The 112,500-nt window shown below is 35.9% G+C and overlaps 1 protein-coding gene across 1 annotated transcript; it reads left to right on the top strand.

Moving 5' to 3' along the window:
* Nucleotides 1-489: 489 nt before the first annotated feature.
* LOC103250334 (gamma-aminobutyric acid receptor subunit alpha-3-like) lies at nucleotides 490-104,525 on the top strand. Its single transcript, XM_008048917.2, has 3 exons — nucleotides 490-696; nucleotides 90,299-90,464; nucleotides 104,368-104,525. Exons 2-3 carry the CDS (start codon nucleotides 90,325-90,327, stop codon nucleotides 104,492-104,494), a joined length of 267 nt encoding a protein of 88 aa, XP_008047108.1. The 5' UTR covers nucleotides 490-696; nucleotides 90,299-90,324; the 3' UTR covers nucleotides 104,495-104,525.
* The last annotated feature ends 7,975 nt before the right edge of the window (nucleotides 104,526-112,500 follow it).

Here is a 112,500-nt window from a genome sequence, read left to right as displayed (position 1 = left end):
GAATCTGAACAGACAGGATTGTCAAATCTTTATTTGGAGACTGGGTTAGAAGGCACGCCCATAGGGATGTAAAGGAGACAGAGAGAAAGGGAGGAAGTAAGAATCACACATCAGCTACAGTAATCCATACTCCCTTTATCCTTCTATTCGCTTTTACCCTTTTGCTCTCTTTCTCTCCCCCTTGCTTCCTCTGATCCTCCCCTTCTGTCAGAGCTTCCCTCTATTTCTCTGCTGGATGCCTTAAAGAATAAAATACTACTTTAGTCTTTCGTAAAACAACCACAGATCTAAAGCCTTGCAGCGCTGTATTCAGAGCCCCAGCACGGCCGCGTGCTCAGCACCAGGCAGTGGTGGATCCAAAGCTAGCAAAGGGGGAGGGGAGGAGGAGAGGGGAGGAGGGGAGAGAGAGACTGACAGAGAGAGAGAGAGAGAGAGAGAGAGAGAGAGAGAGAGAGAGAGAGAAGAGGGAGGGAGAGAGAGACGGAGGGAGGGAGAGAGGGAGAGAGGGAGAGCGTGAGCGCGCGCAAGCTAGCGAGCAAACCGAGAGACAGACCGAGAGAGGGACCAGGAGAGAGACCCAGAGAAAGAGAATAAGAAGCCAGAAGCCGAGCTCTGTGTCAGGGCTCAACCTCCAACTTGTTTCAGTTCATTCATCCTTCTCTCCTCTCTGCTTTGGGGAAGTGACTGTGGCGCTCGGTAAGAAACATATATGTTCCTTCTTCCCCCTCCCCCAAGCTCAGGTCTCCTTTAGCGATAGCATCTCTCCCCCGTACTGAGAGTCTCCTTGGGTTGGCCAGGGAGGCGAGACATGCTCTGCAGCTGTGATGCTATCCTGGGTTCCCCAGCGGGGTTGGTGGAAGCCCAGAGGCGGCATCTGAGCGGGGAGACACTGGGGTAAAACCCGATTTGGGGAAGGGGGGTTGCGATGTGGTGTGTGCGTGATTTGCTTCATTGTCAGTGAATTGTTTTGTTCCTCTTTGGAAGCAGGTCAGCATTGACCTTGCAAATTGCTTGGGGGGCCCAGCAGCTGCTGCAGAAAGCCACAGAGTGGCCCCTAGCCAGAGCAGACAGCACTGTCATGACCCCCCAGACAGCCCTAGGTACCAGGGATGGGGTAATGGCTGGAGCTTCCTCCCTCCTTTAACTCTTTCTTTGCAGCTGCTTCTCGCTGCTGGAGACGAGAAAGAAGAAAGGGACCTTGCAGCCCTTTCTCCATCTCCCCACTACCTCCCCCAAAGCAAGTAAGTAGAAAGTTGTAAATAACTGCTTCCTTTGAAGCAGGTGGAGACCTTCCCCCTCCCTTTAAGAGGCTCACTGTGGGGTTGGGCCTGACTGCCTCCACAAACTTGGGAGGCTTGTCTTGCTTCCCTGAGGGAAGCCCCATTGCCTGCCCACCCTCCTTCCAGGTAGCTGAGCTGACAGTCTAGACCAGGGATTCAGATACCCCACCCTGTCCCACGGGTAGATAGCATATTAAGTCCAGCTGTGTCCTTGGGAGGGAGGAAACACCTGATGGTTTGTGTAGAACTGGATTCCCAGTCTGCAGCTTTTCTGACTGTGGCATGGGCAGGAGGGCTGGGGGAGGGGTGTCTGTCAGATTCCCAGCATGAAAGGTTTGGCTTTTGGGGGGTCAGCAGGTTCTGGTTGTCTGGAGCTATGCAGACTGGACTGGCTGGAGCTCTTGTAGTAGAGCCCCTGGGAACTGGTAGGGGAAGGGAACTGATTGCTTGATGGGGCTTTTTGAGTGAGTGACACTGCTGTGCTCTTGATAGTAATTCTGGCATTCATAATACTAATGGCTAACGTTTTTGAGTGTGTACTATGTTTTGCATCCTGAGCTGAAGGTTCAGTGTGTATTATTACCTCACTGAATGATTATGTCAACCCTACAGAGCAGACGCTATTATTATCCTTGGCTTACTGATGTGGAAACTGAGGCACAGAGAGGTTGAGCAACTTGTCCAAGATTACAGAACAAAAAAATGTCCCAATGGGTAATTAAGACACAGGCAACTTGGTTCCAGAATCTATGGTCTACTGCCTCCTTGGGGAGACTTTTGCACCTTTGTCTGTCAAACAAGTATAGGTACAATAGGAAAGATGGGGCTTGGCGATATTTTTTTTTTTGGAAAGTGGTGGCCTGGCCTTTGTGTAGAGTAACAGGAATTAGGCTGGAGTCAAGCCTCACCTGGAAGGACTTCACTTTTCACAGCCTCATCCACCCCACGTGCACTGAACTGCACCTTTTAGAAACATACCTTGCTCTTATTTCCTGAGCGTTTGGAGTTATTCTGCGCTGAAGATTTTATAATCCAAAACCCTTGCTCTTGGAAGGGGCCCTAAAGGTCATTCATTAAGCTTCACTTCTTCACACAGTTCTTGAATTTACCCTAAGCATCCAATTTGTTGACTGATTTCTATTTGAACTCCCTGCAGTGACAGAGAGCTCATTAGGTGGCTTTTTGTGTTATTGAACAACACTGATTGTCAGAAAGTAGTCTGAATTAAAAGCCAAAATCTGTTTCACTATAACTTCTGTTCATTGGTTCTTTAAGACTATCTGGAACAAATTTGCTTTTTCTTAACAATAGTTCTTCAGTAAGTTAAAGACAATAATCATGTAGCCATGAATCTAATAAGACCACACAATGAAGGATCATAATTTACTTCATGCTGGAGACTAGACTTATCTTAATATGGTCTAATATTCCGCTTACTTGTTAGCCACAAACTGATTGTACTGAGCTTTCTAAAGCAACCCTGATTGATAGTGTGTGTTCTCTTCCTTGGAAGAGCTTGCTATCTGGTGTCAACTGGACTGATGGGAACAAAGGAGGTAATTTTTTTGTACCCTAAAGGCCAGGAATTGGTTGGTACTAGTCCTTCTAAAGTCCCAGAATGTCTCTATGGCATCTAGACAATGAGCATGTGGGGAAATTTGGGTGGCAGAGATTAAGGGCAATGATCATGAAGAAGACGTTTAAAATAGTGGTGATTCAAGGTCCATACAGTATATGGAAGGTATAAGAATAAACTGTTATATCGGAGAGTACCTCAGAAATATGACCTCGCTGAGGATATTGGGGATGGCGCCATGAGGAGTGGTACTGGGTGGAAAGAGAGTTGGCATGTGGTGTGCTATAATGGAACACTGACATGACTGGTAGCAAATTTGGGTTCCATTCCTGGCTCTGGGAATTTGTCAGTTATTTTAGAGACATGACTCCCCCTCCAGGGAACTCAGTGTTTCCATCTATAAAATCATGGGGTGGACTCTATCTCCAAGGGTCTTTCAACTCTGAAATTCTCCATCTGAAGTACATAATACAATCTCAGGGTTATGGGTTATGAGGGACTTCAGAAATCATCTAGGCCAGTGCACCTCAAACCTTAATATGCAAAAACACCCCCCTGGGGATCTTGTTAAAATGCTAATTTTGATTTAGGGAAGTCCAGGGCGGGGCCTGAGATTTTGCATTTTAACAAGCTGCTAGGCGATCCTGAAACTACTGTTCCAGTGACCACACTTCAAGTAGCAAAGCTCTAGTGGAGTGCTTGTCAAACTATTTTAGTAAAGCACAAGTTGTTCTTTTTTTTCCCCCAATCCATCACAGAAGACTGTTACTTTAATAAAATACACTAACCGTGAATTACTAGAAAGCGAAAGAAAAGAAAACACATACAAAATATAAGCCCACATTTTGATTATTAGACTCAACAGACATCCAATTTTTTTAATTGCTGTGATATTTTCTAAGTGCTCACTCTCACTTTCAGTATTTTGCTCATTACTGCCATACTGAGTGCACTAGTCTAGGCTACTTGCCCATCTAATTTTAGAAGCCCAAATTAGACCCACCTATAATTTCTAAATCACCTTTCAGATGATCTTTCGTGGTATGGTTAAATATCTCCTTTTATGAAGACCTCAACACCTACTCAGAGTAGAATTATTCAGGTGCTATGATTGCAAAAAAAAGTTTGTTTTTTTCTTAAACCTCTTAGTTTCCTTAATTATTCGACAAATTCCACTATTAGACTGTATATTCTAAGTGGCCAAAGGGTTTATCAGTTCACTTTTTCACTTTATTCTACTATCAGCCACTAGCATAGAATAGGTGCTTACTAAATATTTGTTGAATAAATGAGCGAACCATTTGTGTCAGTTATGGGACCATGCATTCAGTAAAGAAAGTCAATTTTGGCTTTCTTCTGCATTTGGGGAACAGTATTCATCTTATTTTATAGATTTTTTATGTTGAATACAACACCAGCTTGACTATTCTAGAGGGCTGCCTGGCATCTCAATGTTACTTTGAAGGGATTTTAGGAAGCCAGGCAAATATTTTGTGTACTCTAAATCTCAAATTCTTACCATTAACTCAGACAGTCATCAGTTCAGTCGTTTGACACCATAATTATTTATTATTATTAATTCTTTCAGTGATGTGGTTACACACTTATAGAGGATACAAATGTGAGCAAAACAGACATGGTCCCTGCTTGCCTGGGGTTCATATTTTGATGCAAAAGAGAGTATTAATCAAATAATTATACAACTATGCCATTTCAGTCACCAATAAATTCTATGGCGAAAAATGTAGGGGTGGAGCTATGATGGTATATAACAGGGAAAACTGATTTAACTTTGAGTTTAAGCAAAGCACCCTTGATGAACTGACATTGAGGCTGAATAGAGACTTATATGGGGTGAGGTAGAGAGGATAGGGGTCCATGTGATGAGAGAAGCATACATAGCAAATCTGAAAAGTGTAGCAAAAACTGGTGTGACTAGAATGGGCCATTTAAAAAATATTGGTTTTGATTCCAGAAACACGGGGACTGATTAAAAGGGTTTGAACAGGATGACTCACGTGGCCTAAACTGAATCCATTCAGTATAAGGTTACTAAGCACCTACTATGAGCCAAAGACAATGTGGGAGATACAGGAGGATTTAGGAATAGCCTTGCGTCCCATGATGACACAGTAGCAGGAGAGAAAAGAAATACAAAAGCAACTATAATACTAGAAGGATGAGCCCTACACCCGTGAAAGAGAGGCAGAGGCTTCAAGGAGATCACAGACAGCTTCCTGGAAGTGGCATTTGGACTGAGCTTTGAAGATTAGAGAAACTTTGGATATGGAGGAAGGGAAAGGTATTCTAGGCAGAGGCCAATTGTGTTGGAGTAGTGTATGGTGAAATACATAGGTGAAAACTAGCCAGAGAGAGGGATAATTTGACTGTAAATAACATTTAATTTTAGCTGGGGGAAATTAGAACTCTATATGCAAAGAAATGTAGCTCCCTCATTTTGACTTGATTTGCCTGAGGTCACACAGGTAGTACTATTGCTATAACCCAGTAAAAGGTACGGAATAACAGCTGAAAATATGGCACTGGAGCTCTGGAAATAAGTCAACCGGAGAGTATAATTTGGAAATTATTGTCTCTCAATATTTAAAGTAGAAAAAGCATTCCAAGGGTGATGCTTTGGAGAATACTTATCTTTAGGATGTGGGGGTAAAGATGAGCCTATGTGAAAGCTAAAAAGGAGTAAAAATCAGACATGTGGAAGGAAAATGAGAAGAGTTCAGTGTTATGAAGTAGCAAAATGAGGAGAGGCACCTTTTAGTGTATTGGGTGAATACATACCATTTTCTAGGCATGGAGAATATAAAGGTGAGAAAAATAAATACAGTTGTTGCCACATTGAGGCCCAGGGTTTAGATGGGGAGATAGACATTATTCTACAAACCACTGAGCTATATAGTCATAAACTGCGATTTGTGTGTGGAGGAAAATGTACTGCTTTAAAAAGGAAGGTATAGTCACCATTATGGAATTTTGTAGCGGGATTGAGCACTGAGAAGTGACACCTGGTTTCCAACCAGCCTTCCCACTCTGATGCAGTTAGTTGATGCGTATCTGTTCTGCAGATGCTTCGCACGTGGTAGTGCTGAAATCGTAAGGAAAGGTAAGGGTCCTCCCAGGTTCATGTTCACAGGAGCACAGGCTTACTTGAAAACCAGGTTCTATGTCATGCAGCACTCTTCCCAGACCTTCTGATTCTCTCTATTCAGCAATTTATAGAAAAAGGCACCTGACACGAAAAGTATGAAGAGTTGGATATTAAAAATCCCTCTTAAAATGGGATTTCTGAAAGCCTAGTCTGTAAATTCTAGTCCTGGCTTGGATGCTCACTTCGTTTCTTGTGACAAATCACTTATCTTGTTTAAGCCTCAGTTTCCATAACTGTAAAATGAGGGGGCTTTGGAATGGGGTTTTAAGCAGGGCTACTGACATGGCCTAAACTGAATCCATCCCGATATTTGTAAGGGTTTCCCAAACTGTAAGGTTCTGTAGTTCATTCTCACGGTCCTTTGCAGGAAGTCAGGTTCAGTCGCTTATCTAAGCAATACTAAGGACTTTATACAGAATTGGGAAGTTGCTAATTTTTCTAGAGGTATTCACTGCAGTTAGAAGAGATCACAGGAGGGCTCCTTCCTTGTTCTGTTCCTAAGATAGCTGAAACTGTCACTGTCCTGAGAGCTAAGGAAAGAGCTGACTATATTCGAAAATCTGTAGTAAAGCTGGATATTAGGTGATAGTTCTACTATTGCTGGCTTGAAATAAACTGAAGTCACTGAGAATGAAATGGTGCAAGGTACTGTGAAACACAGGCAAGGTGATTATCTCATATTCTGAAATGTAATGGTCCAGATAGTTTCTTCCTAGGGGAAGATATATGGTAAAGGGAAATACTGACTGGTAACACAAAAACGTTTTTAAACTTAAAGCATGATTTTAAAGGTATTGATGTGTATACAAAGTATGTCTCCTCGCTATACATAGAAAAAGAAATAAAAATCTCCAGGATGTATATTTTGAAGAGTGCTTTTCTCTTTAAAAAATGATTTCTTGAAAGGAGCAAGTATTATATATATATTTTTTGAAGGGAAGGGGAGGTGGATGGAGATGGAATTATGTAAGTGATCATAGCATAAAATAACTTTTTAAAATAGTACAAGAGAAGCTCAGAAATGGCAGGCCCTTAGCAATCATGTAATGGCAGTCTTATCACCCAGTACATATGGTCATCTATTTTCAGTGTGAATGGTTCCAGGAAAGGTTGCTTAACACCTCCTGATAATAGACAGCTGTGATTGCTAGCAAGTTATTCTTCATACTGACCTGAAATCTGTCTTCTGAATCCAGCCCATTGGTCTCGCTCCTTGGTGCAACAGCAATGCTGAGTAATTGATGTTTTCCTTCCCTGGGATAGCCATTCAAAGGTTTAAAGATGGTCTGTTCTTCTTTGCATCTTTTCTCCAGCCTATATATTTCCAGTTCATGAGCTCATGTGTTATATATTTTAGTACCTTCTACGGCAGACACTTCAGTTGTCAGGATCCCTCTTAATATATGATGTCCAAACCTGGACCCAGTACCCTGGGCATGGCTGGCCAGCACCTCCATTTAAAACCTTCTGTACATTTTCCAGTCTGCCTTAAGACCTTACTACCTACCATTAAATTGTGGGAATTTTATTTTTTCTGATTATAACAGTAAAACAAACTTAGAGGAAATTTCAAAAATGAAGAAACGTTAACACACATCACCTTTAAGTACCTAGTCCAGATGTAACGTGCTGTATTTCCTTCCAGATGTGTTTCCATGTTTACATAATTGAGATCATATCTGTACTATTTTATATCTGGATTTTCCATTGGCATTGGATGTGAGCATTTCCCTATGTTGCTGTGTAGCCTTCAGATAATTTCTAACGGCTGCACGCTTTTCGGTTGTACAATTTCTATCATAATTATTTGACAGATCTCGTATTGGTCATTTAGTTATCATAATTATTTGACATATCTCGTATTGGTCATTTAAGTTATCTCGTATTGGTCAGCAAAGTTATCTTTGCTTCTTTGAACCTCACATCTTTCAGGTCTTTATTCAAATGTCACCTCAGTGAGGTCTTCCATAATGACCTTACATCAAAATGCAAAACTATTTCCTTCAGCACTCTCATTTTTCTCCTTTCTTGCTTCATTTTTTCCCCCCGCGTTTGTATTACCACTTAACAGATGAGATATTTTACTTATTTATTGTCTAAATCCTTGTTTTGCAATGTAAGCCCCTCAAGCTCAGGGACTTTTCTGTATTTTGTTCACTGTTGTATCCCCTGGTAGCTAGAATAATGTCTGATACATTGTAGATCCTTACTAAATATTTGTTAGATGAATTATTAAGATGGGTTTTTGTGAGTGGCGTTACTGGGTCTAAGGATATTCACTTTTTAAAGGCTTCTGGTATATATGTGAAGGTGCCTTGCTGCTTAATTTCTGCACATACACCAGTGCTGGTGTTGGCTACTGTCATTTAAAAAAAAAAATCTTTGCCAATCTGATAGAGGGAAAATGGTACCTTACCGTTTTAAGGTATGTTTCTTTTATTATATTGAGTATGAATACTTTTTTGTACTTCTTGATCATTTTGTTTTCTTTCTATACTACGAATATTTCTTCATGATCTTTGTACATTTTTCTATTAAAAAACATGTTTCTTATTCACTTATATGGACAATATATACACATATTATGCATTAGACATTTTTTTCCTGTTGAATGTGTGGAAAATATTTTCCCAGTTTGCATTTTAAATTAACTTTTATGCACAGCAATCTTAATTTTTATGTAATTATATCTTTTCATTTGTAATTTATTTTGATGAATTCATGTCTAAGGAGTTCTTCCACATTTAAGATTGGATAAGTGCTTAAATGAATTTTGTTTTAGCTTTTATTTCTTATGTTTAATCCCTCTGGAATTTATTTTTCTGTGTGGTGTTAGGTAATTTTCTAAATTGTTTTCCTCACCAATTGTTTCACAGCACCAAATATTGAATAATTCATTTTTTCCCACTGTTCTGTAGTATATATAAATTGTTATATATAGTAGATTCTCTTTGGGATTTATTTATTTTCCATTTCTTTTAGTCTGTCTCTTCTTGTCCTAGTTACAAAGTTTAAATATTATTGTAGCTTTAAAATAATTTTTATTACCTCAGCTCTTCGACTTACTAGCTGTGTAATCTCTTAAGCCTCAATTTGTTTACATGTATAGAACATATAACAGCAGTAACATATTTATTTTGTGCTTTTAATTTTGCAAAGGGGATCTTTCTACATTTTTTGGTAATAGATTTTGGCTGGTAAACAGGGTATTACTATTTATAATTTTAATTTCTATTTCTTCACTTTGCTCACAACTTGTTATTATAAACTTAGAGTTTACGAGTTTATTTTCATGATTTTTTTATTTTGGAAATTTACAAATATATAGAAGAAAACTCAGAGGAGCATCCAAAATGAAAAATAACCACATCTGTACTACTCAGATTGAACGCGTGTTAGCACTTTATCATTTTTGCTTCAGATATGTTTTAATAAAAAGAGAAAACATTACAGATTCACTTTCTTTGAGTCTAGCCCCAGCTTTATTCGTTCCATGTCCCTCCAAGCATAATTTCCAGAACAATTCACATTTGCTTAATTTTCTCTTCAGTAGCTTTTTCTCACTGATTTGTAAGACTTCTTTATATATTCTAGATACTAATTATTTGTCAGTTATATATGTTGCATATATCTGCTTCTAGTATATTACTTTGCTTTCTGTTTTGTTTATGGGGTCCTTCCTCATTCAGAAGTTTTGCATCTCAATGTCAGGTTTATCAATCTTTTCCTTCATAAATTGTGCTTTTTGTATCATGTTTAAGAAATATTTCTGATATCATTATCATAAAGATGCTCTCCAAATTTTCTTTGAAGGTTTAAAATTTTTCTTTACACTTAGTTCCTTAATCCATCTGGATTTTATTCTTGTATGTGATGAGAAATATGGATCAATTTTTTCTAGATAAAATACCATTTGTTTTAAATATCATTTATACACAACGAGTCTGGAATGCACAATCCACCATATTGCCTAATTTCTATACATGCTTAGGTCTATTTTTAGGCTTTCTATTATGTTTCATTAATCCATTTGTCTGTGCTTGTGTTATTTTACTTATGAGTTCTTTATAACGCATCTTGATATTGGTAAGGCCAAGTTGTTGTTTGCTACTCTGTGCCCTTACACTCACACAACTTTTCTTGGTCTTTTTAGATTATCTTGATTATTTTTAGCCCTTTGTTCTCTTAACTTAATTTTAAAATGAGTTTATCAAATTTTAGGAAAAAATATTGTTTTTTCTTGGAATTATATTGAATCTGTAGAATGATTTGGAGAATTGACATCTTTTTGATAGAGAGACTTTCTATTCATGAAAGCGTTATATCTTGGCATGTCTTCAAGTCTATTTTTACAACCCTTGGTAAAGATTTGTAATTTTATTAATAATACTCCTACATATTAGATTTGTTCCTAGGCATCTTTTTTTAGTCGGGTTTATTAACATATAATTTGCATAAAATAAAATATACTCTTTGTAAGTGTACAGTTTGAATTTTGACAAGTGTATATAATTTTGTAGCCACTACCATCGCAATCCCCACCACCACCACACAAAAGATAGGGAACATTTCCCTCACCTTAATCGTTTCCGTTTCCCTTGTATCCCTTTGTAGCCAATTCTTTTCTCCCACCTACAACCTCAGGCGACCATTGATCTGTGTTTTGTCTTTCAAGTTTTGTTTAATGGAATCATATAGCATGTAGACTTTTGTGTCTGGCTTCATTCACTTAACCAAGTGAAGATTCATTTATGTTGTTGTGTATTTTATTATTATATATAAATTCTTTATTGTTGCTGAGTAATTTATCCGTTCACTAGTTGATGGATATTTGGGTTATTTCCACTTTTTGACTATTGTAAATAATGCTGTTCTGATGCTGTTATAAATGATCTTGTCCAGGTTTTGGTTTTACATATGTTTTTGTTCATACTAGACAAATACCTAAGAGGGGACATTTTGGGGTTATATGTAAAGTAAGTGTCTAACTTTATTAATAAATGCCAAACTGTTCTCCAAAGCCACTATATAATTTTGCATTTCCACTAGCAGTATATAAGCGTCTCAGCTGCTCAGTATCTCTACCTTGGTATTCAGCCTTTTTAAAAAGATCAATGAACTTTATTTTAGAACAGTTACAAACAATGTAAACAGAGTTCATCCCCCTATTATTAACATCTTATATTGATGTGGCATATTTGTTACAATTGATATACTGATATTGATCTATTAACTCAAGTGCATAGTTTTCATTTATATTCGTTCTTTGTGTTCTACAGTTCTGTGGGTTTTGACGAATGTATGTCATGCATACACCATTACAGTATAATTTCACTGCCCTAAAAATCTCATCTGCTCCACCTATTTATTCATTCCTCCCTCCCGTGTGAACTCCTGGCAACCACTGATCTTTTCATTATCTCTGTAGTTTCACCTTTTCCAAAATATCATATAGTAGAAATCTTACAGTATGTAGCCCTTTAAACTGACTTTTTTCCACTCAGTAATATGCAGTTAAGGTTTCTTTATGTCTTTTTCTGATTGGATAGCTCAACCTTTATAGTACTGAGTAATATTCCCTTGTCTGGACGCAGCACAGTTTATTTTTTCTACTTACTGAACGACCTCTTGGTTGCTTTCAAGTTTTGGCAATTATAAATAAAGCTGCTATTAACAGCTGTGAGCAATTTTTTGTGTAGATGTAAGTTTTCAGCTCATTTGGGTAAATGCCAAGGACTGCAATTGCTGGATCATGTGGTAAAACTATGTTTACCTTTGTAAGTAATTGCCTGTCTGTCTTCCAAAGTGGCTATATCATTTTGCATTTTCATCAGCAATGAATGAGCATTCCTGTTGCTCAACATGTTTACCAGCATTTGTTGCTGTCAGCATTTTGGATTTTGACCATTCTAATAGGTATGTAGTAATACTTCATTGTTGTTTTAATTTTCAATTCCGTAGTGACATGAGTTGAGCACCTTTTTATATGCTTATTTGTCATCTGTGTATCTTTTTTGCCGAGCTATCTGTTCAGCTCTTTTGCCCATTTTTAACTGGACTGTTTCTTTCCTTATCATGGAGTTTTAACAGTTCTTTGTATATTTTGCATATATGTCCTGTATCAGTAATGTGTTTTGCAAATATTATCTTCCAGTCTATGGTTTGTATTTTTATTTTCTTAACAGTGTCTTTCACAGAGCAACCTTTAAAAATGTTAATGAAGCTCAATTTGTCCATTTTTACTATTGTGAATCATGCTTTCTTTTCTCCTGTGTTGTTTCCTAAGAGTTGTATAATTTTGCATTTTACTGTCTGTGATCCATTTTGAGTTAATTTTTGTGAAGGATGTAAGGTCTGCAACTAGTTTCATTTTTTTTTTCTGCTTGTGGGGTGTCCAGTTATTGCAGCACCATTTATTGAAAACACAATCTTTTGTCTATTGTGATGTCTTTGTTCCTTTGTCCAACATCAACTGAATATATTTGAGTGGGTCTATTTCTGGGGTCTCTATTATGTTTCATTAATCAATTTGTCAATTCTTTTACTGACACTACACTATCTTGTTTACTGTAGCTGCACAGTAATTCTTGAAGTTGGATAGTGTCTGTCCTCTAACTTTATTTCTCTTCTTCTGCTCTGTGTTTAATATTTTGGGTCTTTTGCTTTCTCACATAAACTTCACAATTCATTTACTGATATTCACAGAATAATTTACAGGGATTTTGGTTGAGATAAAGTTGCATCTATATGTCAATTAACAATAATGAATCTTTCTATTCAACAATATTGAATCTTCCTATCCATGAACATTTGTTATATATCTTGAAATGGAATGAAATATCTCTCCTTTTATTCCAATCTTCTTTTATTTTTTTAAGTCAGGCTTTAGAGTTTTATATATATATATATATATATCTTCCAGTATTATATATGTGTATGTATGTATATGTATGTATATATATATATGTATATGTATATATAACTAGGTCTGTACCTAAGCATTTAAATTTTGGGTGCTAACTTAAATGGTTTGTTTTTAGTTTGAAATTCCAGTTGTTCATTGCTGATATATAAGAAAGCAATTGACTTTTGGATGTTAGCCTTGTATCCTGCCTCGTCGGTCTAGTGAATATGTAGTGGTAGCTCACCGTTGTTTAATTTGCATTTTCCTTCGACAAATGATACTGAAACTTCTTCTTGCATGTTTACTAGCTATCTTTGGAGAAATGTCCATTCAAATCATCTACCTATTTTAAAATTGAGGCATTTGTATTATTATTATTGAGTTGTGGTGTGTGTATATATCTACATACATACATGTATACATATATACAATTATACAATATGATACAAATTATTTAAAAGATATACGTTTTTAAAATATTTTCTATCTTTCTGTGACTTGTCTTCTCATTTTCTTAATGGATTTTCTATTATGACTTGAGCCTTTTGTATTCTAAGAAGACTTTGCCTTAACTAAGTTCAAACCTCTCTTTTGTTTTGGTCTAGAATTTTGTAGTTTTAGTTCTTTGATTTATGTCTTTGATGCATGTTTAGATGATTTCTGTCTTTGGGACAAGGTAAGGTTCCAGGCATATATAAATATATGTTCATATGGATGTCTCATTTTTCCAGCTCCATTTGTTGACAAGATTATCTTTTGCCCACTGAATTACCTTTACACTTGTGTTAAAAATGAATTGACCATGTATGTGTCAATCTACTTCTGGCCTCTATTCTGTTTCTTTGATCTGTTTATGTAACCTTGAAACATTGCCATGCTGTATCAATTATTATAGTCCAGTGGTTCTCAACTGGGGCAATGATCTCCCCCAGCCCAGGGAACATTTGGCAATGTCTGGAGGCATTTTTGTTGTCACAACTGAAGGGGCATGCTACTGGCATATTTTAGGTAGAGGCCAGGCAGTTCCCCTACAACAAAGTATTGTCCTGCCCCCAAATGTTTATATTCTTGAGGTTGACAAACTCGGCTATAGCATAATAGCAATCTTGAAATAAGGTATTGTGAATGTCCCAACTTTGTTCTTCATTAAAAAATTATCTTTGGCTATCTTAGATCCTTTGTATTTTATATAATTTGACAAATTGCCTTATCAATTTCTCCCCCCAAATCCTATTGGAACTTTTAATGGAATTGAATTAAATTTATAGATCAATTTGAGAAGAAATAACATCTTAACTATCTTGAATCTCCTGATGTATAATATAGTATATCTTTTTATTATTTCTTTAAATTCTCTCAACAATGCTTTGTACTTTTCAGTGTATAGGTGTTGCATATATTTTATTACTTCTATATTATTACATGCGTTTGAAATTACTGTAAATGGCATTAGACAATTTCAACTTCTAGAACATTTATCATAATACTACATGAAAGGAATTGGCAGTAGAGGGTCACTGCCCAGGGGGAGGGACAAATAATACTAATAAGGGTACCTGATCCCATACCAGGCGAAGTGAGGACCAGAGAGGCCCAAACTTCACCTGTAGAATGCCCACTTATGTACCTAACCCTGAATTGTACCCCACATCTTTAAAATAAAAAATTCAACTTCTGAATGTTTATTATTAATATGTAGAAATACAATTAATTTTTGTATATTGACTTTGTATCCTATGGCTTTATGAAAGTTATTTATTAGTTTTAGTGTCTTTTTTTTAGAGTTTTGGTATTTCTGTGTAGATGATTATGCTGTCTGGTAATAAACAAAGTTATATTTCCTCTTTTCACATTCGTGTCATTTTTTCTTGCTGTCTTAAACATTTTTTGGTGTGTTTGAACTGGATAGGACCTCTCATAAATTGTTGAATAAAAGTTATTAGAGCAGATCTCCTTGGCCTTGCCCCAATCTTATTACAGGAAGTATTCATTCTTTCACCATTAAATATGGTACCAACTTTAAATTTTTCTCACGTGTTATTTATGAGTTTGAAGGAGTTCCCTTCTATCCATAGTTTGCTGAGGTATTTTATCGTGAATGTATGCTGATTTTTTCAGATGCTTTTTCTGTATGTATTGAAATTATCTTTTTAAAGGTCTGCTGATATGGTGAATTACAGTGGTTGGTTTTTGAGTGTTGAAACACCCTTCCTATTCCCAGGATAAAACTACTTGTTCAAGATGTATTATCCTTGTTGTATATTTCTAGATTGCCTTTGGTAATATTTTAATTTAGGATTTGTTTGTGTCTGTGTTTATTAGAGATATTAGTCTCTATTGCTTTTTTCTTATAATACATTTCTTTGACTTTGGTAAAGAGTTGCTCTTTACCCAAGTCTCGTAAAATGACTTGGGACGTATTTCTTTCTTTTATTTTCTGGAATAATTTGTGTAAAATTGGTATTGTTTCTTCCTTAGGTGCTTTGGTGTAATGCACTAGTTAGTCCAAGGTTTTAAGCAATTAGTTTAATTATAAATTTATTTAATTGATAAAAAACTTTACAGGTTATTATCTATTTCTACTCAAGTGAGAATTGGTATCTATGCCTTGCAAGGAATTTGTCTAATTCATCTACATTATTAAATGTATTTCCATAAATTTCTAATAATATTTTCCCATTATCTTTTAATGTTTATAAGATTTGTAGTGAGCCATTTGTCTTCATTTCTGATAATAGTAATTTTTGCCTTCTCTTTTTCTCTTTATCAGTCTGTGTAGAAGTTTACTAATTTTATTGATCTTTTCAAAGAAATAATGTTTACTTTTATTGATTTTTTTTCTATTGCTTTCTTTTTTTTCTATTTCATTGAATTCTGCTCTTATCTTTATTATTTCCTTCTCTTGCTTGCTTTGGATTTAATTTGCTCTGTATTTTCAAGTGTCTTCAAGTGGAATCTTCGGCCGTTGATTTGAGCTTTTTCTTTATTGTAACCTTTTAATGCTATAAATATCTCCATATGCACTTCTTTAACTGTACTTGGTAGTTTTTGATAATCATATTTTATTTTGTGGCTATTTTAATTAAGATCTTTTTTCTATTGCATTTTCTGATCCATATCTGAAAGTTAGTCTTGGATCTTGTAACGTTAAAAATTCTTATTCATTCTTGTAATTTGCTTTACATTCTTTTGAATTTTGTTTTTTCATTTTTCCTGCAAATAACGATTTTTCCTTTCTTTTAAGATTCTTATATTAATAAAAAATACTGATTATAAAAAAAGATTCTTATATTGATGTATACATTTTCCTTATCATTTTGACTATGATATGCAATAGAATATTGATTAGTAATAGGACAGTCCTTGTCTTGCTTCTGAGTTGATTGAGATTGTTTTTATTTTAGTTTTTTTTGAGTTGGAGTTTCACTCTGTCACCCAGACTGGAGTGCAATGGCCGCTCCCGGCCACGGCAGCCTCGACCTGTTGGGCTCCGGCGATCCTTCGGCCTCAACCTTCCAAGAAGCTGGACCTACAGGCGCGCGCTACCACGCCCGGCTAATTGTTGATTTGTTGTAGAGATGAGGTCTCGCCAAGTTGCCCAGGCGGGTCTCGAACCAGCAGCCTCAGGCAATCCACTCACCTCAGGCTCCCAAAGCCCGGGATTACAGGCTGAGCCACTGAGCCGGCTGAGATTGTTTTTAAAGTGTTCCTATTTAAAATAAATAAATAAAGTGCCTCCATTTTGTATAGCATTTGCTAGAGTTTTTTTGCAGATATTCATCATCAAATGACAGAATTTTTTTTTTTATTTTTAATTTACTAAGTTTTTTTGTCATGAATGACAGGAGAATTACAGTGCATGTTTTTTTTTTTTTTAAATCTGTTGAGTTGCTCACATACTTATTTTGTTATACCATGTTAACCTATTTTTAAAATTACAATAGGTAATTCAACTCCTCCTTTTTAAGAATTGTGAACTGCACTGATAGTTACTGAACTGTCCTTTCATTTATGGAATAAATTTACTTGATTGTGGATTATATGTGGCTGGATTTACTTTTTTTTTTTTTTTTTGAGTTGGAGTCTCACTCCGTCGCCCAGACTGGAGTGCAGCAGCCTCGACCTGCTGGGCTCTGGCGATCCTTCCGCCTCAACCTTCCAAGTAGCCGGAATTACAGGCATGTGCTACCACGCACGCCCGGCTGATTTTTTGATTTATTGTAGAGATGAGGTCTCGCTGCCCAGGCGGGTCTCGAACCCGCGGGCTCAGGCCATCCACTCACCTCAGCCTCCCAAAGGCGCGGGATTATAGGCTGAGCCACTAGCCCGGTTTGGATTTACTTTTTAAAAAACGGTATCTATGTTTATAAGTTGATTTTACCATTTCTGTTCAATTTTGGTGTCAATATTACATTAAGCTGAAAAAGTGGTTTGCATGGCTTTTATCCTTTTCCAGTTTCTGGAACAGTTTGGAGAAAATAAGAATGAACTGTTCTTGATAGTTTAGTAAAACAAATTTTGTGTGTTCGCATTGCTCTTTTATTGCAAGGTATGAGGAGGAAGATTTGTTTTCTAACTTCCTGGTTCAATTTCTGTTCTAGTTCTCTTTGTTATTTCTTCTGTTGTTTTCACAGGAAATGATTCATTTCTTCTGGTTTTGAATGTAATGTAATGTCTTAAACTGTTCATAGTATTCTCTTTTTTTTTTTTTTGAGGGTACGTTGTCTTTTTAAAATCAATATTTTTTATTATGATATTGTGGGGTACAGTTAAGGGTTCGGTATACAAATATGCTTCGTTCAGGCACCCTTGTTGGTAACAGGTGTCTCCCCATCCCCAGACAGATATTGACTACCGTTAATCCCATCTCCCTTCCCCTCCCCCCCATAGTTTCCCACCACTGTCAGTATTCTCTTATGGTTTAAAAATTGTTTTGATTTTTGCTAAAAGTATATGAGGATTTAGTTTAAAGTCAAATATTTCTCCAAGATTTGTACGAACAACAGTAGTTGCCTACTCAGCTTCCAGAAGCAACAATTTTCAACCCTTTCAAATGATTCTTTTGGTATCTATAGTTTATCCCTAAATAACATGCTTATACCAAGCCTTCTTAATGTTAAATGTTTAGACACAGTTATTCATTTACCACTCTGGGAAAAATAAAAAAAAAATATATATATATATTTTAACCTCCCTACTTGTGCAACATATGTTTCTTCTCCCACCCCCATGCTCTTTTTTTTAGTTGCTGCATATCATTGATTTAATTTTTTGTTTATTATTGTGACTAGATCGGTGCCATTCATAGCTGAGCCAGATAATATATTGTCTCAGTTTCCTGTTTGTACTGTAACAAACTACCACAACATAGTGATTAAAAACAACGTAAATGTATCTTTTAGCCATTCTGGAGGTTTTTCAGGACTAAAGTCAAGGTGTTGACAGGGCTGTGTTCCGTTCTGGAAGCTCTGGGGAAAACTTATTTCCCTGCCTTTTCCAACTTTTAGAGACCTTCTGAATTCTTTCGCTCCTAGTCCCTTCCTCCGTCTTCAAAGTCAGCAATGACCAGGTGTCTTTTTCACATCATATCACTCTGACACTGACTCTTCTGTTTCCCACTTCCACTTTTAAAGACTCCTGTGATTATATTGGACCACTCAGATAATCTCAAATAATCTCCCTATTTTAAAGTCGGCTGATTAGTAACTTTTATTTTAACTGGTACTTTAATTCTCCTTTTTTTCTGTAACATAACATACTTACAGATTCTGGAGATCAGGGCATTGACATCTTTGGAATGCCATTGTTCTGCCTACCGTATATATTAGCATTCCTTTTCCTTTTCTGTACAAAATTTTGTTTTGCATTTCTTAGAATAATTATCTTTTCAAAAATGTGCTACCATTTATATATGTATTTACCACTAATTCAAGCTTAAGCTCTCTGCTTGTGGTGTACATCTCTTCTCTGTACATGCAGACATACAAAATATTTTATTGGTTTTATCTTCTTGAAGTTACTTCTTTACTTCTTCTGCCCTATTACAATCTGGACTAGTTTCTCTCTCTGCTCTGTTCATAGCTGTAATCTGGGAATCTCCATGAGCATCCTTAGATTTTCTTCTCTTTTCTCTTGAGTTGGACTCCCTGTTTCTTTCATCATTTAATCTCTCTGTTTTGTGAGGTCACAGTCTCAATTGGAGAGAGGTAAATGTTTTTGAGAACCTGCCGTCTAAAATGTATTTATTCTACCTTCACACTTTATTGCTGGTTTAGGTATAGATTTCTAAGTTGGAAATTATTTCCCCTCAGAAGTTTGAAAGTATTGCCCTGAAGCCTATTATTATTATGATTGTTTCCATATTGGCCCTACTAGGCTGGTTTTATAATTTTCTTACTTTGTCTCCATTCCATCTCTTTGTTAAATGCTCTTTATTTTGGAAGATATCTTCCACTTTGTCTCCTAGCCATTCTATAGCGTTTTACATTTCCTCTGTTATGATTTTACTTTCCAATTTTTAAAAATAATTTATTTTTCAAAAAACCTTTTTCCTTTTTATGGAAACTTATTTTTTAAATGAATGCAATAGTTTGATCTCTAATTTTTTTTATTTTAATGCCATAACATTGAATACTTTTTTTTTTCTTCTTTTCTTTCCAAATTTCTTTTTTGGAAGTTTTGTTGTTTATCTTTCATGTTAGAGGCTTTCCTCGTGGGTCTTGTGTACCTTGTTTTTTCGCTCCTATGTAGGAGAGAAACATTAAAAACTGATTGGAAATGCTGAGTGAGGTAGTGTATTATCTGCTGAGGTTGTTTTGTTGATAACTATAGTATCAATGTCTCTAGGTCTTTTGGACTGAGAGGTTTCAGTAAAAATTGATATTGCAAGTGTCTTATTTAGAGGATTCAGAGCCAATTTCTTGTATCTTGAATGATAAGTAGCTTTGGAGGTGTTCTGTGATAAATTGTGGGTATTTTTTTGGGGGGGGAGTATCATCTTCTTTTCTCTTTGTTCTTTTGGTTTGTAAATTAAAATAAATAGTTTTAATGTCATTTTAATGGCGTTTTAAGATGATGCAGAAGCAAATGCTTATGTTCAATAGGCCATCTTTAATTGGAAAGGACTCAAGATTTTAAAATATCTTGTAATTTATAATTTTGGTAGTTATTTCTTGTATTTTCTCTTTTCAGGGTTTGTATATGGTACATTCTTTTAATTTAGTATCAATGCAAGTGTCTTTCTTTCGCCACCACTCTTAAATAATGATTAAAATTTGAGATGTATACACATGTGTGTGTATACTTGGCCACTATAACACTTTTTTTCCTCTTTATTTTAAAGATGTGGGGTACAATACAGCGTTAGGTATACAGATGTTGATTATGCAGGTACCCTTGTTGATGAGGTGTGTCCCCCCTCCCCTGGCAGTTTCCCTCAACTGCCAATCCCACCCCTCATCCTTTATAACACTTTTATATTCCGTATTTTCTACATCTGGAACCTAATAGGCTTTGGTTGGAGCAAAACATCTCTTTCATTTGATCAATTTCTTCATTTTTAATCTTTCTAGTGTTTCATTCTGCGCATGTTCTTTAGAAATGTCTTAACATTTGCCAATTCTTCCCTTGGCCATATCAAATGTAGGTTTTATGCTGTCTTTTCAGAGTCTATATTCTTGATACAGAATTTATAATTTTTAACATACATAATTTCTGTTTCACGTCTTTTTAATTTTTAAAGTTTTTAGTCTTTAAAATTATTTTTATTCCTTCCATTTTTCAGGCCCCATCCTATCCAAAATACCAATTTCTTCCACCAGGCTGATGTAACCATTCTCAGCCTTGGCTGCACATTGGAAACACCTGAGGAGTTTTATGTATTTATTTATTTTTGGTTAATTAGTCAGTGTCATTTTTTCCTATTATTTATAAATCATGTTTAGAAAAGGAAATCGTATGCAAACATTTTTGGAAGAAACAGGATATACATGCCATTTTCAAAAGTCTCTAGATTTTGGTTACATTATCAGTGTCTCAGTACCAACATTTTACTAATATATGGGCACAATGTTATATATTTTTCATATATGCAATGATTGCACATAAAATTTTTCAACAGCTAACACATCTTTTTTTTTTTTAATTCGTGTTCTTGCTTTTCATAGACCTTATTTCTTTTGTTCTTTAGGGTGTTAAACATTCACTTTTAAGCTCTTTTCAAATTGCTGTATTTCTCTGGGACTGCAAGTTTACATTTATTGAATTTAAGTTTACTTGTCTTTCAATAAGACTTTTTATAAACTTTAAAATTCTATCTTGAGCCGGATGCGGTGGTTCATGCCTGTAATTCCAGCATGTCTGGAAGCTGAGGCTCTAGGATTGTCTGAGCCCGGGAGTTCGAGACCAGCCTTGGCAACATGGCGAGATCTTGTTTCTATAGTACATCAAAAAATTAGGTGTGGTGGCGTGCACCTGTATTCCCAGCTACTTGGAATGCTGAAGCAGAAAAATCACCTGAACCCAGCAGATTGAGGCTGTGGTAGCTGTGATCGTGCCACTGCACTCCAGCTTGGGCGACAGAGTGAGACTCTGACTTAAAAAAAATTCTAATTTGCTGTAAGCTTACCTCAAATGGGGAAAATCCATGTTTTTTCCCTCTGCTATACTTAACTTCTCGTAGGTCTGGCTGGATTCGGTGTTATTTGATCAGTCTCCAGTTCAGAACCTGTGGCTGAGGCTGGAGTGCAATGGCACACTCACGGTCACCAAAGCCTCCACCTACTGGGCCTAGGTGATCCTTCCGCCTCAGCCTTCCAAGTAGCTGGAACTTCAGATGTACACCACCATGTCCGGCTAGTGTTTGTGATTTATTGTAGAGATGAGGTCTCACCAAGTTACCCAGGCTGGTCTCGAACCCGTGGGCTCAGGCAGTCCTCTCACCTCCGCCTCCCAAATTGCTGGGATTATAGGCATGAGCCACCGCACCTGGCCAGAACCAGTTCTTAAGTTGGCAGTTTGGAGCTTTTGTTCCTCAAGAATACCAAAAGTCGAGTTTTTGAGGCACGAGGTGGCACGATGTAAGTGTTTAGTTGCATAACTATCTCTAGTGCTACCTGGACAATATTAGTTGCCAGTCTCAGTTTCTTGTGTTGGCCATAGTATTTTAAAAGTTATTCTTTATAGGAGTCCCTGCCTCATCTGCGTGTTTCCTTCAATGATCTAACTCTGCTACTTTGTCGCATCTTCACTGTTACTGGTTTATGTGGGGTGGTTGAACTTCTGACTGTTTCTTTCTGTTTTCCAGTGGGTGAATGGCTTTAGCCCCCTAGGTCCCATCCCCAGTCCATTGGTAAGGTATTTTTCCCCAGTTCCATGGACATATTTTTCTTTATTTTCTTTAACAATTGTGGTTGCGTTCTTATTTTTGAGCATACATTTTTTGATTAGCTGTCACTAAGGTATTCCACGTTTGGAGCTGAGAGGGGGATTTTTCCTGTGTGGACTCAAATGCTAGTTTGACGTTGATGTTGTCCTTGGGGATTTCTAGATGGATAATATATTATTTTTCAAAGAATGACTACTCACCATTTGGGGCCTTGATTATAAAGAGTTCTTCTCCCTGATTAGTTTTCCATGCTTAATCTGTAACCGTAGAGTATAGCATTCATATATCTGAGTATTATTTTAGGCTATGAAGCAACAGAGACCTGTATCCACTCAGATCCAGTTAGGCAGGCAGGTGTTTTTGACTCTGGGAGCAGGAACGTTAGACTTGCCTAAAACTAGGGCCCCAGACTGAGATCAAAGGCATTTTTTTTTTTAGTTCAGGTGGGTAGCAATGGTGACCTCAGCAGGAGAATATTATTGTGACAGATAAGAAGCAGAGAGGGCAAGGGTGTGGAAAAAGTCATGGTTGCCAATAACGTTGGAACTGTAAACAGAAAAAGAAAAAAGTAGATGAGGAAGCAACTATCTTCAGGATAAAGACCATGGTTTTGATGGGTTCAAGAGGAGTGAATGAAGCTGATGGAGGTTTCTGCCACGCTCTGAATTCATCTTTAAGGTGTGGAGGCATGATACCATTGTGTTGGAGACCGCGAAAGGAAGCTGGCGTGGTGCTGATAGTGAGTAGTATGAGTTGAGGCTGGGGAGTTAGGGTTTTGTTGCTTCTTAAAGGATCTTGTAAGCCAAATTCAAGAATGTAGTCTTTTCCCCAGGAGCAGTGGGGAGCCTTTAAATAGTTTTAAGCAAGGGAGGAAAGCAATCTGATTTGCATTTTTATGGCCCCCTTTGGTTGCTGTGGGAAGAACAGATCAATGCTGCAGAAGGGCAGCTAAAGTGAATGTGAGGAGGCCAGCAATGCTGTTTTCACCAAGGTGGTATCTGAAGAGAGCGAGAAGATGGGTTTAAGAAGTATATTGGAGGTAGAGTAATAGGAATAATGAATGGAATATTTAGCAAACACTAGAAGTCTGGTATGGCTGAACTTGTAGCTTTCCTTGCGTTTCTTTTGTTCAGTTTATTTCCTATCAGTTTTTCTGACCTGTCTCACTCACCCTTGTAGATCGAGCTATTGTTCTTACTTCTCCTTTAATTCAGTTCTTTCATCTTTAATCTCCAACCTTCAGCTTTCTTCTACTGACATAGGGCTGTGTTTTTGTGTTGGGATCTCTTAATCAGACTATTCATTTTCTTCTTGCACTTTGGTGACCTATTAAGAGCATTCTTCGTTTGCAGTGATCTATTGTTTTCTCCCAACTCCTTTCTTGCTTTCAATTTGTCTTTCTTAGTTTTCAGCTGGAATTAGCTTGAGAAAGAAACTCTAACTCTTGGGGAGTGGGTGTATGCTTGCCAAATGTTTGCAAAAAGTATCTCATTGTACAAGTGGTATTCCAGCTGCATTAACACCCAGGCAGAAATTTGTAAATACTCGATTTTGGAGCTCACACTCATCTTTACTCACGGAGTGATTTCTTCCTGCTTTCTGAGTGTCTGTTTAGAAGTCTGTCAATGACGCAGTCTCCAGAAGCATTTGGGGGCCCTGTGCTGTGTCCATGCTGCAACAGTGCTAGTGGTTATATACACAGTGGAGGCTGGAGGCTGAAATGGGTATACATGAATGTAACCGTCCTTTATTTTTGTGTCTGGTCTGCAGATCCCGCATTTTTAGATAAAAGCAGGTTGCCTGAACTATGTACATTGCACATTCCTGTTTATAGCTCCTGTACCCTGGGGACAAACTACAAATCTGCAGTTACTCTTTAGTATACAGCTTCATCTGTCTGCCTGCAGCCCCAGGGACTACTATTGAGAGTAGCTCTTTGGATGTGAGGCGGGACACCGCAGCAAAGCAGCCAGGACTCTGAATCACTGTCTGCAGGGTACATGTTTTAGAATCTGGGTGCTGAGTTAGAAGAGACTATGAGTCAGTGCACTGCTAGGATGGGGCCAGTTGTAAATCGGGCCAGCAATGTGAAGAGATTGTGCAAATGAGACAGGGTGTCTCTCCTTCCTTGGTGATTTAGTACCTAAATTACTGTCTCTAATTGGTGGATCTGTGAGTCTCTGTAAATGGCTTTATTGCTTTGCCCAGTACCTCACCGGGGCAAGTAAGAGAATACTTTTAGCTATTATCCATATTCTCATAAAAAAGATGTTTAAGGATGTATAAAAAATACGTATGCAGTCCACTTTTGATGGGCAGTAGGGTTGGTTCCATGATTTTGCTATTGCAATAGTGTGGCAATGAACATGCATGTGCAGGTGTCTTTTTTGTAGAACGATTTGTGTTCCTCCAGGTATATTTCCAGGAGAGGGATTGCTGGATCATATAGAAGATTAATTTCTAGTTCCCTTAGGTATCACCACACTATTTTCCATAGGGGTTGGACTAGCTTGCATTCCCACCGACAGCGTAAAGTCGTCCCCCTTTTCCTCGCATCTGCACCAGCATCTAATTTATTTTATTTTATTTGTTAAATGTTGGCCAACTTGACTGGGGTAAGGTGGTATCTCAGTATGGTTTTGATTTGCCCAAACTTCACCTGCACATAGATTACTTATGTACCTAATCCTGACTTGTACCCTACCTCTTTAAAATAAAATAAAGTATTAGAGAAAAAGAAATACATATGGATGGGTGACAGTACTCCAGATGTTTTGATGTGCTGCAGCTTTAACCAGGATTTGGCTGTAGATCTTATGGCCAGACTTGACAAATTCAGTGTTCACTTGTTGGAGATCCTGTGTTATTGCTCTCTACAGAACTACTCAAATATATTCAAGGTCTCCTTCGTGAACCCCTTTCTTGGACATTTGTGGTGGTTTTTTCATGAAAGACAAAAAGATTTTAACTTTCAGTTTAGCATCCATTTGTTTAGTTGGTGAAATGTATCAGTTCACTGGGCTAGTTGTTGAAGATATAATGGCAAATCAGAGAGACCTGGTCCTTGCGCTCTTGGAGCTCACCATCTGAAAGGGATTTAAACAAGTAGTTTTCAGGTGAACGGAATGCTATGGAGAAGTAGCAAAGTGTCATAAAGAATTACGATGCAGATTTAGTTTAGTGGGGAACATGACAGGCAAAATATATTTACTGAAATAATGTTTACTCTTAGTATGTGAAGATCTGTAGCTGTTAACCATTCCATTAGTGATGGGCATGAAGAAGGGCAAGAAAATATTCCAGGCAGAGGGAACAGGTTATGTGAAGACCTCGATTGTGGAAAATCCATGTCGCTTTCTGAGAGGTAAGAGAAGGCCAGTATGGCAGTGAGAATAATCAAGTGGCAGTATAACATACCTGCCTCATGGGTTTGTCCTCAGGGCTAAATAACTTCAGAAATGTAATGTGCTTAGAGCAGTGCCTAACACAGATCATATTTCATCAATTTAAAGAAGCACATTTTCTTCCTATATTTTAACATTTCCCAAGTCAGGATGAATCTTTTTAAAAAATTTAGATTCAGGGGATACACGTGTGTTCATCATACGGGCAAATTGTGTAGTTTCTGAAGCCTAACCTCTCTGTATTTCCCCTCTTACTGGTGTCTCTAGTGTCTATTATTTCCGTATTTGCGATTGCTTAGCTCCCATCTATGAGTGAGGACATGTGGTGTTGAGTTTTCTGTTTCAGAATCAGTTCACTTAGTATGATGATCTGCAGCTCCACCCGTGTTGCTGCAAAGGACATGATTTCATTCCTTTTTATGACTGCTTAGTATTCCATGATGTATATATACCACATTTTCTTTATCCGGTCAACTGTTGGTGGCCACTGAGGTTGGTTCCATGATTTTGCTATTTGAATAGTGCTGCAGTGAACATACATGTGTCTTTTTTATATATTGATTTCTTTTCATTTGGGCAGATCCCTAGTAGCGGGATTGCTGAGTCAAATGGTAATTCAATTTTTAGTTCTTCGAGGAATCTCCAGACTGTTTTCCATAGAGGTTGAACTTGTTTACAATCCCACCAATGGTGGATGAGCGTTCTCTTTTCTCCACAATCGTACTAATGTTCGTTATTCTTTGATTTTTTTTTTTTTTTTTGAGTTGGAATCTTACTTTGTCACCCAGGCTGGAGGGCAGTGGCATGCTCTCAGCCACCACAGCCTCAACCTGCTGGACTCCGGCAATCCTTCTGCTTCAGTCTTCCAAGTAGCTGGAACTACAGGTGCGTGCCATCATGCCTAGCTAAATTTTTTTGGATTTATTGTAGAGATGAGGTCTCGCCAAGTTGCCTGGGCTGGTCTCGAACCTGTGGGCTCAGGCAATTCACTCAGCCTCCCAGAGTGCTGGGATTACAGGCTGATCCACCGAGCCCAGACTATTCTTTGACTTTCTAATAATGGCTATTCTGACTGGTGTGAGGTGATATCTCATTGTGGTTTTAATTTGCATTTCTCTGATGATAAGTGATGTTGAGCATTTTTTCATATGTTTGTTGGTTGCTTACATAGGAAAAATCATGTAAGGAAACTCTTAGAAGTAAGATAGAATTTTGCTGTGCCAACCTTAGGACTGAGTTCAGAGTAGAACTGAGTATGAAGAGTTGAGTTTGAGGGACCTGACTTCATTTGGGAGTTATCAATTCACCTGCACTTGTGAATACATAGTAAGTTAAGCAGTATGATTTGTAAGAGCACTTCTTGTAAAGACTGAATATCTCTTAATCCAGAAAGAAGATTAACCCTGTCTGTTACTAGTGCAACTTCCTTTCTGCACTAAGCATGATTTCAGTTTGTTTAACAAAAATGTAAGTGAGGTAGGTGATGGTATCTTGTACTTGCATATGACAAAGGCAAACCTCTGAAACTCCAAGGTCATTTGCAGTTATTCTGATCTGGGATTTGAACTTGGGTCTGTGTGATTCCAAAATGTTTTATTTACTGCAGGCTGTGTCTTAAAATGCCCATTTCTGAGTTAAGAGAGAGAATCTGACATGTACTTGGATAGCCTTAAATAATATTACCTCCTCATTTCTTCCACGAATATTTATTGATTGCTAATATGCCAGCTACTATGTAAGAAGCAGGAGATACAGACGTAAACAAAACAGAAAAATGATCTTGCTCTTGTGGAATTTATAGTTTAGTGGGGGAAGAAAGACATTAAATTAAATTTCATAAATAAATGATTAGGAATTATGAGAAGTTGTAGGAAAGAGACACACAAGTTTCTGTTGTAGGGGAAAGCAGAAGACACTTAATTTAGATAAGACAACCAGAGATGGCTTTTCTAAAAATATGTTATTTAACCTGAACCTAAAGGATAAAAAAAAAATAACCTAAAGGATAAAAAGGAACCTCCCATGCAAAGTGAGATTAGGAAGAGCTTTCTGGGCCTATCCATAGGCTTTGAGATCGGAAGAAGCATGTTTTGTTCATGAAGAACATTGTGGTAGGAGAATAGAGCAAAAATGGACTAGCAGATTGGGATAGCTCTCCTTCAGTTGGGGGAATACAAATAGAAACCAAGAGAGCAATTCAAAGGGTATTAAGCTATACTGGAGAATCTGGAAGTCACCACTGTAGCTAACTAATCAAGTGCAACATCATAACACAAAAAAATCTTGTGTCTCCTGATGTGATGTGCTAAGAAAGACGCAAAATTATGTGTATAGTGCTCTTGCCAAAAATTCATAACCCCAGTCTAATCACGAGAAAACATCAGACAAATTCAGATTAAGGGACATCCTACAAAATAATGAATATTTTCCTCTTCAAAAATGTCAATGTAATGAAAGACAATAAACACTGGGGAAATGTTTCGTATTAAAGGAAACTAAAGAGACATGACAACTAAATGTGTGATCTTCGATTGGATCCTGAACTGCTAATTATCTCGATAAAGAGCATTATTGGACTGATTGGTGAAATTTGGATATGGACTCTAGATTAGATAACTGTTATATCGGTGATTAATTTATTTATTTTGATCATTATATATCAGTAGATTATATGAGTATGATAATGTTATTTAGAAAATTCACAATGAAGTATTTACAGGTATAGGGGCTTAATGTGACAAATCTAAATAACTGGTGAATATGGACAAAGAGTATGTTCTATTTTTGGAATTCATTTGAAATTATTTTCAGGTAAAAACAAAGAAAACAGTTAAATAAAACCAGTGTGGGCAAATAGAAAGCATATTATAGTAGGAGAAATGAATGACATAAATAGCTTTTACCAGGGCAGTTGGAGATGGTGATGGCAGCTGCATGGGGGTAGAGAAGGGGACAATTAGCTGATTCAAAATAACATTTAGAGATAGAATGGGCAGGGCTTGCTGATGGTGTAGATATGGTCGATGATGTGGAAAAAATCAAGGGATTGGCATTGCAAGAGACAGTGATACACAGGGTTCAAATTCTTCCTGTCATTTACGTGATTTTTGACCATAGGCAACTAACCGAACCCTTCTCAAACACTCAATTGCTAAAAGGGAATAGTTTCAATACCAGCTATCTCATGGGAGTGGAGCGAGATTAAAATATCTAGATTATTAGCTTCTATGTAGTATTCATTAAGCATCTAGGGATGCTGTGAGGAAAAGCTTTTAACATTTTTTCCATTAAGTTTTATGTTTGCTATAGATTTTTTGGTGATACATTTTATCAGATTAAAAAAGTTTCCTTCTATTTCTAGTTTGCTAATAGTTTTTATGAGAAATGGTTATTGCATAAAGATTTGATGAAAGCTATAAATTGAGATGATAATGAGTTCTTTCCTTAACCTGTTAATATTGTGAATGACTTTTATTTTTCAAATATTACAGAAAATTTGCATTCCTGGAATTAACTCAATTTGTTGTGATGTATTGTTCTTTTTATATATTGCTGGATTTGGTTAGCAGATATTTTGTTTAGAATTTTTTGCATCTATGTTCCTTAGAGGGATTGACCTGTAAAAGTTTCTCTTCTAATGCCCTGGTTAAATTTTGGTATGAAGGATCTGCTGACCTTAGAAAGTGACTATTTTATAAAATTGGTTGTGTAAGGTTGACGTTATATACATTTAAAATGTTTGTAGAAGGTAATAGTGAAGTCATTTAAACTTTACACTCTTTAGAGAGTTTTAAGTTATAGGTTCAATTTCTTTGATACTATAATTCTGTTCTGATTTTCTATTTTGATTTAAGTTAGTTTTGGTAGCTTGCATTTTTCTAGCAACTTGCACATTTTAATTATATTTTCAAGTTAGTGGCATTAATGTTTTCATGGTATCTTAAGATCTTTGTAATATTTGTAGGGCTAGTAGTTTTATTCTTTTCATTCCATACTTTGATCATATTCTTCGTTGTTCCTTCTAAAAGTTTATCCGTTTTGTTATTCTTTTTAAAAAAACTCCAGGTTTTGTCGATCCTCTTGATTGTACAGTACATTTGTTTTTTCTTTGATTATTTTCCAGTCCTTTCTTACTTAATTACTTCTGCTTTATTTTTGCTTAATTTGCTCTTCTTTTTCTAACTTCATGAAATGATGCTTAGCTCACTGATTTTCAATTTTTCTTAGCCAATACATTTTGTTAAGGCCACAAATATCCCTTTAAGCATTACTTTAGCTGTGTCCTACAAGTTTTGATACTCATTATTTTCAATAGTATGCTGTTTAAAATACTATCTAATTTCCAATGTGACTTTTCCCTCAACCCAGAGTTATTTAGAAGTGAACTTCTTAATTTCCAAATGATGAGGATTTTCTATTCTAATTGTTTGATTTTTTATTTCGTGCTCAGTTACACTGTGGCCAAAGCATACGCTGTAGAATTTCTGTCCTTTGCAATTTGTTGAAAGTAGCTTCATGGCCTAGAACAGAAGTCATCAAATTATAGTTCACATATCCACTGTTTTTCTATGGTCCACGAGTATTTCTTAAACGTTTAAAAGGTGGTTTAATAAACAACAAAAATATATATGTGACAGAGATTGTATGAGGCTCACAAAATCTAAAGAATTTATTCTCTGGCCCTTTCCAGAAGACATTTGCTGAATTCACTATCTGGCCCTTTACAAAAAAATTGCTTTGCTCTCTCCTGGCTTCAAATATGGTCAGTGTATGTAAATGTTCCATGTGTTCGTGAAAAGAATGTGCACTTTGCATTTGCTTAGTCTAGTGTTCCACGTGCCAGTTAGGTCCAGTTTGTTGTTATTCAGATACCATATATCCTTACTGATATTTTTTCCCTTGTTTTGTCAGTTACTGGGAGGGATGTATTAATATCTCCCACGATGATTCTGTATTTGCCTATTTCTCATTGTGGTTTACCTACTTCTTCTTGATCTCATATATTACCTTATATCTTTTGAGGCAATATTAGGTGCATGCAAATTTAGAATTGTTATATATTCCTGGTGAATGAAATCTTTTATCATTCTGAAATGTCCCTCTTTACTGCTAGTAATGATTTTTCCCTTAATGTCTCTGCGTTGTCTGATATTAATTTCACCATACTAGCTTTATTTTTATTAATTTTTGTTTGGTATATCCCTTTCCATCTTGTCTTTTTAACCATTCTGTTTCCTTATATTTTAGGTGTGTGTCTTTTATGCAACACATAGTATTTGCAAATTCTATCTGATAACATTTATTTTTAATCAGAACATTTAATCAGTGTATACATAATATGATTATTGGTATATTTTGTTACAAATATCCGTTACTATACAATGCTTTCTATTTGCTTCAACTACTTTTAAAATAGTTTACTAGACTATAAACTATTGAGATTATGGGGATACAATGTCTGTGCAGGATGGACAACATGGTATGTCATGGGATAGAAAAGAATGTGGCTTGAGATTATAGAGCAGATATGAGCTTGTTATAAATATAGAGCTCAAGAGTTAGTCTGGGGTCAGAGCATGCCGTTAATTTTTGCTTGTATTTGTAATTTACACTTGAAGCGATTGAGGTATTTCAAATGATGAGGGAACTGCTGACAAATCAGATTTTGAAATGCTAAACTTGGCTGCAGCTTGTATGTTGGATTAGAATGAGACACAAGAAGATTCCAGAAAACCAGTTAGCACAGTGTCACACACGAAGTGCATGCTTAGTAAATATTTCTTGTGTGAATGAGGCTTTCGCAGTAGCCAAGAGTGAGTTTGTGATGGCTTGCAGTAGGGTTTTGGAGGAACATTTGAAGAGAAATGAATGTTTTTGAGAGGGTAAAAGCGATAGACATTTAGATGGAATAGATATGGGGACTGCTGGAGAGAGAGATGGGAAAAGCCTCTAGTTGGGTAGGTGACGGTACTTGTCCACTAAGATAGGAAATGATGGAAGAATATTTGGTTTTGAAAGAGTGCTGGGACCCAGAGAAATGAATTCAGTCACACAGTTCAAAAATAAAATAAGAGAAATAAAGATATGCAACACAAAAATTGCTCTCGTCACAATCCTCATGAATCTTTATCTTTCCCCAACACTACAATAGCTAACTTTCTTTTTTTTTTTTTTTTTTTTTGAGTTGGAGTCTCACTCTGTCGCCCAGACTGGAGTGCAGTGGCCGCTCCCGGCCACCGCAGCCTCACCTGCTGGGCTCCGGCGATGCTTCCGCCTCAGCCTTCCGAGGAGCCGGAATTACAGGCGCGCGCTACCACGCCCGGCTGATTTTTGATTTATTGTAGAGACGAGGTCTCGCTGCCCAGGCGGGTCTCGAACCCGCGGGCTCAGGCAATCTCACCTCAGTCTCCCAAAGGCGTGGGATTACAGGCTGAGCCACCCAGCCCGGCTGCTAACTTTCAAATTAACATTTTAGTTTTCCTCCCACAGAGTTTTTGGTTTTGCTTTGTTAAAAATGCAACTATCTTGTTGTTTTAGTGTTTATTTCTCTGATTGTTATTAAAGTTGAGTATATTTGTATATGTTTGTCATCCTTTTGATCCCACAGTATTTCTTTGTGATTAATCTGTTCTCACATGTGTCTTGATATTATAGATGCCGGTGTTTTGGTGTATGCACAAAGGTTCATACCTTTGCTTAATTTTTTCTTTGGTTTCATGTTTTAATTACTGATTTACATTAGCTCCTTATATGTCAGGAATGTTAATATATTGTTTCTAAACCCTAGTTTATTGCTAATTTTTTTGATAGAGTATTTGTTACAGATAAGTTTAAAAATAAAAATGTACATACTGATAAGTCCTGCAATCCAGAAATAAATTTCATCTTGCTTTACCTAAAAAAATAAAATAAAATAAAAATGTACATAAATCTCTTGGTCTTTCCCAAGTTCATAAAAATCTGCCCCTACATTTTGAATATAGTCAGTATTTTTTGTTTATGCTTAGTGTCATTATATTCCTTTGTGCACAGAGGTCTGATTTTTTCCCCCTAAATGAATAGTCATTTGTTCTGTGAAATATATTGAATAGTCCAAAATTTCCCCATTGATCATACATTGCTCCTTCGTCTAACACTAATTTCCTGTATATATCTGAATCTGTTTCTGGAGCTCTTGGTTTAATAACACTGATATTATCCCATTTTTACCTCAGTACCAAACTATGATTTTTAAAGATTTTTTTCAAATAAGTAATTCATGCACAAGGGTCCTAATTTAAAGTATACAAAGTGACATGCAGTGAAAATAAATCTGTTTCCCATTTTTACCTGAGTACCACTCAGTTCCCCTCCTAGGAGACAACACCTATTACCAGCGTTTTGGTGCATACATAATGACAGAAAAATAGACCAGTACAACAGTGTTTTATTTCTATAAATTTATAGTATGTTTTGTTGTTTATTAGGTGAAATACCCTCCTACGGTTTTTTAAATAGTTGCAAAGATTTCCTTACAAAATTTAAAAATAAGCTTGTTTTTAATTTATTTTCATTTTATGTTGTTATTATTATTATTATTGTTATTATTATTTCCAAGACAAGAGCTGACTCCACTGCCCAGGTTGGAGTGTAGAGACATGATCATAGCTCACTATAACTTTTAACTCCTAGGCTCAAGCAATCTTCCTGCCTCAGCCTTCCGAATAGCTGGGACTACAGCTGGCTGATTTTTTAATATTTGTGGAGACGAGGTCTTGCTATGTTACCCAGGCTGGTCTGAAACTCCTAGCCTCAAACCATCCTCCTGACTTGGCCTCCCAAAGTACTAGGATTATATTTTATTTTTAATTGACAAATTAAAAATGTATACACATCTTTAAAATAAAATAAAGGAAAAAATAAAATTGAAAAGTATACATTTATTGTGGACAACGTTATGTTGAAATATGCATACATTGTGGAATATCTAAAAAGAACTAATTAACATATGCACGACTTCACATCTTTTTGGTGAGAACACTTGAAATCTACTCTTCTAGCAATTTTCAAGTATACAGTAGATGTCATTAACTATAGTCACCATGGTGTGCAATAGATCTCTTGAATTTATTCCACTCATCTAACTGAAATTTTATATTTTTTAGCTGACATCTCAATATTTATCTTAAAGAAATTGTGTTGGGATTTTTACTGTAAGTACGTTGAATGACAGAAAAACTTGGGACTATTGGTATCTTTTATCTTTAAGATAATTAGTCCTCCCTGACCAGAAACAAATTGTTTTCATTTATTCAGGTATTCTTTTCAGTAGTTTGTTTAAAGTAAGCTTTTAAAAACTGAAGTGTAGCATACATACACAAATGCAAAATCATAAGTGTATAGCTAAATGAGTTTTTATTAAATGTACAAGACTGTGTAACCACTATCTGGATCAGAAAATATAAAATACTCAAGAACCAACTCTTCATGTGTTTTCACAGTCATCTTCCATACTCCTCTCTCCAAAGATAACTAATATACTGATTTCTTATACTAATTTCATTTGTTCTTAAACTTCGTGTAAGTGGGATCATACTTCTTTGTACTCCATTATGTATTTCCTTGTGCCTGCTTGTTTTACTCAACATAATATTGTTTAGATTCATGCATGTTATTGCAAAAGCTATAATTCATTAATTTTTACTACTGTGCAGTATTTCAGTTTATAAATAAACCACAATTTATTTATGTACCTTTTCTACCATTGGGCATTTGGGCTGTGTCTAGTTTTATACTATGATGAGTAATGCTGCAGTAAAACATTTGTATAAGTTTATTTTACTAAACACATCTCCACATTTCTTTGTTCATATAGCTTGTATAGTTGCTGGGTCATAGAGTATGCATATGATCATCTTATTAGATACTGCCCAAAAATTTCCAAATTTTTTTGCACAGATGTGCACATCTACCAGCATTGGATAAGCGTGCCTATGGCTACCTATCCTGTCTATCAGATTGTACTGTTGCAAGTTTTAATATTAGCTATTGTAATGTTTATGTTTGATATTTCATCATAGTAGTTTACATTTTTCATTTCCCTAACGACTTATGAGGTTGATCATTATTACATATGGTATTTTCTATTTGGATAGTCTTAAAAATATTTTGAAAAGTATTTTCAAATCATTTACACATTTTTCTATTTAATTGTCTCTAATTCTTTTACTGATGTGTGGTTCTTTATATTCTGAGTATTAGTCCTCTGTCATGTAAATGTATTGAATGTATTTTTTACCACCCATGGGGCTTCCCTCTTCACTCTTTTATTGTTGTCTTTTAATGAACAGAGATTTTAATTTTTTTAGATTAGAAAATATAGTTTATTTAAAGTAAATTAGAGAGAGAGAGAGAGAGAGAGAGAGAGAGAGAGAGAGAAGATTTGCCTCCCCAAGGTGGGGGAGGAGGCCAAAGCCCCTTAATTTTAATGTAGTCTAATTGATCACTCTTTTTTGCATGGTTAGTACTTTTTTATTCCATTTATAAAATCCTTACCTACTCCAATATCATGAGGATATTTTCCTATGCTATCTTCTAGAAGCTTTATTATTTTACACATATAAAAGTATACATACAATACATATATAGACAGTAAGTCTTCATTTAAGGTCATTGGTATATTTTTTGGAAACTGTGACTTTCACTGAAACAACGTACTATATAACGAAATCAATTTTACCATAAGCTAATTGATGTAAACGAGAGCTAATTTCTTTCATGGTAGATCATTTTGCTGAAAGTTGGAGTTTCTAAGAATCTATTGATTACATTGAGTACTTACTGTACCTATATGTTGAAGGGTGTATATTAAAGATATATATGTATATGCCTTTCATATATGTATATATATATTTCATGTATATATACACCAATAGAATTAATTTTGTGTATGATGTAAAGTTGGGTGCAAGAATCATTCATTTCTTTGTGGATATCCAACAGATATCCAATTCATTACAAAATCTCTTAAAAAACCTTGGTAATCAGGTAGCGTAATTTCTCTTTGCCTTTTCCCTCTAAACTTTAGAATCAGTTTGCCTATTCCTACACAGTAAAGGACCTCTTGGAAACTGTATTGCAATTGCATGAAATCTATGGTCAATATGGGATTAATTATTGTTTCTTTAAAAAATGGAGTCTTCTAATCTGTGAACATGGTGTATCTGTCTATTTATTAGGTTTTTATTTCCCCTCAATATTTGTATGTAATTTGTTGCATAGAAATCTTGCACAGATTTATTTACATTTATACTTATTTAGTATTATTTGATACTACTATAAATGGATTTTTAAAAAATCATTCCAAAACATTTTTTGTGCTTATGTAAAAAATGCAATCAATTTTTGAATATTGATCCTGTGCTCAGAGATATTGATGATTTCATTTATTATGCTATCAACTTATCTATAGTTTCATTAATTTTTCAAACACTTTTATTTTCATTTATCTATTTCAAATATTAGCATATTTTATTTTTCTTCCTTATTGTACTGCCTAGGACTTCTAGTACAATGCTAAAATAAGATCATAAGCTTCTTCCATTTTATTCCTGACCCCAGGGAGAAATTTTTCATTATTTCACTATTATGTATGACTTTTGCTATTGGGTTTTTTGTTTGTTTGTTTGTTTTGGCATATATACCCTTTATCGGATTAATTAAGTTTCTATTTTTGGTTTGCTTTTTTTTCTTTTTCTCTTTTTCTTTGCAGCAGAAGCAAGACTTTAATGATAGTCTTGCAAGATCAGGTATCTTGTGGGCAGGTACACCAAAGCAGGAAGAATCAGCACTTTTATCCCTAAATTGCATGTCCTTCTCCTGGTTCCTCATTGGAGGAATACTGCGGAAGTTACAGGCTCTCCTGTACGATGCCTACGTGGCATATTTTGATTGACCTACAGAATCATTTCATTTGCATGTCCTATTGGCTGATTGGCTTGCTTTTAAAAAAAAATCATAAATGGGCATTGAATTTTGAATCTTATCAATTTTTTGCACATCTATTGAGATGCTCATAAGATTTTTTTTTCTTTTATTTTGTTAATGTGGAAAATTGCATTGATGGAATATCAAGTGTTAAACTAGCCTTTTATTCTAGGTATAAATCCTGCTTTTTGTGTTACTTTGTAACACAGGATGGGAAGTATGTGTGTGAATGTCTATGTATATATGAGAGTTTTAGAATTCCTGCATCCTGCATCTATGCTCATTAGTGAGACTGACCTTCAGTTTCCTTATTCTATCAAGTTTTTGTTTGGTTTTGGAATTAAGACTATTTTGGCTTCAAAAATGAGTTGAGGTGCAAAACTTTTTTTTTTTTTTTACAGTCTGGAAGAGATTATGTAAGACTAATGCTATTTATTCTTTAAATGTTTAGAGAATTTATTGGTAATGCCATTTTGACTTTAAGATTTCATTTGGGAAAAGTCTTTTGTTGTAGACTCAATTTATTTAGGAGTTATAAGACTATCTAGATTTTTTGTTATCTTCTCTCCATTTGTCTAAATTTTCACATGTATTGACTTAAAGTCCATTTTTAAAAAATTATATTCTCTTCTCTCTTTAATGTCTATTGCATCAGTAATGATGCCCCTCTTTCCATTTCTAACATTGGTTATATGCTTGTTTTCATTTGTTATTCATCAGTCTTGCAGGTAGTTTTTCATTTTCATGGTTCTTTTATACAACCAACTTTTGTCTTTGCTGGATTTCTAGATTGTAGATTTTAAAAATTTATTAATTTCTGATTTTATATTTATTATTTTCTTTGGTTTTAACTTGCTTTTATTCTACTATTTCAGATGTATAACCAGGTCATCAATTTACATACTTTCTTCTTTTCAAATATATACATCTAAGGCTATCAATTTCTCTCTAATAATGACTGTACTGTATCCCAGAACTTTCATTTGCTATATTTTCATTTTCATGTAGCACAAGATATTTTTTACGTAATTTGAATTTCTTATTTGAGCCATAGTTTATATAGATGTGACTTGCTTAAAATCCAAGTTGAAGTATTTTTCTAGTTATCTTTTAAATTAATGGTTTTGAACTTAATTCAGCTGTGAGAAAAGAATACATTCTGATTCCAATCAATCATTTGAAATTGATTGAGGTTTGCTTTATGGCCCATTCTACAGTAAATTTTGTTTGGGTTCAGTATGCATTTCAAAAAATATAATTCTTACATTTTTGGCTGTTATGTTTTACATATGCCATTCAGGTTAAGTTTGTTAATCATTTTTTGAAATTGTATGTATCTTTATTGATTTCTGGCAGTCTATACTGTCAATTACAGTTAATAAATATTAAAATCCAGTATTACAATTTCAATTCTTAAATATCTGTTCACTTTTATAGATTCCATTATTTTATGAAAATTTTCTTTATATCTATTTTCTTAAAAAAGAATCATTATTATTTTATTGGCTGTGCTGTATTACAATAAATGCATTATATCTGGAACTTTTTCTAGAACTTTTTTTTCTTTCTCAGTCTTATTTCACTTTTGGTAATTTTTGCTTAAATGCTGGACATTTTAAATGATAACAGAAAAAATCCTGGTATCAATCTGCTATTTTATAAAAAATTTTAGTTTGAAATAGTAATAAACTCATGGGAAGTTGCCAAACTAGTACCTAGTGCCCTGTGGACTCTTTACCTGGATTCTTCCAGTGGGAGTTCTGATATGACTGGAGTATAGTATTAACTAGAACATAGACCTTGTTGACATTATAGTACTGCAGTCATCATATAAGAATGGTTACATGCATTCATTTTTGGGTGTATACCTATCTGAATGTCTGAATGTGTTTGTGTGTGTAGTTCTATGCATTTTAATCCCATGTATAGATTTTTACAATCACCACCACAATCAAGACACGGAACTGTTCAATCACCATAAATAAATTCCCTCATTTTACTCCTTTATAGTAGTACTCACCCCTTCTCTTTATATGGAATCATTAACCTGTTCTCCCTCACTATAGTTGTGCCAGTTAGAACATTTTATTTACACCTAATTATATGCTATGTAACCTTCTTGACATTGACTTTTAAAAAATTAATAGGCTTTATATTTTAGAGTAGTCTTTGGCTTACAGAAAAATTGAGCAGAAAGTACAGAGTTCTTATATATAATTTCCTCTTCCTCTTCCATTTTCCCCTATTATTAACATCCTGTATTAAGGTGGAATGGTTGTTAGTATTAGTGAGCCCATACATAGTTAATACGATATTGGTAACCAAAGTACATAGTTTGCATTAGGGTTCAGGTTTTGTGTTATATAGTTTGATGGGTTTTGACAAATGTTTAAGGTTATATGTCCACCATTGCAGAATAGTTTCGCTGCCCTAAAAATCCCCTGTGTCTCACCTGTTTATCCCTCCCTCTCTTCTCCAAACCCTTGGGAACAACGGATTTTTTTTTTCAGTCTTTGTGTTGTCTTTTCCAGAATTTTATATAATTTTCAGACTGGCTTCTTTCGCTTAGCAATATGCATTTAAGTTTCTTTCATTATTTTTTTGTGATTTGTTAGCTCTTTTTTAGCATTAAATAATATTCTGTTGTCAGGGTGTACCACAATTTATTTATTCACCTACTGAAGGTCATCTTAGTTGCTTCCAAGTTTGGGCAAGTATGAATAAAATTGCTGTAAACATTTGTGTGTAAGCTTTTGTGTGTACATACATTTTCAATGCATTTGAATAAATACCAAGGGGTGTAATTCCTAGATCATATAGTAAGAGTATGTTTAGCTTTGTAAGTAACTGCCAGATTGTTTTACAAAGTAGCTGTGTCATTTCTCATTCCCACCAGCCACAAGTCAGAATTCCTGCTGCTCCACATCTTTGGCAACATTTGGTGTTGTGAATGTTTTTGAGTTTAGCCATTATAATACACAGTAGTGGTATCTTATTGTTGTTTTAATCTGTAATTCTTCAATGATGCTGAGAATATTTTAATATGCTTATTTATCATCTGTAAATTTTCTCTGGTGAAAGATTGGCACTTTTACTGAGCATAATGACCTTGAGTTCCATTCAAGTTGTTGTATGTATCTTTTCTTATTACTCAGTAGTATTCCATAGTATGAATGTACCAGAAGTTGTTTATTTACTCGGTGAAATATTTTTGTGTTGTCTTCAGTTTGAAGCTATTAAGATAAAGCTAGTGTGAACATCTATGTACCGGTTTTTATGTAAAGTGTCATTTCTTTGGGATGAATGCCCAAGAGTGTCATTGATAGGTCTTATGTGTAGTTTTTTAAGAATATGCCCAAAATATTTTCAGAGTGCTTTTACTCTTTTATATTCTAACCAGAATTGTATTTTTATTTTCATGTTTATTGATAGTGTATAGAAATATAATTGATATTTGCATGCTCATCTTGGGTCCTGTGACTTTGTTCACTCATTGTTTTGGGGAGTTTTTATTTTTATGATTCTTTGGAATTTTCTACAAAGAAAACCATGCAATATGCAAATAAAGACAGTCTAATTTCTTCCTTTCCATTCTACATGCTTTTAAATTTTTTTTTTTTTGCCTTACTGTACCGGTTAAATCCAGTTAAATAAGAGTGGTGAGAACTTTGCCCTGATTTTAGGAGGAAAGAATTCAGTTAAGTTATCTTCCATTCCTAGTTTGCTGAATGTTTTAATTAAAATCATGAATAGTTGTTGGATTTTGTGAAATGATTTTTCTGCATCAATGGATATGATCATATGGTTTTGCTTCTTTAACATACTGTTATGGTGGGCTAAATAGAATGAACTTTAAATGTTGACCCAACCTTGCACATAACTCGAATAAATTTTACTTAGTCATAGTTTAAAATTGGTTTTATACATTGTTGGATTCAATTTACTAATACTTTCTTGAGAATCTTTGTGCCAATGTTTATTATTTTTCTATACTTTTTATTATTAACTGCCTTTGGTTTTTGTAATCAAGGAAATACTGGCCTCATAAAATGAATTTATTACTATTTGCTTCTCTTCTAATTTTGTCAAACTGGTGACATTTTTTCTTTAAATATTTGGTAAATTCTTTAGTTTAGCCCTCTGGCTTGAATTTCATTTATTAAAGTTTTTGGTGATAAATCACCTAATAATATTACTGAATCCTTTGCATGTGATAAACTACTTCTCTCATGCTACCTTCAAGATCATTTTACTTTTGTCTTTCAAAAATGTAATTATAATGTTTTGGTGTGGATTTCTTTGAATTTAATAAACTTGTAATTTGTTGAACTTCTTGGATGTGTGGATTCATGTCTTTTTTTAAATTTGGGACGTTTTTGGCTATTCGTTCTTTAAATGTTCTTTCTGCTTCTTTCTTTCTCCTCCTCGTCCTCCGGACTCCCATTTTGCAAATGTCCCACAGTTCTTTTAAGTCTTGTTATTGTTATTATTATTTACCATTTTAACCATTTTAAAATGAACATTTTAGTGACATTTTGTACATTTACATTGTTATGCAACCATTGCTACTATATAGCTTCAGCTCCTCAATAGGAAACCTCATGCCTGTTAAGCTGTCACTCCTCATTTCTATCTTTCCTAAGCCTTTGACAACCACTAACCTGCTTTCTGTTTCAATGGATTTACCTATTCTGGATATTTTGTACAAATGGAATCATAAAATATGTGGCCTTTGTCTTCGCTTAACATTGTGTTTTCTAGGTTCATCCATGTTATAGATTGTATCAGAACTTCATTAATTTTTATGACTGAATAATATTGCATTGTTTAAATATGCCACATTTTGTTTGTCCATTCGTCTGTTGATGGATATTTGGGTTGTTTCCATCTTTTGTCTACTGTAAATAGGGCTGCTATGAATATTCGTGTGCAATTTTTTGTTAGAACATCTGTTTTGAATTCTTTTGGGTATATACCCAGGAGTGGAATTGCTGAGTCATATGCTAATTTCATGTTTAAATTATTGAGGACTTGCCAAATTGTTTTCAACAGTGACTGAACCATTTTACACCCCCACCAGCAATATACAAAGGTTCCAATTTATCTGTGTCCTTACCAACACTTGCTTTCATCTTTTTAAAAAAATCATCATCCTAAGGGGTATCTTACAAGGAGAACCCCCAAAAACCCGGAGTTATCTTTTGAAGGGTGGGCCCCCGGAAATACTGGTTTCCCCCACTAGGTAAGTGTTCTAGAAACCCATCAATGTCAGTGTACCAGCTAACAAAGTTGTAAGAGGCTGCATCTGGTTTCAGTGAATTTTTTTTTTAGATTCTTTCAACGTGTTTGCCCATTTCATGATGGGTGAAATATGACCACACCTGCCCACGCCGTGCTAAATGTCCAACAGTTTTTAACCCAAAATGCCATGACCCCCGTGCCCCAGCCCTCCTTATTCCCCCGATCTTTCCCTGAGTGACTTCTTGTTTTTCTGTTTTCCTGGATGAAAAAAATCCTCAAAGGGAAACGTTTTGACCACATGGAAGAGGTGAAAAAAATGACAGAAGCACTAGAGGTGTCAGAATTGACAAGTTTAAAAACTGTTTTGAGCAGTGGAAAAAACATTGAAGGTGACTGAAGTTTAAACATGAAAGAATTAATACACAATTTTTAATAAATAAAGTTTGGTATTCTGGGGTCTCCCTCGTATTGTGATTTTGATTTGCATCTTTTCACATGCTTATTGGCTATTTATATATCTTACTTAGAGAAATGTCCATTCAAGTTCTTAGTCTATTTTTTAAAAATTGTAGCAAGCAGGCAACCTTTATGCGATCCTTAAAAAAAAAGTTTTATTGAGTTGTAATTTACTTACCATGAAATTTGCCCTTTGCTCATATTTTAATTAGGTGACTATTTGTCATTGAAGTGTAAGAATTTTTATATATTGAGAATAGTATATACTTATCAGATACATGATTAGCAAGTCTTTTCTTCCACTTGTGGATTGTCTTTTCATTTTCTCGATTGTGTCATTGGCTGCACAGAAGTTTTCAGTTTTGATGGAGTTCAATTTATCTATCTTTTCTTTTGTTGCTCGTACTTTTGGTGTTGTATCTAAGTAATCATTGCCTAATCCATGTTCATGAAGACTTACCTTTATTTTTTCATCTGAGAATTGTATAGTTCTAACTCTTTGATGTAGATGTTTGATCTATTTGGAGTGAATTTTTGCATAAGGTAAGTGGGAACGATTAATCTCCTTCTTTTGCATGTGAATATCCAGTTACCCCAGCATTTGTATTCATTCCTTTTTTTTTTTTTTAACTCTTCAGGCTGAATAATTTCATTTGAACTGTCTTAAATGCAACAATTCTTTTTTCTTTCTCCTTAACTCTGCTGTTAAATCTTTATAGTAATTTTTAAATTCCAGATATTATGATTTTAACTTCAGAATTTTTATTTGGTTTCTTTTTGTAATTTTTACTTCTTTATAGATAATTTATATTTGGTGAGACAGTGTCTTCTGCCTCCCTTTAGTTCTTTGTTTCCTTTAGCTCTTTGAGTATATTTAAGAGTTTATTTGAAATTTCTGTCTAGTAAATCCAATGTCTAAGCCTTGTCAAGGAATAGTTTCTATTAATTTTCTTTTTGCTTGTGAGTGAGATATAATTTCATGTATATTTGTGTGACTTATAATTTTTTTTGTAAAGCGGACATTTTGAGTATTATATCGTGTTTACTTTGGAGATCAAATTCTCCCTGCTCCTCAGGACTTACTGTTGTTGGTTTTTGTGAGTTATATTTTTTGTTTGTTTAATGACGTTTCTAAATTATGTATTTTATTTTTAATTAATTTTTATTTTAAATTATTATAGGTACATAGTAGTTGTATATATGTACACATAATGCTTTGGCATAAGCATACAGTGTGTAATAATCAAAGCAGAGAAGTTTGGGTATTCACTACTTCAAACATTTATCATTTATTTGTGTTAGGAATTTTCCAGTTCTGCTCTTTTAGTTATTTTAAAATATACAACAAATTGTTGTCAATTGTAGTCACCCTATTGTGCTACAGAATACTAGATCTTATTCATTCTATCTAACTGTATTTTTTGTCTCCATTAATCATCCAGTGTTTACTTCTCCCCACCTCCCCACTATGCTTCCCAGTCTCTGGAAACCATCATTCTACTCTATTTCCATGAGTTCAATTCTTTTTTATCTCCCACATATGAATGAGAACATGTGATATTTGTCTTTTTATGCCTGGCTTATTTAACTTGGCATAACGTCCTCCAGTTCCATCTATGTTGTTGCAAATGACAAGATTTCACTCTTTTTATGGCTGAATAATATTCCATTGTGTATATGTACCACGTTTTCTTTATCTATTCATCTGAGGATGGACATTTAGGTTGATTTCGTATCTTGGCTATTATGAATAGTGCTGAAATAAACATGGTAGTGCAGATTTTCTGCAATATGTTGATTTCCTTTCTTTTGGATATATGCCCACTAGTGGAATTGCTGGATCATATTGTGGCCTTATTTTTAGTTTTTCTGAGGAACCTCCATTCTGTTCTCCATAGTGGCTGTACTATGTTCTCACCAACAGTGCATCAGGGTTCTCCTTTCTTCACATCCTCGCCACTATTTGTTATTGCCTACCTTTCTGATACAGATCATTTTAACAAAAGTGAGATAATATCTTGTTGTAGTTTTGATTTGCATTTCTCTGATGATTAGTAATGTTTGGCATTTTTCATGTGTCTGTTTGTCTGTCTTCTTTTGGGAAAAGTTTATTCAGATCTTTGGCTCATTTTAATTGGGTTATTTGTTGTTGCTGGTTTTGCTATTGAGTTATTTGACCTCCTTATATATTCTGGTTATTCATCTGTAGTCAGATGGTTAATTTGAAAATATTTTATCCCATTCTGTGGGTTGTCTCTTCACTTTGTTGTTTCTTTTGCTGTGTGGTAGTTTTTAGCTTGATGTAATCCCATTTGTCCATCTTTGCTTTGGTTGCCTTTCTTATTTTTATTTAAATTTTTTAATTCTTAATATGTGTGGTACAATTCAGGGTTAAGTATACAAATGTCCATTATGCAGTCACCCTTGTTGATTAGGTGCGCTCCTGCTCCCCTGGCAGTTTTTCTCACTACTGCAGATCCCTTTCTTAAAGTATTACAATAGTTATTTAAGATCCGCTTATGAGTGAAAACATGTGATACTCTTCGTTCTTTGTTTCTGTGATAGATCACTCAGTATTATAGCCTCTAAGTCCATCTAAGTTGCTGTGAAGTTCATAATTTTGTCCTTCTTTATGGCTGCATAATATTCCATTGTATAAACATACCACATTTTTTTATCCCGTCCTCTTTGGATGGGCAGCACGGTTGGTTCTATGTTTTTGCTATTGTAAATAATGCTGCCATAAACATGCATGTGCAGTTATCTTTTTCATAGTGTGATTTGAGTTCCTCCGGGTATATTCCCAGTGGGGGGATTGCAGGGTCATATGGGAGGTCAAGTTGTAGATCTTTTAGGAATCACCACACTGTTTTCCACAAAGGCTGTACTAGTTTGCACTTCCAGCAGCAGTGCAGAAGTGTTCCCTTTTCGCCACATCCTCCCCAGCATCTGTTATTTTTTGAGTTATTGATGATGGCCATCCTGACTAGAGTTAGGTGGTAGCTCAGTGTGGTTTTAATTTGCATTTCATTGATAACTAGTGAGGCTGAGCATTTTTTCATGTATCTGTTGGCTGCTTGTATGTCTTCTTTTGAGGAGTGTCTATTCATATCTTTTGCACACTTTGTAATGGGGCTTTTTTTTCCTTTTCAGCACGTTTGAGTTCCTTGTAGATCCTTGGTGGTAGGCCTTTGTCAGATATACAGTTGGCAAATATTTTTTCCCAGTCTGTGGGTTATCTCCCTGCTCTTTTGATGGCTTCTTTGGCTTTGCAGAAGCTTGTCAGTTTGATGAGGTCCCACTTTTATCTCTTATGGCATGGGCAATTGGGGTTTTGATCAGGAATTGGTTGCTAGTTCCGATTTCCATAAGGGCGTCTCTTGTATTTTCTAAACTTCTTATAGTTTGAAGTCTTACGTTTAGGTCTTTGATCCATTTAGAGTTGATTTTTGTGTATGGGGATAGGTAGGGGTCTTGTTTTAATCTTCTGCATGTGGTCAGCCAGTTTTCCCAGCACCATTTACTGAATAGGTTCTCCTCTCCCCAGTGGTTGCTGTTAGAGGCTTGGTCAAAGATGAGTTGGTTGAGGTATTGAGGTTTTGTTTCTGGAATCTCTATCCTGATCCATTGGTCGATATACCTGTTCTTGTACCAATACCAGGCTGTTTTGATTATTGTAGCTTTATAATAAAGCTTAAAGTCTGGGAGCGTGATGCCTCCCGCTTTTTTTTTTTTTGCTTAGGATTGTTTTGGGTATTCATGGTCATTTATGTTTCCATATGAATTTCTGTATTGTCATTTCCAGGTCTGAAAAGAATACTACTGGTAATTTAATGTAGTTTACTATTTCTGCACGTGGATAATCAGTTTTTTCAGCACCATTTATTGAAGAGATTGTCCTTTCTCTTTGTTTTTGGCACCTTTGTCAAACATGAGTTGACTGTAAATGCATGGATTTATTTCAAGCTTCTCTATTCTGTTCCATTGGCATACGTGTCTGTTTTTATGCCAGTACTCTGTGTTTTGGTTACTATAGCTTTGTAGTGTAATTTGAAGTCAGGTATGTGATTCCTCCAGATTTTTTTTTCAGGATGGCTTTAGCTATTCTGTTTTTTGTTTGTTTGATTTCACATAAATTTTGGTTTTTTATATCTGTGAAGAATGTCTTTGGCATTTTAATAGAGATTGCACTGAATCTGTAGATTGCTTTGTGTAATATGAACATTTTAACAATATTGATTCTTTCAATCTGCAATCATTGACTATCTTTTCATTTTTTAATGTCTTCTTCAGTGTCTTTCATCAGTGTTTTATAGGTTTCATTGTAGAGATCTTTCACTCTTTTGGTAAGTTTGTTCCTAGGTATTTTATTTTGTTTATAGTTATTGTAAATAGGATTATTTTCCTGGTTTCATTTTCAGATTTTTCATTGTTGGCATATAGAAATGCTACTGATTTTTGTATCCTGCAACTTAACTGAGTTTGTTTATCAGTTCTAACAGTTTTTTGATGGAATCTAGATTTTCTAAATATAAAATTATATCACCTGCAAACAAGAATAATTTTACTTTGTCCTTTCCAATTTGGATGTCCTTTACTTCATTTTCTTGTGTAATTGCTCTGGCTAGGACTTTCAGTACTATGTCAAAACAAAGGTGGTGAAATTGGGGCATCCTTGTCTTTTTCCAGATCTTAGAGGAATGGCTTTCAGTTTTTCCCTGCTTAATATGATACAGATGTGGGTTTTTCATATATGGCTTTTATGAGCATTGTCTTGATGTATGTTCCTTCTATATCTAGTTTTTGAGGGTTTTTTTAAAATCACAAAGGGATGTTGAGTTTTATCGAATGCTTTTTTTGGCATCGATTGAAGAGATTATATTTTTTTGTTCTTTATTCTCTTGATATAATGTGTCACATTAATTGATTTTTGTATACTGAACCCATCCTCTGATTACAAATAAAATTCTGATTACAAAGAAAATAGGAAAAACAGACAAGTAAAGGAAAACTAAACACTCTACACTTTTACTCCATCTTCCTGTTTTTTGACTTTTTGTTTTCTTTATTTATATCTTTTGATACTATTTACCTCCTGAAAGCTTGTTGTAGTCATTGTTTTTGATAGGATTTTCTGTTTTAGTCTTCATATTCAAAGTATAAGTGGTTTACACACCATGATTTCAGTGTTAGAGGGTTTCATATTTGTCTGTGTTCTTGCTATTACCAGTGAGTTATATGTTCATATAACATCTTGTTCCTGGTTAGTGTCTTTTTCTTTCAGATTGATGAACTCTTTTTAGCATTTTTTTTTTTTTTTTTTTTGGTTAGGTCAGATGTTGACAAAATCCTTTAGCTTTTGTTTGTCTGGAAAAGTCTTTATTTCTTCTTCATGTCTGAAAGATAATTTTGCTAGATGCAATATTCTAGGTTAAAAATATTTTTCCTTCTGCACTTTGAATATGTCATCCCACTCTCTCCTGGCTTGTAAGTTTTCTGCTGAGAAGTCTGCTACTAGATATATCAGAGCTCCTTTATATGTTATTTGCTTATTTTCTCTTGCTGGTTTTAAAATCCTTTCTTTATCCTTGACCTCTTAGAGTTTGATTAATATATTTATTTGAGGTAGTCTTATTTGGGTTGAATCTTGCTGGTGTTCTATGACCTTTTTGTACCTGGATATTCATATCTTTCTCTAGATTTGGAAAGTTCTTTGTCATTATTTATTTGGATAAAAATTCTACTCCCCCTCAACTGCCCCCACATCCTCTTTAAAACCAATAACTCTCAGGTGTGACCTTTTGAGGATATTTCCTAGATCTTGAAGGCATGCTTCATTCTTTTTCTCCTCTGATTGTGTATTTTCATATAGCCTGTCTTTAAGCTCACTATTTCCTCTGCTTGGTCAGTTCTGCTGTTAAGAGATTCTGATGCATTTTTAGTTTGTCAATTAAATTTTTCAGCTCCTGAATTTCTACTTGACTTTTGAAATTATTTTAATCTCATTGCTTAATATCTCTGATAGATTTTTAAATTCTTTTAATGTATCATCTTAAAGTTTGTTGGCTTCCTCAAGACAGCTATTTTGAATTCTCTGGAAAGTCACATGTCTCCATCGGTCTGGGATTAGCCACTGGTACCTTATTTAGTTTGTCTGGTGTAGTCACGTTTTCTTGATGCTTGTAGCCATTTGTCAATATCTGGGCATTAAAGAGTTAGGTATTATTTATTCCAGCCTTCACAGTCTGGGCTTGTTTTTACCTGTCTTCTTGAGACAGCTTTCAACATATTCAAAGTGGGTTGAGCCACCATTGTGAATGATACCAGTGTACTAAATATGCACATGTACCCCCTGAATCCAAAATTTAAAAAACATAAAAACAAAACAAAACAATCAAACTCAAAGCTAAGCCCATGCTCACTGTAGCCATATCAGCACTAGGAGGTGCCCTAAGCCCAGGAATGCTAAGATTCTTGCCAACTCCCAGAGCTGTCATCTCGGTGGGCTTTGCTAAGTTAAGGGAGAATTCCTTGTTACTAGGCAAAGGCTGTCACTCACTTTCCTCTCTTCCCCCAAATAAGAAGACGTTTGTCTCCGTACTAGGCTGCCTAAAGTTGGGGGAAAGGTGCTGTCTCTGTGCTGGGCTACACTTGAACCCAGCACAGTGCTGGCTGTCACCCAAGGCATCCATATTAACTACTGCCTGGCTACTGCTGATGTTTATTCAAAGGCCCAAAGGCTCTTTAGTCAGCAGGTGGTGAATCCTTCCGGTACTAGCTAGGTCTTTCCTTTCAGGGCAGCGGGTTCCCTTCTGGCCCAGCTGGGCTTAGAAATGCCATCCAGGATCTTGGGTCTGGAATTGAGGTTTCAGAGATATGTTTGGTACTTTAATTTACCGTGGTTGTGCTGACACCCAAGTTGTGAGATACAGTGCTCTGTACTCCTCTCTCCTTTCCTCAAGCGAAAGGAATCTCTTCCCAAACTTCACTGAAGTTTGGGGAGGAGGACACATCCACTCTTTGGCCTCCACAGCTGGTGCCTCCCTGGGTCACGTGCACCCCAAGTCATTTGAGAACGGCACAGCCCCAGGACTTGCCCAAGGACTGCAGTACTTATGGCCTGATTGTCGTTTAAGTTAATTCTAGGCACCAAGTCACTATAGTCAGTTGGTGGTGAAGTTGGCCTGGAGTGCACCTGCTGTTCCTCCCACTGGGACAGGGAGTTCCCCTCTGGCCCAAGGCTGGTCTAAATGCTCCCTCTGCAGGTGCTGGCAGAATTCTGTCTTGTGTTGTGTTCCCTTGTGACAAGGCAGAACTGAGTTCGAATGCAAGGTCCCACAATCACTTCCCTCTCCCTCTCCCAACATACAGATTCTCTCTTCCTGTGTACTGCAGAAAGGTTGGGGACAAGGCAAGACGATTCTGTCCTCTTCAATGCCTCTTTTCTTAATATGATATTAGAACCAAGTACTGGGGCTGCTCATGTAGTTTTTTGCTTCTTATAAAAGTTATTATCTTGCGTGGCTAGTTGTTAAGTTTGGTGTTCTTGTGAGGGACAATCCTGGATGACTCTATTCAGCCATCTTGCTTCATCTTCCTCCTCTGAACTATTTTTTTTAGAGACTGTACTCTGTGTCCTTTGTGGCCACTGAAGTCTGTTTTGGTTTTTTTAGCTTAGTGGTTTTTTTAGCTTAATTATTTGACAGAAATTTCCTTAGACACTGAGAATCAAAAAATAAATAAACAAATGATTTCCTGGCTCTCTTGCTTTCTCTGGATGAAAGGATTTAGAGTACAAACTCCCCACTCAGCCTCTGCTGGTGCCTTGTCCACAGAGGAGAGGATCGTCATCTCACTGCCTGTACTCTTGGATAGGGTGGAGGTTTGGATTTTTTACTTGGTCTTTTCTGCCACTGCCGGTAGTGGAGTGTCTGTGGTGTTCAGCTAGGCTAAGGCAGATGTTGTTATTGATACGCTGTCATTCTTTCTGAGCTGCCTCCTTTTTTTCCTTTGGCAAAAGAAAGCAGGGTTTTTTTTTTCCCAGAGATGTTTTTGTTGCTGTTGTTTATTTAGGTCTGCCTCTTTTGGCGGTTCTTAGTTGCAGGCACTTTCAGCTCCTAGTTGGAATTTTTGGAAGGTAAAAAGAAAATGCGGAAACGTCTTGCCATGTTGTTTCTCAAGTCCCAGGTACATAGCCAGTTCCTCTTTTTCTTTCCACGTCTTATCATCCTCTTATAATTTTCGGTTGTATTATGTCTAGAGTTTTAGTTGTAATGACTTGAGGGAAAGAAGAAATGAGTCTATTCCATCTTGTCTGGAACCCCAAATCCTCTGTTGTTATCTTCTTAAAGAAGTCTTTTACTTTTTGTCTGACAGGCAGTTAAAGTGAAAGTAGATCATCTTGATTCAATCAGGGACTGAGACACTTCAGGAATGAGGTTTTTGTTGTAAGGTATTATGTCTTTCTTGTACATCCTTATTTTTTGTGTAGTCCTTCAGTATTCCAGCTGAAATTTGAGGAGTTTACTGGGGACTCTTTACCTGCTTGGGCCCCAAATTCCATGATGCTGCTGATAGCTCTTCTTAGCTTGTCATCATTTTAGCATCTCTTTTCTGCTTGTGTTCTCGGCACAGCCATTTAGAAATCAGTAAAGGCCTTTATAGAAAACGTGGCTCAGACAGTATTTCTTTGACAGTATTTCTTTCTCCCAGATCTTGTTTTCCAAAACCTAGGTTACATAAAGTCCTGGACTTTAATTTTTTATCTCACCATCTCTATGACACTGTAAAAAACTTTGCTCCACTTTTGTATTTCTTGATAACAGCTTTCTGTTTGACTTTTCAGCAACAGTGTTCCTTGGTTGCTTACCAGTCAATGAATTTTGACAGGAGTTAAAAAGTGTAGTATGTCAGACTGACTTTAGTGAGTTTCCTTTCACTGTAAGTCTTTGCTCCTCAGTTTCTATTTGCTTTAGTGGATCTCTGGTGAAATTAAAAAGAAAAAAAAACATGTACACACATAGACACACCAATGCACACACAAATTGTCTAGATTTTCTTGGTGGGTAAGTTTATCTGTTGTAAAAATGTTGTTCATCATAGCCACAAGTATAATTGAAATTCTTACTAAAGTTTTATTGTTTTCTTCAAGCAGATTTTGTATATATTTTGTCATATATATTTCTCAATTTTACAGTTTTGTTGCTAATATATATGGGTCTTTTTTCTCCTGTTACCTTATCTTATTGGTAATTGCTGATGTTTGCCAAGGATATTAACTAGTGTGCTTTGATCTACTATTTGCCTGTCGTATAGTAAGTGCTTTATTATTCCAATGCAAAATGATAGTATTTTATCTTCTAATATTTATTCATGTTTTCCTTAGCTTAATTCATTGGCCAGAATTTTATAAAACTATATTGAGTAATGTTAGTGTTAGCAATCAGTTTTATCTCCTTCCTCGTCTTAGGGAGAATTACTTAAATGTTTCACCATTGAGTATGAAGTTTTCTGTAAACATCACATAAATATATGTTACCAAATTATAATATTTATTTAAAAAATATTCTTCGTTAAGGAAACATGTTTCTTTTAACAAGTGTAAGGATTGACTCTTTAAAATGTCCGTCCCATTTTTCTTATATTAAAATATTGTTCAAATTTTTACTAAAATGCAACCTTCATTATTCAATTTTGTACACTCTTTATTCTTCCCACATTCTGAATGATTTATCTCCAATTCGCTCACAGCACAGTGAGCTTATAATGTTGTTTTGCTTATTTAATTCTGGCTTAAAGTAAATGTTAGTTATTTTTTGTCTATCCCCTGGAGCACACTTTGCCCATTTTATATCTGTATTCTCATTCTTGGTGTTATGTCTGTCACATGTTATATAGTCAATAGTTTTTATGGCATTAATTATCTCATTAACATTTTATCATGATATTTGACTGTCCACAGTTCTTATATTCCTTTATTATTACCCCAGAATTGGTAAGGTTGAAAGTTTCTAATTCTAAGCAAAATTGAGATTTAGGGAAAGAAATGTAAGTAAAGACCCAGTGTTGTTTATGCTCCTGCTTTGTTCTCAGTTAATATTAACTCTGAATTAAAGAATATAAGACTTGGAAATTTAGTCGTCATCTAGCTTAATCAATTCATTTTACAAATTAGGAAACTGAGGCCCAGTACAGGATGCAAAATGCCCCAAACTCCGAGCTAATATAAAATCTATTCCATAAATTTATCTGTGGAGCAAAAAGAGATGGAATCATACAGCCATAATCTGTCCTTCCTGCATGATAATTGCCATGAATTCCCTCATGTCCCTCCCCATCTTAACACGTAAACAGTGTGCAGTGGCTCGGTAGATATCAGGACTGGCTTAAGGCATTGGCACAATCTGAAGAAGAGAGAAAAGAAATTTTCGGGCCGGGTGCGGTTTGGGAGGCAGAGACGAGAGGATTGTCTGAGCCCTGGAGTTCAAGATCAGCCTGGGCCACTTGGTGAGACCTCATCTCTACAATAAATCAAAAGATTAGTTGGGCATGGTGGCGTGTGTCTGTAGTTCCAGCTACTTGGAAGGCTGAGGCGGGAGGATTGCCTAAGCCCAGCAGGTTGAGGCTGCAGTGGCCATGAGTGTGCCACTGCACTCCAGCCTGGACGATGGGGTGAGACTTCAACTCCAAAAAAAAAAAAAAAAGGAAAGAAAAGAAAAGAAATTTTCGTCCATCAGCTTCTGAAATAGCAGATTCTGCCTGGTTCACCATGAATCCAGATATGAACAATATTCCTTAAGGAGAGCCTGTACTATTGTTTCTCAATTTGGACATAAGAAACTAGACTTTGTTTTCACTACCTGTTGTTGCTTTCTAACTTCAGATGTTATGCTGGATTCGTATCTGAGATTCTTGAACTTTGAAATAAAGCTGAACCGTGGAGCTGTTGGGAGGGATGTGTGGGTGAGCTGAAGAAGCAGGAAGCAGAGAGGATTAATGGCTTTGGCTGAGACCAGAATGCTCTGGGTTTAAGAACTACATGGTTTTTGCTCTTCAGACAGCTATATCAGATTCCTAAATCCCTTAGTGCTGGTTTCTACATGGCCTTATCCAGATCTCTCTATTCTGTAGTATCCACTGCTCTCCTAGAATGGTCTCCAAGCAAACCCATTGTGAAATCATATTTCTTGCAAATATTCAAGATTCATTTCCAGAGCCTAGGCCAGCTCTGTGCTACAATGGAGGCATCAAACAGCTTGACCAAAAAGTATTTCCTCCAATTTCCAATAGTATAACTGAATTCTCCCCATCATAGAAAACTCCTTCCGGAAGTCTTCACATTTTAAGTGAACTACGGAAATAAACACTCCATCATGAGTCAGAATTTTTCAGTTCAGTCCCTTCTTGAATACTTATTTGTTATTGTGAGCAAGTCAAAACCTCTTTGTGTTTTAGATTATTATCTATTATGTAGGCTCAAAACTTTTTACCCTGCTTAATTTGTCATCATTATGATCAGGTTAAAATCTAACAATGAATGGCAAAATATATCGTAAGTGTACAGATAGAATTTATTATTAATGTAATATAATTTGCAACCATTTATTGGATGACCATCTTATGCTGTGTATTCAAATTAATTTATATACAAACAGATATGTGTATTATATGTACTCATCAAATCATCACACATTTCAAAAGAATTAGCAATTATTATCCTTTTCTTAAAGATGAAGACAGTAAGTGTATTCACTTTCTACCGCTGATGGAACAAACTAGCATGAATATAACAGTTTGAAAACACACATTATTTTTTAAATTTTTTTATTTTAAGTATGTGGAGTACAAGTGGGGTTAAGTATACAAAGGTTCATTATGCAGGTACCCTTGTTAATAAGGTGTGCCCCCCTCCCCTGGTAGTTTCTCACTACTGCCAATCCCTTTCTTAATAGTATTACGATAGTTGTTCAAGGTCTGCTTATGAGTGAGAACATGAAAACACACATTTTAAATCTCACAACTCTATAGACCAGAAATCTGGTTGACTGAGCTGAGTTCTCTGCTTAAAGATTTTCACAAGACCAGAGTCAAAATATTGTCAGGTTTGCTTTTTTTTTTTTCCTGGAGGCTTGGGGATGAATTGGCTCCCAAGCTTACTAGGTTGTTGACAGACTTCAGTTTCATCTGGTTGTTGAACTGAGCTCCCTGTTTCTTTGCTGGCCATCAGCCAGAGGTTTTTCTCAGTTTTTACAAACCACCTCCTCTCCCTAGATTACAGACCTCTTCATTTTCCAAGGCAGCAACAGAGCATTGAGGTCCTCTCATGCTTTGAATCTCTCCTGCCTCTTCTTCTGCCCCGTCTGTTTGACTTCTTCTTCCTTCTTCATCTGCTTTTAAGGGCCCACCTAGCTCATCCCAGGTAATCCCCCTATTTTAAAGTCAGTTGATTATCAACTAATTCCATCGGCAAAGCCTTTTTGGCTATGTGATGTTAACATACTCACAGGCATAATACTGGAGGACAAAGATCATGGGGACCAAAATCTTGTTTCCATACTATCAGAGCCACTTTTAAAATTTAATTTTAATGCTTACTTTCTTAACAGAATAATTAAAATAATATTAATAAAATATAAGAGAAAAATGAGAAAATATTTTATGTATATGTATTTCAAAGTAGAGTGTGTGTGTGTGTGTGTGTGTGTGTGTGTGTGTGTGTGTGTGTGTGTCCTCTCAGTTCAAGGGGAGAGATGTCCCTTCCCCAACTTTTCTGCCCCAGATTCTCACTTGCAATGTGGAGGTTCCCACAGTATGCTATTTTGAGCTCTTCAACATGAAGATCTTGATTTCTGCTACAGAAGGAGGTGTTGGGCTGTGTAATAACGTACTTATCAAATAAGTAAGCCACCAAGTTTCCCTTAAGTTATAGACCTAGGGATGCTCAGAAGAGTTTCAAAGCTATTGCCATAGAGCTTTGCTGGCTTCCTTCTGGGTATTGCAGAATTGCTTCACTACATCTGACTCCAACTTCTTGCTTCATTCCCCTGAATTAATTTTACCTCCACCCTTGACTCTAGTTTTACTCTTTTTGAGCCAAATCTGTATCTAGCAACCAGAATGGCTTCTCTAATATGCAGATCCGCTTTGTATTTTCTAGCATCGCATGTTATCTTGCTCTTTTTGGTCTTCACATGGAATAGAAATTTTTTCTTCCTCTTCTTAAAAACTCGACCTTTACCATTTCCTACTCATTATTCTGGTCTCAGTTCAAATGTCACTTCCTTCATGATATCTTCCCTTAAATTATCAATTAATAAATGTTCCTTGAAGTTGAACATCTTCTCTATCTTCTTGGCTATTGTGTTGTCAGAACTTAGCACAATTGTAAAATATTTGCTCAGAACATGAATAAATGAATAACACCTGCATCTGTTTGAGCATTTATTTTCCTAGTCTGAGTGGCTGTGATGGCACATCTCTATTATCTTGAGATAGTTCCAAGAATGAGGACTGGGATTAATCCTGAATAATCTGTCTCTTGCCTCAGCACTGATGTGTATGGACTTCGGGAACTAGGCTATTATCTGACCAGAGATTAGTTTTCCCCAAGCCAGCAATCAAATTCTTTTTGTGACTTCTGAGACATTTAAGGTTTTTGTTTCCCTTGCAGGATGAGTACGTATTGATTTTTTATGACTATCTCCATTTTGGGGACATATTTCCACACCACGATTGCCTATTTCTGGTGTTTCTTACTGTGATCATCTGATTCCCATCCATGCTTGTTTGCTCGTGTACTACAATTTTCTAAGCACACAGCATGGTTGTATGGGTTTTTTTTTTCTTTTTAATTTGGAGCAAACGTATTTATTGGTATATACAATGACAAACTTGGTATTTTCCTATGTTGCATTATGTATGTTTTAGAATTTAGTGTTTAGCTAAGTGCAGACATATATCAACAAAGTAAACTTGGATTGTTCCAACAGTTATGTGCACTTTTTCTTAAGAATAAAGGGAAAAAACATATCTCTTTTCTAAAACTTGTTTTTTTTTCTATGCCATTCAGGCATTATTTCTTATGAGCCTCGGGTGATTAGATTAAACAGAGGTTCGGAAGGACTGGAAAAATGGTGAGGTTAGAAGGTACTGAAATCAGAGCTGTTCTCATGAGGGCCTGCTGTGCCACTTGAAGGAAATAGTTGGTGTTTCTGAAGTATATCCCCTTGTGGACCTGGCCCTTAGGAACGGAATACGGTTAGAGAGCTGATAAAGGTGGAATATATCCAGCTGGCAGATAGAAAATCAAGATGCAGCCACTTGATTCCTCTGGCCTTGCCCAGTGCCAAATCCATTGAAATAGGACTTGGACATGCTTGGAACTTCTTTATTCCAGGCTGTGGCATATTTAAAGCCAAGAGAGGCTACAGTTATGGCTAGAAATAAACATGAAAACAAATTGTCTGGTTTGATTCTGAAAGAGGAGATTACAACTAAGGTCACCCAGAGATTACAGAATGGCCCCAGGTGATTTCTAGCAGTCAGGGTCGCCTTAGAAGGTGTCAAGTGTGTCAGCCCAGCAGCACAGGACTTGACATGACAAAGTGATAGACACTTTAACAAACAGTATCTCATTTAATTCTAACAGCCCTGTGGGGTGAGTGTTATTCCCAGTTCATAAATGAGGAAAATGGTGCTCGGAGAAGTTAAAAAATGAGTGGTACATATACACAATGGAATATTACACAGCCATAAAGTAGGACGAATATATGGACTTTGCAGCAACTTGACTGGATTTAGAGTCTATGGTACTTGGTGATCTTTTGCAGACACAAAGACTGAGCACCACATGTTCTCACTCATAAGCGGACGCTGAAAATTTATCGTAAGACTATAAGAAAGGGATTGGTAGTAGCAGGATACTGCTGGGGGGGGGGCACAACATAAATAAGGGTACCTGATCTCAAATCAGGCAAAGTGGGGACCAAAGGGAGGCCCAAACTTTACCTGTACGATGACCACTTGTATACCTAATCCTGAATTGTATTATTTGAGTTAAAATTAAAAATAAATAAATAAAAGCAAAAAACAAAAAAAGAGGAGAATTTTTTTTTTTTTGTATAACAAAATGGAAAAAATAAAAAGAAAATAGAGAAAAGTAAGAACATTTTAGAAAGGCTAATGGTTGGGGCAAAATCATAGATGTGTTATTTATATTTTTTTCTCAACATTGCTGGATAGCTAGCTGAAGTACTACATTTTTCTTTGGGATACAAATAGTCTGGATGGGAGGGGATTTTAGGAGCACGATAATAAGCAGGATTTGCTTGTGTAGTCCTCCGTATCTGTCGTCTTGATATGACCAAGAACATTTCCTACCTGAAGTGTGGCTTGTCTCCTTGTGGCTTCTGTCTCTGAGGGAAATAGCATATGCAGGATATTCTCCAATGAAAAGAGAGTTATTTGCTTAGTAATGAGGTTGAAAAAAATCTTAAGTGGACATAAACAGGGTGACCATATGTCTAGTATAGTCCCGGTTTATGCCTATTATCTTGACATAATAATTATTTTTGTTGATTTAAAAACATTCGTTCTATTTTTTCTAATTATTAAAGTTTCCCTTTTCCAAAGTTTCCACGTTCAGACCATTAGTTATTTGATCACTCAAGCCACGGAAGGTGCAGAGTGTGGTTTTCATAGGCCATCACTTATGGAGGCCAAATATGACTCCACTCTTCTGTGCATCCTCCTGCACCATGTTTCTGGGGAGGATTGCATACTTTTATACTTAGGGTTCCCTACTTTTGCACCATGGCCATTGGCTTACACACCAAGGCTGTTTTTAACATCATGTGCTATGGCTGTCTTTTCAGATACTCTGATCACCTGTTCATGCCACCTTTGTTTTTAAAATATATATATATTATGGTTATCTACTTCCACTTAAGGAGTATCTGCTCCAATGCCATGGTTGTTTGCTTCTGCATTTTGGCTCTCTGTATGGGATGGCGAACTTGGGCTCATATGTCATGATTGTTTGATTGTAATTATCTGATTTTGTACCTTCACTATGGCCTTTACTTCCAGCTTTATTGTCTTCTGCTATTTTTTAAACCATGGTTGTCATTGTCAATAACTTCATTGTTTCTGCATTGTGGACATCAAAGCAAACAATTGTCATGTTTGATAGTGTTAAATACATGATAGTGTTAAATACACTTGCTAATACCTGATGGTCATTTGAGCATTCACTACTTCTGTGCCATTGGCACCTACTTCAGCACCATGGTCATCTGAGCACATGCCAGTATTTTTGTATTATGGCAGCCCAAACTTAATTATACTATAAGTCAACTGCTCACATACCATGGTCATCTTGGCACAAATAATAGGCAACTGGTCCTATATTTAAATTATATATGCAATTACCTTCCCCTGTTGTATTTCCCTTTTGCCATTCTAATATGATTCTGTGTACCTTAGACATCCAAGCAAGCATCATAGCCTTCTGTTCCTGAATTATATGTATCTGCCCCCATATAAGAAGAGCTTAAGTACAGAAACCTAAACCATGACTATGATGTCACCTATCATAATTTTCAAGCATATGCTAGTTATGTCTGACCGATTATCATGAGCACTCACCAAGGTCATTTTCTCTTAATATTATGATTCTTTGGGTAGAACCAGAGCCAATTACTTCTGTGTTGTTACATGCAAGTTACCTTGTTTGCAGTTTACCTGTACATCCACCATGGCAGTGTACACCTGTTTCGGAGCTTAAGGTTACTATACCGTGATTGCCAGCACATAAATCATTATTTTCTTGGCATGTTATGCTGTTTAAAGTTATATATCGATGCAGAATTCTCATGTACAATGTTGATTATAGTCACAAAATATTTGGATGCTTGTAAATGACTACTCTCCACTTCTAATAGATGATTGAGGCACATTGTACTATGATTATCAGTTCATATGTCATGACTTCCTGATAACATTCAGGAGTTTTCTGAGTGTGCGTTTTGTTCCTGTGGTAAAACTATAGAGGGAGATATTTTTATACCATGCAGTCATTTAAGCATATGCCATAGCATTTCCTTCTGTAACAATGTCACCTACATTTGTTTCCCAGGGCTGCCATAGCAAAGTACCATGAACTGGGTGAGTTAAAGCAACAGAAATTTGTTTTCTCACAGTTCTGGAAGCCAGAAGTTCCAAACCAAGGTGCCACCCAAGCCATGACCCTCTCTCTGAAGTTTTTAGGGGAGTATTCATTCTTGCACACATGGTGTTCTCTCCTTGTCTGTTTATGTCTGAATTTTCCCCTCATAAGAATACCAGTGATTGGATTTAGGGCCTATCTAATCTAGTATGGCCTCATATTAACTTGATTACATCTACAGAGACCCTGTTACTAAATAAGGTCATATCCACAGGTACTGAGAGTTAGAACTTCAATGTCTCTTTATTGAGGGTACACAATTTAACCCATAATAGCATTTATACTTGAAGACATTTGCTTTTATATTATGACTTTTAAATTAGGCATGTGTTCATCTGAGTAAGCACCACAGTTTGGTTGTCTGTTCCCATGCTACTGATGCTTGAGGTTGATTTGTGGTTTTCTACCTTCTATATTATGGTTAACATATTGTGCAGCATCGTTACTAACTTATATATCAGACACATCTGGATCCTAATTCAACATTACTCTTTGCTTCTATATCATGTCTAACTGCTCCTGTATTTTGGATATTCTTTTGTGGTATGTCCTCCTAAATTATCAATCACACTTTTTGTTTTGTGATTGTCAAGTAGTGCATCATGATCAGATGTTCAATCATATGATGTAGCTGTTCATGGACAATATCCATATGAGCACATGGCATGGGGTCTCATTTTGCACCATTGTCATCTTATCCTTGACCAAAAACTCGGTTCTCTATTGTGGCTATTGAAAGGATATCGCTCCTGCAGGATGTCCAACTGTTTGTATGAAGGGAGAAAACCCCAAAAAACTCCAGAATGTATTTATAAAAATTGTGTATCTGTTCTTACATGTTTAAACTTCAGTCCCCTTCAAAGTACCCTCCGTTTGATGCAATAACCTATAGAGATACTTTTTCTACTGCTCAGAGCAGGTGTTAGATTCATCAATCCTGATGCCTTTTAGTGCTTCTGCCGTTTTTTGTTTCATCTTTTCCACATCAGCAAAACATTTCCCTTTGAGGACTTTTTTCATCCGGGGAAACAAAGAAATAAACAAACAAAAATCACTTAAGGTGAAATTGGGTGAATAGGGCCACAGAGGTCATGCTACTTTTGGTCAAAAACTCCTGAACACTCAGTGCACTGTGGGCAGGCGGTCTTGTAAATCACCCATCATGAAATAGGTAAACATTTGAAAGACTCTTGAAAAAAAATTCACTGAAGCCGAACACAGCCTGTTACAAAAATACTATCTGGTACACTGATGCCAGTGGGTTCCTAGAACACATTATCTAGTGAAGGAAGCCTGTAATACAAGGGGCCTGGCCTCCAAAAGATAATTCCAGGGTTTTTTGGGCCCCTCCTCACATATTGTATGTGATTACTCACTGACTGTGGTTGTCTGTGCATACATGATAGATATTGCTCACCCATCATGAGTATTTAAAAAGGAATAATAATTTCCTTCTGTGTGGAGAACGATAACTTCTATAACATAAATATTAGTTATTGGATCATAACCATTAGCTCCTACACAGTGGGTGTTTTCTCCATATTTGCCGTCTGCTCCTGTACATGTCTACTCACTGTCTCAGAGCTGTAAGCTTATATCATAGGATAGTATGAGTGTATATCAGGTCCAAACACAAGTGTTGTATATTCAGTCACCATGTTTTCTTTTTTTAAAATAAAACATTACGTCCACATGAATCTCCTTTTGTACCATTTTCATCTTCTCTTGGACCAGTCATTCGTTGCTTGCATGGTTATTTTTTATTGCATATCATATCTACCTGAGTAAGAGTCACATTATAATTTATTTCTATAACATGTCCATTTGCAGCTGGATAATAATTGGCAACCTATGTTCTGTGCATCATGAACACATAGTAATACTTTTTTGCATCTTAATCATCTGAGCATCCTGCATCATTTTGATCTGCTCTTGGACCAATGCCATACATTTGTATATTTTTTTGTGTCACCTGAGCAGTTTTCACTCTGTGGTTCTCTTCTGGAATACCACATCTATCCTTTTTTCATATGTGGATTGAGTCATTCTCCATGATAATATAAATATGCATAACGAATTTCTGCTCATATACTGTGAAATTGTGCTATGGATTTCTGCTTAAGCACCATTGTCATCTGAAAATAAACAGCCATTGTCCACTCTTGTACTGGAAATAAATATTTTGTCCCATGTATATTAGTTTCCACACCCTGGTTTTTGCTATTAGCATGAGTTTTTTCTTTCTTTTTCTTTTGTCATCATCGTCTACTCCTATAACCTGGTATGAGCTCATGTTGCAGGATCTTCTGTGTGTACATCGTGGTCAAATGCTCAGACTCCTGTGGTGGCTGCTTATGCACCACGGATGTTTGAGCATGTGCTATGGTGTCTACTTTTGCAACATTGCCATCTGCTTCTGGAACAAAGCCACTCATTTTTCTACTCTGTTTTTAAATCTGGTATTATGTCTGTCAGAAGAATCACAGCATATTGTCATTTGTTGTCATATTTAAAAGAATGGCTAGTGGAGCCAAAATGACTGGATTTGAATCCCGAATTATCTGCTTACAGCTGTGAGATCTTAGACACATCACTTTGTGTCTTCATGCTTCACTTTTCTGTAAAATAACAAAAATAACACCTCATAAGGTTATTGTGAAGATATCAGTTATTACACATAAAGCATTTTTAATTTTAGCTTTAATTTTTAATATTTACTACCACCTGGCATGTAGTAAGATGTATGTGATAGTGACGATAACGATGATGACGATGACGATATGACAATACTGTGCCCCTTGATTCCAGATCATAATTGTCAGCTCAAATTTTGGAGTTGTCGAAGTGTGCATTGTGGGCTAATAATGATATTTGTGATCGTGTTTAAAGCACCATGACATGAGCATATGCCATGGAGATCTTCCTTTTAATCGCTGCCATCTTTAGTATTCTATTAACTACTACACTATTGTTTTCTGCTATTCTATTGTAACTATCTTTCCTAGTATCCTTGCTCACCTGCTCCTATTATGATCATCAGCTTCTTTCCCTGGGATGTCTGGGTGTATGTCATGGTAAAAAGCTCAAACATCAGTGATAGTTGTTCATGCATCATTAATGTCTTGAGTATATGCCATGGTATTTCCTCTAGCATTATTGTTATATACTGCTTGCCTAAATAAATTGTACTTATGCATTATCTTCCCCTTAATCATATGTCCCATTCATTTGGGCATATTTCTCATTATGTTATTTGCATCTGTATCACACCCGTTTTTATATTATAGATTTTTGCTCATGCACCATGGTTGTCTGAGCATGCAGCATGTTTGTCTGCTCATACCCCATGGTTTCTGAGCAGGAACCTTCATTGCCTACAGTTCTACAGAGAAATGGTGTTTTATGCATCACATTATATGTTTGTGTTTTATGATGTTTACTCATATTCCATGGTTCTCTACTCCTGGATCACTCCTGGTTTTTTTCTACAATGTATCTATCTGTTCCAAAATGATAGATGCTATCCCATGTTATTGGGCTGTCTAATTGTGCATCACAGTCAAATGCTCAAATGCCCATAGTGGCTGTTCATGCTATGGCTGTGTAAGCATATACTATAATTTCACCAGTTTCATCATTGCTATGTGTTCCTAGACTAAAGAGAATTGTGATGTTTAATCACCAACCATACCCATTTTAGAAAGCACAGCATCATGTCTACCTGCTCCTTAACATCACTTTCATTTTATGTCGTGTGATTGTGTAGGTAAACATCATAGTCAAATGATCGAATATTAGTGGTGGCTGTTCATGCTGCATGGTCATCTGCGTATATGGTGTCAGGTCTCCTTTGGCATACCTGACATCTACTCAGAGTTTTACTCCTGTACCATGGCTCTTTTGTAAGGCACAGTCTATCTGAGTGAGCACCACAGCATGGTTTTCTTCTCAGTAAACAAGTGTGTGTACTGTATCGATATCTGTTAGCTCTTTTGGCATGGCCGCTATGTCATAGTGTGCACTGTTTTTGTGTCCTTGTGTATATCAGGGTCAAATGGTCAAATATCACTGATGGCTTTCATCAACTGTTATTGTCTGAACATGTTCCGTTTCTGTGCACCTTTTCCAATTGCATTTAGAGCAGTCATTCATGTATTGAGATGTTTTGATCTCGTACCATATCCATTTGTGAAGTCTCCATTCATGTTTGTTTTCCACCATGCCATATCTCTTGTCTCTAAGTGAATGTTGGCTCATTTTCTGTGGTTGTATGTATGCCCATAAAGCATTCTGTTGTTTCACCGTGTTTTGAAGTTTTACCATGATCTTCCGCTCATTCATCTTGATTGTGTGCTTTGTACTAAAAATGAAATTTTCTGTATCGTGAATGTCATTTGGTGCACCACAGTTATTTGTGACCTCAATGTGTTTGCCTCCTCCTTCGTCCTCAGTATCTGCTCCTGTATACTGGATGTCAGCTTATGTTGCAGAACCCGAGTGTGCATCGTGGTCAAATGCTCAGACTCCTGTGGTGGCTGCTCATGCACCACGGATGTTTGAGCATGTGCTACGGTGTCTACTTTTGCTACATTGCCGTCTACTTCTGGACCAAAGTCATTTGTTCCTGTGCTCTGTGTTTCTAATCTTGTACCGCATCCATCTGAGGAAGCATGGCATCATCAGTGTATATGCACAGTGCTGACTGCTTGGGTTTCAATCCTAGCTCTGCCATTTAATAGCTTGATGTTCTTGAGCAAGTCATTTCACTCTTCTGTGTCTCTGTTTTCTCAAATGTAACATAAATGAGAATCATGTCTACCTCATAGGGTTGCTGTGAGGATTCAAAAACTCAAATGTAAAATGATTATTCTAGGTGCCTGACACATGTACATGATACAAATTTGCTGATATTGTTATGTTATTGATATTATGTCTCTTTGTTCTTTATCATGATTGTCAGCTTGCATTTTGTGATTGGCTCTGCACCTCAGTCACATGCTAAATTGCTGGTGATGGCTGCCCATTCAACATGGTTTTCTGACGTTATGTCTTGGTTTCTCCTTTTGTACCAATGCCCTTTATTCCTTCGGTACAGCTATTCATTGTTGTTTTGTGTTTTTTGTTGCTTATCATGTTTCCTTGAGCAAGAATAGTGCAATACTTGACTACTAACCCATTTCTGCCTAGTCCCTGCATCATAAAAGATAGCTCACTTTTCAGGGTGTATTGGTGTTTATCATGGTCAAATACTCAAATTCTAGTGATGGTTTTCCTTGTATGTGATCATTTGGGCATTTGTCATGATATCTCCCACCATTACCATCTACTCCTGGACCAACGTATTCCTTCCTGTGTTGTGACTTCTTGATTATGTATTGTGATTGTGATCATGTGTGCAATTTCCACTTTGTGGTTGTTTGCTCTGTGCCATGTCTTTCTTCTTGTATATGTAGATGTTGGCTCATTCTCCATAATAGACCGAACATGTATAAGGAATATCTGCTCATATACTGTGTTTGGAGTTGGACCATACACTTGCATTCATACAGTATGATTGTGTGAAAATGCAGTCATAGTCTACTCCCGAACTGAAATTAAAAAAATAGAACCATCTGTATCATGAACAACAGTTTATTACTTTTGACAGCATTGTGTCTGCTTGTGCCTTCATCATTCTGGATGTCAGCTCATATTTCAGGATCATCTGAGTGTGCCTGCGGTCAAATATTCTGACTACTGTGGTGGCTGCTTATGCACCATGAATGTTTGGCAATGGACTATGTACTTACTTATGCAACAGGAATTACCGTCTGTACCAGCAACATAGTCACTAGTTCCTCTGCCACGTATGTGTTTTTTAAATCTATTGTGTCCTTTAGAGGTAGCACAGAACCACTGATAAATAGTGATGTTAAACGGTATGAAATGCACTTCACTTTCTATTGATCTGCCTTAGCTTCTTCATTCTTAAAATAATAGTAATAATGGCATTTACCTCATATGCTGGCTCTGAGGGCAAAATAACTATTATAGGTGAAGTGCTTAGTTTTTGGTATACGATGCATATTACATAAGTATAAACTATTAGAATATTAACATTATCATTGTCTTTATCAGTATTATACTAAGACTGTTTTACTTGATTGATTGGCATGTTCTGAGATTACCTTGGTGGGCATTATAGTCAAATGCTTAAGCGTGTGTGGTGGCTTTACAATGCACAAATGTAGTCCGGTCATTTGTCATGATGTCATCTACTGGGACATTGCCATCTACTCCTGGACTATTCTATATGATCTTATTTATATAATTTTGAGCTTATTTTACCATGCTCACCTCAGTAAGTACTATTTTATGGCTTTCTCCACCTACCGTTTCTTTTTTTTTTTTTTTTTTTTTTGAGTTGGAGTCTCAATCTGTCGCCCAGACTGGAGTGCAGTGGCTGCTCCCGGCCACCGCAGACTCGACCTGCTGGGCTCCGGCGATCCTCCCACCTCAGCCTTCCGAGTAACTGGAATTACAGGCATGCGCTACCACTCCCGGCTGATTTTTTGATGTATTGTAGAGATGAGGTCTCGCCAAGTTGCCCAGGCGGGTCTCGAACCCGTGGGCTCAGGCAATCCACTCACCTCAGTCTTCCAAAGCGTGGGATTACAGGCTGAGACACCAAGCCCGGCTCTACCTACCATTTCTAATTGGGCCTGATGGTTATGTAATATGCTCACATATTATGGTTTTCTGTATATGACATAATTCTGTCTTTTGTTGTAATGAATTTCCATTTTCACGTTATGGAAATAAGTTTATGTGTCAAACGTATTTCATTTTGAACTGCCTTTTTATGGTTTCCCATCATTGCTGTCAGTTTCCATATCATATTCTTTTGCTTCTGTATCCTCTCAGCATACATTTTGAAGTTATCCGATTATATATTAGAAGCTCAAACACCAATGATGTTTGTTCATATCCCATCTCCATTTAAGTATATACCATGCTGTTTTCCTTTTCATTATTGCCATTTGCTTTTGCCCTCAAATGTTTCTATATTGTTTTTCTTCTTTTCCGTGTGCAAGTTTCTTTTTTCTTTTAATTTTTATTTCAATGGCTTTAGGAAGTACAAAAGATTTTTGGTTACACGGATACATTGTATAGTGGTGAAGAAGTCTGGACTTAAGTGTACCCTCCACCCCCGCCTGTGCACATTGTATCCGATAGATGATTTTTCATCCCTAACCCTTCCCACTCCCCCCTTCTGAGTCTTTAATGTTCATTATGCCTTTGCAGATCTACCTAGTTTAGCTCCCACTTATAAGTGAGCATGCAGTGTTTGGTTTTGAAATCTCATTATATCCACGTGAACAAGCTCTAAACCATGTCTCTCTGCTCCTATAATTTTTTGGTCATTTGCTATGCTTTCCTGTCCATGTGTCATATAAATCACAGTTTTCTGAATTTTCTATTCCAGTTGGATCCTGTGCTGAGAATGCCATCTTCTGTATCTCAAACCATGCATGATGGTTTTTAGGTCCTGCACTGAGTTGTTCTTTCCCTGCATCACTGTTGCCTCCCCCGATACCATTTTTCTTTATCAAGGCTAAGAGCTCTTTTTGCAGACTTGTCTTAGGGTGCATTGTGATCATATGGTATTAATAGCCTGCTTTTTCATCATTGTCATCTGCTGTGTTTCCTAATGCATCAATTACTGTCTGCACTTGGACGGCATAAATCTGTTCTTCAATCATTGCTATCTACTCCACTATAGTGGCTGTTAGCTCATGGTGCAGGGCTTTCTGATTATGCATCATAATCAAATGCTCAGACTCTAGTGCTGCCTTTTAGTCATGCACCATGTTTATTGGGCACGTGCCACGGAACTTCCATTTGCATGGATTCCTTCACTCATATATTTATTGCGGCATTATTCAATACAGCAAAGATATGAAATCAACCTGAGTTTCTATCAATGGGTGATTGGATAAAAACATTATATACACACACAATGAAATACTACTTATATACACACACAATGAAAAACTCCCCAGCCATATAAAAGAATGAAATCATGTATTTTGCAGCAACGTGGATGGAACTAGAGGCCGATATCTTAAGTGAGACAACTCAGAAACAGAAAGTCGAATACTGCATGTTCTTACTTATAAGTATAAGCTAAATAATGTGTACACGTGGGCATAGAGTGTGAAATAATAGTCACTGGAGAGCTGGGAGGAGGGAAGGGGGGTGAAGGATGTGAAATGACCTATTGGTATGGTACAATGTACACTAACTGGGCGATGCCCCTTAAATTTATACAATTAAAAAATGTATATCAGGTCCTAGACCAAAGCCATTTAAAACATTTTTTTTTTGTTTTCAAAATTTTGTTATAAAATGGGGCATAAGTGAGGATTCGTTTCATTAGTAGGCTGCATGCAGATGAAATTTGGGCTTCCAGCTGTCCCTCATTCCCACCGGTAGTGGACCAGGCACGCTTTGTGTTGACACATGCGCTCCACCCTCCTCCCTCCCTCTCTCCCGTAGCAGTGTCCAGTGACGGCCGACCCCACCCTTGTGCTAACGTGACCAGTGTTCAGGGCCCACTTATGAGTGAGAACATGCAGTATTCAATTCTTTGTTGTTGTGATAGATCACTTAGTATGATGGTCTCCAACTCCATCCAGTTTGCTGCAGACTCCATGATTTCATTCTTCTTTGTGGCTGCATAATATTCCATGATGTACATGTGCCGCATTTGCTTTATCTAGTCCACGATTATTGGAGAAATGTAAATCAAACCTAAAATGAAACTGAGTATCACATGTTCTCAGTCATAAGCGAACCCTGAACGATTATCGTAGTACTATAAGAAAAGGATCGGCAGTAGTGGGAAACTGCCGGGGGAGGGGAAGCACACCTCATCAACAAGAGTACCTGCATAATGGACATTTGTATACCTAACCCTGAATTGTACCCCACATCTTTAAAATAAAAAAAATAAAAGTACAATAAAATGAAATAAAATTTAAAAATTTGAAACAAAACTACAATGAGATACAACCCAACTCCAGTAAGGATGACCATCATCCATAAGTCAAATGACAACAGACGCTGGCATGGGTACAGAGAAAAGAGGGCACTTCTACACTGTTGGTGGGAGTGTAGGCTAGTTCAGCCTTTATGAAAAGCAGTATGGTGATTTCTAAAATAACTAAAAATTGACCTCTCATATGATCCAACAATCCCTTTCCTAGGAATATACCTGAAGGAACATAAATTGTTCTACACAAAAAACACCTGCACACCCATGTTCGTGGCCACACTATTCACAATAGCAAAAACATGGAACCAAACACAGCTGTTCTTTAAACTCATGCTCTGTGTCTTTAGCACATCACACATTTGTGATTGCACCTGTACTATATACACATTTATTTTTGCACCATGGTCACTTCCTTTTGTTTCATAAATTTCATTTCATAAATCTGAGATTGTTCGTTATACATCTTGGTCAAATTCTCAAATATCATTGATGGGTATTTATGTGCTGTGGCCTCTTTGATGCCAAAGTATTTGCTTTTACACCATTACCTTTTATTTCTAGACCAAAGCTATTTGTTTCCATTCTTTGTGTGTGTTAAAGTTACAAGTACTTCAGCAAGCAGATTATAGTGCCATATCCTTCTGTCTTAAGTTATAGAGTTGTACTTACTTACTATGTATGTCTATGGCTGAACTATGATTGCCTACTCCAGTACTAAGTATTAAGCATTATACATGTTAGAGGGTTAGTTCATGGACCAAATTAGCTTGCTTTTTAAAAAATCACTATTCTGCTTCTTTTCTTTAATCACTTAATGGCTACTGTTTCATGCCTTTCAGCACATGTTACAGGGTTCTTCGAGTGCCCGTCATAATCAGTTTATCAGATTTAAGTGGTAGCTGTTCATGCACCATGGATTCCTGAGAATGCACTAGTATAACGTTTTGCATTGTTACATCTACTCCTGAAGCAAATCCATTAATTTCGGCATTTAAAAAATCATATGCAGTATCTACCTGAATAATCACCATTCTATAGTTGTGAGACCCAGCACTATTATGACATGCTCCACAGTTGGATGACTTCAAACTCTTGTTGACAACATCACAGATTCTTTACTTCACCTAGGCTGTCTATTCATTTACCATTGCAACTATATGCATCCTGTCTGAGTACTCTTAAATATTGGTGGATTGTGAATATCTGTTCATTATGGTCAGGGTTATCTGCATATGCAAGTTAACAATCTATGGTTGACTCCTGATTATTATTACGGACTACTAATTTATGTGGTTCTGTGGCAAAGCTCTTAAGAATGTCTATTTATCCAGCGTGGCGATCTTATGTAGACAATACACCGTGATCAGCTGGGCACTCATATTGATTATATGCTCCTGGACCACAGTTATTCTCTTTATCTGAGAACTTTTGAGTTCAATTCAATTTTCTGTTTTCACCAGTATTGTGATCATGAGAAAGACAATCTCCTCGAGTGAAAACTTATCTTTCTGGGTTATAACTCCTGATTTTCATGGATTTTAATATATCGTGTACATTTTCCCCTTATAAAAATAGTTTTAAAATGTAATCTTAACCTGTATAATATTCAGATGTATCAATGGCCATTGTTTATTTAACCATTCTTTTCATATGCACATTTAAATTATTTTAAAAACTGCACTAATGTGGCATGTTATTGTGATACACATCTTTGAACATGAATTTATTTTTGCATCTTTGATTTTTTTCTGTCCAGTAGTTTCTGAGAAGTACAGTTAACTGAGTCAGAGCATGGATTTTTTTCTTGCAGGCTTTTTATTCATGCTGCCAGATTGTTTTCAAGGAAGGTTGCATAGATTTATGCTCTCATTAGCAGATATATATGGAAATCCTGTCTCATCCTATCTTCAGAATTGTTTAGCATTTTTAAAATTGCTTTTGTTCATTTGGTAGATGGAGTGGTGCCTTGTTGCTCCAACTGCATTTCTTCAATCTTAAGACTAAGTTTTTAAGGAAGTGTATCAACGCAATCAACTTTCTGAAATTTTTAACATTCAACTGTGCATAGGACTTCTTTTTGTGTATTTTAATTTTAAAAACATGAAATGCAGCACATATATAGAATTACCATATAAAGATGCACACTGTTTTAGAATAATTATATAGTGAACATCTGTACAACCACTATCCAAGTTAAGATCTATAAGATTGAGGGTATTCCTGAAACCTGTAATGAATTCATTTCTGATCTCAACCTTTTCCTTCACCACTGGAAATAACCACTATCCTGAGTCTTACTTTGAAAAATAACATTATTGTGTGTATAATCAAATACAGTTTAGTTTTTCTGTTTTGAACTTTATATTAATGTAATCATGATGTGTTCCTTTGTGGCTTGCTTGCTCATTTAACACTGGGTTTGTGAGATATGTCCAAGTTGTTGCATGTGATTGTAGTTCATTCAGTTTCATTATTGTATGATATTGTATTGTACAAATACAACACAATTTATTCAACCTGTTATAAGATGGACATTCCAGTTGTTTCCAGTTCTATATTCTTTTAGGAATAGTTTTTCTATGAACATTCTTTCACAATTATCCTGGTGCATTTGTACATAAGTTTTATTAAGGTATATATCTAGTTTCATGGGTATGTATATAATCAACATTAAGATCTAATGCCAAACTATTCTCCAAAAGGCTGTACCATCTTAAAAGCCTATTTGCAGTATAGGAGAATCCTGGTGCTTCATATTCTTGACAAACTTGTTGTTATGAGACTGTAAAATTTGTTGTCGATTAATGAATTTGTAGTGAGAGCTTATTTTGCCTCTAATTTTAATTTCCCTGATTATTAATGAGATCAACCCCCTTTCTTATGTTTAATGACAATTCCTCTTTTGTGAAGTAGCTTTTCAAGTCTTTTGTTCATTTTTCAATTGCATTTTGTCTCTTTTTTCTTATGGTGCTGTAAGAATTCTTTTTATTTTTGGATAATGTTTCATTATCAGATATACATATCATTTGTGGCAAGCGTCCACCATTCTGTGCTTCCTATTTACTCCTTTTCTTGCATTTTTTGATGAACAGTTTTGAATTTTAACGCAGTCTGTTTTAACAATTGCTTACTTTATGGTTAACACTTCGTGAATGTTTAAGAGATACTCTCTTATTCTAAGATTGTGAAGACATTCACTTATATTTTATAGACTTTATAGATTTGCCTTTTATATTTAGATATTCAACCCACTTGTAATACATTTTTGTATGCTCTGGGGAAGGTTCCAGTTTAATTTTCATATGAACTATGAAAATAACCAATTGTCCTATAACCATTTATTAAGAAATCTGTATTGCCAGGCAGTCTTCAGGATCATATATGCCTGCATCTGTTTCTGAACTCTCTATTCTCTGCCCTTTGTTTGTCTTTCCTGGCACTAATACTCTTCTGAGCTAATTACACTTTTTAAAAATTGGGCTTTTTCTATTTCTGTGAAAAATTTTATTAGTATTTTGATAGGAATTTCATTGAATCTATAGATCACTTTAAGTAGTATGGACACTTAAAAAATAAATATTCTAACTCTTGAACATGAGATATCTTTCCATTTGTATATTTTCTTCGATTTCTTTCATCAATGTTTTATAGTTTTCAATATACAAGTCTTTCACTTCATTGGTTAAATTTACACCTATATGTTTCATTTTTTTGGTTGCCATTGTAAGTGGGATTGTTATATTAATTTCCTTTTCAGATAGTTTGTTATTAGCATGTAGAAATGCTGCTGATTTTTGTGCGTTGATTTCGTATTCTGCAACTTTACTGAATCTGTGTGGACTCTTTAGGATTTCTATATATAAGATTATGTCATTGGCAAATAGAGACAATTTCACTTCTTCCTTTCCTGTTAGGATGTCCTTTCTTTCTTTCTGTTGCCTGTAAGAGGGACTGAAAGCACCCAGAATTTATTTATTTATTAAAAATTGTGTATTTACTTTTACATGTTTAAACTTCAGTCGCCTTCAAAATACTCTTTATTTGACACAACATACCTATCAAGATGCTTTTTTCACTGCTCAAAACAGTTTTTGAACTAGTCGATTTTGATGCCTTTCAGTGCTTCTGCCTTTTTTTCCCCTCCTCTTTCACATTGGCAAAAAGTTTCCCTTTGAAGACTTTTTTCATCTGGGGTAACAAAAAAATGTTGCATGGGGGAGAGAGCAGGTGAATAGGGAGGGTGGGACACGGGAATCTAGCACTGATGCCAGTGGATTCCTAGAATACTTCTTGGTGGGGGAAACCTGTACTACAAGGGACCACCCTCCAAAAGAGAACTCTTTTTTTGGGACCCCCTTGTAATTTCTCTGGATAGGAATTCCAGTACTAGATTTTTTAAAAATAGGGGTGAAAGTGGGCGTCCTTCTCTCTCATTTTAGATGCTTTTCAAAAAACTTTTCTCGATCGAAAATGATGTTAACTGTGGATTTGTTATATATGGTAGAAATGGGTTTGCCATATGACCTTCATTGTGTTGAGGTACATGCTCTCTGTCCCTAATCTATTAAGAGTTTTTATAATGAAAGTGTGCTAAATTTTGTTAAATGCTTTTTCTGCATCTATTGAGATTATCTTATGATTTTTACTCTTCATTTTGTTAATGTGATGTATCATACATTTCTGATTTGCATAAGTTGAAACATCCTTTCATATTTATCCCTGGGATAAATCTTACTTGATCATGGTGAATGATCTTTCTAACATGCTGTTGAATTCAGTTTGCTAGTATCTTGTTGAGGATTTTTGCATCTATTTTCTTTACGGATATTGACCTATAATTTTTTTTCAGGTGTCCTTGTCTAGCTTTGCTGTAAAGGTGATCAAGTAACAACTTTAAATTCATGTGATACCACAAAAGACCCCGAATAATCAAAATAATAAAGCAAAAGGAACAAAGCTGGAGGCACCACACTACCTTATTTCAGAGTGTATTATAAAGCAGTTGTAATAAAAACAGCATGATACTAGAATAAAAGAGATACATCAACCAATGGAACAGAATAGAAAGCCCATAAATAAACTCAACACATTTGTCATCCTTTGATTTTCAAGAAAACTGTCAAGAACACACAAGGGAGAAAAGACAGTCTTTAATAAATTGTCTTGGGAAAACTGGATATCCACATGATGAAGAATAAAATTGGGTTCTCATCTCACATCACATATAAAAATCAACTTAAAATAGATTCAAAAGTTAAACATAAGGTAAAAAAACATAAAACGACGATAATTTTTTTAAAAAAAGAAAACATGAAGGAAAAGCTTCATGACATCAGAGCAATGATACTCTGGATATGACCCCAGAAACACAGGTAACAAAAGCAAAAACAGACAAGATGGCATCAAACTAAAAAGCTTCTGTACAGCAAAGGAAATAATTAACAAAGTAAAGAGACAACTCACAGAATGAGAGAAAATATTTGCAAACCACATTCTGATAATGGGTTAATACCCCAAATATATAAGAAACATATATAAGAAACCCAAATAACTCAATAGTATGAAAACAAATAACCCAATTTTTAAAATGAGTAAAAGACCTGAACAGACATATGAGTGGCCAACAGGTACATGAAAAAGGGCTCAGCATCATTAATCATTAGGTAAATTCAAATTAAAGGCACAATAAATGTCTTAGTTCATTTTGTGTTGCTATAAAGGAGTACCTGAGGCTGGGTAATTTATGAAACTTGTTTCAGAGTTCTGTGGCTGTATAAGAAGCATGGTGCCAGTATCTGCTCTGCTTCTTGAGAGGGCTTTTGTACTGAATCAAAACATGACAGAGGAGGTCAAAGGGGAAGTGAGCATGTGCAAAGAGGAGCCAAACCTGAGGGACATCCTGGATTTATAACAACCCAATGTAATGAGAACTAACGTATCCACCCCCAAACCAATTCAGTCTCAAGAGATCAAGGACTCACTCTTTACTGCTAGAATGACACCAAACCATTCATGAAGGATTCGCCTCCTAAACCAAATACTTCCCACTAGGCCCCATCTTCCAACACCACTACCTGGGGATCAAATTTCAACATGAGCTTGATGGGAACAAACAAACCATATCCAAACCATAAGAATGAGATGTCACCTCACACCTGTTAGATTGGCTTTTATCAAAAAACTGAAAGGCAACAAGTGCTGGTGAGGATACAGAGAAAAGGGAGCTCATGCACATTGTTGGTGAAAATGTAAATTAATACAGCCATTATATTTTGAAAAAACTGTATGGAGGTTCTTTGAAAAACTAAGAATAGAACTACCATATGATCCAGTAATCTTATTCTGGGTATATGTCCAAAGGAAATAAAATCAATATGTCAAAGTGATATCTGCACTCCCGTGTTCATTGCAACATTATTCATAATAACCAATTATACGAAAACCAGTCTAAGTGCCCATCAGTGTATGGATTTAAAAAATGTGGTGTATTTACACAATTAACTATTATTCAGTCTTAACAAAGAATAAATTCCAGTCATTTGCAACAACATGAATGAAACTGAAGGACATTATACTAATAAATAAACCAGGCACAGAAAGGCAAATATCACATCTCATTTGTATATGAAATCTGAAAAAACTGAGCTTGTAGAAATAGATGGTAGTATGATACTTACCAGAGGCTGGGTGGGGTGGAGAAGGAAAGAATGGAAAGTTGTTGATCAAAGGAAACAAAGTTTTAGATAGACGAGAGGAATAGGTTTTGAGATCTGTTGCACAAGAAGGTTACTATAGCCAGTAATAATATATTGTATATGTCAAAATAATAGAGCAAATTTCAAGTGTTTTACCATAAAAAATGCTAGATAAGCAAAGTGACTAATATGTTAATTCGCTTGATTTAATCATTTCACATATATACAAATGCCAAAACATCACATTAATACCCCACACGTGCATGCAATTGTGATTTGTGAATTTAAAATAATATTAATTAACAAAGAGACTTAAAAATCCGTCCTGATATTTGGTAGAGAAAGTCCTTTTACCTTATTCTTCTTCAAGACTTCAGGAGGCTATTCTTAGCCCTTCTCATTTCCGTATACATTTTAGAATTTGCTTGTCAAGTCTTATCAATCAACTAATCAAAAAGTAATCCCAAAGAGAAGGAAGCTTGCAATAAATCTATTTCCTAAGCTATTTTCTATTTTAAAAATTATGCTCATATCTTTATTTTCATCGTCCTTCTTTTGGGGCTTATTTTAATTATCTTATTCTTTCTGATTGAGCTAGGTGCTTAGCTCATTAAGTTTTATTTTTTTCTTTTTAATATATGCAAGTAAGGCTGAATGTTTTTCTTAAGTACTGTGTTAGCTACATGCTATAATTTTGATAGTGATTTTGCTATTGTGCAGTTAAGAATGTGTTCTAATTTGTATTTTGATTTTATTTTACCATGGGTTATTTAAAAGTGAGTTTCTTAATTTCCAACCATTTATGGATTCTATCGTTATAACTGAATTACCAATTTCTACCTTAATTGCATGTGGTAGGATAAAATATACTATATTATTTCAATCATTTAAGATTTGTTGTGATTTGCTTTATAGCTTTGTAAATCTTTATAAATATACCTAGTGAGGTTTAAAAAAATGTGTATTTCTTGCTGCCAATAAGTGCAGTAGTTTATGTATTTCTACTAGGTCAGATCTGTCACTCAATCTTGTTCAAATCTTCATATCTTCCCTGACTTCTTTAATCTATCTAACATATTAGTTTCTGAAAGAGATGTGTTAAAATTTTCCATTATGATGAGAGATATGTCTATGTTTCTTCACAGTTTTGTCAATTTTTGCTTTATATATTTTGAAGCTGTGTTATTAGGAGTATATGAAGGTCATAAATCTTTTATAATCTGCATCTGATAAATTCAATATCTGAAGTACGTGGGATTTCATTTCTGCTCTATTTGCTTCTGTCGTTTCTCATAGTGCTTAGATTCCTTGTGTTTAATTAACTTTGTGTCCTGATCAATGCTTTTGAAAAATAATTTTTGAGGGCTCCCCAAAATCAAATATAAAGGTGCCGCTTTCTAGAGATAATTCATGTTTATTTCCACAGGCAATCTAAGGCACCGTCTGTAGCCACTTTAAACTAAATTAATAACTTGAGATTTTTTTGTGACCAAATATTAATGTGATTTTGAGTTGCAAACTTGAGAGAGAGAGAGGCTTACTTGTGGTTTAAAATATTTTGGGGGAGGGAAGAATTTTTCTGTCTGTTGTTCTGTCTTTATTTTTCTATGCTCTGCTCAAACTAAGGCAACTCTCCTGAAATCCCCTGGGATTTTGAGAAAAGATAGAGGCTTGCTTCTGATGCACTGATACTCTGAGACTGTAGCCCTTAAGGCATCTAAGCTGCATGCGAGTGTGTGTGTGTGTGTGTGCATGCACGTGCACGTGTTGACTCCCCACCATTAGAAAATTCTAGGGTTTGGTTTATGCTCTATGAGGCTGTCAAAACTACAACTTGGTTTGGTACTTTTCCTTGGATTGTTTGTTTTATTTTATTTTATTTTTTGTTTTCTTAGGTGGTTTTCTTTTCTGTCTTGTCTATTTATAAAGACATTAAGGAATGCTAATTTAATAATTTATCCATCTGCACAGCTGTGGGTTCATTCCTCCTCCCAGAATAACATTTTGCTTTATAGTATTGCTACCTTAATTATTATTGGGATGGTGTTATTTGGAAAATGAATTTCAATTGGTTTATTTGTAATGTTTATTAGTTATGATATTTGACTCTGTCTTCATTTTTGTCAGTGTACTTGGTTGCAGACTGAGTGGTGTGTTAATTTACCTCAACAACACAAATTATTTCATTTATATTGTATTTCTAATTTTTATTTTACTTATTCTGCAGTAGTATTGTTGAGAGCAGACAGTTTTATGAGTTCTTGCTAATAGTGGGATGAGGAAGAATAGCAACTATAGCTATATATGTTTCAAAGATGAGTACAGTACAAAATACATTTTATCAGGGAATGACCACATACATTTCTGGCTAGCCCAACCCTTAGGTTTCTAAATTATGGTATTGATGTGACACAGGTTTGTCTTTTCCTAACCATCTTTGGATTTATATATTCTTTTTTAGAGGATAGAGCATATGTTGTATAGTTCAAAAATGTTTATCTTAATCTAGCCTCAATAGCAATACATATAATAAAATTCTCTTTCAGACATGGAGTTTTGCTTTTTTATTTCATTAGACTTGACAATTAAACCTTTCTTTTCCTACTGTTTGCTATTACTACCTGTTTGTCTTAATGAGAAATTGAGAGGAGTTGTATTTTGAAATGTATTAATTCAGAGCCAGGGAACCCCAAATTTAGAGGTATTCATATAGAAATCCACAAAAGAGACGAGTAGAAATGACACAGATGTAGCAACACTGAATCCAATGATGCAATCAGGGAAGGAGGCAGAATACAGTTGATTAAAAATAAAGAGAAGCCAGGCGCGGTGGCTCAAGTCTATAATCCCAGCACTTTGGGAGGCTGAGGCGAGAGAATTGCCTGAATACATGGGTTCGAGACCAACCTGGGCAACTTGGTAAGACCTCATCTCTACAATAAATTTAAAAAATTAGCCGGGCATAGTAGCACGTGCCTTTAGTTTCGGCTACTTGGAAGGCTGAGGCGGAAGGATCATCTGAGCCCAGCAGGTCGAGGCTGTAGTGACGGTGAGCATGCCACTGCATTCCAGCCTGGGTGACAGAGTGAGACTCCATCTCAAATCAATCAGTCAATCAATAGATAGCTAGAAAGTGAATAAGGTGCAGTAAACAATGATAAATTGCTAGTTCATGAAGCTCAATTGATAAACAAAGGAAAGAAAATCATAGCTAAAAGTAACATATTGATAGAATGGTTTTTCAGATGGTAGAAGTTTGATTATGCTTATAGTCTAAAAGAAAGGTGTTATTAGAGAACAAGAGATTGAGATACAGGGAAGAAGGGGCATCAAAGCAAGGGAAAAATGTTGATGAAATCGGTATTATCACAGGTTGAGGAATTATCTTAAAAAGGGGCAAGTTAACCTCATTTTCTAAAATTAATAAAAAAGAAAGTACGAAGAAATATAACAGTAAGTTAATTTTGTAGGTTGGGACAGGGCTGATGTCTTCAATTGGGTTCCCCAGAAGCGGACACTGAGATTAGGATTCATGTGCAGGTGGTTATTAGGAAATGTTTTCTGGAAAAAACAATAGAGTAGTGGAATGTGAGGCAAGGAAGTGAAGGTGGTCAAACAAGGGTGTTAAATCAAGCAAAGTACCACAGAAACCGTGTAGGTCACATCTCGGTATTGTCCCTGTCAGTGAGCTGCAGAATTTATATCTCCATATTTGTCAGTCTTGGTTAGGGGCTGCCCTGGTTTGGTGACTCAAATCATCAGACTTTTCTGATTTTCAGTGTGCACAGGCAAAAGTTAGTTTCAGTAACCTGAGGGCAGTCCTCAGCTAAAGAGATGTAGATGCTGCCCTTTGGGAGGGAAGGCGCCGTAGAGTCAGGGTACATGAAAAGATCCCAGGGGATATGAGTGAGGCACTGTTACTGTCTGCTATCACTGGTTTGTCTTTCCTGATCATGTTGACTTTTTACTAAGAGAATACATAAGCTTCTTTAAATAAGCAACTTGAGAAGAATGACAAAAGTTCAGAATCATTGAGATGAGTATGGAAGAAGACTATAGTATGACAAAACAAAGGATTATTGAAGAGTGCTGGCATTGGAGACAATGGATTTGTTGTGCTGCTGATTTGAATAGTTGTGGATTTTTCTTCAGCCACATCCGTCAGTCTAAGAGAACAGATGATTTTGTGGATTGACTCAAAACAGGGTTTCTAGGCAAATAGAGTGGAAAGTCGTATATGTAAGTTTCTGGTGAAAGAGCAGCTCCAGCAATTGACTACTGAATCCACTGGAAGTAACACCGAGCAAGCCCAAGAGACTGTGAGACAATGGAAGGATCAATAGACTAAAACCCTAATTTCAAAGAGCAAGTGAAGTAGGAGTAAAGGTTTAGAAACTAGAAGAATAACAGAATAATGTTAGAAATTAGAGGTAATTTAGTTCAAGTTTTGTGATGTGGGGGCAATTATGTACAAGATACTGAGGCTAGTTTTGAATTGATGTTGGGAGACTACAAAGAGGCTGATGTAAGATTAAAGGGTAGTGAATGATAGAGATGGGTTGCATAAACTTCAAATAAAAAGGAGTCTGTGCACACGGATAGAGGAGGGATGGTTTTGAAGTGGCATTGAGGAGATGAGATCATTCTCTTCCTGTCTCTCAGTTGCATTATGTACAATAGTGTCCACATGCCTACTTCAGAGGAAAGTGGATGAAGCAGTGTCTTTGCTACAAACCTCAATTTGTTCAAGGCAATGACAAAGGGAGAGTTTCCTGTTAAGAAATTGAGGGCATAGGAGCATTTGTTTTCCATAAAATGAAGGATTGAAAGGACATGGGGGAAATGCTTTAGAAAGGAAGGATAGTCTTGAGAATATATCTCTGAGAAGGAAAGGATGCCCAGAGTTGTGTGGGCATGAACTCAGGAAAAGATTCACTCTTCTTTCCTCACAGATATTTTATTGAGTAGCTACCATGTGCCAGGCACTGCTCTATGACCAAGAGATGGAGATGAAGTCCTTGCACTAATGAAGCTTATATCTAGTGGGAATAAAAGACAATAAACAAATAAATATGTAATATAACTTTAGGTAATGATATATCTGATAAGAAAAATGAAATTAGATTAGGAAACAGAAAGACCCAGCAATTCCCTTTCTGGGAATATGCCTAGAAGAACTCAAATCATTCTACAAAAAAAAGATACTTGCACACGCATGTTTATTGCAGCAGTATTCACAATAGCAAAAACAACTGTGAAATCAACTCTACTGCCCATCAAAAGTGGACTGCATTAAAAAAGTGTTACATATACATGATGGAATATTATGCAGCCATAAAGAAAGACAAAATTATGTACTTCACAGCAACTTGGATGGATTTAGAGTCTATTATACTCAGTGATCTATCACAGAAGCAAAAAACTGAGTGCCACATATTCTCACTCATAAACAGACCCTGAACATTTATCATAATACTAAGAAAGGGATTGGCAGTAGTAGAACACTGCCAGGGGAGGGAAGATGGGTACATAACATCAATAAGTGTGCCTGATCTCAAACCAGGTGAAGTGAGGACCAATGGGAGGCCCAAACTTCACCTGTGTGATATGACCACTGAAGTATCTAATCTTGAATTGTACCCCACATCTTTAAAATAAAATTTAAAAAAAATATGGCAAATACTTTGGATCTCATAAAAATCCACTGGAAAAGTTTGAGAAGGTAATATAGTCTGACATATATTAAAAAACAAACACACACACACAAACAAAAAACAACTCTCTCTGAACTGCTGTGCAAAGAATGGACTATAAGGAGGCAAAAGTTGCAGCAGAAAGACAAATTAAACATTCATTGCAGTCATGGGGGTGCTTTGATCAGCTTGGAGACAATGAAGGTAGTAAGAAGTATTCAGAGTCTGGATCTGTTCTGAAATAAACAAGATAAGTTGATAGTTTGAATGTATGGTATGGAAGAGAGAAATCAAGGTATGAATGTGAACTGGATATGGTAGATTTGATATGTGAAGAGGCCTCGGTCTAATGTTCTTCTTTTATGTTGCTGGTTCTTTTTTTGGCTGTTTTGTACACTGCTGTATTCCCAACACCTAGAAGGGTGCTTGGTACATGAATCAGACTTCATAAATTTCGAAGGAATGAATACCAAGAGTGGTTTCAGTGGAGTGATAGGTAAAAATACTTGGTTGATGTGTATCGTGTAAGAGAATGGTGAGGAAGTTGAGATAGAGACAGTCGTTGAAATGAGTTACCATAAAGGAAAGCAGAGAAATTGGGAAAGAGTTGGAGGGGAATGTCAGTTCAAGGGTTTTTTTTCCCACTATGGATGGTATTACCTCATTTTTATGCAAGGGATGAGCCAGTGGAGAGGGAAAAACTGACACGTATGGGAGAGATGAGATAATCACCGAAGTAATATCTTTGGGTAGGAGACAGGAAGTAGAATCCAGGGCACATGTAAAAGGATCATGGGACACTTGAAGAGTGTTGAAGAGAATTTAAAGAGAGGCTAGTCAGGCATACTTATGCATTTTTATCCAGTTATATTCAGGTGCTCACTTGCAGGTGAAGAGTTGGACTGAACTAGGGCGTATGTTTTTCCAGGCAGGCACAACAGAACGAGAGAGAGAGAGAGAGAGAGAGAGAGAGAGAGAGAGAGAGAGAGAGAGAGAGAGAGAGAGAGAGATGTTGAAGGTATATAACAGAGAATGATTATACTGGTTGTAATTGCAAACTATGTATGTGATCCAAACAGGATAAGAAAGGAAATGAGAACGTAAAGGTGAAGATGAGCAATTTAAAGAGCAATAGATTAGAGATTCTGAGGAATGAAGGGGGAGTGGGTATGGGTAGAATTGACAATAGGTAAAAAGGGTTGGAAAACGTGATTTGAGATCATAGATTTCTAATGACAGGGCTTAATATATGGTCATGGAATGGATGATGGGATTAAGGTGAAGCTGAGGCTCATTGGAAAGCAAAAGGTCAAGAAATTAACTGGCAACTTACAGTGGCCAAGGCTTACTATATGTCAAACATAATGCTTAATGCTATGCAAGATACAGATAATTTAATTCTCATATAATTCCTGTATGAAAATATTATCATTATCAATTTGTATAGATTAGAATGTTGAGTCAATAACTTGCTCGATGTCAAATTTCTATGTGGTATATCAAAGATTGAAACTAAAATATTTCTGACTTCAAAATCTTTACAAATGACAATGTTTTGAGGCTAGGTAGAATTAGATGGCCTTATATGAAACTTTGGTGACAAGTTGAAACAGACATATGGCAGGCTTAACTTTGTAGTATCTGGGTAGCAGCACTTGGGATGCTTCTGTACAAATAAAGTTCTGGAAGTTAATGCCTCATGATTTCTAAGCACAGGTGTTGATGGGCAGGATGTTAGTATCTGGTGATTTCTAGGTACCAAGATAAAGAAGTGTTAAGAATGCCAGTAGAAAAATTGGCTGTATCAGTACCTTGTCTATAGCAGATGCTCAAACAAAGTTGCAAGTCTTTGGGTGGATGTTTTACATATTTTTTGTTATATTATATACTGCTTACAGTCATTACAGGATGGATGGTATTATCTTCATTTTTTTATTGATGAAGTGGATCTGTAAAGCCTAACATAACTAGTGTTTGGTAGTGCCTAGTAATCTCTTGATCCAGTAGGTTCCAAAGCCCATGTCACATCCTAGACTTTGTATCAACTTACTTCATTTAGCAATGAGTTAGTCACAATAACACTCATTCACTATTTATTAAATACTCAGTATTTGTCAGATACTCTATGCTCTGGACTCATATCTCTGAATTTAAAAAGCGAGCATCCTCACCCCTATGGGTTTGTTTATATTATATCTGGGAAACAAGCACAAACAAAATATACATAGAATATATGTTAGAAGTATGAAGAAAGAAAGAAAGAAAAATAGAGCAGGCAACTGCACAGAATGTATTAGGGATGTGTGGAAGGTTTGAAATTTTAGATAGGGTGGCCAGGGAAGGCCTTAATGAAAAGGTGATATTTCAATGAAGACCTGAAAGATGTGAGGGAACAAACTGTATGGAGACTGGATGAAGGAACATCCCAGGTAGAGGCAATAGCAGGTACAAATGTCCTGGGGAAGGAATATACCTGACATATGCAATGAGCAGCAAGGAGGTCACAGCGGCTGAAGTGAAATGTGTGAGAGAGGAAAGTAGTAAGAGATGAGGCTAGCCAGCTATTTGGGGATTCGATCATGTAGGTCCTTGTAGATCATAGTTGACTTTTAAAGTCCAATTTACTCATTTATTTATGTAAATTAGCAGATAAAATTGTATGTATTTACCATGTACAGCATGATGTTTCAAAGTATATACACATTGTGGAATGACTACATATAGCTAATTAGCATATGCATTACCTCATGTAGTTATCATTTTTTTGTGGTAAGACATACACATGGCTGATAGGTATATATGATAAAAATTTCATCATTACTAATCGTAAGGGAAATGCAAGACCAGTTGGAGGCCCAAACTTCACCTGCACGTAGATGACTTATGTACCTAATTCTGACTTGCACCCCACTAAGAAAAAAACAACAACAATGAGATATCACCTCACATCTATTAGAATGACTGTTATCAAAAAGACAAATAGTGTGGGTGAGGATGTAGAGGAAGGGGAGCCCTCACACACCGTTGTTGGGAATGTAATTTGATACAGCCATTATGGACAATAGTATGGAGGGTCCTTAAAAAATTAAAAATAGAACCATATGATCCAGCAATCTCACTACTGGGGACATATTCTAAGGATATGAAATCAATATGCCAAAGAGATATCTGCACCTCCATGTTTATTTTAGCAGTATTCACAGCAGCCAAGATGAGGAACCAACCTAAGTGTTTTTCAGCAGCTGAATAGATAAATAAAATGTGATATATAGCCACCATGGAATACTATTCAGCCTTTAAAGAGAAAGAAATTCCATCATTTTTTACAACATAGATGAGATTAGATAATATTATTCTTTCTTTAAATTAAATTTTTAAAATTTTAAATATGTGGGGTACAATTCAGGGTTAGGTATACAAATCTTCATTATGCAGGTACTCTTGTTGATGAGGTGTGCCCCAAGAATGTTATTCTAAGTGAAATAAGCCAGGCACAGAAAGATAAAAACCTGTATGTTCTTACTTATATGTGGAATCTAAACAAGCCAACTCATGGAAGCAGAGTAGTATGGTGGCTACGGAGGCTGGTAGAAGGAATGGGGAGATAATGGTCAAAGGACACAAAATTAGATAGGAGGAATAAGTTCGAAAGATGTATTGTACAACATAGTGACTGCAGTTAATAATCTATTGTATTCTTGAAAAATGAGGCTTTTGAAAAGGGAAGAAATTGGAAGATTTTGAGCAGAGGACAGACATTATCTGACTTAACACTTTAAAAGTTCATTCTTCCCGCTGTATGAAGAACAGACCACAGATGAGCAGAGGTACAGGCAGCAAAACCAGTTAAGAGGCTTTTCCAATGATTTTGATAAAAGATGGTTAGCCAGAGTGATAGCAGCGGAGGTGATGACCAGTGGCTTTATTCTAGATATGTTTCCTTTTGAATGGAATGCCAATAGGATTTGCTCATAAATTGGATGTGTGGTATGAGAGGAAAAAGGAGTCAAAATGCTATTAAAGTTTTTATTCAGTAGAAATGAAAGAGTGAAGGGACCATTACTGGAGATGGGAAAAACAGCAGGAGGACAAGACCTATGTACGTGTGTGGGTGGATATCTGAATCTCAGATTTGACCATGAGAGGCATCTAAGTGCAGAGATGTGTGAGTGGTATCTTAAACCTAATATGGGGTTAAGTTTAACCCGTGGATTAAGATGTGAGTTTAAGATAAGTATTCTCTTCAGAAACCCATACCTGCAACAGGATATTAGGTATTAAGTACAGATATAGGTTCTAGGGAAGATCTGGGGTGAAGGTATTAAATTATCAACTTGTATATTATATTTTTCCTCTCTTTGTTCCTTGTACCTTTCTTTAGCTCTTGAATTAGGTGAATTGGTGGGTATCCATTTGCTAATTTGGCTGTGCAGTCACATATTATGGTGGCCAAAGCTCATATCCCTATTATATGTTCATGTATCATGGATCATCTACTCTAACACCATGATTATGTGAACCTACACAAGTGCTCCTGTTTCATAACTGATATGCTCCTATCACATGCATCTGCTATCGTGCCATAGTTGACTGTAAGTTCACAGGATATTGGTGTTTATCCACGCACTGTACTTACATGAGCAAGCACCATGGTTGTCTACTTTTGCAATGTGGCCTGGCTTCTTCACTAACTTTAAAACCAGTATTAGGTTTTACTTTCTGCCTCACCTGCATAGTTGTCTGAATAATTATGTCATTATATGATGTTCCTTTGCTGTAATTTTCAGTTTATTCACCATGAATATGAGTACTATATTTGTGTGTTCATATGTTATAGGTAACTATTTATTCACTATGCTAATTATTGCCCTAGGATATAAATTCTTAGCTATGGCCACTTGCATTCATTATCTGTCTGTTCCAGTAAAACAGATTTGAGCATCTCTGCCTACTCATGGACCGTGATATTCCATAGCTCTTAAACTATGTCACTTCATTCCTGTATCATGGTTGCTGTGATAAAAACATTGTGTGTGCATACTCCATGGTTAAGGATAAGTATACCACATATTTCTTTACATGCATCAGGATTGTATAAGCATATACTGTAAATGTTTTCCATTACATGGATACCTAACCATGTTCTAAGGCTCTTTTTTTAAAAAAAAATGTATTTATTTATTATAAAGATGAGGGGTACAATTCAGGGTTAGGTATGCAAACATTGATCATGCAGGTACCCCTGTTGATGAGGTATGCTCCTCCCCCCCAGCAGTTTCCCACAACTGCCAATCCCACCCCCCCTACAGTTTCCCATTACTGCTCATCGCTTTCTTATAGCATTATAATTGTTCAAGGCCACCTTATGAGTGAGAACATATGGAACTCATCAGTTTTCAGTTTATGCATTATAGTCACTTGAAAAATCACAAAGTTTGTCAAAATAAGTATTTGGGGTGTCTGTTGTCCTAAAGTCCTTGTCTATATTTGTTTGATGGTTGTCTGAGCATGTAACATGGACGTATGTTCATTTAATGCTAATATCTTCTTATGTGCCATATATATCAGATTTGCGTGTGTACCTGATTTAGATGTTGTTCTCTGGATATTTGCTAACTTCACAAGACTACCTCTTCCTGTGGCATGCTTTTCTAAAAAAAAAAAACATAATTATGGTAAAAAGCACATATCATAAAATGTGCCACCTTAGTCATTTAAAATGTATGTAGTGTTAAGTATTTTCACATCTTCTAATGCATAATTGTTGTTTGGACATGGGATTTAGTTATGATTTCATAACATTGTTGTCTTTTATGCATCATACTATATATTATAGTTTTCTCCTTCCATATCAAGGTCATTGCCGTCCATGGTTAGTGTGACAATTTGCCATGATAATTTGAACATAACCCATAGCTGCATACTAGAATAGTATAGGTGAACACACACTATGGAGCTCTCTGTTTCTGCAGCATGGCTGTCTTTTCTTCATTCAGGATTGTTACTCATGCATCGTGGTTATGTCTTATATTCCATAGATTATTTCTATAATTTGGATTTCATATCTTGTACCAAGTCTCTCTTTTCCTGTAGAAGAGTTGTTAATTCATGTATCATGATTATTTGAGCACTAACCCTTGTCACGTGATCATATAACATTAGGGTCTGCTGAAGCACTATGGATATTTGAACATATATCAAAGTTACTGCCCATAACATGGATGTTATTCATGCCCCAGAGTTGTTTGATCATGCACCATATTTTCTTACTCATCTGGTATGGTTTTCTGAACTGTATTGTTCCTGAACATTCCTGCAAAATGTCCATCAACTCTTTTATAGCTCAAGAACTATGGATGCCACAGGACATATATTGACCATGCAAATTATTGTTTAGTGAAACAAAAATGACCAACGTTTGGCAATTTCATATGGTGCAGCCTCATATGATTATTTCTGTCTCTGATGTGGTTGCTTCATCATGTCAGAAATCTAACTTCTCTGCTATCATAGCTTTTTTTTTCATGTACCTATACCAGGTTCATGAAGGTAGCCTAATATATGAGGGAGACCCCTAAAATTATAATTATCTTTTTGGAGAGTATGTCCCTTGTAGTACACTCGGAATTTGTTCCTCCAGATTAAACGGACAGCCCAAATTTTTATCTGGTTTTGAGATGGTTGCATCATGATTTGTGGAAGGAATAAACCAGTTGTGCAAACAGTGACTGGTTCTTCCACCATGATAACGTTCCTGCCCACACTGTGCTGAGTGTTCAGCAGTTTTGGACTAAAAGTAGCATGAACCCTGTGCCGCCCCACCTTCCCTATTCACCCAATCTTGCCCCAAGTGACTAATTTTTCTTTCCCTGGATGAAGAAAGTACTCAAAGAGAAATGTTTTGCCGATGTGGAAGAGGTGGAAAAAAATGGCAGAGGCACTAAAAGCCGTCAAAATTGACAATTTCAAAAACTGTTTTGAGCAGTGGAAAAAAGTCTCACTCGACAGGTGTATTGCATCAAATGGAGAGTACTTTGAAGGTGACTGAAGCTTAAACATGTAAGAATGTGTAGTTTTTTTAATAAATAAATTCCGAGTTTTGGGGGTCTCCTCATAGAACCCAGTGGCTGCTTTTAAGAGGGATGAATTTCAAAGGACTCTTGCTCTAAATCTTGTCAGCTAGAATAGCTCTTCAGTGTGTATCTGTTTTACATATTGTCTCTTGCATAAGCTTCTCTTGGGAAAAAAAAGTTTTATAAATCTCCACTTCCTCTGAAAATTAATCCACTGATATGACTGCAAGAGTATGGGTTGGGTAAGAGTTAGGTCTCCCTCAAGTTGTCAGTGTCTCAGATTCAGAGAAACTACATGGATTAGAAACAGAAAGTGTCACAATGACAGAATTTCCTTCTGTTTAATGATGAATAGTATTCCACTGTGTGTGTGTGTGTGTGTGTGTGTGTGTGTGTGTGTATGCATACATAACACATTTTCTTTATTGATGCATTTGTTGATGGATTCTTAGATTGATTCCATATTTTGACTATTGTGATTAATGATGCAATGAACATGGGAGTGCAGACATCTCCCAAACATGCAGATGGTACCCAAATTATGATGATTCAACTTATGATTTTTCAACTTTACAATTGGTTTATCAAAGTATTAAATGCATTTTGACTTATGATACTTTTTATTTACAATGGGTTTATGGGGCATAGCCCCATCGTAAGTCTAAGAGCATCTGTACTGATTTCATATCCTTTGACAATATATCCAGTAGGAGGATTGCTGGATCATATGGTAGTTCTATTTATAGTTTTGTAAAGAAACTCCATTCTGTTTTCTATAATAGCTGTAGTAATTTAGTGGAATACTATTCATCATTAAAAAGAAGGAAATCCTGTCATTTGTGGCAGTGGATGAATGTGGAGGACATTATGTGACATGAAATAAGCCAGGCACAACAAGACAAATATAGCATATCTCACATATATATAGAATGTAAAAAATTGAAGTCATAAAACTGGGGAGTATATAGTGGTAACAGGGTCTGGGAATGGGAAGAAGGTGATTAAGGAGAAGTTGGTCAAAGGACACAAAATTTCAGCTGGATAAGGAATGCATTAAAGAGATATATTATACAACAAGGTGACTAGAGTTAATCATAATGCATCGCATTTTTGAAAAATGCTAAGAAAATAGAATTTAAGTGCTCCTACCACATGTAATGATAAGTATGTAATGTATGTATTAATTAGCTCAATTTAGCCTTTTCACAATGTACACATTGTATACATATTTCAAAACAGCAAGCCATACATAATAAATATCTATAATTTATTTGTCAATGTAAGAAGTGGCTAAGATAATGAAACAAACAAACAAATATAGAATATCTGAAAAAAAAAAGAAGCAGAAAGTGAGTGTCACTTTACTGGCTGCTTTCTTACCTCATGTCCTAGGTAAACCTCTACCCATCCAGAGTTCATAAAACAGCCCTGCATATAGGGAACTCCAAATCACTAATTTTATCACCAGTATAATTTGCTGACTTCTTAGGGACTTCTGTGCCAAGAGGAAGGCTCCTATCTAAAGAAGTGGGGTTTATCCTTAATTATTTCTTGATAAGAAAATACTGCATTATTATTCAAGAGCGATGATTTTTCCCTATTTAACATTTTCTCAACCTGATTCAGAGGAAACAGTCTATCTACCTTAAGCCCTTTGATATTTTTGAAAATTGCTTAACTTTATCAAGATGAGAATCAGTCCCAAAAATGCTATAAAGAGACTCCAGGTCTTAATATACTAAGATATTATAATTCTCTACATTATTACACAGTTAACCAAGGAAAAGGCCTTTGTGACGCTGCCGACTAAATAGAGGATTAGAGGGCAATAAAGACATGAGAAACTAATTTAAGCTCTTGGATTATAAGAGGTAACTCAGGTTAAGGGAAGTTCTGTGCCTCACTTAGAGATGAAACTGCTACCTGGTTACTGACATAGAGCTGTTTGTACTATCCTGTGCATACTTTATTGAATGGGCTCTGGAATATTCAGGAGAAGGGTATATTAGAAGTGAATTGTGGTGACATTGATAAACTGGGGAAAACGGGCTATCAAATCAAGCATAAAGTAACCGGATACTAGGGAAATTACATGACTCTAATAGAGTTGAATGAAATATTTTTTAATCAATTTCTCCTCCCTCCCTTTGTTTTCTATCCCTCCCCTCTTCCCCTTTCTCTAAATTGTGAATCTCACAGGTCTCTCCAAGTTGATACCTAAGAAGATGATAATCACACAAATGAATAACTACTACGTGACCAGCCTTGGGCTTCTTTTCCTGATTAACATTTTCCCTGGAACCACTGGCCAAGGAGAAACAAGACGACAAGAACCTGGGGACTTTGTGAAGCAGGATATTGGCGGGTAAGAATCCCTAACTCTTGAAATGGAAGAAGACTGTGATAAATACTAACCTCAGAACAAAACTTCAGATTTTTTTCTCCTAGATGAACCCAAATACTCTGGTCTCTGATACTTATACATTACATTGTATTTGGAAAAATGCATCAGCTCAGACTCGAGGTGGAAAGAGATAATGAAAGGTCTTTTTTCTGGGGCTACGCCCTGGCCCATGCTTAAATTTTCTCTGTTAATATCTTATAAACTGTTCTCTCCAGCCTTTTGCTCTCAATTTTATCTCTTCTATCTTAGAACTTCAACCTGTCCCTTGACATTTAAACATGATCAAGAATCTCCTATCTTAAATGTTTAAACCTTTCTTCCAGATAGTGCCTGAAGTCTTTGCTCCCCTTCACAGCCATACTTATTGAGGAAATGCTATGCTTCATTGTCTCTGTGAGCTTCTCACAAAGATGAAACTGCTGCCTGGTTACTGACACAGAGCTGTTTATACTATCCTGTGCGTACTTCCTCTGCCTGCTACTATCTGAATTCCAACCCCATGATTGTAAGGCAACTCCTGTAACAAAGATGGCCCGTGTTGGTTCTGTTGCTAAAATGAACACTTGTCTGTCCTTATGATGTTCAATTTATTTAGTGGTATGCAGCAACATTTAATGTTGTTGACTTTTCCCTCCTAAACTTCTTTTTATTATGAAGTAAAAATAAATGCATATAGAAATATGCATAAAATCTAAATATATAGTTTAAAAATAATTCCCTCTTTGACTTCAGAGACACCACAATTCCTCAGTGCTTAGATGAGCTTCTCTAGAAGCAGGCAATGAAACAAAGATTCTTGAACAAATGACTTACTGAGAGGTCCTTCTTAGGAAAATCTTTTTTAAAAAGTAAGGGCAGCAAGATAGGGAAAGGGAAGAAGTAAAGCAAAGGTGTCACCTCAATATGACCCCATGAGGAGATACGGAGCATAAATGGGACAACAGGTCTGTCCTACTTTGAGGCAAAAGGCTCAGACTTTTGTACCCTCAACTCAGTCAGTCATTGCCTATGCGCCTTCTGGAGGAAGACATAGTCTCCCAGGTATTATAGAGCAAGGTGGCTCCCTTTAGCAGATAGTAACTCTCCAAGGTAACTAGAGAGTAGTTTTCCTGGTTTAGTAAAAGTAATCTGGGGATAGTACCAATAGTAAATATTAAAACTGGTCTTTTTTATACTTTTATGGTTATGCTTTCTATAATATTTTTCATAATATTACACAGCAATATCAAAGATCTTTGTGATACAAGGATTGTTTTTTGTCTTCTCTTCTTTTGTTCTTCTCTAAGATGTTGGAGTGAGTGTGTGTGTGTGTGTGTGTGTGTGTGTGTGTGTGCGTGTGTGTGTTCTAGACATTTTTCTCACCATACATACCCTCTGAATGATTCCATCCATGTCTATGACATTGTTACCTTATATACCTAAATGCCAATGACTCTCATCTCAGTTTCCATTCTTGACTTCTCTTGAGTATCAGACATATATCCAACTGTCTATTGGACATGACCACTTGGCTATGTCACAAACTCCTTAAACTAAGCATGTCCAACATAGTCTCATCATCTTCATATCCCTCCTCCACCCTAAAGAACAAACAAAACAAAACAAGCAACAGACAAATAAAACATATTCCTCTTCCCTTTTTTTTCCTGTTTCAGTCAATAGCACCACCGTGCACCCAGTTGCTCAAGCCAGAAACTTGGAATCATTTTTGCCAGACTGAATCAATCACCAAGACCTGTCATTTCTACCTCCCACATTTTTTGAATTCATTTACTTTTTTCTGACTTTCTTGCTACCACCCTAGTTTAATTCAGTGATCCAGTGCCACCTCCCACTTGGACCACTGTGATGTTCTTGACTTACTTTCTAAAATCTTGCTCCCATCCAAACTAACGTCCACTCTGAAGCCAGTGTTTCTTCTATAATATATGTTGAGTCATACGGATCCTACTTAGAGCCCTTTACTGGCTTCCTTTTGTTGCTATAATAAAGTCTAAACCCCTTAACATGATTTCATAAGGCAAATTATGACCCAGCCTCTACCCACTTTGTTAGCCTTATTTCTTAGTCTTTCTGTCATCATATGCTGTGTTCTTTAGCAATGTTGGACTTTTTTTAGACTTTAAAATCCCATCTCATCCAGGGAATATCATTACTAACAATGACCCCTTAGCCTTGCAATACTTCACTATTACCCAGGATATTTTATTCCTTAGTAGTGCCTTTTTTTTGTTTCACATTTGGCTATTGTCCCATATTCTTGGAAGCATGCAGCTTGAACTAAGACTTGTTCCTAATTACTTTTGCAGGGTTGATTGTCTTAATGTACTCTGAGTCTTTTCATCTCTATCTGCATTTTTATAGAAATCTCTGGGGCTGAAGCTGCAGAACTGGATTTGTATTTTCTTAAACTCTTGGCATATGAGACTCTTTTTGCTCTTTCTTCCAATGTGGAAAACCAAGCCAATTATGTTTTATTAACTCCGCCCGCATCTGATTTCATTGGGCCATGACAGATGTTCTAAATAAAATGGAGATTCTAAGTAAATGAACCTTACCTCCTTTAGTGTTAAAGCCTTTTTAAATTTTAACTCTGAGAATAAAGTTTTCTAACAATGTATTACATATTTTCTTATACTCATAAACAAAAATGTTGAATAGAATTGTCCCTTTTCTTGGTGAGTTTTGGTCATCATAAAGAACATTCCTTGCTTTTATGCTATAGATCGTACTTAGTATCCTAGAAGTATACTTTATTTTATGTATGGAATGCAAATAAACAATTTATTCTAAGTTAAAAAAGAAAAAAGAACATTCAAAACTGAGCATGTTGGCAAACACCTGTAGTCCCAGGAAGATCACTTGAGCCCAAGAGTTCAAGGCCAGCCTAGACAATATAGCAAGATCCTGTCTTTTTAAAAAAATCCTCATATTCATTCTATATCTTTTTTTTCTTTCTGTCTGTATCTTCAGTGTTAGTTGTTACCTCTCCTGTTTACAATGGTTTGCTTACATCCTGTTGAAGCTTAGAGAATCAGAAAACCAAGGCTTTTAGTAATTATCTTAAAGAGGAGGCCAAGAAGTTCTGTCTGAAAAAGCAGAGTGAAGTGCTTGGTTTTGATACAGAGGCATAATGACTGCATGTTTCTTGAAATGAAAACATTTTTTTGTTTACTTTCTCGCAAGTAGAATGCAATTTATACTTCCGAGGGATACGACTACTAAAAGCTTGCCTCCACTATTAGAGTTGTCAATCTATTAGTATGTCCTAGAAAAAAAAATCAATACAACTTTGAAATAAACGGTATATGCTGACATTTATTATAACTTAGCAGAATTGCTACTTCTTCTTGTTTGCTTGTTTCCATATTTTCTTAATTACATTTTTATGTGTTGAAAAATCCATTACTGCCTTATTTTATCCAACTATAGTGGTTTATTCTATTAAATAACATGGATTGGCTGCCCTAGCAGCTTCAGCAATCCACAGTGGTTTATTGACCAGTACTTTGTATAATGTGCTATATGCAATGTTTCTTAACATTTAGCATGTGTAAGCAAGAAAGCAGGCTTCACAGCTTAGAAGACTGTGGTTTAGTAGATCTGGAAATAATGCCTAACGAGCTGCATTTTATAAAATGTCCCAGTCATTCTGATGCAAGGTATCTTTGGTGTATACTTGACGATATAGTTCCTTTTTTTTTTCCTAAGAAACTTACAGTATAGTTAGGGATATGCGATTCTGGAACTTTAGAATAGTAGACATGGAAAAAACCTGTGAGAGCTTCTAACCTGATCCCTCATTTTGTACATGAAGAAGCTGAAGTTAAGAAAGGAAAGTGGGATTTCCTAGTACATTATAGTGAATTAATAGTATAGCTAGGTCCAGAACATTAGTCTCTGATTCCCAGATCTGAATTCTTGAGAAAAAGCTACAGAGAACAATTACAACTTCTTGTAATAAGTACATTTCTTATACTCCTGCTTCCTGGTCAAGTATTTTGACCATCAGCAAAGAGAACTATACACATGAACAATGTTAATCTTAACCATTATTAAACTTTCATTTTTCTGGGTTAAAGTGGCCAAATGTCAGCAATTTCATAATGGGTCAACAAATAAGTGTCTGTGTAACAAGTAAGTGCCAAATGAATCCTTTTTTCACTTCTGACTGCAATTTTTAAAGTCAAGCTCCCAATGAATACATATCGGACATTTCAGTTAAGATTGAAGAGGGTAGATTTTTAAAGAGAGTAATCATAAAGTTATAACCTACGTGGAGGGAAACCACAAGGAATAGAGCAGGAACCTAAAACCAGCAGCACGCACGTCATATAGAACAGGGTTTAAGAGGTGCAGAGATTTTTAGTGGAGGAAATAGCCATTTTGAAGAGATTTCAAAAGTTCAGAACCAGAGAATTACATGCCTAGACTTCTTCTTCCTCTAATCTTTAGTTGAGATGACCAAATTCAAGTTGAAGCCAGAGGCCAACGGAGCCTGTCGATATAGTTTATACATGTCAACTTTCAGGAAAGAGAACCGGTGGAGAAGAGTGGACAATATATCTAAAAGGGCAAATGAAGGATATTGCAGACAAAACGTCATATTTACAGAGTATAGGCCATGATTTTGGAGGAATGTAGCACTATATTAACACTTTCTCTGCATCGATATTATATGGTGGTGGCAGTGATGACAGCTGACACTATGAACTGAAGAGATGATGGGAAGTTGCTTGTTTCCGTTTCACATCTACCGCCAGACTTGGTGCCACTGTGCCAAAGTGTCAGTCCATGTAAGTGTCTGTATTCATCTTGAAAAGTATTTGCTCGATCCTCTTAATCTCACAATGAACTGGCATTTGTGGCCACATATGTATTTACTGTGACTTGGAATATAAGTATGAGAAATCCACTCCCTTCCATTTGCATGCAATCTTTATTGTAAAATGACTTCATCAATATTCTTCGCATTAGATCATCAAATCTTAAATTTTCAGAACCAGATGTGAGACCGGAGAGGCTATCAGTTCCTAGACTCCTATTCTGGGCAAGAATTCCTTCTGCATTTTGCTTGATGATTCTACTAGTAGTACTTTTAATTCTGGTAGTGATAAGCTGCATTATTACCACAGGGCATAGCTCCAGGGGTTAGAAAGTGCTCTCTATTTTGAGCTGAAGCCCACCTTCCACTGACACCTCCCAATTAAAATGCCCTATGACATTTGCCTCCTTTTCCACGTGGCAGCTCTCAGATATATTCCATGCTTTCTTGTCTGGAGGCTAACTCTTTCTTTCAACTATTCTACTGACATAATATGGTTTTCCAGACATTGCTTCAAATTGGACACTTTCTTTTGTTCTCTAATTAAATTGTTTTTGAAATATAATTGAAGGCTTCATACTTATTTATCGTTTTTATGTTTCATCGTGTTAGTTTAAAATTTATATTCATATAGTTCTTACTATGTTCCAAGCACGATTCCAAAGTGCTTTATATATGTTGCTTCATATAATCCTTGTAACAGACCTACTAGCTAGGTGATGCTGCTATTCCTGTTTTTCAGATAAAATATGGAGACACAAAGAGGTCAAGTAAGTTGCCGAACGTTACACAACCAGGAAACAGCAGAGTTTAGACTGAAACCCAGAGAGTCTGGTTCCAGAGTCCATGCTCTTAACCACTACAGTGTATGGTTTTTCATGAGTTTGTTCATTTTTGAGTCAGAATTAGGCACATTTACATTTACTTTAACTACATGAACGTTAACTTATACATAGCAATCTCTCAATCTCTGAATACTTAATATCTCAGCCACATGGCTGGATGGGCTGTATTAAGATGAGACAGGTGCAGTTTTCTTATAGGACCTGGAAGAATAAGAAATATCATTTTATCCTACTATTTTCCCTTTTGAGGTCAAAGTGTAGCATTTGTGACACAAGACAGGGATGGACATTTGAGGCCAGGATCAAGTATACTTTGTAAGGGATATTGTGGCTTCCTATGGCACCATACCAGGAGACAAGGTTATCTCAGTGCTGCTCATACTAAATCTGATCACTTGGTTAAGGTAATGACTGTTTGACTCTCCAATGTAAGGAGATTAACCACCAGGATTGATTGAAAGGCTCTGAGCTGGTTGCCAGCTCATTGCTTTAATCATGGCTGTGGGTGTAGGGTGAAAAGCAAATAATAGTGAAAAAGAAATATTCTTAGTACTGTAGTTTTCCCATCTTTTGTTTCAAAATTCTTTTCTCTCCATAAACCGTGTTACAAATGGTTCTCAGACTGGCCTGTGAAAGTCCACTTAACCAGAAATAGTACCCAGGCATTGGCACTGTGGTTACAATCGTTCAGATAAATGATGAGAAATAGATTTGCATAGTCTTACCTGAAAAACTAGCTACCCTTATGACATTGTTTCAAAGGAAGAACGTATCCTTACTTCTCTACAAACATTGGATCAGGACACATTTTAGTTGGGGTATGTCTGCTTATTTCATATGAAATCATGTATTTAATCATATCTCTTGTTATGTCATCATGCACAACATATACTAGTTAAATCTTCCTGTGCATTTTTGGGAAGCAGTGACTTTCAGTTACCAAGAAGGCATGAAAGACTTGATCTTTATTTTTCTTTAATTCAGCAAATAAACTTAGTGTGAACAGGTGGGGCACATGTTGGGTGGGTGTGCCTCAAGTCAGTACTTGCTAGTTTTATTACCAGTCTATAGAAGCTATTTTAGAAAAGAACAGCTGCGGTTTTGAGATAGATTGGGTATATTTTAACCAAAAAAACCCAGATTTTATTTGTTTTTTTCTTCAAGCAGCTTCTGTAAAGATGTTAGAATGTGTGCTATTAAATTCCAGGGGGTTTTGATTTCCTCCCCAGTATATCACTGGCATCCCTAGTGCTGAAACTTTAGCTGGACATTTCCACTATGGAAAAGATTGACTCGATAAATGAAAACATGGGGAATATTGGGAAATGGTGAGTAATTAGATTTGGCTGTGATTTCTGGTCAGAAAGAGAAGTAGTAGAATTTGCAGCTGTAAAAGTATATTGAGAACAGATTGCAGAAGGCCATGAATGTCAGGCTGAGGAGTTAAAATTTTATTTGGTAAGCTGTGAAGAATTATGGAAGGTTTGTAAGCTGCGCACAGACATGATCCGTTCTGTAAGTTGGAATTTTCATTATTTAAAAAAATCTGTTCTCCCCTAGGAGATATGCAGTACAGAAAAAAAAGTTACCCTTTTAATGAAGTATATTTTTCTTCTCTTTGAGTTGTTTGTTGTGTGAACTGAATCTACACCCCTCCTGCTCCCCCCAACATAACACACCAGGGTCCTCAATGACATTATTGAACTCATGTTTTTACTGCTAACATCCTGTACTTAATCTCTAGTTGGTCAGTGAACTTGACTTTGTTCAATAGCCCAAAAGTGCATGTCTTTCAATGTTTTTTGAAATTACATTTTCGGAAATTTAGGGGTAAATTAATGAACAATCTTAATTTACAAAACGATTTTGTATGTATTATCTATTTATTTCTGTTTACAAATGCTTTCTAAGGTAGAAAATTATTATCCCCATCTTACATGTATGGAAATACAGACATACCTTGATTGATCGTGCTTCACTTGATTGTGCTTTGAGGATGCTATTTATTTTTCTTTTTTAACACATAGAAGGTTTGTGGCACAAGCTATTGGTGCCATTTTTCTATCAGCATGTGTTTTTGTGTCACATTTTTGTAATTCTTGAAATATTTCAGACTTTTTCATTATTCTATCTATTATGGTGATCTATGACTAGTGATTTTTGATCTTACTATCATAATTCTTTTGGAGTGCCATGAACTATGCCTATCTAAGACAATGGACTTAATCAGTAAATTTTGTGTGTGTTCTAACTACTTCACCAATTGGTCATTCTCCTATCTCCTTCCCCCTCCTCAGGTCTCCCTATTTCCTGAAGCACAGCAATATTAAAATTAGACCAGTTAATAACCCTACAATGGCCTCTCAGCATTGAAGTAAAAGAAAGGGCCGCACGTCTCTTGCTTTAAGTCAAAAGCTAGAAATGATTAAGCACAGTGAAGAAGGCATGCTGAAAGCAAAGATAAACTGAAAGCTACGCCTCTCACACTAGTTAGCTAAGTTGTGAATGCAAAGGAAAAGTTCATGAAGGAAATTACAAGTGCTACTGCAGTGAACACATGAATGGTAAGAAAGCGAAACAGCCTTATGACTGATATGGGGAAACTTTGAGTGGTCTAGATAAAAGATCAAGCCAGTCACAACATTCCCTTAAGCCAAAACCTAATTAGCTAGGGCAAGGCTGTATTTCTCTTCAATTTTGCGATGGCTGAGAGAGGCGAGGAAGCTGCAGGAGAAAAGCTGGAAGCTAGCAGGGCTTGGTTCATGAGGTTTAAGGAAAGAAGCCGTCTCCAGAACATAAAAGTGCACATGAACTGATGGAGAAGCTGCAGCAACTCTAAGATCATTGATGAAGGTAGCTATGCTAAACAACAGATTTTAAAAGTAGACAAAGCAGCCTTCTATTGGAAAAAGATGCCATCTAGGACTTTCTTAGCAAGAAAGGTGAAATCAATGTCTGGCTGCAAAGCATCAAAAAACTCTTGTGTTAGGTGCTAATGCAGCTGGTGGCTTTACATCCAAGCCAATGTTCATTTACCATTCTGAAAATTCTAGGACTCTTAAAACTATGCTAAATCTACCTTGTCTGTGCCCTAGAATTAGAGTGACAAAGCCTAGATGACAGTGCATCTAGTGTACGGCATGGTTTACGGAATGTTTCAGGCTCACTGTTTAGACCTACTTCTTAAAAAACAAATATTCCTTTCAAAATATTATTGGTCAGTGACAATGCACTTGGTTACCCAAGAGCTCTGATGGAGATGCACCAGGAGATTAATGTCTAGAGGTCAGACTTCACCACGATCCATAGGACTGCCAGGACCCAGGACCCGCACGCACACGCAGATGCTTGAGCCACAGAAGCTGGGAAGAGTGTGCCATGGGAGAGGCTCTGTGCTGTGAGCACTTCACGTGTCCTGCTATCTCAGCGACACTTAGCATGCTGAGTCCCTGCTCCACTGATGACCTCAACACCTCAAAGTCATCCAGGTGGGTTGAAATCAACTTCTTTCACACTCCTGTTAACGTTGACATTTTAACCTCCTCCCATGAATTGACAAATATTTTTTAATGGCATCTAGAATAGTGAATCCTTCCCAAATGGTTTTCGATTTACACAGCATCCATTCTGCAGTCTTTGAATCCAGGAGTAATTTTGACTTTCAAGACTTATTATTTTAAAAACACATTTTGAACAGCTATAGCTGCCACAGATATTGATTCTTCTAATGGATCTGGCCAAAATAAATCGAAAACCTTTTGGGGAGGATTCACTATTCTAGATGTCGTTAAAAATATTTGTAATTCATGGGAGGAGGTTAAAATGTCAACATTAACAGGAGTATGAAAGAAGTTGATTTCAACCCTCCTGGATGACTTAGAGGGGCTGAGGTCGTCAGTGGAGGAAGTAGCTGCAGAAGTAGTGGAAATGGCAAAAAACAACAACAACAACAAAACAAAACAAAAAAACTAGAATTAGAAGTAGAGCCTGAAGTTGTGACTGATTTGCTGCAATTCAGCAATTCATGAACAAATTTGAACAGATGAGGAGTTCCTTCTTCTAAATGAGCAGAGAAAGTGGTTTCTTGAGATGGAATCTATCTATTGCATCTACTTCATCTACTCCTGGAGAAGATGCTATGAGCATTGAAATAACAACAAAGAATTCAGAATATTACATATACTTAGTTGAAAAGGAGCGGCAGGGTTTGAGAAAATTGATCTCAATTTTGAAAGAAGCTCTACTGTGGAGAAAATGCTATCAAACAGCTTTGCATACTACAGAGAAATCTTTCATGAGAGGAAGTCAATCGATGCAGAACACTTCATCGTTGTCTTGCAAGAAATTGCCATAGCCGGAGTGAGGGGCACACCTGGTCAACAAGGGTACTTGCATAATGACCATTTGTTTACCTAACCCTGAATTGTACCCCACATCTTTAAAATAAAAAAAAAGAAGTTGGCCACAGCTACACCTACTTTCAGCAACCATCACCCTAATCAATCAATAGCCTTCAACATCAAGGCAAGACCCTCTACCAGCAGGAAGATTATGACTCATTGTAGGATCAGATGATCATTAGCAATTTTTAACAATGAAGTATTTTAAATTAAGTGCATACTTTTTAGAGACATAATGCAATTAAACATTTTGGCTACTTTATAGTGTAAACATGACTTTGATGACTGTGTGGCATTGAACAATTTCTGTCTTATTGGTGATGATGTCTTAGGTATCCCATGTATAAAATGAGGGGAAATAATTATGTAATCTCTAAGGTCCTCCATAATTCTGACATGATTCTTTGTTTTCCCCCCATAATATCTTTGGATAGGCATAAACTATAGCATCTCTTTGAAGTTTAGTTATTGAAGAAGAGAGAGCTCTAACTGAGTTTCTAGGTTAAACCAACTTCCTATTTCCCATGCAATAATTTAGTGTACATCCAAAAAAAATTATTGGTAATCTAGTGAAAAGTTGTAGAAAAGTCTATTGAAAATATTTTTGGGGTGATATTTAGCACTGATGTTTACTTAAAAGTTTTAAGGTTATTGATGAAGAATACTGCTAATATATTGACAGTTAGCAGAGGATGAAAATGCATTCTCATAGACGTTAGCCTTTCAGTAAAAGAGGTTGCACAGTGTATTGGCATTATATTCAGGAATTTTGAATCAAAATGTTAGCTTTCCTATGAACTCTCAGGGTGATTAAAATTTATATTCAGGGACTTTAGTATCCCAGCTATAAATCCATCTGGAATAGGTAATCTCTGAAGCCCCTTACAGTTTGTCAATGATTCTATGAGGATTCTCCTTTCTATAGCCTTCTAGTAATCCAAGAAGTGGTTTTTCATTCAATTTATGGATCTATTTAACAGAAATTGACTTAGGCTAACCAGGGTTAAGATCTTCCACAGTGACAGTTAAGGGATAATGAGAAAGAGGGTTACATAATATCAGTTGAGCTACCGCAGTCTTTTCCTTCCCAGCCCAAGTCCGGTGGACCCAAAATATTGGTGTAATAAACCAAAGATGGGCTGTCACCTGACATGTCTGTGTTTATCTCTCCAGCATACTGATGTCAGCACTACAGTTCCCTTCTTTCTTGCCTCTTCCTGGAGAGGAATTTGTATCACTTCTTCTGATCAGTTCACTAAACTAGTCAGTCATCTCTATCTACCCTTGACTAGGTTCCAGTGCCATCTGGCTTAAACTTTCCTGGTGGCTTTAGTCTGATAAGGGTGTCAATCTTTTTGCTGCTAATATTTATATTTGAATAATGCCATTTCAGTGCACATATTACTATCCTTAAAAAGAGAAACAAATGTTGATTACTTCTAGATATAAAGCATTAGGCCTGAAAAATTTAATATACTATTTAATATTAGTATAACATATCTATGAAGTTATTTTAATTTTAAAGATCCCAAGGCTAATATGAGAGGCATTATATGACTTTCCTAAGTTTGCACAACTAATGAATTCCCATGCAGACTCATCCTAGTGCCCTTTCTCCATGTGTATCTGTTTTATAATTCGATTGCCTCAGCAGCCCTATACGTTTAGCAGGAGAATGGTTGCTTGCCTTGTTTTATTTATTTTGGTTTCTGCTCCATCGCAATACCTAGCAGAGTAATAAGCATATAGATATACTCAGTAAAACGCACTGAATGGGTAAGTTAATTCAATTGGGTTTATAAATTAAGGAATTTGCAGTCCAAAATGACTTTTCCAAGGTTACCAGTTAGAATGGCAGTTTAAAGTGAGAACTGTTCAGTTCAGACGTTTCTACTATTCTGTAGATCTTTCTCACGGTCTTTTCAGAACAGGAGCCTTGCTCACTACTAAGGATAAATGTTGGTGAGGAGACATATTGCATTGTTTCTTAAGACGTTTTCTTTACTGGTATCTGGTATCTTGTGGCTTATATAGCTCTGATTAACTGGATGCTAGAGATAGTTATTATATATTTATTAATGTCAACATTCTGTGTTCAAGTTAAGAAAAATGAAAACTGAGATCCATAGTACTGTAACTTGCTTAAAGTTTCCCCCTGACTCACAATTACGGGTGACACTAGGACCGAAAATGTCTAGCTCCTGGTTCATTGCTTGATTCTACACCATGTTTCTTGATCCTTGGCAATGGCCATATCTTTCACTATGTCCCTCTTTTCCTTTACCTACACTGGATCTTTCTTTATTTTTAGTCCTATTAAGTCACACCAAGCTTCTTCTCAAAGTAGGAGTCACAGCGTCTGGGTCTGGTTAGGTAGTTAATAAAGTGCATAGTCTTCAGAAAGGCTTGCAGAAAGCATGCACACTGGAGAAGCAGGAGGTAGCTGAGAGACCCTAAAAAATAAGAAAAGTTGAGAGGGTGTAGCGAAAAGGGAACACTTCTACACTGTTGGTGGGAGTGTAAACTAGTGCAACCTCTGTGGAAAGCAGTGTGGCGATTCCTAAAAGCTCTAAATATCAACCTCCCATAGGAACCCACAATCCCCCTACTGGGAATATATCCTGAAGAACTCAAATCACTCTATAAAAAAGATACCTGCACACGTATGTTTATCGCAGCATTGTTCACAATAGCAAGAACCTGGAAGCAACCATGCTGTCCATCAAAAGAGGACTGGACTAAAAAAATGTGGTACATATACACGATGGAATACTACGCAGCCATAAAAAAGAACAAAATCATGAATTTTGCAGCAACCTGGATGGAACTAGAGTCTATAATATTGAGTGACTTCTCACAGAAACAAAGATCTGAGTATCACATGTTCTCACTCATACAGTGGACCTTGAACATCCAATGTAATACTATAAGAAAATGACTGACAGTAGTGGGAAACTATGGGGGGGTAGGGAGATGGAATTAACGGTAATAAATATCTGTCTGGGGATGGAGAAACACCTCTTATCAACAAGGGTGCCTGAACGAAGCGTATTTGTATACCTAACCCTTAACTGTACCCCACAATATCATCATAAAAAATATTGATTATATAAAAAAATAAGAAAAGTTTGATTGTAGCTTCATCTCTGCCTCTCGCTAGCAGAATGAATGTGGGAAAATTTGGTTTCTTCTATGAGCTTGTTCCCATGTATAACATGAAAGAAATCAGTGAGTCTCTAGAGAGTCTTAAAGTCTGGTGGCTTTAGTGTTCAATGGACTAGCACTGCTTGGTTGCCCTATCTCCACAGGATGGAGGATGGGGCAGACTAGATGCAATTCAAGGGTCTATCTGACTCTGTTGTCCTGTAACCTTATGTTTGTCTGGGCTAGACGAGAGGCACATTCTCACTGACGACATTACCCTTCTTTATTTCGAGGCTGTACATTCACTCAACAAAATTTTATGAATCAACGGTATGTAAGGTACTGTTCCTAGAGACATTCTGTCCAGAATTTCTGCTTGTGTCTCTCAACTGCTGGGATGGGGATGGTACATATGCTTGGTAAAGCTCATGCCAGTGATGGAATAAAAGCTCAAGTCTTGACCACTGTCTCCTATACAGATAATCATTGTGACAAATAGAAAGTGCTTGCTGTTTTGGTTAAGTTATAGGGCTATGTAATTGGCCAGTTTACTGATTGAAATCTTCTTGGTTTAAAACATTAATGTTTACACATGTATTTATTTTCCTAAAAAACATTATTTTCCTTCTCTTTTTGTTACATGGCCTCAGACTCTCTCCTAAGCATGCTCCAGATATTCCTGATGACAGCACTGACAACATCACTATCTTCACCAGAATCTTGGATCGTCTTCTGGATGGCTATGACAACAGGCTGCGACCTGGGCTTGGAGGTTAGTTATTATTTTAAGATTCTCTTCTTGACCAGTGTAATCTAAAAACAGTTATAAGCTGCATTCAGTAGTCTGTTGACCAATGAGTTTAATGTAAAGCTGAGTTTCTTCCCTATGAGCACTAGAAATTAGTTATTATCCTTCATTTCAGTGAGTGACTTCTCTGGTCTGGTTTTGGAAAATTCTGGATTTCACTTAGGAAAATGGATCTGAATTATTACACAGATGGTCCCTAATTTAAGATGATTTGACTTATGATCTTTTAAGTTTATGACATAGCCTGATGCATTTCAACTTACAATATTTTCAGCTTATGACAGACCTTTTGGGATGTAATCCCATCATAAGTCAAGGAACATCTATACCTCCAAATTAGACAATGTTGATTTCTAGTAACAGACTATCATTCCCTGCCTGGATAACGGGTATGGCCCAAAGACAACTGGGAAACGTGCCTTTGTTCCCCAAACCCTGAGCATACATCAGCCTGGCGCTCCAAAGAAAAGCAATCTATTGGCTAGATGAAATCTTAGTTGGCCATCAGTTTAGCATAATCAGTAATATGATAACAATAAAATAAAGGCATTGTAATATATCATGGGCATAACGAGTGTGCAAGTGTGTGTGTGTATACTTTTTTCCTGAACTTGAAAATTAGTTGTAGATATCATGTCTTTTTGTCACTGACTACTTTAGTATGAATTTCCTTAAAACAAAGAAATTATTTTGTATGTCCATGTAAAAAACCTGCACATGTAACCCTGAATCTGAAATAAAATTTAAAAAAAACTATAATAACAAATTTTTAAAATGTAAGCTCATATACTATTTTCTAATTTGCAATCCATATTCGAATATCGCCAATTATTCCAAAAGTGTCCTTTATAGCAGTTTTCCTTGATTTAGGATTCAATCCAGGATTAGGCATTGCATTTATTGTCATGTTTCTTTAGCCTATACTCAGCATTTCTTTGTCTTTCATGATGTTGATTAGGTCTTCCTTATTCATTTTGGAAGTAACACCGCAGGAATTAATTGTGTCTTTCTCAGCACATACTCAGGAAGGGATATGGTGTCTGTTTGCCTTGCTGTTGGTAATGTTAATTTAAATCCTCACCAAGCTACTTCACTCTAAAATGACTATTTTTTTCAGGTATAATTAATAAGTAATTTGTGCAAAGATACTCTGAGACTGTTCTATTCCTCTTCCAACTTGCGCTCAATAGTTTTAGAAACTATTGATTATTCTTTCATGAATAATAACAATTATGACTGCAAAACTGTGATTTTCTAAATCTATTATTCTTCTACATTTATTAGATGGTATTCTCTTGTAAGAAAAAAATCATTCTTTTTAATTAGCTAATGTCAGTATGAATGGATTATTATTTTATTCAATGGATTATAATTTATTAATACAATTATCCATTTTGATGAATATTTTTGGTCATAATTTTCCATATTTGACTGCTGGGAGCCTACTCAATTTGGCTTTCTTTTTTCCCTTTTGACATGTTCTCATTTTTTGAGCACGTTCTTATTATATGGTATAACAGTACATTCCAGAGTTGTCTTGTACTTTCCAAGATCTAGCCCTGGTATCATTCATTTTTTCCAAAAAGAAATAATATCTTTTTGTCGAAAATTATATTTAGAATCTACCTTCTAGGTGCTAGGTGTTCTCATTACTACTAGAGTATCAATTGATTCCAGGATTTTTCAGTAGACAGAACTGAGAAAAGAGCAAATACACACACACACACACACACAGATACAGATGTTTTATATATATATATACACATACCACATATATTCGTACTTATACATGCACACATATATTTATAAATATGAGCATCAATATACGTGTATGTATAGTTGTATATATATGTATGTGTGTATGTATAAGTTTACATTGACACCACTAATTCCAATCCAATAAAATGTTTTTCCCTGATATATTTACCCATTTGCTCAATCCTACAATATACACAGAATAGTTTTGAAATTACTACACCCATATCACTACAATAATCACACTAAGTAAAGTTAAATCTTTATTTGCAGTTTTTTGTTATTTGTTGTTAGACTAAGGCTACGTGATACTTGCTTTAATATAAATAATGGATTGGAGTAGGACAGAATTGAGGACTGCAGGAATTGAGAGAATTTGGCAACTGCTTAGAGTATAGAGTCAGAAAAAGGAGGGGAAGAGAGGATAATTTATAGGTTCTTGGCTTATATGATTGGGGTGTGCAATTTTCTAAAATAGAGGGCAATGAAGGAGGAGCAGCACTGTTTTTATTCTTTTGGAGTTGCGGTTGGAACAATGAATATGGAAGGAAAGGTGGAAATTTGTTCAATTGTAGATATGTAAAATTTGAGTGCCCATGAGAAATATGAGTGAATAATTTTGCCTCTGCCTAACATGAAGTAACAAAGATAAAATTTATCCTCTCATCTTAAACAACAACCAGAAATGGGCAAACATACAGTGTTTTTCAAAAATTGAACAAAGACAGCACAGGATAATGATCTCTGAATAAAAGAAAACAAACAAGGCAAGCCCTATAGTTGCATATGCTTACGGCCAGGAGAAAAATTTTGGACTACAGTGCAGGGAAGGGCAACCCAAATAGTGCTTGGTGGACTCCCTCAGTTGATAAGAAGGAGTTGAGAAATTGGGGAAGCCAAGGTGGCCAATTTATAGGGGCAGAGAAAAAGGTAGACCTCCATGAAGAGGAGAAAGTTGTGGGCGGGAGAGAGAGAGAGAGAGATCCCCCAAATCTGCAGAGGGTTCTTCTCATGCTTTCAGGTAGGTATCATTTAGCTCATGCATATGAAGAAACAACCCAATTTAGAGGAAAAGACCACTGGAAAACAGTGAGTGAAACATCAGAGTTGAGAATCACTTGTGTTTCCACCAGAGTCTCCACCACTCTACTTGGTGGAAACACTTGTAACACACGGGGCGTGGGGTAAGGTACTTTAAAGAATATGGCCTCAGTGATATGGCAAAACCATCCCAAGACTAAAGGCTGCTCTAATCCCATATAACAAGGCTTAAAATCAAGCTTCAAGCACGTTTGACTGTTTCCAAGTAACACTACCTCAGAACAAAAAAACAAGAATATTTATAGCAATACAAAAAATACCTTATGTCTAACAAATTAAAATTTGCAATAGCTGGTGTTCATTTAAAAATTAGCAGGCATGCAAAGAAACAAGAAAACAATTTAAAAGTGGCAGAAAATCTAATTAATAGAATCAAATATATAAATGATACAGGTAAAATAATTAGTAGATAAGTACATTAAAACAATTATTATATCTACACTGCATATGTTAAAATGGTAGAGGAAAGCATAAAATATGTTGAGCAGAGACATGTAAGTTAAAAAAATAAGCAAATTAAACTGCTAGATGTAAAAATAAAGTATCTGAGATGAAAAAATACACTTACAGCAGATTGGACATGAAGAAGAAAAGACAAATAAGCTTGAAAGCATAGCAATTGTAACTAGCAAAAACGAAACACAAAGAGAACAAACAGACTAAAAAATTAAATGGACATCAACACATTGTGAGCTAGCTTCAAGTACCCAAATATCATTGAAATTGGATTATTTGAAGAGGGGTAAAAATATATTTGGAAGAAAAACTGACCAAAAATTCTAACTTTGATAAAAATTGCAGTTTCTCAAAACCAAGAAACTCAGCAAACCCAGGACAAGAAGCATGAAGAATATTACACCAAGGGAAATGAGAATATTGCTTCAAACCAGTGATAAAAAGAAAATCTTAAAAACAAATAGGGTAAAACAAGACATTGTGTACAGAGAAAAATCTTTAGAAGAATACCAGACTTCTTGTTAGAAGGTGATAGAGCAACAGCTTTAAAGTACTGAAAGAAAAAACAAATCAGCCTAGAATTCTGTTACCAGAGAAAATAAATTTCAAAAAAGGCAAAATAAACACTTTTGCAAACATGTAAACACTAAAAAAAAAAAAAAAAAATCACCAGCCAATCTGTACTGCGAGCGAAATGAAAATGATGCCAGATAGAAATATGGATCTATACAGAGAAAGGAGGGGCAGCAGAAATGAAAAACATGTGGGTAAATATAAAATATTTCCCCATTTTTAAATCTTATTAAATAATTAGTTAAAGCAAAAATAAAAACAATGTATTGTGTGACTTGTAATCTATGTATGTCAGTGATAGCATAAAGAAGATGAAGTGGGAACAGACTGTTGAAAGGTTTTTATGTTATATATGAAGTAATATAATATTATTCGTAGGTAGACTGTGATATGGATGTGTACTATAACTTGAAAAATTACAGATAATAAAGGAACAAAGGCTATATAAATGAAATAAGATAATCGCTCAATCCAAAAGAAGTAATAATAAGTAACAGAACAAGTAGACAGAAAATAAGTAAGGCATCAGAAAAACCACGCTATCAACCAACTTGATTTAACTGGCATTCATGGAGCACTCCAACCAACAATAGCAGAATACACATTCTTTTCACATGGACCTGAAACATTTACCAAGATAGACCATATTCTGGGTCATAAAAACTTTTTAGAAATTTACAACATAAAAACTATGTTCTGTGGCCATGATGAAATTAAATTAAAAGTGACTAACAGAAAAATTTCCAAGTTCTTGGTAACTAAATAATATACTTCTAATTAACCCACGAGTCAAAGTAAAAATCAAAAGAAAAATTTTAAACTTTTTCCATGGAATGAAATAGAAAACACAATACAAAGCAGCGATAAGAAGAAAACGTATAACATTAAATGACTGTTTTAGAAAAGATTAACCTCAAGTCAATGGCCCAAGCATTCACATTAAATAAGTAGGAAAAATGAATAATAATAAAGTTTTAAATATTATTAAATAATTGAATGTTAAATATAATAGTATATTATAATAAATTGCTCTATAATAAATATTATATAACATATTGTATGCCATATATTATTATTAATGTAAATTTTATTATCTAGAACTAACATGTACTATTTTATGTAATTAAGTAATAATTATGTTAAATGATTATTAAAAGCTATTAAATAATAAATATATAATATAATGCATATAAGAGCAATAATCAATAAAATAGAAAACACAAATACTATAAAAATTAAAATCAGAGACGTTTTTTGAGAAAATTAACAAAATTAATAAACTTCTAGATGGAATTATCAGGAAGAAAGAAGACACAAATTACTAACATCTGGATTGAGAGTGTATACAGCACTATGTTCATACAGACATTAAATGGATAATAAGGGAATATTTTATTCAAATAAATTTGATAATAAAAATGAAATTGGGAAATTTTTTAAAAGATACAGACTATCAAAGTTTACTCAAGAACAAAAGATAGTCTAAATAGTTCCATATCTGTAAAATAAATTATATTTTTAATGAGAAATCATCCCACAAAAATATCTCCAAGCTCATATGCTTTTTCTAGTGAACTCTGTAAAACATTTAAGGAAATGATACCAATTCTGCAAAAAAAAATTCTTCTAGAGAGTTGATAAGGAGAGGACACGTCTCAACACACATTTATGAGACCAAGATAACTCTGATATCAAAATCAGAAAAAGACATTACTTTAAAAAGTATAAAACAATATCCCTCATGAACACTCACACACATATTCACAAAAAAGTTAAAATTGAATTCATGCTAACCGATCACTACCAAATGAAGTATAGCATTTCAATTTAATATTAAAAATTAGTCAATGTAATTCACTATATATACAGAATTTAAAAAGAAAAGATATGGTCGTCTCAATAGATGCAGATAAAACATTTGACATAATTCAACTTCCATTCATGATAAAAACTTTCAGCAAAGTTGGACTAGAAAAGAACTTCCTCTACTTGATAAAGGGCATCTTTGAAAAAAAAAAAACAAACAAAAACAAAACTGCAGCTAATGATATAATGATGAAAAATTGAATTTATCAGTTCTTAGTGATAACAGTTAAATATCAATTTCATAAGATTAGGAACAAAGCAAGGATGTCAGCTCTCACTACTTCTATTTCAACATAAAATAAATAAATGATCTTTATTTGCATATGGCATGATCTTCTGTGTAGAAAATTCTAAAGAATTCACAACCCATCTACTAGAACTAATAAGTGATGTTAGCAAAGTTGCGGGATACAGAGTCTTATACAAAAATTAGTTATATTTCTACATAATAGCAAATAATTATAAATTCACATTTAAAAATTGCAGTTAACAATAGCTTCAAAAATATAAAATAAATATGAATAAAAATTCACAAAGTATATGCAAGACCTGTACACAGAATATTACAAAATAGAGCTGAACTATTTTTAAAGAATATTCTACATACATGAAGATATATACTGTGTTCATGGATTGCACTTAAAAATTGTTGACATTAATTATCGTATTAATGTATAGATTCAATGAATTCTCAAGAAATATTCTAACAAGATTTTTGCACAAATTGCTAGGCTAATTCTAAAATATATAAAGATATGCAAAAACCCTAACATAGCCAAAACAACTTTGAAAACGAGAGACAGGTTGGGAGTGGTGGCTCATGCCTAGAATCCCAGCACTTTGGGCGACCGAGGTGAGAGGATTGCCTGAGCCCACGGGTTTGAGACCAGCCTGGGCAACTTGGCGAGACCTCACCTCTACAATAAAATAATCAATAAATTTGTTGGGTGTGGTGGCACGTTTCTGTAGTTCCAGCTACTTGGAAGGTTGAGGCTGAAGGATCACCAGAGCCCAGCAGGTCGAGGCTGCGGTGGCCATGAGCAGCATGCCACTGCACTCCAGTCTGGGTGACAGAGTGAGACTCCAACTCAAAATATAAAACAGCAAGATAAATAAACAAAATGAGGGACAAAAATTGGATAACTTACAATACCTGGTTTCAAAGAAATCTAAACAGTGTGGCTTTGGCATAAATATCATGCATAATCAATGAAATAGGAAAGAATACAGAAATGAATGCACACATATATGGTTAACTGATTTTCTACAAAGGCTTTATGTCAATTCAGTGGCTAAAAAAATGCTTGTCAACAAATGGTGCTTTCACAATACCATAAGAAAGCTGCAAACATATTTATCTTTTTTCAGTTGCAGAATTTCTGTCTTTTGTCTGCTTTTATATTCTCTTCAGTGCCTTCAAATAATTTTTCTTTTCTGCTCTAATTTCTTTTCTTCTACTAATTTGGGGGTTTGGTTTGTTCTTACCTTTCTAGTTCCTTGAGGGGCATTTCTATTTTTTTGATGTAAGCATTTATTGTTGTAAACTTCCCACTTAGTGCTGATTTTGCTGTATCCCATAGATTTTGGTGTGTTGCATTTCCATTTTCACTTGTTTCAAGAAATTTTTAAATTTTCTTCTTATTTTCTTCATGGATTCATGTTCAGGAGCACATTGTTTAATTTTCAAATTTATGTAAAGTTTCTGAGGTTCCTCTTGTTATTGATACCTAGTTTTATTCCATTGTGGTCAGAAAACATACTTGATATGTTTTCTACTTTTTGAATTTGTTGAGACTTGTTGTGTGGCCTAAGATGTGGTTTATTCTGGAGAACGTTTCATGTGCTGATGAAAAGCATGTGTATTTTGCAGCAGGTGGGTGAAATGTTCTGTAAATGTCAGTTAGATGTATTAGGTCTAGTGTATAGTTGAACTTCAGTGTTTCTGAGTTGATTTCCTGTCTGAATTATCTATCTGTTATTGAGTGTGTGTTAAAGTCTCATTCTATCATTGTATTATAGTCTACTTCTCCCTTTAGATCTGTGATAGATCACTAAGTATAATGGTCTCCAACTCCATCCAATTTGCTGCAAAGGCCATGATATTGTTCTTCTTTATGGCTGCATAATACTCCATCGTGTATATGTACCACATCTTCTTTTTTTTGTTGTTTTTTCTTCTGTTTTTTTTTTTTTTTTAATGTGCTTTTCTTTTTTTTTTTTTTTT

This window comes from Carlito syrichta, unplaced genomic scaffold (assembly GCF_000164805.1).
Source record: "Carlito syrichta isolate Samal-C Ts95f unplaced genomic scaffold, Tarsius_syrichta-2.0.1 Scaffold128226, whole genome shotgun sequence".
NCBI lineage: Eukaryota > Metazoa > Chordata > Mammalia > Primates > Tarsiidae > Carlito > Carlito syrichta.
This window is presented reverse-complemented; position numbering and strand designations above follow the sequence as displayed.

Excerpts from the sequence above, each read along its gene's own strand:
- LOC103250334 (XM_008048917.2), top strand. The coding sequence starts at position 90,325 with ATGATAATCACACAAATGAATAACTACTACGTGACCAGCCTTGGGCTT. Across the intron at positions 90,465-104,367 it reads GTGAAGCAGGATATTGGCGG|ACTCTCTCCTAAGCATGCTC; the intron begins GTAAGAATCCCT and ends ACATGGCCTCAG.